The sequence below is a fragment of the Anarhichas minor genome, unplaced genomic scaffold (assembly GCF_050575085.1).
Source record: "Anarhichas minor isolate MPS153535 unplaced genomic scaffold, ASM5057508v1 ptg000049l, whole genome shotgun sequence".
NCBI classification, from domain to species: Eukaryota; Metazoa; Chordata; class Actinopteri; order Perciformes; family Anarhichadidae; genus Anarhichas; species Anarhichas minor.
The window spans coordinates 1219771-1339672 of record NW_027466495.1 but is presented as its reverse complement, the minus strand read 5'-3'; the positions used below and the strand labels follow the sequence as shown (position 1 = coordinate 1339672).

At 42.8% G+C, this 119902-nt stretch overlaps 2 protein-coding genes across 2 annotated transcripts; both read right to left on the bottom strand.

The window, feature by feature from the left end:
• Nucleotides 1-13469: 13469 nt before the first annotated feature.
• Nucleotides 13470-98394, bottom strand: LOC142971744 (glucosidase 2 subunit beta-like). The gene is made up of 15 exons (XM_076112393.1): nt 98211-98394; nt 97695-97811; nt 96153-96248; nt 94686-94743; nt 93654-93771; nt 91039-91168; nt 85628-85697; nt 82331-82409; nt 71307-71393; nt 62038-62092; nt 40873-40942; nt 39189-39278; nt 28568-28639; nt 17163-17262; nt 13470-14622 (listed from the first exon to the last, which is right to left on the bottom strand). Exons 1-15 carry the CDS (start codon nt 98290-98292, stop codon nt 14485-14487), a joined length of 1362 nt encoding a protein of 453 aa, XP_075968508.1. The 5' UTR covers nt 98293-98394; the 3' UTR covers nt 13470-14484.
• A 3111-nt stretch (nt 98395-101505) lies between these two features.
• Nucleotides 101506-103056, bottom strand: LOC142971773 (doublesex- and mab-3-related transcription factor A1-like). The gene is made up of 2 exons (XM_076112432.1): nt 102549-103056; nt 101506-102299 (listed from the first exon to the last, which is right to left on the bottom strand). Exons 1-2 carry the CDS (start codon nt 103024-103026, stop codon nt 101506-101508), a joined length of 1272 nt encoding a protein of 423 aa, XP_075968547.1. The 5' UTR covers nt 103027-103056.
• Between the last annotated feature and the right edge of the window lie 16846 nt (nt 103057-119902).

Genomic DNA, 119902 nt, shown 5'->3' with positions numbered 1-119902 from the left:
GATAAGAAGGCAATAATAACGGGTAGTTGTGGCCTCGTGCCCATTCTGTCAAAGATGTGTTTTTATTTTGAATAACAATGCATTTGAAAGTGATATGCTTCATGGAATAATATTATACAGATTTAGTGTTCTTGGTTTTGCACAACACGCAACGCTCCAGAGAGTCATTTTCAAACAATTAAACATGTTGTGATGCATAATTTCCCCAGTCACAGATATTGCACAACACAGTCGCTGCAGTTTATTCATTTCTGGGCCAAAAATGAAAATTTTTCACCACAACAAATCTTTGGTATTTGAACTCCGCTGAAGTTTGCCTGTGGAGAAGTTAATTTTCGACACACATTGTTGCTACATTTTGTTTCCATGTTAAATGGCGCTTCCAATAGTTGCCAGTAAAGCGGTTGCCAGCATCTAGTCTAGCTTCATGTTGCCGAGCTGGTTTCTCTGGTCCTTGACAGAACGAGCACTGAAACCTCTCCGCTTGACCCTCCAGGTTGAAATGCATTCGTGTCATCCGGCTCATTCTCCTCCTCTGTAGTGTGCCCTGTGCACAGATGATCACTCTGTAGAACAATGGCTTTCATCCACAGATGAAACGCTCTTCAACGTTTTAAATGAGAAGTCCTTTCAGCTGATTGGGGTGGAGTGGTTGAATAGTGTTTTCATGTGGCTTGTACATGATCCCTTTAATGGCCCAGTGTCTCAGATAATGTACAGGTGTCTTTGTGTAAGGCTGTACCATTAAGCAGTCCCTGAAATCGTATCTTTAACAAGCCGTTATGGAGAGTTAGACATCTTGCACATATCTTGTGAGTTAAAATAGTATTTTTGACTGACTTGAAATGAATTAAATGGTGAGAGTGAAAGGAAATAAGACCCTTTTTTTAAAAATTCCCCACAATTTCGAAATGCCATGCGGCTAACATCGTGCACTATACGATGTTGAATGCTTCTCTTTTGCATCATGTGTCCATTTTTCAGACATCAAAGACATTCTGCTCAGCATTCGACCTTGTTCTGCTGTCTTCCTCTTACTTGCAGTCCACGGTCAAACCTGCTCAGTGATTGGATTTAAGTTATCACATCACAACCGGTTGGAGCTTGGCTTCCTCCGGCCCCTGTTAGATCAGCGCTGACTTCCACCAACGAGGCATATCTTCCTGTTAACGACTCTTAACAGGGCTCAATGTTATTCTCCCTATGAGGCATTGGCACCTCCGTTCCATAATGAGCCGATGAAGAAAAGGGGTGCAGATTAGGATAACAGCCTTAACTAATCCATAGCAGGCCAAATGAGGCGCCACGTTTGGGGGAAACCATGTCATTTCTCATTTTGCAGTGCCGCGGAAAATTCTCTTTCTCAACCTCTCACTCAAAACAAGCCCCAAGAATAGCAGGCTGCTGGCACAAGGACAGCAATCAACAAAACATAGCTCCTTCCCCTATCTCTCCTCTTTTTCTCAGCTCCTGCCGATAGTCTGAGGAAAGACGGAATCTATGCCTCTGACTCTGACTTAGAGGAAACTACAGAGGGCTCCAGCCCACACCTCAGATGGAGGCTCTTTTTTTCTCTCCCACTGATGGCTATCGACAAGTCTTGTTCTGTAGCGACGGGCAAACGACGCTCTCTTGAAGCAGCGAGGCTTTCCAGACAATAGTTTTTTTGGAAATGGGTTCATTTGTCTGGGCTGGAGTGTTCCCTAAGGGCCCCTGCTGGTCAAAGGAATATACAGCCGACAGGTGTATTATTGCTTTAGACAGTGATGCTATAAACAAGCGGCAACAGTTCGTTCAATTACACTTTATATGAGTTTTGTGGCGAATGAGGAAAAGTTCTGTGTTTGTAGCTCAGGTCAATGAGCCACAACGACGAGCGTTCATAGATGATGGAGTCAGATGGCTTGGACCTAATTAGGTCTGTAGGATCTGGGGAAACGAGCCTATTTTTGGGGGGTTTATTTGTCAGTTAATGCTTTGACAAAAGAGGAGTTTGTCATTGATCAGTATGCACAAGTATATTCATTCAGTACATGTTTAAGAAAGTGCCAGTTTGAAGATTACGATTAATAATTCTTCCTTTCTGCATTTAATACAAGATGTATCTTTAAATATGCTCTTTTGATATTAGTTAAAAGAAAGCTGCAGTTCTTCAGTACCCAGGTTACATTGAGCGTTACAATATATGCTGATGACACACTGGTATTGTACCTGAATGCAGTACTATTTAATTCATGGACAGTGGAATGGAAAGGACTTAAAATAGATCCTTGAGGAACTCTTTAGTGCTCGCACTATACACGACGATCCATTCAACTAATAACCATGAAATATTAAAACCACTCAATCGATACAAATGTATGAAAGCCTTTGTAAAAGGATACAATCAAATATAATCAAATAAGATATGAGTTGACCATCCAGCAACTGCATTGTTGTGATTTTCTTGTCCATTACAATGTTTATGAAACCTCTCACTCCTGTTGTGCAGCAGCTGTAGCTGGATCCAACATGTGTATCGAGGTTCTCTAATCGCAGCAAGTCGGTCTGACGAGCTGCTGCAGTTCTGGTCGTTTCCTGTCACTTGCACAGCAGCTGCAAGCAATGACATGATTGACAACGTTGGGCAATGCAGAGTACCTTCTGTTGCATACCAGCTCCAGGTTACCTGTAATTTCCACTTACCTTCTGACCCCGGCTCATCGTATAGTGTGTCTCCCTAAAAATGTCATTTTGAGCGTGAAACCAAGAGAGCAGGTATGAGGACTTTTACTTTTTTCGACAGTCTTGACAGATTGCAACACCCCACTGTGTTTGTTGGTACATGCACGAGGCTGTGATGAAAACTCAGCAGGAGTGTGTCCGTTTGTCCTCGAAAGTCTCAGCGTGTTGCACATCTGAACGCATTTGGCATGTTTACGATGTGTCCGTACATTTATGCAGTGTGAGCCTTGCATCACTCGTTTGATGTGTGCCTGGGTAGAGGACGCTGCCTCGCCAGAGTCTGTTCTGCTGTAATAAGGTCCTGATTTAAGGTTGACCAGAGCACACCGGTAATAGGGCCTCTGCAGCCAGTGGAGATGAGATCTCTCCACAATATTTACCCAGGGAATAATGATGTTTGATTTGACTCTGCTCCGGGTGTGTCTCTGTGAGGGCTGTTGTCGCCCACTGCTGCCACTGAGAGAGGAAACTGACGGAAGCTGTGTCCAGAGGAAAACAAGCCTCAGATCCTTGTGTGTGGATGATGCTAGGCTGGTGTGTGTCTGTGGCCTTCAGAATGAAGAGCTGCTGTGTTAGCTGATTACTATTCACTCACATGCTATACTCCACTTCAGGTTCAGTGTAAGTGAGCTGCATTTAAGATTCTCAACACTGAAAGGTGTTACTGTGCTATATGGACACAGACATGTGTCCATATAGCCTCAGCCTTTGTGGTTGTTTTGTGTTTCTGTTTGTAGTCATTTTAAACTTCTTGTTGTGGTTGTTTTGCTCCTCTTTGTGGTAGAACCATGATTCATACTCATGAACCTTAGTGTACACAATCATGTATACTGAGGTAAATATGGCTTGTAGGGGAAATAAACAAACCAAAGAAAGAGAATACTTTAAATGAGTTAGCTTTTCAAACAAAACATGTTTAAATGTCCGTTCTGACAGGAATGTATTGTGTGTAGATGCTATTGAAAGCCACAGTAGGACTTGGGGGATCTCTCTGAGATTGTGGGTTGTATTTACTCACCCTGAGTTTCCTCAGCAGCTCGGTTCCATTGCTCCAGAAACCGTAGAATTCACCTCATTATAGTCTGCACAGCCTCTGAGGAGCGGAGTCATTTGCATGGCTGCTTGTCGAACCCATGGTAATGTTGACAAAGATTTGCAGCCATTTTAATCACGCCACGTAAAAAGGTATACAAAGTAGTTTATGACTGCTCCGCTACTGAGCAATAGGCACATCCCTTACTGCAGTGCACATTGAAAAGATTGCACTTTGTTCCGAGCAGCGATTGCAAATCACAGACGTCAGAAAGGTAGAGAGAAATAGATGACTGCGACGGCAGTTTGAGTCTTACGAAAAAACGCATTTACATATTAAACCACACAGCAGCGTGCAGAGCAAAAAGGCTCTGTTTGAATTGCACGCTCCAGCCTGCCTTCCCCTCAGTGTAAGGGGTAGCGGGGGCCTCACCGCTGTGACTGCAGTGCCGTAAATTTGGAAGTTGTTTACGGATGCTGCCATCTTGGTGCGCTCCGGGAGGGAAACTTGGAGCAGGGCCATTTACCGGCAGCTTGATGAGAGTGCAGTGAGGCGAGTTAATTAATACAACATCCCTGGGCCCACAGGCTAGGCTGCAAAGCTAACCCAGGAGGGAGGGAGGTAGAGATAGAGAGAGCAGACCGAGAAAGGGGACGGAAGAAGGGCAATCTATGATGCGTGGGAATCCTATATATATATATATATATATATATATATATATATATATATATATATATATATATATATATATATATATATATATATATATATACAACTGTGAAGAGTAGGGCTACAGTAACAGCTTGGCGGCAAAACACAATTAAATTGCATAGCTAAGATGAACCGATTTGGCTAAATCATCCATCTTGATCATAGCCTAACTATCAGACTGCATGATATTTGGTTCTTTCAAGATGCAATGATACATTGCAGGTGTTGGACCCCGACCAGTCATGGCCGTCTTTCATGGCTTGTACACACGTAGGTAATCAGGAAGGTGCCAGGGATTGACTGCTGTGTCGGTTGTCTTCCAAGACACTACACAGTCCAGTCCGGCCATTATTGATATTGTATAGTCTGATTTCGGCATAAGTGTGTAAAGTAGATGTGAGATGCACATTTTGGAAAGGCCAAGCAATAGATAGATTTGGGCGTGGTTTCAGTGTTTCGGTTCCATTGGTTGAGACGCGCCTCACTGTGTTTTCTGCGTGGAAGTGGAAGTCATATTTTCGAGGCCTCAACACTGAATTGATTCAGAAGGTGGTACCAGACAGCCCCGGCAGTTACTCACCCAACTACAAGCTACATTGTCTAGAATATGTTAGACTCTATTAAAAATGCATCTGGTACAATGTTGCTTTCTCCGACTGGAATAAGTGGATACTTCCACTGGAGGTAGAGTGAGAGGGAGACTGACAGCAGATGTGGGCTCCAGTGAGAGAGGGCTTTTTAAAAATCGTAAGCATTTCTAGGTCCAACCAACACCAACATGAACTTCAAACAAATGGATCCATTGGCCTCCATGACCTCTAAAGCAAAGCGGGAAAGTAGTAACTTTGGTTTCTTCCCCTGCCACCGATTTTTGGTTGTGAGCGAAGATGTTTTTCCAGCCATGGCACAGCATTTGCGGCTTTAGCTTAACTTTGCCTCAGTGAGAAAACTCTTGTCTGTTGAGCTACATGAAAACAGAGAAACTTGCCTGGAGATGGAGGAGTCCGGAGGGAGGTCCTTGCCTTGTTCTCTCTCCTTCTCTATCCATATATTTTAACTGGCAAAACACAACTTTGGGACCACGGTTGTCAAACAAGGTTTTTGTTTTTTTCCCTGTTGAGGTGCAATCTATAGGAGAGAAAAGCACATAATCTGCAAACTCAGCTTTCCAGCTGTGTACTACATAATGTATGTGTTCTATAGAATGAACACATGTCATAAAGAGTAGCTCAGGCTGGCCGGTGCTCTTCTAAGCTAAACAATGAGCTCCGTCATTCATTGACTTTTATCACAGTTGCAAATCAGCAATATGAAGGTAGCAAAATATTGTAAATAGCACGCCTGCCAGTAGACACAGAAGAGATAAGGGCTATAAATACCCTGAATAAATCCTCCTAATCTGGAAGCGGGAGTTCTGTTGATGTAGAGAACTGGTGGCTGAATCCCATTTTTAATGCTTTCGCCAGCTTTTTCTTTATTTTCGGTTGGTGTTTAGAATTCACTCTATAATTACCATATTAAAATGCATGTAGAAGTCTGTGCAGTTGTGGTGGGGAAAGATAAGGCTGCAAGAGTAGGGAGGGAGAAAGAAAAAAGTCCACCGGAGGCCTATCAGTCAGTTCTGAATTGCTTTATAATTACTGAGATGCAAAGACACAATTTTCTTCTTAAAATAATGAAAAGTTTCATTTCCCTTCCGTCCCTGTATTAGTCGACATTGTGCCATGTTAAGCACAGTGTAGCCTAGTTTCTGCGCAGCGTGAATGTTACTGGCTCCCTCTTTTGGGATTGGAGAAAATTAGAATTCTGACACATTGGGGTTGTGTTCATGAATACGACATACTGTCTAACCAAAGTTATTTTAGCTTCTTGGAGTTTTATTTGCATAGATTTCTCATAAGTTTTAATCTTTTTTGTGTATGTCTACAATAAATAAAATAATGCATCACTGCCTGAGCTGCTAGCATGGCCATAGACTCTTTCTTCTTAATCTGTCCCTTTTAGTCTCCCAACTATGGGTGCTGACTTTGATTCTGCAATAGATACTTTTGATCCATATCTGTCGCGGCAGAGGAGCCCACCCTCCCCCCTATTCTTCCTCAGGTGTATCACTGGTCCTCAGTGGTGTACAGTAACGATGTAGAAATACTTCGTTACTGTACTTAAGTCGTTTTTTTGGATATCTGTACTTCACTATTTATATTTCTGTTGACTTTTACTTTTACTTCACTACATCTTCCAAAGAAAACTGATACATTTCCCCTGAAACCTTCGTTACTCGCTACAAAATCAAATCTATCTTTAGAAACAAAATGAATCATGAGACCAGCGTCGGGGACTGTGGTGGAACACAGACTGCAAGCAAGCAGGTTTGGTGAATCAGTGGTCCTAGCTTGCAGGTTAAATCATTGGTTAATCACGTTAATGCGCAAAACAAGTGCTCTCAAAGCCGCGGTGTTTACATTCCCAGTGATGCCCAGGATGCTACATGCTATAGCTAGCGAGCGACTACACGAGTAGAATTCCACACAGGACGGGTGGGATGAGGAGAGGTGGATGGGTCCAACAAACACTGGTGTTTCCTCCAGGAGGCCGCAGTTTGTGCCGTGTGTGAAACGAGAAGCCAATGTTGATTTATTTGTGACGTGACTTCCGTACTTAAGCAACGCCACTTCCGTAGATTCCACAGCACTTAAAAGAATAAACTTCATAATTCTCAAAATTCTGACCCTTTGCTTTTTTATTAACAGCATTTACTTGTACTTTTACTTTCAATACTTAAGTACATTTAATATCAGAAAATTACTTTTGATACTTAAGTACAATAAATATCAGATACTTTAAGACTTTTACTCAAGTAGTATTCTAATAGGTGACTTTTACTGGAGTCATTTTCCAGTAAGGTATCTTTACTTTTACTCAAGTATGGCTTTTGGGTACTTTATACACCACTGCTGGTCCTATTTCTTACGAAAAATGCCACCCCCCTCTCCACCACCTTTGATGAAATGTGTGGACTTTGAAGAAGAACTTATAGAGATCAATACTGTGTGTATACGGAAGGTCTATAACCCAGTATGCTACAGTGGGTGCTGGGTGAGTGCCAACGATGGGGCTTTGCAGTCAGTCAGTTGTTGACTTTTATTTATCACAACTGCTGCTGTCGTACTTGATGACTGAATCAAACACAGTGTGGAAGAGTAACTGCTGACTTCTTTGCTTTTTCAGCTGAACAGTGATTGTGTCTCTTTTCCCTCTCAGCACTCATCTCAAATTCAAATCCAATACTTGGCAAGCAAACTCTATTATTTAAAGAGACAGATTTCACTCAGAAAAAAAGTGTTTAGGCTATAAGTCCTTCGGCTACACTGTGAGTGTGTCTCTTGTTCAGCTCTTTGCAGATTTGTAGATGAACCTAATGCATCCTAATGCATGCATGCATGCATCCTAATGCATGCATGCTTAAAAAAGTCAAGTGCTCTTCTTTTGTCTGCATGCAATCGTGTGTGTGTGTGTGTGTGTGTGTGTGTGTGTGTGTGTGTGTGTGTGTGTGTGTGTGTGTGTGTGTGTGTGTGTGTGTGTGTGTGTGTGTGTGTGTGTGTGTGTGTGTGTGTGTGTGTGTGTGTGTGTGTGTGTGTGTGTGTGTGTGTGTGTGTGTGTGAGAGAGATGTGTCCCTGGGTAATGGAGCAGAGTGCTGTCTGTCTGGCCGGCCATCTGTCCGCATCCTCAGATTCGTCTCAGCCGCTAATGAAAAGCTAGCAGGTACTCTGCTGCAGCCTTTAAAATGTGCACAGTGGAGGCTGCCATGCCCACTCGGCTCCTCCATTACTGCTCTTCTTCGCCTCGCTCAATTCGGCCCATTTTTCCACTTGTTTGATCTGAATTTTGGGCGTCGCAAAATGACCAAATGTGAAAATATTAGCAGCTGGTTATAGCCCACAGTCAGTTTTTTTCTTTCTTAAATACAATTCTGGTATTTGTTTTGAAAGCTAAATTGCCTCCTCATTGTTTACCCCATTGCTTGGAAGAATGCACTAATTACTTTTCCGCGCCCCTCCCCGGGAACCGGTATTATGTAACACAAAAATAATGGCCGAGCCTGGCCACACCATATGCAAAACAGCAACGCAGAGCCGGCGCTTCGTTAATAATTGCCATAATTGTGTAAGTATGAGGAGACTGCTCCACAAAATGGAGCAATGACTATTATCAGGTTGATAACCAATAATTACTTACAAACTCTGTCTTCATTAAGCAGCTCCTTTGGAGAAACTGAGCTCAATACAGCCCTCCAGAATCCCCTCCCCTCGCCCACCAGGATCCCGCTGCTCTCCCTCTTCCTCTTGTTATATCCCAGTTTCTCTCTTCTCTCTCTCCATCCCGCTCTGCTTTTCATTCCAATTGTTCATTTTACATCTCTCCAGTCTGACCTGGTCTTTCTTGTCCCCTTCTTTGAAATACAAGGAATTGAAGGCAGAGGAAGAAACAGAGTGGTGTGATCCCTGTAATCCTTTTCCTGCCACACATTTTCTATCAGGTCTTTCTCTCCCTGAAAGATTAACCATCCTCTCTGCATCTCTTCTCATCGATCATCCTAACGGGGGGGCTACAAGTAGAAGAAAAAAAAAATTGCAAAGGGAGAAACGGCCACAGAAGGGCAAGGAAAATGTTGATCAAGTTCCAGATCAAGATGTGCTGCTGGTGGCACAGGACCAGACCTCATCTTTAACAGCTGGAATGGTGCATACACAAACACTCCAACATGCAAACACCTGTACGACATTTTTGCTCATGTTAAGCAAATAAATAGTTTGAAAATGAATGGATTAAGTGATGATTTAAATGTCAAATGGCAAAATATATAAATAAATATAGTGATTTGGACATGAAGTTATGAAAAGGAAAGCCCCTGGTGAAATAATGGCTTATTATCTGGTCTTTGGTGTCAGTTAATGTTAACATTTGTTGCACTTTTTTTTTTACATACTATAGGGATCCTCCTACATTTCTTGACCTGTCGATTCTACTGTAAATGGTGGTGAACTGGAGCAGGGAAGGCAACAATTTTGGTGAGGACCTATTGAAATTGAAGGAATTATTATTATGTCAGTGAAGTCTTTCCTTCTTTGATGCTGTCAGATCTCTCCCCTTGACATTTAAAACCACTTAACAGTTACTTTTTTAAGCAATGCACCTGTACTTGAAAAAGCTCAAATATCAAAGTGCTGATTACTAGCTACAAACTGACATTAAATATATTATTGCTCACCTTTTTGGCCGTGTGTTTATTGAATATACCCTGTATATTATGATTATTCTATTTTATTTAGGGGAAACAAAAAATTGAATCCATGGCTTTCCAGACCCTGAACCTCCTCTCCAACAGCCTCTTCTACTGTAAGTGGGAGAAGCCAACTGCAGGAGGCCCCCGGTAACCACATGCTATCACAGCTCGGCCTTCCAGCCTCCAACCGTGACACGCTTACACTCATCCACTCCACAGGGGAAGTGTTGAGCCTCGCTTGCCGACGTGAGAGCACAAACATTGAAACATTTACCCTACACTAGATAGGCATTGCTGCTTATACCTCCCCTCCAGTTTCACATTTCTCTCCTCCCCCATTACTGCTGTTTTCTACGCAGTTGGTCTTTCTCCTCCTCTCAAAGCATGCCTTTCCCTCAAGCTTCATCCCAGGCTCAGTCATTTGTATTGCTGTGTTTTGTCTATCTGTGTATCTTTCCATTCCTCAGTCAATGTCTTTTTTTCATCTGTAGCTTTATTTCTCTTACTGAGCAAAGCAATGTGTGATGCTGATCTACAGTATATCTACCAGTGTTTTGACTTAGCGTAGATTTTAAATTTATACCTCGGCTTGTTTTCAGACTCTCAGCAATTATTACAAAGGACAATGTAGAAAATTAATGAAGCTAAATTATTATTATGTCTTGTTTAATTGTCTTTTGACGACATGCTATACTACGACTGTTTTCGACACGCTATACTATGACTGCTTTATGACTTGTCAGTGTGGTGCTGAGACAGAAATTGGACACCAGACAAGTTTAAAAGTAATTCACAACTATATTTATTCATAACACAACAATCAAACATGGAAGTCAGTAATCAGTCGTGTATGGATATGTAAAAAAATGTTTGAAGCTACAAAAAAAGATTTGGCCTGTGAGGACAAAGACAGGGATTCTCTCACCCAGATTTGGCTCATAAAGCTGACGACCCAAATCCTGGAAGACAAAGAATATGACTGTTTTGTGACTGTTTTCGACATGCTATACTATGATGTTTATAACTCTGCATCAACTCCCTTCATCAACACCACGACCAGTGGCTGGACTCCAGCGGGATTATGCCTTATCACCTCAGCATCACCAGCCCTCGATTGGACTCCATCTTGAAGGAAGACAATCGCCAAAGACATTGCGCTATTCAAATTTGTACAATGTGTAATAAATTATTGTGAAATTCTACATTACATTAGTCATTTAGCAGACGCTTTTATCCAAAGCGACTTACAGTTCAGATTCTATCACAATTCTACACCGTAGGCACAGCTACAGGAGACATTTTTGGGGTTAAGTGTCTTGCTGATTGAAAGACGGCCCTGCTATCCACTTCACCAGGACTGTTTTATGACTTGTCTCAGTGCGGTGATGAGACAGAAATGGGAGACCAGACAAGTTTAAAAGTAATTAATAAATATATTTATTCACAACACAACAATCAAACATGGAAGTCAGTAATCAGTCGCGTATGGATATGTAAAAAGATTTTCCCTGTGAGGACAAAGAAAGGGACTCCAGATTTGGCACATAAAGCTGATGACCCAAATCCTGGAAGACAAAGAAGAACTCGTACATAGTATAGCGTGTCGACAAAAGTCAGTATAGCGTGTCGAAAAAAGTCATAGTATAGCATGTCGAAAAACAGTTATAGTATAGCGTGTCGAAAAAATTGAAAAAAGTCATATTCTTTGTCTTCCAGGATTTGGATCGTCAGCTTTATGAGCCAAATCTGGGTGAGGGAATCCCTTTCTTTGTCCTCACAGGCCAAATCTTTTTTTTACATATCCGTACACGACTGACTTCCATGTTTGACTGTTATGAATAAATAGATTTATGAATTACTTTTAAACTTGTCTGGTCTCCCATTTCTGTCTCAGCACCGCACTGACACAAGTCATAGTATAGTATGTCATTAAAGGGCTGATTATCTTTAAAAAAAAAAAGAATAAAATAAAAAATTTATATTAGCAATACAAACCAATAAAGTACTTTGTTTGATACCTTCCTACTTCCCTCGATACACATGTTTATTTTCGTATAACAAGTTTAGGCCTGAAGATCTATACACTGTATGTACTGTATCTTCACAACCCTAACACTGATAAATAAAAGGGAGTAAAGGGAGATGGATGAGACTGTCGCATGCCGACTCAACGCAAACACACTTTTTCCCCCTCTCAGCCCTGGAGGTATAACTGGCCTCCCTTCAAAAGACGGAGCTTAAAACAATCTCCAAAAAGAGTGAAAGAAGTGCTGGGTTGTGGTGGGCGTCAGTCAGGCAAAGGCCTCGTTGTCTCCCACTCTAGATAACAGGTACCCTGAACTAGTTTCTACAAAGCTGAGTTGGAGATTTAATGCAATATAAAGCTTCTGGGCCCTTTTAGCAATTTGGAGTCAACACACAAATACGCCCACGCTCAACTGGGAAGACTTTCCATCCCTTCCCCTTCATGTGCAAATGTACTGAAATGTATTTGATAGTGTGTGCTCACTTTTCCTACTGAATTCTTCCCACAACTCCCTCTTTTCTTTTTTTTTGATCTGTCGCAACACATCAATGGCCAGTCCCAGTGAAGAAACTCCCAGTACTAGCTTTTCTTTTTTTCTTCCCACATAACTGCCCATTCAAATTGCAATCTCCCAACGTGGTTCCTACCTATGCTGTGTGCTGCAGATTGGCACATTTGGTCCTTTGTGACAGCAGGTTTTAAACCAAGGAAAAGTTCTTTACGAGACACCATTACATCACACCATATGGCAATGATGCAAAATAAAGTTTTCTCCAGATGCCAGCAAATGCCTTCTGCAATATTAGAGTGCTGCTCTTGACACGGTGTGTGATTAGCAGTATTTTCAGCTGTGGTAGAGTTAGGAGCCTGCTTAGGCTCAGTGTTTGTTATACCGACATCAGCTTTGGCATGCGTCGCATATCTGAAACATTAAGAGGGAGAGATTAAAATACACAATGATATCCCTGTTTCATTGAGATGGAGGGGAATGAAAATATATTATATCCTTAAAACTGTTTTTGTCGAGCCAGTTTAGGTGAAGTGTTTCTAACTTATAAACATGGGGATTGCAGGGTGAGATTTTGCTGTATTAACACATCCTGTTCCATTCAAATTAAAAGTCAAATCACTTCAGCAAAAAAGAACGACTTATATATTTTGTTCGACTTGGTTGACACCTTATACAAACCTGACCATTGTTCTAAAAACCGAAGGTGAAAGCGAATAGTTAGATTTGCCATTAAAATAGAGCGTGTAGATGGGAGCTGAAGCCAGATAAATAAAGAAACAGCAGCCCCTAAGCTACAAGGCCTGAGGCTATTGCATTGCTAACATGGCAAACGGCCACCCAGCTGCCCCAGCAGGGTAGAATATATCAGGTAGCCTATTCCTGACAGCTGATTTAGCTCCCTCTTAATGAGCCCTGCTGCAAAACACACACAGTCTGTTACATAACACCATAAATAGCATGCACAGTAAGAAGCAGACTGTTAACGCCGGCAGAATCTTGTGAAATCAAGAGACGTTGCATTCAGCACACAATGCATTGAAAGTGTTGTGAAACTATCCATTAATGCCAAGACATCTTTAGGCCCTATACTTAATATTTAAACCACTTTAAAAAGTTTTACTGTCCGATTGTTTAGGAAATGTTATAACACTGTAATATTAAAGCATACTTAAGACAAGGTTATGATAAAGTATGAAGTAGTTTTATTTGTGCTTTTTGATACAGTTACAGTAGATGCAATGTCACTTTATTCATTTAACTTTACACATTCTAATGTTGATAGTGTTAATATACTGAAATGTAATGCAGTGACAACAGTGTTTAAATTAAAACGCTCACTTTCTGTATTGTTCCCTTTGTCAACAAGACAAGAAAATACCTTGAAAATCTTGAAAAGACCAAAGCAAACTGTTATTTTGACTCTCAATACTTCTCAACTTCCTTACCCTGTTTGTTCTTTCTGGTGATTAAAAAAAAAAATAACGGGTCACAATTATATAGTAACATTTTTTTAAAAGGCTGAATAATTCCGTAAAACAGCTGGCCACTGTGTTTCTACTAAAAGTTACTCAAACAATAGTGAATAGTGCATTTTGTTGGGGACTACTTTCAGCTGTGGGTTAATACACATTTGGCGCTACAGTGAATATCTACAGCAGAAGGGCGGTGTATGATTGACTCAAAATAAACTTCAGTGTTTTTAATAGTTTTTGGATAATAATGGGGCTCCATGTGAAGCTGACTCACGCTCTGGCTTAACAGGCAATACTATAAAATAATCAAATAGAAGGACACAGTCCTTTTATTTGTGCTCACGAATAAGCAGTTATGTGATGCAGCAGTTAAATTAGTGGCAATGTCATTAGGGCTTGTAATTGATCTAATTTCACGTTATTTAATTATTTACATAGTAATCTTGTATGGGTAAACCCATATAAGGAATATAGTGCAGTTTGAAGAATACTTGTGTAAACTAAGTGACAATATACAGCAACACTGTAACAATTCATGAAAACTAAAGTGGTCTAGGTGCAGTGTTACTGAATATCAGATTCTGACCTTAGCAAGACTTGCTTGGAAGTATATATGTTCTGACAACACAGATGTCAGAGGGAACCCTCAGGACCCCAGCCTGTCACCGCGGGCTAGCCAAGGGGGGCTAAATTAATCTCGACTAGGCCAGTAAGGGAAGGGGTCACAGTTCACTGTGTATGCCCCGCTGCTTCAGCACCAGCTGACAGGCCACAGGAGTCTGAAAGTCCATGATGTACTGGCATTTGCTGGGCTCCTTCACCGATCGCAAAGCTGTCTCTGTTCCGCATGTCAATATGACCTAGAAAAGCACAAAGAAAGAGAAGTTGAGGCGGTGCAGGGAGAGGAGCCGTTGTTAGCCCGAGTCCAGAGCAAAGCCAGCTTCATCTCCCGAAGGAGGCCGATTGCAGACGCTGTCCCACCTCTTGTTTTAGTCATTTTCTAAGCAATTTCAAACTTTTCTGAGGAAATGGGATTCACTGCAAATGGTAGATTTATGCAAAAAAAATAAAATAAAAAAAACACTAGTTGGTAATCATCAGGTCCGTTTCAAATAAAAATGATCACACTGTACATGAGGAGTTTCAGTGATTAGCGCTGTCATGACTGTAATAGGTGACTTTGACACCTTCGACAAGAGAGTAGAAAGGAAAACGTATTTTACTTCTAGGGGGTTTCCATAGCAACCCCTCACATCATACTGCACCCCGAGCAGACGATCCCTCTGGTGAACACAAGCACCCGGAGAGGGACGGAGAGATGGGAACCTGACAGGTATTATTGTACTAAAGTCTCAGGCTGGTACGACTGGTGACTTGGTTTTCTCCCACACTTGGATAACATACTTGTTACGTCACTTAATAACTTGTACAGAGATATGAAGTGGGTGTTTGCGCTCAGTAAGACAAAGTGTTTTCTTATGTGTGTGTGCGTGGTTATTGGTGATTCAATTTTGACGTGCAGGTGCCAGAGCAATAAGCTCAATGTTGAGGCAGCTTGTGTTGTATCGACTCTTACAGATGATGTCATCGGGGTTGTTTTAGCTTTTGACTTTGAGACTACTCATTGAAAAACAGAAAGCCTGAACCACAAACTGAAAGTGTGGAGCCCGTAAGAGGTAGGCAGGCTGGGATGGGTCTAATGAAAGATGCTATTACCGTGCAACATGGGAAATGTAGTATCTAGTTTTAGAAAATCAGACCTATATGGTGATAAACTGGCATTCTCCTTACAAAAATGGGAGAGCCCAGTTTAGATCTGGAGCCACGGTTGTGCCGGCTGTACAGAAACTAAACCTACTGCTCACATAACAGTCTGATTGTTACCGTAAACCGTAGAGTTCGCCCTTCCCCGCAGACTCTTAAGATACACTGCACGCTGCTTGAAATTTGGTTTACCTCAATATCCACCAGTGAAACAATACATCACCGGTCCCACGACTCAAGTATACCGAGAGAGAGAGGTGTGTTTCACCGCAGAAAGCGGGAGCACTACCCAAAGATCAGATTCAGCATTTCAAATATAATGAGCGTCGACTTCTGACGAGACTTCATTTATGCCAACTGCACTCGGTTAGGGAGTCGTATCAAAGGAATTCAATTTAGTCTTTTCAAAGGGGGCCCCTGGATATTATGAGATCATACATTTATTGGACTGATTTAAAGAGGGGGCTCGGCCCAGAAAATAAGATAATCAAATGTGACGCATTTTCAATCGAGCAAATTCTCGCACAAAAACGTAAATGGCTCTCATAAAAGTGTCTGACAGATGAGTCAATACTGGTAAAATAGAGAGAAGGGGAAGAGAAGGCTGCAGGAGAATGAATGCAACATTAACCATAAAACCAATGTCGACTGACGGAGGGGGAAAGGCAAGTCAACTTCTATCACTCGGCTTTGAGCAAAACATCTTTCTGCCAGGCTGCCGAGTAGGCCGTGATGACTGAACATCTTTTACTGATTGACTACACTACTGTACACATGTGCAGAATGAGATATGCAGAGAACAGACTGGGCGACAAGACTTCAAATTGTCCCGGATGAATGTGGTGTGAGGTACTTTGTTAGGCTGGTTTTCTTTAGCGTTCCCTCTGGAAATAAGCAGTGGATGGCCTCTCTGTACTGTTTGTAAGGTGGACTGTTATTATCTACAGCATATTTGGGTTTCTGTGGTTTCTAAACTGTGTAGCTACAGTCTTCTTGGGCTTATATAAAAAGAGGGTTTGATGTCATTTACGACAAGACAGTTGTGTGTCAGAAGTTGTCAACAGCTCGACTAATTGATGCCGTGGAGACTTACTGGAAAAGTAGCTCCATGTGTTGGACAATGCATGCAACATTGAGGCTGCCAACTCTGCGTAATGGGGAAACTGGGTACTTATTTGCTTGTTTTGCACACACACACTGTAGCTGGTCCTAAATGCTGGATTCAACTTGTTTATGCATCTGTGCATGCAAGGAACTTACCATGTCGGGTAACTGTTAGAGGTGCATAAAACGAGATCGGGAGCATTCCCATTGCCTCTCAACACAACACCTGAGCCAGCAGCTCGTAGCTAACGATGCTGACGGAGCTAACAGTGTTTACCTGAGGGGGAAGTGGAGAGTGGGTGCTACAGTAGGGAACGCTCACATGCACAAACGTGCACTAAAACCACACACGGCCGGGCAACATCAACAAAGCAAGGAGAAACTGAGATAACAACACACAGAGAGAGAGAGCGACTTCCCTCTCTGCTCGGGTAGACATTACGCCACTATATCTTTACATAGCAGGTACCATTTATCTATTCACTAGTTTATTCATGTGTATTGTTTTTTGTGAAATACAAGTAGTACTTACTGTAGTACTGCGGGAACCTCCTTGCCAGCAGGGTTCTCCGTTCTCATACACCATCTGACTGTACTGGTTCTTTGGTGCATCTGCCCACATCCCCCACCTCCTGAAATAAAAAGGCTCAGTTTTAGTATTTTTTATAAAGTGCATGTGGAAAGTTTCGGTTTATTAGTCAAGCCGGACAAATTGAGCACAGAAACAATTATCTTTTTTTTTAAACACCACCAGGTTTGGCTTATTGAAAACTCCGTTAACAGCACACATAGACAGCTGCCAAGATGGCCAGTCTGGCAGTGCCCTCCTGGATCCTGGCACCAGCGCTCATGCGTCCCCTCTCCTCTTAAACAATGGAGGGGAAATATTAATTAGCATTTTGTCAGAGTAAATTCTGTGCACAATACCACACGAGGGAAGGAGAAGAGAAATACAGACGCCCAGTGTAGCCCCGTCTCAAACGAGGCTGTGCTTGCCCAGTGCTAGCTAATTACATTCTCACCAAACATTTCAAGGGGAGTTGAAACCAAAGCAAACCAGGGTGCAAGTGGACACGGTCCAACACAGCTCACAGCACCGACAGATGCCATTTGATTATGCTTCCAGCAGCTAACTTCCTCTGATCTTTTGTAGAACTTTAGAAGCTTCCTTGAGGTGGCACCGACTGAAGTCATGCTGCTGGTAAGAATTGATTTGAGTCAAATATTGTAATCCTGTTAGTGCATTAGTGCATGGTCGACTGATGATTTTATTAATCTCTTGTCCCATCGCTTTTTCTGTCTGCAATGCTAAATTGAACAGAACAGAGAGCAAACAATAAAATAATTTTTTTGATGCATACAAAATGCATTGTATTAAATTGTGTCGTATTTTTTGAAATGCCATTTTACTGTCATTTAACCTTGATGAGGGCAAACATGGAGTCCTTTGATTTCCTAAAGCACTCTCCAGCTTTTACGTACCATCATCAGGTCCTCAAATGTGGCTTTTCTGCCATCCACGATGCGCATGGATTATTAAAGACGCCGGAACGGGTTCAGTCAGAGGTGAGGCGCTCACACAAGTGGAAGCTGACTGGGGCCCCGAGCGTCTCGCCTTTTCCTTCCAGGCTGTTTGATTGGGTTTTAGCACTCTGTTAGTACCAGGAGGCCTTCAAATGGATTGCTGTCAGGGGCCAAGCAGACATGGCAGACGGAGGAAGCGACATGCTCTTGGCTCTCGCCGCTAGTTGACCAGCGATCCCTCGCACATCACCTTCAAGCGACTTGGTCTGCCCAAGGGGCAACCTCCGGTGCTGAGAAAGGAAGGAAACGCAGAGGTGCCAAAAACTGCAGTTGTTCAAATTGCCACCTGAGGCTGGCTCCAAAAGAAGGTTTTGAGCCCTATAGCGAAGTAAGGCATGATTGATGGCGCGGCCGCTTTGAGAAAAAGGTGTTCTCAGGTCGCTCTCCGTTAGCTCGTTCCCATTTAAAGATTTAGGCTGTGTTGTCACTGCCAAGACGGTGACGGACTCACCCACGTTGAGCTTTGCAAGGGCTCTTCAGAAACCCATGGGTGACCTCAGAGACAGCTACGCCCCTTTTTTTTTTTCATACAGTCAATGCGTCTGCCGTACCCCCCACCCCCCTTACACACTTCATGCGTCATGTTTGTTCACTTCCTTCCTTAATCTCCATTCTTACTCCGTCAGCCCTGCTGCGCCTCAGGAGTGCTCCGTCAATTACACAGGATGTATCACCGAGATGTGGCCAGATCGTTCCCTGTAATAAACTACCTGCACCTGATATTGGCGGATCATTCTACATTTCACCAGCTCATCATTTGCACCTCTGAAAAACATCCAATTGAGTCCACATTTTCAGGATTAGAGCGTTTTAAATCCAATAAGGTAACATGGATGAAAACAGTTAAGTATGTAAATAGATTAACATTGGCAGCAGAGAGTATAAACTGTATAAACTGTAGCCGACCACATGGAGACAGGGGAGTGGCCACAAATGCAGACTTCCTTTTAATTATTAATGATGGATGATATTGAACACACTTCTTTTAAGGCGTAAAACCTGGAGAAGCTTATTTATAGATATCTGGGTTCTAATTCGATCTGTCTGGCCTCCTCTAATGCCCTAGAGGGCTCCTTCCATCACAGATAAACTTGAATCACTAAGGTGTGCTTTCTATCGACACAAAGAATAGCAGATGGAGTTGTGATTCAATCACATCCGGTGTCCACAGAAATACAATTAAAATAGCGCACTCGCACAATCACAACCGTGGTGATTGCCACCGACTGCCTGGTTAAAAAAACGTTGCTCATTTTCGATTGGAACTTTGGACATTTTCGATTGCATTTTAAGTACGTTCTCTCCCTTGGAGGCGATTGCTCTATAACCAGCCATTTTTGGATCCGAAGCTTAAATGCTGTAAACACATTCTGAATTAACTGGATACGCTTACATGGCAGCTAGGAACACATCACAGGCCGGTTCATCTTCATTTTATGCCATTTAATGCTTTATGAAACCTTACATTAAAAGAAAAAATGGAGAAATAAGTTCAAAGACATGTCAATATCCCTCAATGTCAGGTAACATTTCTAATAATACCCAGTTCTAGAGTGATCTCCCATGAGTTTGTGTTATACGAGAACGATCCGATGTGCCACCTGAGCATCAGATTACTTGTAAATACTTCACCAACACCCACCTCCTGCTGCTGAATCCTAACCTGTGTTAAGATGGTAAGTCTGTGCTTATTACCGTCGCCTTCCCCACTGTAGCATCCGCTCATTAGCTGCCACCGCAGTAAATGATACCTCACAGCTATGCTTTTAACTGCTCGGTGTGAAGCAGCAAGTTAGTCCCCTCACTATACTGTTAATGCGCTAATCATTTACAGCATGACACGCCGCGCCACACAGGCAGATAGGGGGGGGAGAGAGAGAGAGAGCGAGAGAGAGAGAGAGAGCAATTTGGGAGCCGGCTGGTTAATTCGGACTCTGAAGCAGCGCCGGGCGTCGCTAACCTCTGCCACTCGTGGAAGGTCACTCGGCAGAGAGCGGCGCTTTGAGATCAACACAGACGGCGTCGTCGCGGTGCCAGTCAATGATGCTCCTCTCACCCCTCCTACCACCAGTTGTGCCCAGCGCCCTCGATAAATAATTCATACGCATAGAAACTAGTGAAGGGCACATGCATGCTCAGTCAGAGCTTTGCCTTCACTTCACATGACCGATCTACAAAGAGAGCTTTTATAATCACTTTCTCTGAATCGTGGGGCACAGACCAGGATTTAAATATATCATGATATATTATAGTTTATGTGGGGGTATAAATAAATCTGCAACAGGGCAATTATTGAAATTGCAGACAGCATAGTGGATGGATTTTGCCAGCTTCCTTACGTACAGTACAGTGACCAACATAATTACTCTAAACCATTGAGCAACATCCACACTGAGCACATTTTGCTTTGGATTCGCCCGCATGAGCAGAACACCGAGGCTATATTTATGTGCGCTTATAAACAAACTCGGGGTGCATATTTCATCAACACCTACCGACAGTTATGAATCAGGGCTGATGTCAAACCCAAATCAGTATTCTGTTAACGGCTCACTTGTGCCTCATTAACGACTGGGGCTAGATGTTGCCATGGCTACCCAGCAGAAAGGCCATCAGGGGTTCACAGTGTCACCCCCCCCCCCATCCTCCACTCCTTCAACTCTCTCCTCAGACACACAAGCGTCACTACCCCGTCGCCTTGATTGCCAAATAAAGTGTGGACCGTTAGATCCAGGGGCCATGAAGCACAAATATGAACACAAGTATAGGCGTCACTCTTACTTTATTAGTGAGTGTGTTGTATAGATGTATCTGCCCGGCTACTCTGGTATACCGTGGCACGCTCCTCTTGAGCATTGGGCATTAGGCAGCTGCCGTGTTACCAGGTAAAGAGGGGCCCCTCTCGACACTAATGGCCCTCCAGCAAATGACCTCGACGGCTTGAAAATGAGTGCATTAAGTAGAACACTTAAATGTATACTTGTGCACTTGTCCCAGTCAAACAGTCACTGCTCTATAGGTTGAATAATTATGGAGAAGATGAAAATAAATAATAATGGTAGAATAAAAACAAAACAGCAAATGCCCATCAAAACAATTAAGGGATGGGACCGCCTTTAATATGAACACATGGAAGAGAGCATCACTCCACTAAGCGGGCACATTAAAAAAAAAGGGGAACCACCAAGCGACAAAGCAATTAATCAATTTACTAAAAAAAGAATATGAATGGAAATGTGCTGTGCTTGCTTTCACATTTAGTTTGATTCCAAATTAAATTAGAATAGTGAGATAACGCGTCTATAATGCAAGTACACTAGCACAGCCATCACATTCTTACATAAGAAAATGTCAAATATGTACTAATAATAAAGACCCTTTCTTCACTCAAACATTTTCAAAAAGAATAGCCGAGGGACGATGCAGGGTAGAGTATACAACGGAAAAATATGTTTCCCAACATGCAAAGCTGCCTTGCAGTTAAACAACACAGTATAGTAAGTCCTTGAAAAATGTATGTCCAAATCCATCGCACAAATCTGTGCTTGAACAAAGCGTATGAACATTTTACGCACAAATTTGGGATTTATCCAGATTTTCTTACCTGAATTAGTTAAGTTTGTACAAATGTAGATCTGCCTCAGACCACGCACAAATTGCCCACTGCATTGGCAACCGAAACAAGTGAGGAAGGCAAGTAAACGACTCAAGAAGTCAAGAGGGCGCACACACACAGAAGCCTCTTCTCGTCTTAACATTCCAATACACAGATATTTTCACAATGTCACGGCCAAAAAGGAGAAGGGAAAAGATCTATTCTCCACCAGAACTTCACTCCGTCAAAACAAAAAAATACAATGGGCTTTTCAGCTGCTCTCATAAGAAATGTAACCTTATTGATCAAATGAACATATTTCCATATTGCCATGGCCATAGAGTAGAATCTCCTCTCTTGGGCATTTGCTGGTAAATTTGCTCAGCTGAGCCGTTCAAAAGGACATTGGCAGCCTGGAGGCATTCACATCGCTGCACCTCTGTCTCCCAGCATTTCTTCTCTATTACACCCAGGAGTGTGGGGGGGGGGGGGGGGGGGGGGGGGGATTAGGTTAAAAGAACAGTACGGTGCATTTGTCGTTGTCTCTTTTTTTTCTGTGTTTTAATTGTGTCTGCATTTTGTTCATTGTGTTACTGAACCACAAATTGCCCCTTTGGAGACGTTTCTAAAAAAAAAAGTCTAAAGAGGCTAAACAACACACGGTCACTAGCGGTGGTTTTAAAGTGAGCCTGGCATGAGATGAGAGAGAACGTTGCTATGCTATGTCTGTACGTGTAGCTCAGACAGACCAGCATGTGTAGGTCTACAGTTAGAAGCAGCGAAACCCATTTGTATTTCCCCTGGTGGCCAGCGTATCCCACTCTCTCTGGGGTTGCTCTGTGCTATCAATTCAACTGCCTGGCTCCTTTGCAGCGGGCATACACAGTCATTCACTGTGGTTTCAATGTTGCTAGGCTACCTTACTTCTCCACGGCTTTTTCTGTTTGAAAATCTACTGTTCAATAAAGCGGTTCAAGGGAGACCTGTGGGTTTGAATACTGAGCGATGTGAACCTGTAGGAGCAACAGACAACACTAATAGCCTTTTTTGTTGTTCTTTCACAATACCCCCTTTCTGTTCTCCCTTGACTTGGTCACACAGTAGCACTGCGCCTACCTCTACAGCCCCTGCATCTGCTTAATACTCACAGTTTCTAACTTTCCTAGGATGTCTGTTTCCTGTTTTAAAAACTTCACAATCTGAGTCATAAATCTTCAGTTTGAAGTCCTCCGCTATTCGTTTGTGGTTTGTATATTCATACCCGCCATGCAGTGTCTAGGAGTTAGTATTCCTCTCCTATCAGCTTTGGATGTTGGACGTATTCAAAGCTTGTACCGTCAAACACAGCGTGCTCCTCCGCCAAGGCCCCGCGCAATTTAAGTATTCCTGTGTTCTCTTGATGGTGACGAGCGCAGAGCAGTTTGACCCCGGCACAATGGAGGGCCGAGCTCCTTGAACTTTTGCGGGGCGACACGCGCCGACCCCGTGACCCCCAACATCGCAGCCTCCTGATTTCCCTGGAGTCCCAAAACAAAAACTCCTGGGATGACCTTTCAACTGATCCTTTCCTCGTCCGCAGCTACATTTAAATCAGCCCACCCTCCTCCGTCTCCTCTGAGGAGAAAATGCTTCATCTCGGCATTGAGACGCTATTATACATAGTGATTCATCTAAAAACATTAAGTTACATCCAGTATCCTATCTACTATTTACATATTTGGCTTAATACACAGAATGAAACTTCTTGTTATTGTCCGAGTCCAGACTCTTCCATGTCATTGCAGCTGATGTGTTTGTACTAAGCTAACCTTGAAAAAGGGGCAACATAAATATTTCAAATGCACTTATGCTCACGGTGAAAGGTTATACTTTAAAGGAGTTGTTTTCTATAGTTGTTGTGGTCGTTAGCAGGAAATGACTTCAACGCCGAGTCAATTACTGGATGTTGACAATGTACTTCCTGAGGACTTGTGTATTAAAAACTTAAATGGATCCGACTGATGGCGAGCGTTGGTGCTGCATGTATTTAAGCCATTAAGAGTAATTTGAGAGAAATTCAAATGAGGTTATATATATTGGGTGCTCACTGTTAACTGGAAAAGACTGCTGGTGTCTTGCGTTATACATTTGATTGCACGGCTGCGGCATAAACCCGTTTCTTGTTTGTAGTTGACTGCACACTCCCGTGTTTTTGCCAATGATAATTTGAAACTACGTTGCACTTTATTCTATCCTTTGTCGTCAACAATGGAATAATGTTACTGCATCCAATTATGTTCCTGAGGTTTATATTATGGTGTTATTGTTTCACTTTCCTTTTTGAAAACATGAAACGGCTGTCACTTGGTTTTCCTCCATTTGCTTTTTCTTTTTTTGGCCCCATGTTTGTTGCTGCTCTTGTTCCCCGTTATGTTGAAGCCTTTACTTCTGACGCATTAACCAAAACAACCAATCAGCAGTAGATTGCATGACAAAGCACATTGTTGGACTATTGAGGACAGGTTGCAGGCGTCAAAATAAATACCATGCGTTTCTTTATTCTATCATGTTATCACATGTAGATTTTATTTCTTCTGTCTCTGTCATCACGCACATGGAGTGGACTGTCCTTTCTTTTAAGCTGTGCGACGTTTCAATTGGCAAGCGTAAAGCATCGTTTTTGCCCAAACATTTAGGCAGCAAGGACAAAAAAATTGAGTTGAAAGAGCAAGTACTTAAAGTGAATTATCAGGCTGAAAAAAAAAAATGAGCAGTGTATCAGCTGTAAGAGATGCGACGCTGAGTGCTTTAACAGAATATCTAAAGATCTTGGGATGTTCACTAATTCATTTTCTTGCAGTTAGATGGGAAGATTAAGTTTAGAGCGAGGAACCGGAGGGTGTTATCCGAGATTAGATTAGAAAAAAAAAAAAAAAGACTGGAAATTACTGCTCCTTGGCCAAAAAAACAATAGTGTGGCACGTAACTCCTTGTAATACCACAAATTGTTGTTTTACCTATTTACAAATGAGATAAAACTTTTTTTTTTTTAATTTTGAAAAGAGTGGCTGTTTCCTCCTGCTTTCAGTCTCGGTGGTGAACTAAGCTAACCTCTTGGGTCTACACACATGAGTGGCATTTATATTCTACTCTAAGCAAGAACGTGTATTTACCTAAATCTTCTATCACGATATAGGTATATTATATATTATAAACTTATAGCATTGTTTTCAGGTAAATTAATAAATAGTCTGTATGAAATAACTACGTGGTAAATCCTATTTTTGTATAGACTTGACAACTGAAAAGTATTTCCTCATTTAATTAACATTAGTGCAAAATGAACAAAACTGTTTCAAGAGAAATTCTAAAAGAAAAAATGCATAAATATTTCCGGTTATACACGGACTATGTTTACACGCTGGGACACAAATAGTTAAATCCAACTATTGTCACAATTTGATTACTTTTTTTTGACTGGATTTTCTGTGATATTTGAGTTAGCATGTGCTCGTTATCAATTTAGACGACGTAATAGTGTTTTAGTCCTCTTCAAAGCAACATGCATATGTGCAAAGCTGCTAGACAACAGATCTTCAACAAGAAGACCCTCACCAACCACATCCAGAACACACATCAACCTGAGGCCTCAGAAATGACGACCAAGTTGAATCGAAACCTGTGACAGACAACAAACATTATGAGCTTCAACACATTATTTACCATCACTATTAGCACACACACTCTAATGGTGATGTTGCAGAGAAACACATCAATACCACGGAGGCTTGTGGGAAATGAAAGCGACAGGCCAGTGAAGGGGGATCAATGTTTTCTTTCCATGTACAGCATATGCGTGTTGTTTCTTCCCCCCAACAAAGAGTTAAGTCAATGCTATGTTAAACAAGCTCAAACAAACGCAAGACGGTAAACAGAGCACACCATGCGTCGTGTATATATATTTGTCTTTTCAGGTGGCGTGCATTTAGTAAACCTTTTGTTTGCCGTCTCGTCATTGTACCCGCCGTGTCTGCCTGGGGAAGGGAGGGGGTTAGCGGGGACATTATGAAGATGGACGACGCTGTCACAGTGGGATGGTGTTTGTCGCAATGCAAGCATTTTCTTCTACTCTATTATCATTATCGTGGCTGATGTTATTGTTACGATAGCCATTTCGGGAAGCGGTTGAGCTGCTGAGAGCAAAAGGCAGAAAAACCAAATGGAAAACTGAGACATTGCAATTCAGGAAGTGAATACGAGTTGTATAATATCTACATTCACAGATAATTGGGAGCATGCAGTATGACTGCTGTGCCTTATGAAATCTTTATGGCTGTGTGTGTGGCCGTACTATAAGAGCAAGCAGTTACAAAAGGGAAGTGTTCCCAGGCTGATTTATTGTTTCTTAAGAACATTTGTAAAGTTAATGGTCTAACGCCGGCTATGCTGCAAAACCAAGCATGAAGGAAGGTTAGGGATAAAGGGAACAACTTCAACTTTTATGAGCGTTGACACTTCACAAACTGAGCGCTCGCTATGAGTCTTAATCAATATTCAGCAGCAACCACCACCCAATAACACTGCAGAAACGTCGCATAACGAAACCAAACTAGCCCGATTGGTACAAGCGAGCGTTAGCAATGTCATCGCCGCAGCTCCACACGTGTTAATGCCGTTTCTCCTTCCCCTCTCCCATGACCGTCCTTTAGAATGCTGGAGCAGGTGTGATAAATGCTGCCGTTTAAATCAAAGTGCCCCCCCTCACCCCCTCTGGGGAGAAGGAGGATGCCTCCATGCAGATTGATATCAGGAGGCCCAGCCATATCCTGCGAGGTCTTGACTGATGGTCTGTCTGGATAAAAAATGAACTTTATTCCCAGCGTGCAAGCTATGATTCATGTACCTCCCCCTCCCCCCTAAAACCATTCCACATATACCTTCACGACACACTCTCTGGAAACAGTGTAGTACATCATATAGTGCTGCACCACTGGCCTACACCCAGGAAATACCAAGGAGGTGTTTTTGTCTGCATGTGATCAAACGCAAACCAGCATTACTCTTCCATTATCGTGTTGAGGTAAAGGAAAAAATCTAACACCATTCAAGGCTCTCTAAGGAAAGGAACATAGCCATTTAATTCTGTCCTGTCTAATCAGTCCTATCTAAAACATTTCATTTGGAAAACATATACAGTTTACATACTTGAAATCATTCCCTGAGGCTCTGTTTGGCAGCGATATCGTTCCAAACAGAGTGACCAATTCACATGAGTCGGAGATGTGTTTGACCACTGGTTCCGTTTGGTCCTTCTGCCCTTCCATACCATCATGAGTGACAGGCAGGCAGAAGAGCTGGGGTCACATTACTCATAGTTAGCATTCTGTTCTTCCTCTTTCCTGCGCTAAAAACATGGTGAAGCATTGCACTTTCCGCTCCACAAGTGAGTGGGTAGTGTGGGAGGTGGCGGTGCAAAAAAAATAAAAATACACAGCTCTGCTTTAGATTCCACTTAATTTGCCATTTGAAAGCAAAACTACATGTGCAGAAAGGGATAATTGCTAATTAATTATCTTTAAGGTCTCACTTCAACTGCTAAAAGAAGACAAGTACAACGTAGTGGCATCGCATCTCAAAGAACAAATGTTTTGACACGTTGTCCCACATTTCTGTGGTCATTTAAGCCTCAACATTGTCTGTTTGCACAAGACCCGCTAGAACCAAAACAGCATTGCGATCGAGTCCTAATCTTTGGGGAGGAGTTGCAGCGATTCATAAAAGCTTTTGTTCCACAGAGGTTTCAATGTTGATGGAATGGTTTCTGTAATTGCACCCCATAAAAGTGTCGGATCATTGACGGTTAAGGCTAATGAGAGAGTGGAAAAGGACAGCGAGGTGACATCCCATAATTATCGCCTCAAATCTAACATTTAAAGAAGAGAAAAACTTTGATCTAAAAAGTCAGTTTGATGCTAAATGATCAAGATCCCAAGAAAGCTATACTATATACTAGGTCGTGTTTCTGCTGATTGTTTAGAGCAACTTCACTTACAATCTTGGGTATGGAAGAATAAAAAATAAAAAAGCACATTTTGTGACATATCCAAGAGTCGCATCTTTCATAGCACGTAGGCATTTTGATACACACCAATGTCGAGCATTCAACACCGCCAATCCCAAGGGGAAGGTAAAGGGCCAGAGTATAATCCTTTAGATGAAATTGAAACCCTTCGAGGCTGAGGAGATAAAACCCCTGCAGTGTATGAAACCTGCCCGCTGTTTGTCATTGATCAAAAGGTATTAAAACTATAATAGAGATCTGTTAGCGATTGATTAAAGGTCACATGAAGCCTAACAGAGATTGAATAACAATTTTTAAAAAATCAATAGCGCAAATATTGGTCTTACGGTAACTTCGCATGAGCACTGCGACAATGATTAAAGGAGTGCAGTGGGATTTATTTCAGGTCCATTTATTAAATGAAAAAACGCTGTCATGTGAAGTTATCTAATTAGTATATTGTGTGTTTAAAGACCAAGGACAACAAATGTCGGATTCCTAAAGGTGGTTTTGAAAAAAAGCCTGAACTGCGTGAATGTGTTCTGCTATAGACTCTAAATGTCACACACACAATGCACTCACAATGTTGTTAACCTCTTTGGACAAAGTGTCCCTCGTATTAGGTATTGCATTTGTAATATATAAGGACCAGATACGGGCGCTGGTCATTGTTTGGGATTTTATCTATGGAGACTAAAGAGTTGACTGAGGTACTTACCCTAATGAGACCTCTGTTCCTGCGGTGCTCTTTTGTGTGACTTGGTTGAATGGGCACAGGGTATAGGTATACCTGCAGAGGGGAAAAGAAAACGTAACATCCACATTTAATAAACTGGCACGCAAGGTTTATCACAGAATTGTTGTTATAAATTAGTACTAAAGTACCAAGAAATTGCACAACAGAAATACCAACGACGTTTGAGGTCATTCAGAAACAATGTCGCCATTACAAAGTGCACAGGTTCATTTTGTATTTTCAAAATGTCAAACTCGGAACATTTGATAATTCTTTAACCAGATACAATCAATTAATGTTGAAAATGCTATAGAATTATACTAAAGGTGCTCCATGCTATATTTTTATATTAACAGTGGACCAAAACACTAAATGTAACGTGAAATGTATCACTAGTAGCGTAGTGACAAACCCACAAATAATTAGTGCCTCTCAACTGAAAAGAGCTGTGAAAAAATGTTCAGCTTTTTGGTTTTACTGCCTGCAACTTTAAGGTTCTTGTTGTTTATCAAAACCTCTGTTCTTTGGGGGGCGAAAAAGCTTTGGTAAACCTACTTCATGCTAATTGATCAGTATTTAGCAGCAGAGAGACAAAGTCAGCATCTAGCTAGTGAACATAGTGGAGCATTTAGTGGTTAAAGAACCAGATGTTTTCCGTAGGAGTTGTGGGAGATCAAAACCGAGATGAAGTGAATATTGGATTTACAGTTGCCAGGTAAATAGAAACAACAAATCCAAAAGAATGAGTGTTTAAATAGGCAAACCACTTCATAAGCTGATAGTTTGTCAATGTTGTGTTTCCATTGACCCAGTTGGCCAAAGGCATCAATAAAACAGTTAACTGTACTTTTGAGGCCATTTTTCAAAAGCTATATTGTCATTCAGGCTCTACGAAAAACAAAACTTACTCAGCAGGCAGGCAGACTATAGTGAAGATACCGTACATACTGGAACACAAGGAGCTACCAGTTACCCTGCAACCCACAGCTCTTCTAAAGGTAAAACCGAGTCTAAAGGAGTTAGCAATTAGTAGAGAGTAGACCATCACTAATGTACTTGCTGGAGATAGGGCCGGAGAGTAGAGGCACACTCACTGGCTCCAGTAACAAACTGATTAAAGGCCTTGATGGTGAAACGGCTTTTTGTCCTGGACATTTGAACCATCACACTGACTGTTATCAAAGAGCAGAGGATGTCCAGACAACCACAAGAGAATGAGAAAGTGCCGAGTGGAAAAATGGCTGCAGCGTAAGTGGATGTGGGCTGGGAAGTGCGGGGGGGGGGGGGGGGGATCAAAAGCTGTACGAGAGAAAAGCAAGATGAAAGAAAAGACAATGATGGACATGAGAGAAAGGGGGATAGTGGGAGAGGTAAGAGAATGGCTGGCAACTTATTCTGCTCTTGCAATAGTTTGGCGATTGTAATAAATGCTAATTTTGGAGACTTTCATATACTGAAGGTAGTTATTCTTTCATGTCTACTGTATGTTTCAACAGGGATGGCCCTTCCCCCATCCGCCACGTATACGGGCAAGGGAAAAAATAACAGAAGCATCTTTTTTGACTGCAGAGTAAGCGGTTCGGCTCGGAGTAGAATTAAAAAGGTCTCACCATGACTAAGCCTATTGAGAATCCATTCCCCTCCAAGAGATTTGACACAGTGCAGCAAGGTTCCTCCTGGGATGTATTTTTTTTTAGTTACTATTCTATTAGTTTATTCTCAAACTATGTATCCAACAACCATGTTGGCGGCAATGTTGGTGGTTCGGTTCGTCTCCAGATTGTAATATTGCCAAACTAGGATAAATGCCATTGACTCTCCCTGATGTTTTCTGTAGCACCACCAGAAGGTGTTACTTATCCAGTCAAATATCGGGGCATCTCCTTGATAGATAGGTGTTGCATATAAAAACATTAGTACATTAGCAATGTCATGAGCATGATGGCATTAGCATTTAGATAAAAGCAACACTGTGCCTAAGTACAGCCTCACAGAAATGCTAGCATGGCTATAGACCCTTGGTCTTGTTCCTCTCTTGGTTGAAAGCTTCTTCACAGCTATCCTTGACCTCCTCAGGGATACGCAACACCTTTAGTTCACTCCAACATCACATGACCTTACATAACTGCTGCAAACTCAGCAGTGCTTTGGTCCAAAACTCTAAGGTGTGAAACAATTTCTCAACCAGGACCTTTAGATATGCAATCAAATTCCATATAAAGTGAGGCAATGTTTGCCAAATAGTCTCCCATACTAAATTAGTAGATATTAAAACACACAGGCTAAACTACTCGAGCAAGTTTGTAAAGCAGGTAATGAGTCCCATAAGGGAGTACCCCTGTACCTCTTTTCCTCCTCTCTATCACCCTCTCTCTTACCCTCAAGGCAGAGCCATCCATCCCTGCCCACTTTTGCTGACACGCCAGCACTGCACACTTTCACACACGCAAAAAAAAAAAAAAAAAAAGAAATAGGCTATTTCTGAGTGAGGGCACTGCGATCTGACCTTGGATGCTCGCCTCCACGTGGCAGCTTGTGAGAAAACAAAAGCAGGCATGGCAACACAGAGAATGTGTCGCTGGGTATAACAAAAATAAACGTTAGGAGACATTAGAAATGCCGAGAAGCAACGCACAAACGGAGGTGCAGGTTGATTAGCAGCCTGTCTTCCGAGACACTTCACATTCTGCCGCCTGCGATACATAAATGGGACACCGCAGAAAGGTCAAAACGGGCACATTTATACAAACTGTGCATGTCTATCCTTAGCAAATGAGTATAGTGTGAGGAGGAGGAAATATCCAAAAGGCTTTGCAGAGACGACAGCGATAGAAAATATAAGGTTAGAAAATAGCCGGGAGAACAAAGACGGAAGAAAGACGAAGGCAGAATGATGAAAAGAAATCAAAGTGTGCAAAAGAGAGTGGGAAGGGAATCGGAGTGAATCACCAACTCAACAAGTCGCGAATATGACAGATGATGACGTGCAGAAAGGGGGACACTGGGCGGAGGATGCAAAGGATAACACAGACGAAAAGATACAACTTGGTGGGTCACCGATCAAATCTTTGACAATAATTGGAAGGCTATGATCATAAAATAACAGCGATCCTCCCATTCGGGTCCTGAACCAATGGCGAGTCTTTCTGTACCCCACATTTGAGACCGGAAGGTACATTGTTACGGAATAAATATGTTGGATGCAACCACTTAGCCCCTCAGGCAGTACTCCATGCTTCACTGGATCGGACTGCAGGTTCAGTTCGCTACCTTCTAATTAAAGCTACTTAAGTTAGACAAATGATAGCAATAAGGCAGCATATAAGTCTTTGCGTTTTCTAATGTACACTATAATATATCATTGAGAAAGGGGAGGAAAACTCAGCTGTAATTTTGTTTAAACTCTTTATGATAGTCTGACTCCTCTTGGTTTTTTTGTCCCAAACTTTTCTCTATCTCACTGATCTCAGCTATTGTTTTTGCTGTGTCCAACGTTATTATAACAGATTGCAAGAAAGGCCAAACTCTATATACTGTTGGGTTTCACAGCCCACTGTTAATTAGAGATCTGACACAGGCATCCAACTGCTACTCACTAGGTTATATAGGGGATAAAAAGACAAGTATATTTATTACTCAGTCCACTGAGATCCACTCAAGAGAGGGAGAGAAACAGCAATTAAGCCCTTCTCCCACTAGACTGCTCTGTGACACCGTGGGTGGAGTTCACTGATGGTGACACTGCAAACTGCAGCAACGCCAACACCAGCTAATTGGTTTACAGGTAACACTGTGTACGCTCGGCTGGCATGGCAGCGGTCAAAGGTGGCTTGGCAATATAAAGTGACGTGGCTAATTGTTTAACAGCAAACTTTGAGGAAAGCCAACACTGTTCATCTATTCAAAAGTAGCACATGTTTCAGTAAGAGTGCCAACATTGCATAAAAGGTCATAATCTAGCTAGCTTTATTCAGTCATCTTCATGTTGTTGATATTTCAAGACTCATTATCTCTGCCAGTGGGATCATGCGATCGATCTTGTGTGCGTGCGTCTGTGAGTGAGTCCGTGAGTGAGTGTGCACCTCTGTGTCTGTCCACAGCTAATCTCGCATTCTGCTGCAGCAAGCTGCATTATATTTCATGTTGGCCAGTTATGGCTGCATGCTCAAGGACGTCTCGTGGTTGCGGTGACTCACACTTTCTCAAAACACCTTTTATTGCCCGTTTTATACTGCCATCGACTTCACTCACTACTCTTAACTGAGCCTCATCTCTTAACTCGTCTTATACGATGACTTCGAGCCTTATCAAAATACTCAATCCACGGAGAAATGTGCACACGGCTAATTCAGAAACTGTCTTTTAAACGAACCGTCGGGACTGCATTGCACCAGTGTGCAATGCAGGTTTTTACAGTAAGAATGCATACCTTAACATACTGAGTGAGATTTAAATCAACACCTGGAATTGGGAATTCCCTGACTGAACTCCTAAGCAGCCTACCGATGGCGTTTCTTTCTGTTTCAGTCCACATATGTTATTGTGCTTGTTTGTTCACTAGTTTAATGTTGGCTTGTATTGATTTGATTTTACTGTGAATATTAATGACATCAGCATGAGCATTTAAGTGTGTGCTTTCAATATACTGTATGTTTTTTATGAAAAATGGATGAGTCAGTAGTGATGTATCTCAAATGCCTTTAATCAAAATGTGTTAAAAGGTGTAACGTTGCAGTAATCAATCCAACACACAAACACACAAACACAACTTGCTTAAAAGAAAGATTTCTTTGGAAAGAAAAAATAAATCACGTTACTCCTTTGCAGCAAGTGTTAATAACACTTTCACGAAGGCATGTAGTTTCCCTCCAGATGGTCTTTACATGCAGTATCGGCCTATTTAAATCCAACTGGCTATGAACTTACAGTATGATTAATAACCATACCCTGCTGTATTTTTTATATTACAGCCAGAGAATATTCCATTGCAATTCTAATGACTTAAAACCACTGAATTGTAAATGTAGTTACCGTACTTTTATTACTTTTAAGAGTTCTGCATAGTTTGGATCTCTCTCCGACTGTGAGAGCTTTACCTTTAGCACCCAAATGGTCAGCTCATCAGGCCTCAGGCGCAATTATGCAATCCAATTTCAATAGGGTAACTGATATTAGGAAGATTAAAAAATTACATTTCCACGACTTTTAAAAAATCATCATGACCATTGTGAGATTAGGTCAATGCAATTCCTTTCGCTTGGTAATGGAGAGGAGAGGTTTGCTGGCAGCCCAGAGACCCAATGCCAGTTCATCGAAGACGTACTCAAAGGAGGCCATTTTCCAGTTTACCTATATTTTCCACATGGAAGACCACAAAATGCGAGTCTATATAAATTGCTGTGGAGGATCACTTTTCTTGACAGCTTATCATATTTTGGCATTGGCATTCTTTATGCAGAGCTGAGAGTCGGTGCATAAGAGATCTTCTGTGAAACAACATGGAAAGGTAAGGTGAATGCATAGCAGAGACCCCCCCTTTACCACATAAACTACTCAGGGGGAAAATAATGGTGATGCAGAGCGAAAGAGCCTTTCAAAGAGATGGCTCAATTTATATGCAAAAAAAAAAAAAAAGGAAACAAAACAAGCCAAACTTGAAGCTTATTTATTTTTTAGAGCCATCACTAAGGGCAATGAGGCAAATAGGCTCTGGCAGATCATTTAAAGCTGCATTCTCCCGGCCATCTCTCAAGATGTTACATTATCATTGCTGCTATTTTGTTCTCTAAATAGGTTACGACTGGGGCTTATGGGAGATATGATAAGGGGTAAGTAATGGGTCTTTCAAATGTCTACAGAATGCACTCATGGGGCTTTAAAACAAATTGCCTTTTCTAGTTGCTAACCAGAGTTCCAAAAACATCGATTGGCTATCATTTTCTTTTTGTTAACAGGGCTGGTGCCCTTAGGTGATTTAATGTAATTATTCAATATCACTAATTATTATTATTATTAATTACTCAGTATTGTTGAGCTACTGTACTTACTAAATGTTGGTGCCCTTTTATTATTAATATTAATCGTATTATTAATGTAATAACAGAGAGGGGAATAGAGCTGAAACAAGTGGTTTCAACAACCACAGATAAAATCCCTGCAAACTATTTTCTCTCTTTAGAAGATGAGAATATGTCGCTTTTTTGTGTGACAAAGAACATTTATTTATTATTAGAGTATTTATTATTTACAATTCATCCAGTTCAATTTGACATCAGACAATAAATTATGTTTAGAAATTATTCAATTGAACTTTCTATATTTGAAACGACAGTTTCAGTACGACAGTCTACATACAGACGTTAATACAACTGTTATATTATATATGTGTTACTGTATCTATCATAGACAGCATATCAAGTTGTAACTATTAAAAAAACTGTGTATAAGTGGGTTAAAATTCATGTTCAACATGGCAGAAGTACATAATGTTTAATGGATCAGTGAGTGTATTCAGCAGTTTATTGAAGCAAGCTGCACTAAGTAGTAGCAGCAGAAACTACTCAATAGAAATACAAACATTTGTACGTCTAGGATAGTAATAACACTTTCTCTGAAGTCATTCCAGTTGTAGAATTAGATCATATTAGATATGATATAATATTAATTCACTGTCTCTTTTGAGTTATATTGCGTTCTAACTTTATGGTTGACATTGTCAAGAGTCACATAATATTCCCCATGCTATAAGCCATACTTCATCTTGCACAAACATTTGTTCTGTCTTACATGCTACCGGTACAACACGAGTAGGCGACAGTTCTCCGAATGAAAAGGAACGACGGGGAATCTTTTTCCAGTATAAGTGTCCATAATTTGCACATTGACAGCTGAATACGCACATGAATGACACAATGGTTTTGGTGTTTTGAAGGGTTATGTACTCTGTGAGTAAGGTTGTATGCCTGTGCAACAACAATCAATGGAAAATCTTACTTGAGCTGGTACAATACCAGCAAAATAGAGGAAAATAACCCTCTTTAAAACAATGAAGATGATTAACTTGGCTCTAAATCATCTCAAACGGAATGAGAAACAGGAAGTCCTGGTGTGCAGTGACAAACAAAAACAAATCTCTGAAAGGTTGACCCAGACTGTTTCAACACAACCAACCCACAGATACTCTGCTCATGCCCATTTCTCGAGCTAGAAAGTTGGCAGCACAACAAAGACTGATGAGATGTGATGGTTTTATGACCCCACCAGACGCACACGCGCTCACTGCCAACCCACAGGTCTACTGAACCAACAGAAAAACTCCTGCTACTTCAGATGGCAGCCCCTGCAGAATCTCCACGTGACTTCGGATACGAACAGGAAAGGACCAGTATCTGGACTGCCAAGGTCTTTGTTGAATCACAACTGCGTGAGGGCGGTGATTCAACAGGAAGGTAAACTGACTGCGCTCCTCATCATGGCATCCGGGAAAAAGGACCAAGTCTTCTCCAAACTTAGTTGCGCCTCATACACGCACACACAAACACACACCTCTGCACGAATATATCGGCAACCGTCAATTGTTGGGTTTATTTTTGTTTTTAGGAACCACTGGGCTTGAGGCCGACGGACACAAAAGTTGCAACATATTGATATAGAAACTAACACACTGGCCTCCGTTGACAATAGGCGTTTTCGGACCAAACTGCTCTGGGACTCCCTGGGAGGAGCTGCCAACTGGGGAGCTACCCTGAGACTTACATTCCTTTAAGGTTTTTTTTCTGTTCGCCTTCACACTGCCAATATGAAGTGAAGTGATGTAGGCTGGCCTGAGCTGCTCGCACACATCACCAGCTGGGAGATCGGCAAGTGGCGAGTTCGCTACAAGCTCTCTTATTTATTTTTCATTAACACAAGCAAAATAGCCGCCGCCATCCAACAGCGATTTCTGACTGCTTCGGCTCAATAGGAGTGTAAAAAAACAACAACTCAAAACGCTGTTCTATGAACTACAAACGTTCCTAGTTCTTAAAAACCGGGGTACTTAGAACTCTAAAAACAGATCTTAAAGCAGGTAAATGCAATCTTTCCGTTACTGACATATGACCAAACGTGACCCTTTGAAGTGAATTAATTGCATGAGCAGCTCATTAAGAGTAATGCTAAATGACATGCTTTAATGTAACAACAGTGTCTGTGCCACATCGATCATAATTTGAGAGCTACCGAGTGTGACAAAGTGCCGATCCTCTGAGGCACGGACCTGCGTAAACATCTCGTTCACAGCCACTCGTTTCAACAACATTCCAATTATGATTAACAAGGCCCTCTGCCTTTCTGTACCCTTAATAAACAAGGTTTTCATTGCATTTGCATGCCTGCATGCATTTCTCTGTAGTTAGCTGTAGTCTGGTTAGCTTTCTGGCATAACATCAATTCTCTAGTCGCAAAACGCCTTGAATGTCTGTTAAATTACATTAAATTAAAAGCCGTTCTGAAATCTACCAAACATTACTCTTCATTTCGCACTCCTGACAGTCAGCAGACACATCTTGGACTCCACACCCCCCCGCCTTGCAGTGGTTTCTATTGAATCGGAAACAGCTCCCTCTAGGTTACCCGGATGGCGTCTCTCTCTCTTCCCTAGAAGAACCCAGTGCACCGCTCAGGCCATGTGATGTTCCGCAGACAGTTGGAAGTGTCACTTGTGCTGCGTTATCCCTCTTCTCTTCTCTGTCAAAGCCGAACCACAGTGGCGGGCATGACTCACTGAAGCGCTGTACTTTCTAATGACACGAGAGCGGAGGCTGAGTCAATCTGACCTGACAGTCTTGCATAAATCACAGGCCCCGCGATTTAAGTTGCTTTGAGGAGTGTCAACAAATCCGCAAGAGGAATATTAGACTCTGCTGTAGGTAGGGACTCCGCCTCTGAGAACTCATTATGGGGCGTCTTCCTTCATGCTGTGTTGCCTGAATTGCCGAGGTTATTTCCGATTCACTTGCAGAAGCCTGCGTTTTAAATTCCCCCCACTAGTGATAACGGTCCACCAGCACCCGAAAGACCATTTCAGGGGGAATATATATGGATTTTTAAATGGGTGAATTTTTGGAAGTGCGCTTCAACAGCAGGTTTGGCCTGCATGTACACATGTATACAAATGATCCTCAAATGGCAGCATTTTGAACCTTTTGTTTGCCACACCCAGCAGCAGTACAGCTATTATTTACAAAAGATAGACAAGCATTTCAACTCGGCAAACTTTTATGGCTGCAGGCTCTTTTCTACCATATTGGCTGCTAGTCAAAAAAAAAAAAAAGAGGGAGCAACTTAATCAAACGTGAGGGATCTAAAACATCAGGGAGGGCGATTGTAAGATGGTTTCAAGCGATGATCAAGAGGCTGGAGAAAGAAGTGCGTGATTCTTCTTCCATTATGGGAGAGGAACTGTAGCCCTGCTAGTTCGCTACTCGAGGGCATGGGAGGGAGTGTTATAGAAAGCTGTTGGTTTATGTGTCTGTCAATGTCAGATCTTTTCAGGATCACAGTTCAAGGCGAACAGCAAGGATAAAAGGGGGGGGGGGGAGGAACTGGTACATTGCTGAGAGGGTGCTGGTAGGTCAAAGGACCTTCAACCGAGTAGATGCTAGTGGATATTGTGCTCTTCAGTCATTTGATCGGATGATACCAATAGGCGGCGGAACAAAAAGGATATACATAAGTACAGCATGGGTTTCTGTGCAGAAGGCTGAGGGTGTGACAAACGGATACAACTTGCACGAGTACGTTATTTACATCTTAATATTTTGGTTTGGTAAGGTTAATGCTTTGCAAGCCTACATACTGCAGTTAATATTATTCCCCCCCAGTCAAGCCTTCCATTCTCACACATTGTTATCCAATACCGTCTAAATAAACAACAGTTTGATTCTTTTTCTTATACAAGAACTGCAACTTTCCTTTTCAGATGTTTGCCTCCTAAATGGCAAACTAAGCAAACTGGTGTATAAGGGCACGGGAAACCACAGATTTCCCAAGAATGTCTGAAAAGTGTATTTGCAGTGCAGATCTCAGATCATTTTCTTTCAAAACTGCAACCACCCACGGGCTTGTAAAGCTCCAGCTGGCAAGTATTCCTGAGGAGAACAGATTCTACCCCAGCAGGGGCCACAGGGATGCAGCAGGAGAGAGTAAAAGAAGCTCATTCTGTTGATTCAATTACATTGATTTAGCTGCTCGGCTTTCTCCTGCTCACAAATGATCAACTTTAAACGGTAGATCTTTGCTGAGATGGTTCATGTTTGGATCCAGATTACATTTATTTTTAGTACAGCTCAAATCAAAATAAGATCCAGCCTCTGGTTAAAATATTGATCCAGTGTTTTTATGTTTGTCTTCTGTGAGAGTAAACATGACGTTGACGGTTCATGAGAAGTTTGTCAAAACCATGAAGATGTATTTCTCCGTCAGTGTGTTTTTGTAATACGATATTATGACGACAGCGGGTTTTGTACACCACCACATGTTTTAGGACGAGTTTCCATACCAATGCCAGATTAAAAGAAGCATAGGAATCAAAAAAAGCAATGAAAATCCTGTCAATACTTACTCGTATACTTTCAGCTTGTAACACTGGCTGTTCAAAAACAGAAACTCCCAATCGGGTCCATAGTCGATGGCCAGCTTTTTCTGGAGATCACTAGGAAAACCAAAAAACAACACATTAGACCACCAGCACGCATTAGGCTGGATTTTTTTTGAATTATGGAATTCAGTTATTACTGATGCGAAAATTGTAAGCAATTAAACATGGCATCTGAAAACATGGCACTCAAAAACCTGAAATTACACTCGTGGTATAGTTTTAAGCAAATAACTCCAGGTACTATAAAAGGACAGGTTTAAAAATATGCCTAAAAATAAGTTATGCAATACGAGAGAAACAATTGTTATTGGATGTAGGTCATTTGTTCCAAGTCTCTGACAAGCTGCTCTAATAACATCTAGATGACTCCCAACTGTGCTGACAATGTAGCTTTATTTTCCTTGCTGCTTTTAGTGAGTTCTTGAATAGTGTGTTGATGAGGTGGCCCTTTAAAGCCCATTTCTATGCAGCGTCTCCAATTATCTGAGCTGGTGAGGGCTGCTTTTCTCCACTAATCGCTAACAAGGGAACTAAGCCCTATCTCTAACGGCGCACAGGCCCTTATTTCCATATTCATAGCCCAGAACTGCTAATGGGGTTAACAAATGTTTGGAGCGAGTGATTGTTTCGCTTTAGGTTGATAAGGTAGGGTGGCATAAGGGGATGATTCGGGGTCAGAAAAGCAACGCAGGTTACGTAACTGTGTGTGCATGCCATTCTCCGTAGGGCAGGGGGTCATAACATTCATGCATAGAGTCAATGTTTGTGGAAATTACCCTTTACGTGCAGCACGCTCAAGGAATAAAAGGTGTGGACTAAGAAAGGAAGAGACTTTATTTTCATGCTAGTTTCAAAAAGGTATGAATGCACAAGCACTGCACACTGATAAAGGACATGGCCTGAAGAGAACATGGGGGATCCTCTCCAACACACATAAATGTGAGTAAACGACCAGGAGCAATGTGGACAAAGAAAGAGCGAAACTGAGGTCATGCCAGCTTATTTCTCCCCCCCCCCCCCCATGCATTGTTTAAGGGGGGAAAATCTTGACCTTTTGGTCTGTGGATGGCTCTCCTCTCCGCCTACTGTAATGAACAGTTCGCAGGCCTAAGGTCCACAGTAGCTACTTATCATCTATTGCTGGCTGGCTCAGAGCTCTGAGAAAACATCCGAGAGGGACGAAAAGCACGTCACAGGCAATCTCACCCAATTTTCCTCGATGGAAATATACGGGCGTAGCTAATTTGTTGTGACAGCAATTCCTTTTCTTAACAATAATGCAAAAATAATTGCAGCGTTCGACGGCACTAATTTGTGTCTGTCTGTCTTTAGAATGCCACAAAGACATTTCGGACAATTTGTACCCGGGAAGACACTCCCCTCAAAATAAGTTTGAATAGGTCCACCCAGCAGAGCACAGTAGGCAATAGAGTTTGTTTTTCTTCATTCAAATTAGCCTTAGGTATTACAGTACAAATAATGCAGCTTTCTTCACTGCTAAAGCACAAACGGATGGAGGCTATTTTAAAGCCCATACAAACACAGCAGTGTGAGAAGCATTGTCCACACGAAGTGCAGAATGTTGACGATTGAGCCACAAGTACGTGACGATGGGCGCTAACCTCTACTTCTACCTCATTGCCCTTACCTTATTTCCATGTTGACTGTCTCGTAAGCTTCTTCGACTTTCTTCAGATTGGTAGCCTCCCACTCTGCAGCTAGACAAAACAAAAGGTCGCACAAATTAACACTGTGGAGTCGTTGCATCTCAGCAGCTGCCAAAACAGTGGGTGCTAAAAATAGGCTGTGATATCCAAGCCCGGGCGAGTAGCAAGGTTGCACATAAACAGAAAAAAAAAATGCTATTTCCAGGTGTGGTAAACTGCTGAAAGGCCCGCAGGCTTATTAGCCTCTTTACACCGACAACTGTGTTTACCAAGACAGAAATGAAAAGAGTGAGTGTGAAAACGGCAAAGGTGGCCACAGCGATGATATGTTTGTCTCTCTTTGTCACACTAGGTAAAATAAACATAAATTAAACATAAGATGTGTAAACTACCCTGTTTGCATATTTTTATGGCCACTTTACAAACCCCAGAGGGAAATATTTGGCTCTTTTGCAGCTAAATGCTCCGCCGTCTTCAGTAGCTAGTTGCTAACCTCGTCTCAGACATTTAGTGTTGGGCAGGTAATCTAACGTGCAGTGTCAGTTTTTCAGGGCTGAAAACAGTCTCCCGACGCCGTTGGAAAGTGTTTGTTTTTTTTAGGCCGTAAAAACCAAACAATGAGATGAAAGACACTTAACACTCTGCAAAGCTGAGAGGAACTGCAGAGCCGAGCGATAATTCTCTGTGGATTTGTAACTACAAGCAAGTCCTTACATATTATTGTCGGCATTTAATCAAATGGGATTAATAAAAACGGTACAGTTCAGCTAAAGTCCTTTATCAGCGAAGAGGCAAAACATTTCCTGGTTCCATCCTCTTCCATTTGAGAGTCAGCCCCCCTTACTATATATCTGATTCCTTAAACTCCCTCAGAAAACCACAGTCATACAAAAAGGAATGTTCTCTCTCGCATTCTCAGATTCCCTATCTTGCCCTATTTCTCTCTCCGTCTTTCTCGCAGACACACACACACACACATCATGAGGCTCAGCATTGACAAAAGGAGACGCAGAATCCCACGGAGGGTGACATTTGACCCCTTGCAGCAACCTAGTCGAGTATGGAGAGAGTGGTGACGGTAAAGGGGGGGGGGGAGCTGAGGGAGAAGGCTGGGAAAGCAGCCAGGAGTACAGAAGCACCCAAAGCAGGGAACACAGGGCGAGGAAAGCCTCTGGAACGGTCTCTGCACCAGTCAGGCCGACATAACCCGAGGCCCATGTACAGTATACCAAAAAAAAGACCTCGCGCTTACGGTTTAATGACTGCGGAGATTAGATTAACGGTCATACGGTCAACGGACGTGATGCCATTACAATCACAGCAAGCATAAATGAACTGCTCAAGCCCGTTTTTTTATGTGCTCACGTCTTTTAAACCTAATCAACTTAATGGCTCACTTCAACAATCAGATCCTAAAAAATATTTATCGTCGTGCATTAAAATAAATGCCTTTCTCTCAACTAAAAAAGTCTCTCTCTACAATCAGAGGGTATTCATATAGCAAAATGTAGGACAAATGATTTAAGGTTCAGCAAACTTGACCAGCAGATGACATTTTCCACTTGCACAAGTGTACTGTGGAAGCACTAGACGCTATTCAAGAGGGTTTTCGAATCACAGAGGCCGTGCACAGAAATAGAAGACGAGGAATACGCCATCTTCTGTCGGAACTCTCCTGTGCATACATACCCTGAGCCGGAGACCAGAGAGACGCTCCGTTTACATGCAAAACAAATCAATAAGCAAGGCGATTTCTCTGCAACTCTAAGAAAAGAAGCCTGCGAGTCTGTGCAGTGTGCGCCGCGGTGATGTCTAACGGAACAAGGGCAATGCAGTGAGGCCACTCTTGAACCCCACGCTGGCAACAGACACCTTTAGCGAGATTACGTCGACTATCTTAGCACATGTAGGAGTTTGCTTTGTTTTCTGTAAAAACCTGCTCTTTAAAATAAAGCCTGGCAGTATGCTCAAGCTTCCATGTTAGATCCTTTTCCCTTTCCTTCAACCCCCCCCATACATCAACTCCTTTTTTTCCTTTTCGTTTAGACGTGTACGTTCCCTCTTCAATATTTTCAGCATGAGCTCCTCAGAGTCTCTCCGTCAGCCCCACCATTTGGCGAACTAGTTCCGACTGCAGAGCGGAGAGGGATAAAATATAGGTTAAGGACTCCTGTAATGAAATGTTTATGGCAGGTGGCAACAACGAACGAGAGAGGCCTTCCAGATCCTGTCAAACATGGCTGGCTCCTGCATTAATAGCCACCTGCAAGCACCAAACACGACGGCCCCACAGGTGCAAATTACCCTATTTATTTAGCCAGTCAACTAATGCAATAAGTGAACATTACATGCCAGAAAAAAAAAAGATAAATGTTTGCATTTTAATCTTAAATAGAACGTGTTCAAAAACAAAGAATAGTAATTAAACAAATATTCAATTAAAATACTGGAGTTAAACTTTATCCAACCAAATCTCACAAATGATTCTGAAACTGCAGCACAGGCTGCTGGGAGTTGGGAAGAGGTCAATCTCACCCCCCTGCATAATATTTGTGTTGGAGTGTCTGATTGTATTAGGGTTGAGTGAATAACAGTGGCTGGCAGAAATGGCATCATGTTTTGAACCATCAGTGCAATTCATAGACTTGTGACTGACTCAGTTTGTATTCAGTCTCCCACACTCTCCCGCAACACTCTTCTTTATCCACAGTAGCTGAAGGACGAGTGCAGGACGCACTGAAATTAAGAATGGGTCCATTCACTACGCAGCCGCCGTTGTATCCAATCACCAATAAACATTCAAGTGATTTGTCAGGAAGGAATGAGAAACATTTCAGCTTCACAAATGTTTAGATTTGCTAACTATTCTCCATTTTATTCTGTTAATATTCTTATTTGTGCTTTCTTGCCAAGAGTTGGAGAGGAGATTGATACCACCTGTTAAATACGAAGCTACAAACAGCAGCTGGTTAGCTTACCTTAGCCTAAGGATTGTCAACTGGGAAACAGCTGGTCTGCTTCTGCCTGAACGTAATGAACCGGCAAGCACATCTGGTATTTTACATTTGTTGAATTTGTATAATATCAAGGTGTAAAAAAAAATGACACATACGCGGTGTCACCGAACCATTCCTCGGCTGCGGCGAAAGGGACTTTCTGGAGTCTTGTCATCATCATTAAGTTGCCAGCAGAGTCACTGCTCTCGGCCAAGATATAGTCTGGCACATAACTCCCTGTAACACCCCCCGTAGCTTACTATATAGGATAGCTTTAAGATATTCTCGTTTAACTGTCATATTTCTCAAAATGTCACACTATTCCTTTAAATAATGTATTGTTTTCTTGAGGTTTTAGACCCAATTTCATGCACGACTTACTGAGAAGCGCTGTATCCACGAAACAGCGGTAAATGCATGTAAATGCAGCAGTCGGAGTCAATTGCCCGTATTCTCATTGTGATGCGTAATCACTGTTTAACATTTTAACAGAGAACGGGGGGGCCCAATGAACAGAGCAAACAGTCTGTGCGGAGTGAGTTCACTCTGCAACAACTGGGTGCTGTTTATGAATATGTATGATGTAACAAACGCCTAGGAGCTGACCTACTTCTGTGTCTCCTCTGCTCATGACTTGGTCCCCTTCCGGGGTAACTCTGTCATCTCGCAACATACTGTAATAGCAGGAAGGATGCGACTCTCATGTACGAATCAACATGCTCCCTTTTGATGGTTTTGCGAGTGATGATGACCGTCTGCTGAGGGAGCACGCTCGGTAGGAACAGAAGATGTGCTATTCATTCAGTGCACGAGAGTTTTGACAAGTTTTTATCAGTTCATACTTGCCTAAATGTAGACGTTGAGATGAAAAACATCGATTTGCACTGGTTCTGAGGGAGTCTTGTTTAAAAATAAACAAATGACTGAATATGTACTCAAGTAGTTGTGTGACGTGAATGCAAGGAGATGCAGGAAATGGAGAAAATGTGTGATGGACAAGTACGCGCATACAAAAGAGAACTCTCGACATAACTGGGGCTGCACACTGGAGAGTACTCGTCTGCACCATCTCATAAAATATCTTTATCTGGGATCATCTTGGTGTAGTGCCAAACGCTGTTAGCTTCAGGAGCTGGGAAAGGGAAAAAAAATTAAATAAAATCTATTTCAGACAACATGAGACACAGAAATCTGGCAGCCGCTCAAATCAGACTTCCAACATTTGATGAGTGGAAACGGGCTAATTTGGTGTATCCCTCAAATGGTTGCAATCCAATACATTCCTCCTGTGGCTATCGGAACACACTGCAAGGGTGAGCGAAGGTGAGAGGCAAATCGTTTCAACCTCTTGCCAACGAAAAAAAAATAAAAAAAATGTAGCTCGTTCTATAAAGGAAACTTGGTAGATATTTTCTCAAGCTGCTCCTCCCTCGACTCTTCCTTTGCTCCTTCTGTCGAACCAGCGCTCAAGGTGAGGACAATTATGTTTTAAGGACGCGTCGCCCTCGGCCCGGGGTCAGAGGTCTCCGCGAGCCCCGTATTAACGTCAAGTCCCTCCCTGCCTAACATTTCACATCTAATTTGGAAAGTGCTGAACGGAGCCTTTAAACACCATCAGCCCTTGCCAAGGTTTGTAACCCGCCGGAGCGCCGATCCCAGGGCTCTCGTACGCGCTGAAGCGCCGCGGCCTCACATCACATGCCAATTCATTTGTTGAGTGCCGGGATGCGTCGTCTTAGAAAAGCTCCCCGGTCACCCCGATGTGAACTGAGGGACATGTTAAAGCTGTCTGTATGTGGGAGACAGAAGTCTAGCAATGCAGTTTATGTTAAGAGCCGTCATGCCAGCAGCAGAGGCGTGTGGATAGAAAGCATAATACCAGAATAATGGTAACGTAACTATGATCTGCTTCACACCAAAATAGATTAGATGGATACTTTATCAATCCCGCAAGCAGAATGTTTTTTGCTACAGCAGCATTTGTAGGTACAGGTAAAGCAAAGCAAATAATGCGTGTGACCCCCCCCTTCTGCAGCGTGCAGTGAGTCACCAAACTACAGAACAGGGACTGCACAAACAAACTAGAGCAATGACACATTTGCATCCTGATACACATTTCACTGGCAGGATATGAGATGGGGATATATAACAAAAAAACAAAAAAAGTTGCTCCTGAAGATTCAGAAACTGGATCCAGATTGGCAGTTGGCCGCGTATAATCTGCGGCAGACATTGGATCTGCTTGCACTTAGTGGTTACTGGGCGGCTCAGACTGCAGCGTTAGCACTGCATGCGCTCTGCTCCAAACAGATGAGGTAGCACAAAGGACAGAGCCGAGGAAAGCTAACACAGTCAGCTGTAGCTCAGCAAGGAAACAACAGAAATAGGACCAGTGATGATAGCACGGAGCCCCGTCTAAGTCAGCACCACGGAGAGGGCTTGCTGAGCAGGCATCTAGGAAAATTGACCACACAGAAGAAAAAAAAAAAGGCGGGGCTAGGAACTCACTGAGCCACAACTACCCTCACACAACAATGCCAGAACAGAGATCCAGATTAAAGGCAACTCTCTAAATGCTGTTGTTCTTTTGTCAGTCTGACACTACATGTTGCCTGAACATTTGAAAACAAAGTCTAACAGAAGAACTCCGTCCTGTCCGTTTCTGTACAGGAAAATGATTTCTTTCGACACCACATCACTCTAAGCAATGCTATGCTAATGCCTCGCCCTATGGGGGCTTTTCAGGACATGTGAAACAAATTAGATACACACACACACGCACACAGACATGCTGACACATACAACTGTGCAGTCAGATAACCACAAAGGCTACGAGCTTGAAAGAGGTAGCATGCAGAACAACAGAGAGTAAGGGGGAAGGGCAATCTGGTAAAGGGGGAAGGGTATGTGTGTGTAGGTGTGTGTGTATATATGTGTTAGTGTCAGCTGTTGTTGGACTAAACTGAACGTCATTGACTGGCTAATTTAGGCAGCGCAGCCATCAGCACATCGAGGGCACTGCTGAGCAGCGGCAACCAGCTTCAGAGGAGGTTGGTGGAGACAAGCCTGGTGACCTATGGTGTTCCCGAGAGCAACAGCTCTTTGTGTATATATATGTGTGTGCGTGTGTGTGTGTGTGTGTGTGTGTGTGTGTGTGTGCGTAGTCCTGACATACATCTCCACACTGCATCAGTCTAATCGGGGGAAAAGAGGAAGGGAGAACGACAAGTGTGAGTCAAGTCGTCACGCTACAGCTGGCGATACACTCCGGGACAGCTCTCACCCTTCGGCCCTGGAGCACAGCTCTTTATAACAGCAAGCTCGGACACACACACTCTCTCACACACACACACACACAATGAGAGAATGATGGCACTACACCTGTCAAGCAGAATTGGGTATTTTGGGGGATGCACATTACTGATTTATGGTCCTTCGTGTGAAAATATCAAATTGAAGGTTGGTAAAACCATGTCGATGTGTATCATTACTGTACTTCTATTCAATATTATTCCCACTGTAGCTGTGCCAGCACAGTCCTTCAACTTAACAAGCGCTTCAACTATCTTTATTCCTCAAAGGAGCCTTTTAATTTTTTTCTTTTCCACACCACATTTCAAAAACAGACCCATCTGCCTCATTTACTTTTACAACCATGTCCAATCCCTGCTGGGACAAGAGCGTTACCTCCCTCTCTGCTGGCAGTGTCACAATTATGATCAAAAGCTGCCTGTATGTGCTCGCATCTGTGTGTTAGTGTGTGTCGGGGACAAGTGCGGACAAAGCAAATGGTGAAGCCGACACCGAACCCTCTTGTGTCAGTTCATTTGCTTTAGCGCTCCAGATGCTGTCGCTGGCTGAAGACACAGCTTAAGACTTTGCTAAGGGCGCTGCTTTGTGACGGCGCGCCGGCCCTTTTAATAACACTAGAGCTTAAAAGACGAAGGGACGGGGCTCTGGCTACCAACACTGATACATCAGCTGCAGCCTGATGGCAATTATGTAGACGTCCACTTGCTAATTATAACAGAGGGTGACAGGTGCCCAAAACAATTTGAGCGCAAACTGCCTGTGAGCTTCTGCGTGTGGTTCTCTCGGCTTATAGTCGGAGATAAAGATAGACGAGCCAATGTCTCGTCAAACAAACATTTCTTTTACTTCTCAGCGGGGCTCGGCTGCACTTTATTGTTTCTGATGAGCATGTTGTTACCGAGATCGTGTTGGTTGTTTCACCAGCTACCCTTAAAGCTGTTTGTAATAGACCTTTTTTTGTCAATCAGTTGTTTCAGCTGTTGAGCCATGTTCCATTTTGTTTAGGGTATCAAAACAATAATAGGAAACCTTATTTAAACTAAATCAGATAATCAAACTCCTCTACTAACAAATCACCAGGTGCTATAAAAGAGAGATCCATTGTGTGGAAAGTGGCGTAAGAGTTCTGCAAGTAGACGTTTAGCAACAGTAGTAGTCCTTCTGAAGCTTGAGGAAAAAATCCAAAACACAATAATTCATATTGTGTAAAAAAAAGCCTTTTTCCCGCCTCTTTTCCTTTTCTTTTAAGGATAAGTGCCGATCAAATCCATCTGCTCTTTGCTCACACCCCAAAAGCCTGATGATTGCCACACACCAAGCCCCATTTAACATGCATAAAAGAAACACACACACACACACACACACACACACACACACACACACACACACACACAGAACTATCAACTCTAGAAGCTGAGAGGAGACATTGAGCCCTCCCGTGGGACTGAGGAAAGCGAGGGAGGAGCCAGTAGGTGGTAGAGGGTATATCCAATCACTGGAATCAAGGCAGTTGACTGCTGAATAATGAATATAAATTGAACGCTCTTTCCCGGCGTCGCTGTGCGCGGCTGCAGTGAGTGGGAGAGCGAGCTGATGCACATCTGTGCTGGGGGGGGGGGGGGGGGGGATTGTGGGGTGTGTTTAAACACACTTAAGACAGGACCGCTTTACTGCCTGTCTGTCTGTCATTTTGTCTGCTTCTCTCCTTTATTGCTTTACTGTGTGTGTGTGTGTGTGTGTGTGTGTTTCTCTGTGTCTGTGAATGAGGCCTATTGACATCCTCTACTGTGACCCTCTGACTCCTGACAACTCCAATCAGGAGGATGAGTAGGAGGCGAAGGGGGGGAGGTGAGTCCACAGCGAACAGTTATGATGAGTGCTTGTGTCTATGAGAGGGTGAGGTGTGTGTGTGTGTGTGTGTGTGTGTGTGTGTGTGTGTGTGTGTGTGTGTGTGAGAGAGTGAGAGAGTGAGTGAGTGAGTGAGTGAGAGAGAGAGAGAGAGCTCTGCACCACATTGCTGCAATCCACAAACAAAAGTTCACGAGATGTATCCACGCAGTGCAACGTAAACGAAGGCATATTATTGAATTTTATTAAAAGTGTCGTACATTCTCTGCATTATCATAAGTAATTTGAAAATGAAAACATAAGCAATATAAGGAGTATTTTATCCTAAAATTTAAATATATAAAGAAAAAGTTAAATTCAAATCAGTTGAAACATTGCTGAAAGCCTCAACTTGAAATAGAAACAAACATGGAGGTTGTGTTTTCAATAAATACAAAAACTATTTTGAGGCGGAGTCAATGGATCCGAGCGCAATATCGCACGACATCTCGTCTCCTATTAAGATAGCGATTATCTATTAGCACCATTGCCTGCACAAGGGTTTGTGAGAATCACATAAACAGTGTGACCTGCCATTTTCTATCAACAAGGTCCAGATTTAGATTCCACATTAGTCCCCACATCATGCCAGGCGCCACTGTGTGTATGAGGGAGTGGGAAAGCGTTGCACTTTGCTTAACACAAACACAATCCCAGATGGTTTTCTTCTCCGCTCAAGAGAAGAGCAAACCCGACACCAATCACGTTACACGTATGTGTGACTTTTAATATGCACCCCAAGAGGGAAAATTTTTTAAAAAATGCCGTCATCCTCCTTCAACCACTTGTAGAAATCAGGCTCCCATTCCTGCTGTGTAAACAACAGAAATGGCTACATGCTAACATTTCTTCAAACCTGTGTAACCACTCACAGAATAGAATATAACGGTATATTACGATGTGCTTTAATGGTCAGGAATCTCAGACGTAACACTAAGACCGGATATATACTTGCTTTTAAACCACGCATTCATTTCTGATTACAGCCAACGCTCCAAACCGGATGTTGAGATATTTTACTAGATAAGTGATAACTTTGACCTGCATCTGGTGCTGAATGAAAAGTGAGGGGACTACTTTTGGCCAATTTTTTGATAGTATGAAGACTTTTGCCTGACATGACAATGATAACCCGCAACTACACCTACACCTTCTTTTTTACCCCGGCTGATTTGCAATAACATAGGTCTGTGTGTGTGTTAATCAGAGCCATGTGCATGCATGAACTCCACTGAATCGAGCACATAATGCGCTGAATGGTATTCACACAAACAGACGTGTTTTCAATTTACACAATTTAAGAAATGGGAAAATTCACAGTGTTGTCACATTTCTTTCACAGGTTAGCATGCTCGCTGAGAACACAAAAGCCTGGCACCCGTACTGAGCAAAGACCGAGAGGGCTAAACAAGACCGAGTTGATTTATGCCTAATCTAGGCACTCCGTTTCATAAGGCTGGAACTGCACTTTCATTTCAGTGAGTAGTTTGTTACCTACAGAGAGAGCCCTGTAAAAAAACCTCTGCGTCACACGATGATATAGTAGAGGTACGCGGGACTCGTGGCGCATTTCTGTCTGGGCAAAATGAGAGATTTAATATATGTTTCAGTCACATGACATGTCGGCCAATAATAGGCTTTCCATTGTTTACAACCAAACATGAATTCTTCCGGGTTTTTTTCCTGCCATCAGTCTCAGGCTTTCGGGCACTCTTTCATGTGCCTGAAAGCACGCTTTTTTTACGCGCCACATTATAAACTCCCCGGTCTATTATTACCTCTGCTGTAATGACACATTCCACACAGCCGGTGCCAAAGAGCTGCACTTGGGAACGGCTCCGAGGCGCTATGTTACACCTTGCTAACTGCATCGTAGTGATTGAAATCTGAAAACAGAGCACTGTACGGCGTTTTCTTTCACTCTGTACATCACTTGCGTGCTCTCCGTCTTCTGCTGCTTTACGCTCAGGCATTCTAGGGCCACTCTGGGGGTAGTCGTGGGTTTCAAGAAAACTTCACAATGCGACTCAAGTACACAATTATCTTGATGAATGCCACTTGTTGGGAGTAGTAGTTGTTGTAGTTTCATGGGTCTTGAACAATTTGGTACCAGCAGACCCACTCCAACTATGTCGTAAATCTTGGCGATTAGGAAGAAAAGCAAAGGTAGCACAAGCCGAACCAAAATAGTAGAATTATATGGAAGTAAACCATTGGTTCTGCAGCATCACTGTGTTACAATACCATCTAGGGCATCCTACACTCATTTCTCATTCAAATGTATACGAGACCACGTTTTGAAATAGGACATGGGTGTGCTACAGTATCCCCACATGGTGCAAGTGGAAGCAGCCACTGTAGAAATGTGAAGTCATCAAGCCTCAGCTGGGAGAATATTTAGCATCTTAACATACACTAGTCTGAACGACAACAGCATGCAACAGCAACAATGATTGACTCGTCTAATCCAATTACATTAATAAACCGTTGTTCATTTAAGATGTACATTAAGCTCCAATTTGAAGACTATTTTCTGATTAGCAGACGGCAACAAACAGACTAATTGTTGTGTCTGGTGATTTGTGCTGCGTCACGTGATTTCTGCGCCGTCAATCAAGCCCGACTCCCGGGATGGAGGGATGCACCGTCGCCCGTCAGTCGCTGTAACCCCCCCCCCCCCCCTTCCCCAACCTGCAAATGGAGCGCAGGCACATCTTCATATAGTGTGCAAAGAGCGTGCATATTGGTGCATTGAGCTCGCTTACATTTGTTTATCCACCGTTGTATTTAACAGCCCTGACATTAACCAAAATTGATTTCCTTCACAGCCTTCGCATTTGTTTGAACATACAAACGGCGATGACTCTGTAATCCCATTTTAATTAGAAAGATGTAGCGAGCACGCTAAGCTCATGCGCTCTATTCCCCGCAGCGATGCCACACTGGCATGGAATCAATCACCAAGGCACCGGTTGCCAGGGCAACTGATGGGGGGGGGGGGGGGGGGGGGGGCTTCTGCACTACTGTCTAAGTGGTAAATGATTGCTGGTGTAACTCATTGGCGAATGCGAGTTTTTTTTAATTTTATCTCTCTGTCTCTCTCATTCTCTCCTCCCCCCCTCTTGTCACATATCCATTGTTAATTAAAAGCAGCCAACATGAAATAAATCTAAATCTAAATTGAATTTCGACGTCGAGGGGTTTGAGGTTGGGTGGATAGGCGGGGGGGGGTACCAGAAAGGCAGTAGTAGTAATAAATGAATACGCGGTGTGAAAGAGGTGTGAAATGGTGAAAAACACACACATGCCTGTGAGAGGCTGGTGAATGGAGAAAGGGAGGGAGGGGCCTAAGGGAGGGAGGGCCTAAGGAACCCGAGGGATGGTCTCAGTTCACACATTTCAGATTTAAGCTTGGACCCTCCCTCTTGAGGCAGCTGCTGCTTAAGCCACAGTCGACTGTTAATCGCGCATGCATCATATCTCGTCTCACCTACACAGCTCTTGGATTTTCCTTCAACACTGGAGCCATCATGGCTGGACGGCAATCGGATGAATCTATAAACGGTACAGTTTGATGAAATGTGAAACTGTATTTCTTAAAAGAAATTCTAAATCCCAAGCTGAGGAACCCAGAAAAGGGCATTTAAAAGATTTGCACATCTCTACTGTCGGATGGTAATATATTTAAACTGCATCTCATCATGAATTAAACCCGCTTCAGAAATGGAATAAATAACATTGCTGGCTTCATCTATCGCATAAAGTGACAGCTTTTTGTCATTCAGACAAAAAGCCATAGTTGACTTTTACATTAGTGTTCCTCATGGCTTCGTTCAGACACTACAGCACATTTACAAAATCAGCTGTGTGAGAGTGAGTGAGTGAGTGAGTGAGAGAGAGAGAGAGGAAAGCAGTAAAAGAACAGTTGATGGCTGCAAAACACACACAAACAAGTCAGCCTTGGGATTCACAAATATGAGTTTTCCTGAATGAAGTATGAAAGGTGAGACGAGCTAAACAGACAGCAAACCATACTGAAGCCAAACCGACCCTGAAGGCCTCCTTTATAGCCTCTTATCAGATGGCTCGCACAGAAGCCACACACACCGTCTGTGAAGATTCAATTCTGCCCGGTGCTGCAGACATTGTTCTTGAAACACTGGGGGGGGGGGGGGGGGGGGGGGGGGGGGGTGACACTGCTGGGGAAACTTGATACCATACAACTCTGCACAACACGGCGACAGGATTTGTCAGTTCAACATTTCAACTTTTTGTAGAAGCCCGTAGAACAGATTTCATGAAATTCAAACCCTCCAAAAGAGTATCTAGCTTCATTCTGTCCTGTGAAAATAGCAGCATCTGAGACGTCTTAGACCAAACTATGACTCCAACATCTCTTTGTAGAATACAACACACACACACACACACACCACGTTGGCCCAAAAAATGAAGCGGTGTGCACAAGCTCCGGTTGTCCATCTGGCAGCAGACGCTGCCCGTCTATCCACTGGGATCATTCCTTCCCACCTCTCCTGCCTCCCACCACTGTCTCTCCAATTAAAAGTTACACATCAGCCTGAAGTCGGAGCCAGACTTCCAGATGGCTGGAATGATGGAGCCAGCTTTTCTTCCTTTACATTGTCAGTGGAGAAATCAGTTACCCGTGTGTCTATTTTCCAAAAGCGCTGTGCAGTTGGCGGATGCTTTGGGAATTGAGTTCTGGTGCTTAGTTAAAACCCCCCCCCCCCCCCCCCCCCCCAAACTCGGCTCTGTACTTTGAGACACGGCAGTCTGAGACTGAGATGGGAGCTGCAGATTTCAAAAGTTATTACGGAGATACATTTTGTTCCTTGGTTAGATGAGATTGTACAGTTTTCACTTTTCTCTTGAACTATGGAGCGATATTAATAGGACAAGCTCAGTAGCTGAGGTTTTCAGTACAGGTTAAGTATACCGTTACGTCTTAAAGCTTCATCACTTGGTAAGGTGTCAACTGTCCAGAATCAAACTAGGAGGCAGAGGAAAGAGCCAAGTAAAGAACTGAGCATTTAACGACATCCTGGCTTACATATCAAATATTTGTCTGATAAGCTGACATGAACAAAAGCGATTTTGGAGACACAGAGGCCTTCAAAACACAGAAATCCAGCCGAAGTTTATTTTCAACTTAGCTCTGAGGCGCTGACGTTCATGAAGTCGTCGGTGACCAAGGATCACAGGAAAGCCACGTCAGCCTTTATTTCACCGCCACAGCGTCTAGCGTATGTTAGCGCACGCGCTTAAGTGCAGTTGACAGGTAAATCCCATGGCTGAGCATTTCTGCTGCTCTCACGCTTCCTTGTGAAAGTCTTTTTCTGCGTATCAACGACCGCCGCGTCTCTCGAGACCGGGAGACTGCAGCTCTTGCAAAATATAGAAACCAACTCAAAAACAACGGAGAACATAATCTTAGCAAACACAGGTCGAGCAAAGACGGCACACAGGAGAGTGCATCGTCTTCGTATGGTCAGCATCTCCTCAACTTATCCATAGCCAAGCCCCAAAAAAAAGCAACAGCTCCAAATGTACCCTGCAATTAACACCAAGCCAATGTGGGAGACAACTTATGTTATTTATGTAACATTAGAAGGCTGGCTCCTATGATGTGCTATGCTTGAATGCTTTAATTCTTCAGTTAAGCATAAGAGTTTTTGTTCCAATAAATTCTGACAGGCACATCTAATGATAAGCGTATCTGCCAATAGCCCAGTTTTTCAAAGCAACATGGGACTTTAGCAGAATTTCTTGAACTGCCTTTCAGTCGACTACTGCCAGGATGGATTGTAACAGAACTTGAAAGCCAATCTCACACACAATGTGAAACTTAAATGGGATCGCTTCTCTGCTGTGCTTTTGCTAACTGAGCTCAAGGACATCTAAGAGACAGAAAACAGACACCTATCAAACAGCACTGTCAAATCTTCAAGAGTCCAAAAGGAAATCAGGTCAATTAGGAATTGAATAATGTCGACGTTTTGACCATCGCTACCATCTTAGAGTCACAAATCAATACAAACCGGCATTCACCACGGTCAGCCCTCAATGATCTGTGGCAGCAAATGTGTCTATTGGTGTCTCTTGCCTCAAGCTCATTACCTGAATCAGGGCTGAAGGTGAACTGTGAGGGTGAGCTTCAAGTATGTCCCTAATAAGTGCTAAAGTAGCGTGGTGGGCAGTGGGGGGAGAATACTCGGCGCTAATTGAGAGCATAATGGTCACTTAACGGCATGTTTATCCTCTGTGCTAAATATAGCCAGGAACATCCCGAAGTCCAAGGTGAGCAGCATTATCAAAGAGCTTTCAACAAGGTACTCCATGAGGGTTGAGTCTGAAAGAGGTAAATCCACTGACGGCATGAAAATGGGAAATTCTTGCAGGATTACTATCTTACATTTACTAGCTTAGATGTTATTTCTGGCTTACGAACTGCTTATGCTGCTTCTAAAGCGCAGAGGTTCCAGAACAATCACTGCAATTCAACTCCAGCTGAGCGAAGTTATAAAATGGCCAAAAGTAGAGCCATATAATTTAGTTTACGGCTTAAAAAAAACATCCAAGTGCGCAGTGCCTCTTTAAATAGTAATTTGGTACGGACTAAAATATGCAACACTCCCTATCAAAACATGTGAAGTACCCAAAGCTGGAATCAAATGTCAGATCAGATCTTGTTGACTTATTCTTCAATCAGTTCAAATTTTGTGCTCATTAGACTGAATTATACCGAGGGGAAGTCCTAGTACAGCTGCTTGAGTTTATCATTCTAAAAGTCTGGTGTCTTCTGTTAATAGAAAACAGGGTTTGTAGAGAAACTGGTTTATACCCCGCGAAGAAAGAGCTTAAAAAATATATGATTCGAGATATGATACGGGGTGATTCACCATTTAAGGAACCCGTAGTACAAATGATGCCAAGGAACACCTTCACAAGTGTTACACGTCGTTGTAGCTGTACGGCCTTTTGTCCACAAGAAATGGGAGTACATGTGCTTTCCATCTAGACTTTTGACGGAGTTCTTAATTATTATGTTACCTTTAGTGTTCCCTTTTTCCTACTAGGGAGCATGTGTGAAAGACTTCTTTACAATGGCTGTCTGACACAGGACTTACCAAAGCTAGACAAGACTGTGTTCAAAAATGGAGGTACTGAGTTTATCTGTAATAAGACTTGAAGGAAATGGAATTCAGTCTGTGATCTTCACCCTAGATCGCAACTAAATATTGTAAGAAAGACACATAACATGATATATATAATAGTAATATCAATTATTATATTGCCTATAATGTTCAATACAAAACAACAAGCGTATGAAGCAGGAACAGGTTTGTACTCGCACACACGGAGTACAAATTATAGTAAAATTGGAGATATCTTTGTAATCTGAAAAAATGTGTATTCCTCCTAAACAAAACCACAGAATATTGTAAATAACTGTGCGTCACTTAAAGAATTGTATAAACAGTAACACTCTTATGTGGCATCTAAAAATGTTTGAATAGATTCAGCACACTGAGCAAAAATGCTGACAGCTGGTACGAGAAAAAAAACAACAACTTGTGAAAACCAAATGAAGTGAAAATGTCTATAAACCTCAGATACAAAAGGAGACGCACAACTGATTAATCAATTCATCAATGTAACAGGCTTATTAAGAAGTGACGTGTTGCACGCCAGGAGCTCAGACCGCTTTTCCGAGGGAAAGATCGAAGAGAAGGAAGCAAAGTGAGCACCGACTATGGCTGCACCACAATACTCTAATTACAGTAACTCTATCAAAGCTAAACCACTCCCCTGAACACATATTGGAGCTAAGTTGGCTGAATTAGTTAGCTAGCTAACTTAAGTAGCAACAGCGGGTGGGGCTTCAGTCAATACATGGTTGATTTCAATAACACTTGCTATTAATTCCACTAATACCACTTACACAGATCCATTGGGGTGAAACGTCCCGTTATTGAATCATATTTCAATATTTTGAGCATCACTTTGATTTTAAGAATCACAAAATCGAGTGAGATTCTGTTATAATTGTAGACAATTTCACACCGCAAGTAAAAAGCTGCTTTTAAATTAGATATGTACGGCGCCCGTCTCCTGGGAAAGCACAAAGTCTTTGTTGTGCCAGCAAGCACGGGAGGTCAAAGCAAAGTCATTTTTCTCCGTTGAGTTGGAAATTAACTTCTGCCTCCGAGCAATTCAACCCGGTAGGAACCCTGCTATGCTGCTGACCTCTCAGGCAACATGTGTGTGTGTGTGTGGCAAAAATAGCACGGTGGAGGGTGCATGACTGCAGCAGATTAGCATCACATTGTTGATATGACATACATTCACAGGGAAAAAGAGAATATCTTCCAGCCATGGTAGTTGCGGTGGGGAGAGAGGAGAGGAACCCGGGTTTATTCACAGGACAAATGGGTGCAAGAAGTCAAAAACATTGCATATGTAGAGAATCTGAGGGAATGCATGAGTAAATGTGGTTCTCAAGTTTCATAAGCAATGAGGATCGCTGTCTGTTTACAACTCAAAGTGCCTCTTCTAAAGATTGAGAACGATCTCAGAAAAAAAAGAGCTACACAGCATTTCCTGGTAATAAATAAATAAATACAAAAAAAGTTGTTTTCCAAGCATTTAAAAAATGAAACTAAATCTCGGCTCAAAAGATGGTTTCACAAATCAAAAAATCATAGAAATACCTAGAGGGACTGCCCACTCGGCATTTTCCAAACTCCCTACAGAAGAGAAAGAAAACATTCTGCTCATCGTGGAATAAAGCTTCTGAGGAGCCGGACGAGAGTCTCTGTTCACATGTTTGTTGTACAGGTGAGACAATTACAATAATCCTGACAATGTCATTGTGATAAAGAGGAATTTGAAGCTATGCCTCACATAATGTATGCTGCGCATGATTTGGAGAGGGACGGAGAACAGGGCTATAGATACAAAATGTTTTTAATATCTCAATTTTAACGCCTTAATCTTCAAACATTTGGAAAGCAAATATAATTCTAGCTCTATATTAGTTGGCTCAAATAATCAAGATCGTGTCCAAAAACCTGCCACTCATCTGGCTGTGGTGTACTTTACTTTAAAAAACTGCTTTATTTCTGCTATTATTGTTGTTGCCATGGATTCCTGTGCTTTAGAAGTACAACCTAGCTCATGACAATGGCCACTGTGAATGCAATCACACCAAATTGCCCATTTCAGGCAATTTTATATAATATGCACATGGTCACACAAGCCAGCACTCATTGCTAGATGTTAAATAGGGAGAAAAAAAAAAGTTTGAAGAGAATAATTAAAGGGTTCCGACATCAAAAGTTGCATACTGTAGCTTTAAGACATCACCGGGTTGTGGGTGCCTTTGTCTCCTCGTGCGCACGGCGGCTCGCAAAGCCTGAAGAGATCAATTTTGTGAGCTCTGCTCTCTTTTGTGTGGCCTCGGAGAATCTGTTCGAAAGGATAATTGTTGTCTTCCACACACTTGCGCTCGCTGTAGGGACTCACCTGGAAAAGCACATGCATTGCCGTGCAGAGAAATCAATACGCCGGAGTTAATTGGGCTCTCAGCAGAAGAGTCGGGGGAAAAAGAGCTGCGACTCGAAGAGGAAAGAAATGCATGTGACGGGCAAGACTGCACCTCTTAGGTAATAAATGAAAAAAGGAGGATTCGGATCAAATTCAAGTCTGTCCAACTGACATAACATAACATTCACAGTACATAGCTGTCTTTTTTAATATTTTAACAACCCATTCTACTTTGCGTCAGTATGTTGAACATCAGATCTCCAGTTGTCAGAGTTGCTCTTACTTTAATGTTCAAAATGGCTCAACACCTCCATCTACTATTATAAAATCAGCCCCAAGCCTTACCGAGCCCTTTTTATGCAAACTGTCTGAGTGCTTTTGTGTAATCATTGCGGGCAACAGCATGTAGTACAATGGTATTTAATTAATCTAAATGCTCCATAGAATAGCTTTGTAAGGCGTTGCAGTGTATTTACATATGATGAGACGTGTATTTATACACGTGTATTTATTCACTCTTCACATCAGCGATCCGGCTTCACCAAAAATAAATTCAAAAGGTTTTTGAAGCCGTGAAACGACCAAGAAATTGTCCGACACCCTTCATTTTCTGATTCTAAAGGAAAAGCAGAGATTTAGCTGCTGCCTTACTGCGTGCACTGTATGCTGGCGTCTATGATTGGGATTGTCTCTCTCTCGCTCTCTCTCTCTCTCTCTCTCTCTCTCTCTCTCTCTCTCTCAGACTCTGAATCAGCAGGTCCCTTCGGTAAACAAGGCAGAGTGATTGTTGGATTTGCATATTGCTGAATAAATCATATTGCGTTTATGCGATAAGCAGCGCTTGACTGTTTGGTAGCTTTTCCTCCTTTTCATCCGCCTCTCTTCTTTCTACAACATTCGTGCACGCTGCCACAAATTAACCCCGATCATGAGGGACCACACCAGCGAGAAAGCGCTGCTCAAAATTCATGTTTTTCCGGTGGTGGGGAAAACCGTGCCATCGGCCCCTGGCGGGGCCCCTCCGACTGCCAACTACGTGGACGGTTAAATCGGGCCCTGGTAATGATGCGTGCCTGCCGAAGGACAAGGATGGCAGCCGCACTCAATGGTGGGAAAGGGGAGTAGAAAGACGAAGAGGAGGAGATTAAAGAGACTGAAGCTACAGCGAATCAAGAGAGTTCAAGAGATGAAGGTGGAGAGGAGAAATGGGAAGAGAAGTGGTGGAGGAGGAGAGGAAGAGGACTCCCAAAGATGAGTCTATGAAGGAAAGCAAAAGGAGTCAGCTCCAGTGGATGAAGGGATCTAACATGGGTGCAAATTACTATTTTGCTTGTGCAGCCAGGCAGGCATATGGACACGTGTGCATATTCACATCACTGTGTCTAATGGGGCTGGGGGTTCTTAATATGAACACATCTACAGTGAGTAGCCCCTGTTTAATTACAGCCCTGCTACGCTAAGGAAGCGACCAGGAGGAAGAAATCCCTCCATTAAAGCCGCATGTAGGCCTGAGCCTTCTCCCCCATCAGTTCAGCTGAGGACTGCTTTTTTTTTTTTTTTTTTTTCTCCTTCTCCCCCCTTATTCCCCTAACTTCCTTAGGAGAATTGGAGACGGTGGTATTTTGGCTGCGAAAAGGAAACCATCGGACGGCAGGGGCATGAATATTCCAAATGACTAATGTTGCACATGCTTATTTCTGACATATCTGGCTTCCGTGGGGAAATAAAACACTTCTAATGCAGGGGGACCATCTGTTATCTGTTGCTGGTGTTTCAGAGCAGGCGCGCTCTGTGTGCACACACACACACACACACACACACACACACAGGCAGACAGATCGACACATTCTCACACAGCGGGAGGCGTACATAGACGGCGACACACATGCGCACACACACACACACACACACACACACACACACAGATATACTGAAAGCCGGATCCGTTGGGAGCATGCACAACAGACAGGCTCTAAACTCCTATACAAATTGAACACTCCTTTTTTTTTTTTTCTTTTTTTCTATTCGGTGTGTTTGTCAAATGTGCTGTAAATCTCGAGCTGGAGGGTGACGGGGAATGCACACGCTTTTTATGCTGGCCATAAATACCTGGGCCTGTCTCCTCGCAGCAGCTGGAGCGGGATAATATGCTCGTGGTGTGAAAGGGGGGGGGGAGAGAGATAAACTAGCTGCATCACCTTGAAAACAAAACGTGAGACACACAAACGGCCTTCTACATCAGCCACACACATCTAGACCAAGTGCATTCTCACTTACATTGGTTTGGAACTATGGCCAAAAGGAATAAAGATGGGTAATCTGTTTGTTATTCTCAGGCAGTAGCCGAGCTTCGAGGTGCGCCACAATACTTTCATTCAACAGCAGAATGTTTTTGGAAAATGTTTGATGGCTTTATTTGTATTCCTGTGCCTCGACATTTCAACACCACAAGTTACGTTATGTTAAAAAAAAAAAAAAAAAAAAAAGATTCCACGCGATATCAAATGTCCCAAAATTGATGAATAACTATCATGAATCAACTGCAGCGAAGGTTTGTGCCTCAAATTAATAATTGTTTCTATACTTTTTTTTAATCAAGTGATTAATAATTAGTTAAAGCCACTATTTAGGACTTGTCTATTTCTGGCTTTGGCACCTCCCAGTGGTGGTATTAAAAAATAAAAAAGACTGCAGTCACAACCCATCTCATCTGCTTCTTTGAAAGATGACATAATCCCATAAAACTTTACACTTCTAGGCTTTCAAAATAGTGCACATCGTGAGATATCTTCCAAATGATTTTAAATTGTTTTTTTTTGACGTGGTAGTTGTACAAAGTATTCACTTAATCCCGCTATGAAACAAAGGTTTCTCAGATTTGTTTGGTACGTCTACGTCACAAACGATTCACACAACCACTGAAGAATCAAATTATCAGTGTTTATCTAGAAAACAATCACTCGTGGAAACATAATGCAAGATATTTTCCTATTTTTACTGTATTTGTAGTAATTCTATTTCCCCGCAAAGACTCCTTAAGCAGCATGTTTGTGGTGCTCCGTATTTGCACGTAGCCGTTCCGTACGTCCCAAAACTATTAATATGTGCGACGGGACTGTACTCTTCCTTAGGCGAGACATTTTTAAATGGACAGGCATGCGTTACCTTTGAGGGAAAGCGCTGCAAATTATTTAAAACACGTGAGATCTAGTCGTTCCGTTGTGGCTACCTTGATACAATCTTATGCAACTAGCATCCGGCAAAAATAACCCACACAAAGCTTTCGTGTTTAGGGGCGGAAGCAAACTTTTGCCGATAACTAATTGTGGAAAGGAACATACAACATACAGTGGGGACTCACAGGAGCAGCGGGGGGAGCTAACTTACCTCTGTCAGCTGCCTTTAAGTGAGGATCTTCACCCACACCTGGTGCGTCTCTGATCTACAAGCAAGTAATGGAAGCAGAGAGAGAAAACAAGTTCAAAGCTCTATACACGTGGAAGACTTTGGGTATCACCTGCATTAATATATAAAGCGACAACAACCGTGTGTGTGTGTGTGTGTGTGAGAGAGACAGAGAGTGATTTTAAAAGCTCATCAGCTCAAGTCCATGACTCTAATATGCAACCCCCAGCAGATGTTGGAGACACTTGTGTGCTTGATGTTGCAAAATACAAGGTTCCTTTTTGTGCTCTAGGAGGCTCCCAGGAGCCTCTGACAGACAGCTTGATGATGAAAGACAACATGCCTGGATGCTAGCGTTCCGTTTTAGGTCACAGGGGGAAGAAAAAAAAAAAAACAGGCAGAGCCAACACAATTTTAGGTCTTTAATTTTCCTCTTTGAGACGCCGCGTTCATTTAGGGAGATCCAAGTCGTGTTGCAGATCCTCACCTCGTGCAAGGTTTTAGGGAGATAATCGCTAAATCCTTGCCAGAGTAAATATTGTCGATCGCTAAGCTGTGGCTGTCAGATATTGATATACCGTACGTGAAAATATTGACTTGTATCGCGAGCTGGGAATCTACCTGAGGTAAGAAGAAAATGTGTGCTGTTACAGATGTGCTATGTTCAGTTGTTGACGCTTGTAGGCATTAAGAAATTTAAGAAGAAAAATATATTCCAGAGCGTTCATGATAAACTGACTAAGATTCCCACGTATGGGTGCAGAGGAAATACGGCTCTGATTTGATGACTTGATGCTATATGCTTTCATTTTTCTTCCTTCTCTGGAAGCCAGACTGTAAACTCGACTGTGCAAGTGAGAGGCGTTGCCAAACGCAACGTGACTCACCACCTCTGGAGGAGAACAAAAAGCCCGCTTAAGATCACGGTGACATCGCAGGCAGTATTTGAGGTTCAGAATATTTTGACAGATTGAATACAAATGTGAAAATTGCCGTGCCAAGAAAAGAAAAAGAAAAAAAAAACCTTAAGAAAACATGTCACCGAGTTAGAAAAATCTTTTGAAATAAAAACCCACCATTGTTATTCCCATGCTTTGTCAGCTCAGGTTCCACATCTGGAGGGGAATTTCTATTGATCCTAAAAATCGGTTATGTGTTGTTTTAAGGTTATTTTTACACAAATGCAAAACAGAAAAGTACAAAAAGATAAAAGTTATATTACATATTTGAAGAATTCCCGCTATCCATTCGCCCACCATCGTCCCATTTCCTTATCCAGTAAACATTGCGCAGTATTAAGAGCATTTAATAAATATGATGAGGCTCTATCCAAAAGGTAACACCTACCAGCTACTCACTTCACTAATGAAGGTGTTATATCTAATTTGTTCAATTGTTAAAACAACACATTGGGGGATTTAACGGCAGTTATGCACCATTTATATGCAGAGCAGTGTAACCACTTGTCTCATCATGCAGGTGTGTTACAAATAGTCATAAGGAGTTTACACCAGAAACAAACGTATACCCTCCTTAAGCAGATCCCCTCATTGTGGTTTCACTAAGCGATTTCCTGGAAAGGTCCCAGTGGAACCAGGCCTTTCTGCATGCACGCTTACATATGAAATACTTATGCAGTAGGTATGTGGAATCACTCAACCATCCACTGCTCCCTGGACACGGATAGAGAACCAACAACATGTGTGGAAAAAGAAAATGGAGGAATATGCCCAGGTATGTTTGGTGTTCACTGTCTCCTGCACATATTGTTAGACTGCGAGGCAGAAATAATGGAGGCCTCACTTCAAGCTCAGTCCTCTCATTCCACCCATCTCCTCATGTCCACATCATTCTCCGGCTCTTGTTTGTGTCTGAGAAGGAGACCCCGGCGGAGTAAAGCCTTCAAGCAGCTACATATGTCGCTCCAAGAAAAAAAAAGAAAAAATACTGTGGCTCTTGAAAAACCGCCCCCCGCCTTTGAAGGATCTCTATTCTCCGTTCCCACCGGCTGCGGGAGATGCAGGTAACGACTTAAGACGTACAATGGGAGCACCGCGGGTATTTGTCCACCGAGAGCCGGGGCCCGGTAAATGAAAAAGGGCCCCGCATACCCAGGAAGCGCCTAATTAATTGACAAGCAGATATTTCTGAGTTTATCATCATCAAACAGACTTCATTTTGTTCCCCCACCGCCGTCCTCGCCAAACCCATCTTCCCAGGCGACTTACTTAAGAGACTCGTCTTATAAATACAGCCCTAATCAAAATAAATGACTAAAAGCTCCAAGGGAGTTGAAGGCTATACACATTTACATCAGAGGAACTGATGCAATTTAAATAGCCGCCTGTGCGCCGACTTAAGGTTAAAATCACAGAGAACCCTAATTTACGTAACACTTTCAGCGTTTTCTTTTTTTGTTGTTGCTGCTGCTCAGTTTGGCAGACCTATATTCACGACAGCCAAGTAGGAGCGACGCGGCCTCCTATGCGTGGTGCTGTGTTCTATTCCCTCAGCAGAACGCTCGGTGGGTGAGCGTGTCATATTTTACAGAATATTTTCAATATTTAATGCGTTGCATGCTTTTTGTCTCTTTGAAAGCACTTGACATGCGTGTGTTGTCTGCTTGTGTGTATCCGTGTGCTATACATGGAGAGAGTTATGAACGGGGGAACATGTTTGTGTTTATTTTCCTTTGCATAATTTCAAAGGGCTGTACTTGTAAGTGTTATCAGTGGCCTGCAATGTTGACAAAAGGTTATAAATAGGGTCTTTTATTATTGTTACCATTTCATATATACATTTATCCATCATTGGAATATTAAAGTTGAATTAAGGGACTAATGGGACTCGGTTTGGGGTATCATGTGTGAATGTTAAGTTTGTTTATTGTGTTGGAGTATAAGTGGGAGCCTCACGGCTTTTGTTCGCTGTATGCCGGCCAGATGAATTAATTTGCATTAATATAAGGTGTTACATGCAACAAACTGTGTCTTTAGTTTATATATGCTATTTACTGAATAAAGCCTTTCATCATATTGTGGTAGCTTTCAAACATATTAGGTTAATACCTTTCCCCTTAGGTTGTTTTTTTTTTAGTAAGGGGAATTGTTACAACTTTCCACATCCTTCCTGCTCCACATTCTTTCCACAGTTTTGCTCTTTTCTTTAAAAATAGTAGCAGTGGCTGATTTTAAGCCATTATCTGAGAGGCTCTGTTATAACCGGGCACTGATGTCTAGCTGGGGTTTATGTGGAGACTGCAGAGTTCGAGGCCCGGGGGTTTAATGGCAAACGTGAAAGCAGCACAATGTTTGCAGAGGCTCCTCTGCCTCGTGACACCGCTGCTAATGCAAACTGAACTAGACTGTGACATTTGTGGAGGCCTCTGCAGAGTTCAGCGTTTGGACAGGAGCGCAGCGTGGAGGGTCGATGTGGACCCACCGCGCAGACCTTCTGCAGAGCTCCACGCCGACAGCGAGTTGCTATATCTCGTCGGTGAGACGGGTGGTTGATCTGTGCCGTTCAAGGCAATCCCTTGGGACCACTCCAAGGAGGACTCGTGGGCGTTTTCTATCCTGCCAACTGAACTAGGCAACTAAGTCACTTGGTTGAGGTTAGAGAAAGACCACCTTCAAAGGCATGCAACTCTGGTTATCTGTCAAAACTTCATCAAAGTTCAACTCTTCATGAAATCACAGCACAAATCCACATCGGGTCAACAAGCGATACACGGATCAAAGCGATCCGATTCAAAACAAAACAAATACTGCTGTTAACAAAAACTGGTGCGACAACTCCCAAATGGCAAAGACCTACTTGAAGCGACCAAACAATGCGGCGCTTCTCGCTGTGGATGTGTTGACGCTCCCCAGATGGTGAGTAGGAAAAAAGGTACTCCAAAATATGAGAACAAGTGATAACGAGGATGGAAATATTCGACCTACAGTTGCCAAAACACATCGGCTATTTGAACCATTTAGCCACTACATCAAGGCTTTTTAATATTCCCTTCCTCGGTGTTACTTGTTCTCATATTCTGGAGCGCCAGGATTGCCTTCCTGTTTAAACCGACGTCTGTGTTCCATTCCGCTTAAGTTGGCCACGTTTGAGGATCTGATGCTGGCAGCATTTAAGAGTAGATCAAGACGGCACAGACAGTGTGCGGTGGTGTAAGTGTGCATATGTGTGTCTGAGAGACGGCGTGTGTGTGTGTGTGTGCGTGCGTGCTCTGTGAGAGGTATAATAATGACAGGCGAGGACGGATGGCTGGTGACGCGCCGACGAGAAGAGCGCCACATATTTTGGGCCTCAGGCTGGGCAGCTGTGAGAAACCTCTTCTCTCTTATCCCTTCTTCTCCTAGCCCCCCCCCTCTGCGGCACTGTTTAAACAGAGGACAAAGACGCCCTGAGTGGTTTTCTTTTTCCGATCCCATCCACGGCTGCTGGCACTTTCCTCTTCTGTATCTCCAGATCCCAGCGAGAGGAGCGGTGGAGTGAGTCATGGAGTGAATCTTTTGATTAATTTTAATGGCACTTCCTAACAAAATCCTCTTCCTCTAGCAGAATGTCTTCCTGTCTGCTACTGCACCTTGTGTTTTTCTTTCTACATACAAGTTGCAATTATGTTTGATACTGAAAAACATTAGTGTAATTGCACCTATTACCATACGAGTCATATCTTCTGGAAAACCATGTTTAGACTTTAAACGGGGCTGATACAGTCAAAAAGGCTACCTGTGATGAAAGCTGTTCTGTAGTCTGTGTTTTTGTTTGCGTGTCTAAGTGAGACAATAGTATGATGCTGGTTGTTTGAGTTTGAAAACTACAGTCAGCGGTAAACTCATGGACATATGGCAGATTTATGTGCGACTAAGTTTGATGAAAACACACAATTATATGTAAATGAGGGACACATGCACATAGTATCTTTTATACATCACTGGCACCCTCTGCTGCATCCTGGGAAACCAGTTCAGACACGAGCGAGGGCCAATTAAAGCCCTTTAATCTCGGAAAATAACCGCATTTCTCTGTATGTATGTATGCATGCGCATTGGGTGGCCATCAACGGAGAGAAAAAAAAATGGCAGCTTGCGCGTCGCCCGTCACACTTTCAGGTCACGCCAGTTGGCTTCTCCCGAGGCCGTGACAGCGGTGAGATCCAGACAGAGCGGGAACAAGAAAGTAAAAGAGCAGAAGGGGAGAACATGGCAGCCGAGAGGACTACCACTCCTGCATCAAACGGATATTGTCACAACAGAGCAAACGCCCCCTGTTAACGGTGACACCGCTCAGCTGCTCGTCACACCCGAGCGAGGCGGAAACCGACTTCCAAGTCAAGCAAGCACGGTGTTTATTAAATGAGAGCGCAGGGGGGGGGGGGGGGGAGAGAGCGGCAAAGTGAGTATACTGTAGTGTTGTCAAACCTTTCGGAAGTAGCACAGGAAAAGGCAGCGTTTTATCATCCCTCCATGAAATTGAATGTTGGTGAGGGAAATGAAGTGTGCGTTCAAACGGCAGTAAAGGCAATCGTCGAAGCTCGCACTTGAGAAATACGATATCGAGAAGCTGGAGTATGTGTAGCGCTGAAACAAACGGCAAAACGTGATTATTTTACGGTTGATGCAGCATATTTCTAGAACGTGCAGCTGAGTGAAGGAGAAGGCTTAGGTCAGCTTTAAAAAGGTCAAGGTGGATAGAACCATTCTCTGTCATGAATAAGGAAAAAAAAAAACTCATAAGTCAGTAATTCACTCGATGATTTAAACATCGAAGTTGGCAAGAGAAGCACAAAAAAAGTTCCTGTAAGATCTTGAAAGCATGTAATCAGATCATTAAGTGCGATAATAGTTGCAGTCTGTGCAAAAACAGATTTGCGTCCATATGTTGGCGTTTTGCAACGGTATCAGATGGATCGGCAGAAGTTCTGTAGTCATACTCAAAATTTTAAGTAACAGCTAAATAGTCAGCCGACAGACTCTTGCCCGAAAGAGCTGTTGTCTGCGACAGAAGGAAAACAGGAGAGAGAGAGAGAGAGAAAAAATAAGAGGAGTAGGCGGAAAGAAATGCCGTCTCCTCGGGGACCGCCGGCATGTGGGCCTGTCGGTCGTCATCGCGTGCCACTCTCCCTGCTCGACACGGTGAAACTGAGGCAATGTACCCCATGAAATATTTACCACAGTTGTGTTTGCTTAAAAAAAAGACAAGGAGAGCGTGGGGGGAGGATAGATGGAGAGTCCCCCCAAATGCTCTTGATGTCGGATTTGTTTAGACCTCTTTATGAGGTTTTGGGGGGGGGCAGGCAACAAGGAGACCAGCAGGGGTCCATTAAATGCTCACACATTTTACCCCTAACAGCACATCACTCTCTACAGCAAAAGCCCCCAATCTCCAAAAAAATGCTCTGCTAAATCTCCTGTACTCTAGATATCCGAAGCATGCTTTTGCCAGTACCGCAAAAAAGGAAAACAGATTTGTTCTTTCACAATTCAAACCCGCAACTGCAGAGAATGGAACAACACACCACGGCAGATGAATTTCGATGTACACCGTTTGGGTCGGCTGCAACAAATCACTCACGTTATTTACTGTAACTAAGGCCAGCTGTAATTTGGCGAGACAAGGGAGGGCGAGTAAATGTCACATAAAAATGTTTTTTAAAAGACTCAATTAGCTCCTAATTCAGCTGCATGAGAGAGGAACTCACTCACAATGTTTGCTTTTGAAAGAGAAACCACGGTGACGACCGTTGCATTCGTGACGGCCTCGGTTGCTGGGACGAAATGTGATATGAAAGTGTGGAATGAAAACGCCATTAGCCGCCGCAGCTACTGCGCAAAAGGTGTCAGTAATTAGACCCGGTCCCTTGTATCTGTGTGAAAAGTTCAAAATCTGTTACCAGTCTTGCTGCATCCACACGACTCGGTTTCCATTTTAATAACGCATATCTTTTGCTACGTTGACACCGAGCGTCCAACACTAGACCGGAGTCCGGAAGAGCGGACATCTGAAGTCCCGGTTTGCGGCTTTGAGGAGGCCGATGGACACAAAACGGAGGACTTTTGTGTTCATTTAAAGTGGTGTGTGTGAGTGTGTGTGTGAGAGAGTGAGAGAGACCTGCAGCATTGTAACCAAGTCTGAAAAATAAAACTTCTAAAACGTTTCACTCCTTGAGAATATAAGCGTCATAAGCTGCCATACAGCAGCCGACACGTCTCATGCAGCACGAGAGGCCGAGCTTAAGATTGCTTGATAAAATATGTTTATCATTCATCAACCTTTTTCACAAGCTGCCGTGTGGTTGTTTCGCATATAATGATGAATAAATCACCAGCAGAGCGAAAGACGGACAAAACAAAACAGTTAAAGTAATAACAGTAGCACAGTAAAATAAATCTGATGCGTTATCATAGCCTGTACTGCATCAAACCTTCATACTGTAACAACCGGCCTGTCCTCACCTAAAACACACGATGAGCTTCCATGTGCCACAAATGTTCACATTTACAAATACAAGCTGTTCAGTAGCCACAAATACATGAAATAATAACCCGTACAGCAAAAATACTGACTGAACAAAAAGGGCTGTAAAGGTACAAAGACAAGTCCAACACCTTAAAGGTTCACAGGAAATGAACATCTACCTGAAGGGGTCACGTTTGCTTGAAATGTGACTGAATAGGGAAAGCTAAAGATCGGCGTGAATGAACAGTGACCTCGAGCTGTTTTGGAGAAAATAAACATTTTCAGGTAGAACTATTTCACGGTTATTTTCTGATTGGTTTTAAATTGTTTTGTATTTCTTATTACTTAACAGAGATGTCTTCTTCTTCTTCGAGGTCAGAAAAGAGAGCAATGCAGACCTTGCGAGCAATAAAAGCATCTCCCTGGAACAGGAAATGCATTGCACCTGGACTCATTCTAAACACATTTCTTAAAAAGCGGCAGTTAATGTGGGCATCGAATCAAATTGAAACCTGCGCCGCTACTGCCAACAACAACAACAACAACACCAACACCACCGCTCCATTTCAAGTGGCTATATTTCAGGGGTGTTTCTCGTTAAAAAGACGGGGGGGACAGGAGTTGGCCTTATAATTCTCAGTCTATGATGGAGCAACACTGAGATAAGCCGGGCGGAGGGTGCAATCTAATCTGAACCCCGATGTTTTTTTGTCTATGGAAATGACTGGCTTCTTATCGGCAGAGTGGGTTATTTGGGCAGATCCTCGCTGTGGCTTAGGGAAGGGACTCAATCACTGCTGCCCAGCGATAGGCCTCACTTTCGTACTCTCCCCCCGTCTCATCTTTTTATCTGGGAGAGCGGAAATGAAAAGGATGGTATCTCATACTCTCCGTGTCCTCAGTTCAGGAGATGGAGAGAGAGAGAGAGAGAGAGAGAGAGAGAGGGAGGCACGGACATTTTCTTTTTTCGGCCCGAGATGAAAACATGTGGTTTGTAAAAACCTGTGCTCAGAATGAAATATGCCGGCAGCTTAGGGACTCTGAATTAGCACGGACTGGAGGAAACACGGTGTTATGAGGTTATTTGTGTTGAGGCTGTCAAAGCAGCATAGCACCATGACGTAAATCTAATCACACCGAGGTAACTAGAAGAGCGTCACCGCTTCAAAGTCACCAGCGGCTACATTTTTACAACTCTGGAGTAATCAAGCTTTTGCACATTTCGGTTTTAAAGGAACACAATTTGTACTCGTTTTTGTGCTTATCGTCTAGGTTTTCTCTCGTCTCTACATTGTTGCTGGAGGTCATTGCACAGTCAGTGAAGATACCAGTGCTTTATTTCCTTTCGTACGTCTACCCGGCCATTGTCAGGAAGTTGTTTTCAAACAGCCAGAGGAGAGGGGTTTTTCCTTTGGGACTGATGAAAGCAAACCAACAGGCGGGGAAATGTTTGAGAGGATTTGAATCTGATAAAGGTGGATGGAGGAAGGGATCAATGACTTACACAGTCAATTAAAGCGAAGTAATGCATTTTAGAACACCAACTACAAGCCGTCTTGAAACTATTTTGGAATTATGCCTCATGAACCTGCACAGTGTTGAAGAATTATGTTCCCACATTCACGAGACCCACAAGAAGCCACCACCGAACGTCACCAGGGTTCCACACCAACACCCGTTTCACGAGGATGAGTGCAACCGGGAACTAACGTATGGAATAACGAAATGACGGAGTGAATGAAGAATGCAAGTCGGCCTGAAGGAGAATGAGGAATGATGGCGCTCACCTTGACACTGTCTCCTTTTGTCAGGACGTCCCAGAGGGTGTGCTGAAACTTGGTGACATCCATCTGATAGCCTCCTCCCAACAAAGCCTGGAGGGCGAGAGGGAAAGAGTCATTTTTTTTAAAATATGCTTTTAATAAATACTGTAACTGAGCAGATGTTAAAATAGCACACAAACAGAATCAATGTGCGCACACAGTATACAAATCAAACAGAGCCTGTGTAGCTTTACAGGCACTCAACATGTCAGGTTCTCTTTCTCTTGTAAATTCTTTATACAACCCAATACGCAACCTGCACCTTAAGCGCACACGTCTCCTCAAAAGCATGTATACTTTCTGACACGTATCTTAAAATGCACACCAGCTCGCATTCTCGCATCTATTGCCGAGTGGCTGCTAGCCCCACAGGTACGGTCTTATAAAAAGTGTATTGTATAACTGATAAACCGCATATCATCCATCTCCCCCATTCAGGTCACCTCCCAATAATCCCCGCTGCCATATCTGCTTATCTAGTCGAGTCACTCTCTCATTAAATCAGTTTTTACAGCCAAACGGAGGAGGTTTACTGCTTATAGAAGTCAAATACTATTAATCACCGGGTAGGTTGTACTTATACAGCTATATGCTTTAATTCACTGGAGGACAAACGCATCGTTCGTCCGATCTGAATAAACTCCGGCAGAGAAGAGAAAAAAAAAGAGAAATTTGACAAGCAAATTAATCTGCTCCCTTTTGCCAGCTGAAATGGAAGTCGGTGAGGCGACGCCCATCAGTCACAGGACCTTGTGCACGGCCTGTAACAGCCGAATGTGCTGCACGTTGGGAGGTAGAGGACGGGGACGGAGGGGTGGAAGCTGGTGCAGCTTTCAGTGTGTATTCATCTGAAACGGTGTCCCCGGGAAGCCGTTTTTGGCAGCGATGTATCACAGCAGGCAGTGACCTTTAAATACTATGCACAATTAAGCTAAGCTAATAAACGCGACTGTGGATGCGGACATTTGTACCGGAAGACAGGTGCTGTGAATCACATTGGACGTGTGCGCTGAGAAAAAGTTATTTTGTGCTTTTCCGAAAGCCAAATTGAAATGTTTGTTTGAAAACGCACACAAGATGTGCTGTGTGCGCTGAGAGGAAACGAGCTGAACACTGCCAACGCTCACTGTTTGGAATGCAGTATTCTGTCCTTATCTTGAGCGCCACCTTTGTAATTTCATTCAACAACAGAAATGTCAAATATTTGGAAGGATTTGTCGTTTTTCTTGTTTCAAATTGAAAAATCTTAAACTGGAAATTTGAAGACGTCGCCACGGGGGTTTCAGTAATTGTGATGACAATTAATTGAAAAAAAAACAATAGACGGATTAATTGATCGTAGAAATATCTGCCCCGTACTATAGTTTGTTACTCTGCTCAGTAAATTCAAGCATTACACAATCAAAATAAATAAACAAAGGACGATTGGGGAACTAATGTGATCCTTTTCCACTCCCACGGTGTACGACGGTGATGAGCTGCAACTTTATATATATTTATATTGTTTCCCAACCAAAATGCTACAACTGCAGGTGAAGACAAGAAGATAAAGTGAAAAACCCTTCAACCTGTAACAGAACTTTAAGAGACGTTATATAAATGTTGCCTCGTGGGTACATTGCACATGAAGCATCTATCACTTTTATGTAGCAGGCAGCCCCGTTAGTCTTCAAACTGCATCTTAACTGCAATTTCTGAGAGGTTTGACTCGTGTAATGAGAAAATTCACCAAAAATTCCAGCAAATAAGCTCTAGTTGATTTAGTGGAACTAACACAAGGGCTGATATAACAGGATGCGGAGATATTGCCCTTTCAGCGAGAGGGAGGAAAGATCAAATAACATTGCTACATACCGCGTTATGTTATTTGATAGATCGAGCTAGTCCCAGAAGCACGCTTTTACAAATACCACTTATATATCTACCTGGCAAGAGATTATTGGGTTTCTAGTTATGAAATGCACCTTGCAAATATGTGGAAACGGCACAAATAAAAAGATGAGATATCTATTACCATGAACCCACACAATTGAAAATATTACCACGTCCACGCGGTATTAAAGCACATACAGTACGTGTGTATACTGAATGTGCATGGGCAGAAAGTCATCTGTAATAAAGCTGCCAGCTACTTTTGTCAGTTTGCCTCATTTAAGCATCTCAGTCACTCGTTTTGGGCTTTTATCGTCAGTCGAGAGCATGTTGTTCAGATGGGAAAGTTCACGCTAGTGATCCCCGTTCAAGCCCTTTGACGGACAAGGACAGGAACAGCAACCAAAAACTATCCAGGTCGGCGGCAGATTTCCCAAGGCAGCAACACCACTGGTCATCCGAGCCGATGCCTGACAAGGTACAAAGGCCCAATTTGAAGCCCAAGTGGTTTTCACTGAAGCCGTGGTCATTTCAGTTTGGGCCTTTCTGGAACAAGTGAGACTCAAAACCTCAAAGTCTAATTTGGTGATTAGAGATTATCGATTGCTCCACGCTGCTGTTTGTGATGAAGGCATTCTTCAACCCCAGCAGTGGAAAACTAGATTTCAGGCTAAGAAGTACAACCTGTGAAAAAAAATGTCCCACATTTGCAGCAAATTCTAACAAGTTGTCAATGAAACCAAAGCAAAATGATACCACGGTAACTGAAGGATGAGATTTATCAAAAATGTAACTGGTACAAGTGAGCTTTTTACAAACTAAATGCACGATTACAGTAATTGTGACTTAGGCATCCGTTGATACATCCCTGAAGCTGATAAACCACAGAATAATCTTATAATGCAGCAGCCTGATTAGGCCACGTGAGGCAAAGTAATTAGGAAAAGCAAAATCAAACTTAATACGCTTTTTGGCTCAGATCTGCATAATCTTAAAGGGAAACACTGAGCAGCTTATCCATCATTTCTTTGCTTATTCAAACTGCTGCTTGTACATTTCTTAGTGGTAGGTCAGTTGAAGGGAGAATAAAACCCTTTGTTTTTACACTCTAATGAAACTTCAAATGGAGTCCTAAAGTCTGTCTTTAAACTTAAAGGCTACAAACATCTTTCATAGATTAAAATGATCCCTGTGATAACTTATCGGCACACCTGCTGCATCCTTCCAGCAAAGCTCAATCCCAGCCTCTAATGATGGAAGAAAATCATGCATTATTGCGATTATTTGAACCATGCTAATGAACACTGCCTCTTTTCTCAAGATGAAAGCGACAAGACAGGCAATTGGATCAATATATAGCATCACATCAGTCTATATTTTGCTCAGTATCCGGGCCCAGGGAACATTTCATAAAGGCCATAGGGTCGGCTTATCACGGAGCTAAATGCCAATGTAATTATTAGTGTCTGGAGATAGTGGAAAGGGAGGCACATCCTGCGGCAGTACACATATTTAATTAATAAATGTCACTCGGTAGAGGGAGTGAGGGCAGTGCGTGAGAGAGAAGGGAAGAAAGCAGGAAGGGATGGAGTCAGAGTGACAACAATACTGATCCTGACTTAAGTGCACAGCCACACACACGTAGAAACGCACTCTATAGCAAACACAGGAGACTATACTAGCATGAGAACGTGAATATAATCAGGTTGTTAGTGTAACCGTAGATATAAAACAACTGTAGAGATACAGTAATGAAATGCATTTGTATTTTAATCAACATCATTTCGTGGAGACGGGGTTTAAATGGTTTCATTAAGGAATAATTCTTGGGAGAAAAATGTCCAATTACGGACTTCCGCTCTTCCTTGGGTGTCGCCTTTGATGCGTGATTGACAGCTTTAATAATAAGCTGGTTAGACTTGAAAGAAGGTTTGTCATTTGGCTGGATTCTGCATGTATGCATAGCACATTTCAGCCAGGCATCAATTGGGTTTAGTAAGCAAGAACTGATGCGGGACAATTTTAAGTTATTTGACCACACCGAGGATTTTATAATCTTTGTATTATTTCAGATGGAACTTAGTTTCTGCTTCACCGTTCTGCTTGTAGGTAACACACAATCAAAGGGGCTTCATTATTACATCGGAATTCTGCTGACAAAACACTTTCTAGAGGCCGATGCAGATCAACAGATATTGAAAAGTCGGCCTACAAAAAATATCTACTCGTAGCATTTTGGACTTTCCGGTCTGCAAACATTTCTGGCATTTGAACACCAGCGACGTCAAACTAAATGCAGAGACAGGAGAGGAGCACAGTCATGCCACTGCTGTTCAGTGAGAGAAATCTGAGTCCCGTCGTACTTTGGTGAAGGTCTAAAGGGGGTCAGGTGTGCTGTCTCTTTGCTTCTCCTGCTGTCAAGGAGCATGCACACAACACGCAGCCTGTCACACAAGTTCCCATGATGCACCCTGCTACTTTCTCGCTCCTTGCCCCCTCAAACACAACCCCCCCCCCCCCCTCCCTCCCTATCTTGGAGTGCTACTTGAGTCACGACTACACCTGGGACCCTCTCGCATCGGCGCCATTTCTGTCATTGGATCAGCTGCCGACTCCGGCCCCGTATCTGCAGTCTTTTGTTCTCTGCCCACGCAGTAGCTCTGAACTACCTGGAGAACAGAAAAGAAGTTGAGGCGGCTAACAAAAAAGAAAATGGATCAAGCTCTTGGAAAGCTGCGGGGAGAACAAAAAAAATGAAGAAATTGTCTCTAAATGTTCCTTATGTAACAATTTCTATCCCTCTTACACATGTCTTCTGAAGGAGACGCTCCTCGGCACACAGAAGTGGGTATCCTTATTTGGAAACAATAGCAGGCGTGCTTCTGAGGCAACCGTTAAGCTATTGCAAAGCAGATGCTTTTTTCTCGCGCCAATCAATTTAACACCTACACCTCCCCTCTCCTCCTTCACGCTGGCTTTGGCTCATCACTTTTAAAATGGCACAAAAGGGCTTTTCTTGCATTGTTCTTTCGACTTACTCAGGGAGGACAAGAAATGTCTCTGCTGAAGCAACGCCTTAATCACCAATAGGTTGGTCAGCACAGACGCAGAGAATAAAGCCCAGGTAAGACAAAAAAAAAACGGGACAAAAAGACACATTGTTGCAGTAAAGACTCGCTGGATTCTTACATGTTTGTAGAGGCAATTATATTTTCAGAGAGTCTGTAAAAACAGGATGAAGGTTGGGAAACAACCCCCCCCCCCCCCCTCTCTGAATCTTGCGCTAGACAGAATTGCAAGGGAAAAAGCCATCTGTGTCTGACTCTTATCCCTGGCTTCTCCAGAGCCTGGATGAGTCTGAGCCAGCGAATGTCAGTCGGATAAAGACCAAGCCTGACAGACAGACACAGGAGTTTTGTCATTCCGTGTGTCATCCCTTTTGCTAGCAAGCCCAATCTTTGCCGGTGTCGAAAGCCTCCCGAGTTGATGGAGAGAGGGAACATTCTCAGGGCGAAAACGTCGGGTTGTGTAACTCCTCCGAGCGCCCGCGATAGCTGAAACGCTGACGACGAGCGCTATTCTGGTGCCCCCGCGGCCTTTTGAGAGCTTTCATTAATGTCTTTATGGAGCTGCGGGGTGGGGTCACCATGGAAACACGTCAACACGCTCCGACACAAAGGATGAGTGGTTCCTCAACAACATGTTCTTCCAGGAACCAGTGGTCAGAGGATAATAAAGATCAATAGACACAGAGCTAATCCAGGGAACTACTTTCTGTGTTTATTTTAGTTTAGATTGAAATTATGCAGCATGTAATACAGCAGATACACATTTTGGAAATGTTACATCAGCCTTACTGTTTACTGTAACAGCCGTATCGGAGCTGTATGAAGTTACCGGTAATGCACGGCCAAACCTTTGTACTGCTGCAGCTTCGCATTAAAAGCACTTCGTTAAGTTGACCTGCACAGTCGCTCCGCTGTTCTACTCCCGACAAAGTAGCTGCTCGAGTATTTTGCTGCAGTATTAAACCGCACTTGTTGTTGCCACAGGTGTCGCCAAATTAACCAGACCTGGAATTTTCAGGATTACGACTTTAACACTGCGACACTGACTTTTAACTATATCACCCAATTATACCGTAAAAAGAAATGCTTGTGCATAAAATAAGCCGATTATCCACTTTCTGTCATGAGCATGAATTTAAGAATAATCCCTCTAAAATGTTTCAGAAATGTAAGGGGTAAATATTTAAAGACTGCTAAAACTTCCTTTCCGTTGTTGTGACACAGGACAACATCACTGATCAATGCAGTCGCCCGGCATGGATCGTCACAGAGGAAACCGATGCCTACTCGTCCTGGACGTTGCTCATTGCCGAGCCGTGCAGTGCGGTTACACAGGAGCAACATCAATAGTATTTGTCAAGTGGTTGGAGCTGATAAGAATACAAACTATTGCCTTGAGCTTGCTTTAAGGCTGGTTTGTCAGTGCAGCTTGTAAAACAGAATTTGCAGCGATGGAGTCAAAGCGGTACAAACACAGCTGGGTGATTTAACTTCCTTAAGTCTGACAAGTTGTTTTTTTTTTGTTTGTTTTTTTTACACGTCACTATTTACGATCATGTTTTTCTCGTAAAAAACGTTTTGCTGAGAAACAAACTGTAAATAGAAAGTAAGTAGAGAACAAAGACAGAGTAGGTTAACAGACAGATAAATAAAACACCTCTTGATATAAGACCTTGTTCGGGGCATGGAGGAGGAGCATTAGACGATGCCTCTTCACTTTGCTCCGAGCCTCTCTTGCCTATGACCCCCCCCCCCACTGGTTCCATTACTGGTGCCACCCGTGCAACCTCGAGCGTATCCAATCACTGCAGTTACATAAGAAGAGACGAGTGCGGAGGAGATTAGAAGTGCAGAGGAAGAGGGCAAGGCAAGAGATTGAGGAGTGTCAGGTGTGCCGCCTGAAACAAATAATAAAAAAATAAAAAAGTCTTTCACAGTTACCGCCCAAATCATTCTTTGATCCCTCCCCCCCTCCTCCTCCCCGCGCTGTCCTCCCATCTCAACAGAACATGACACAAAACAGGGAATTTTAGCAGGTCAGCTTTCTCTACCTCGGTTCTACAAACCGCATATCACTCCACCTCTGGTTTCAGTCTGTCATTTCGCATTATATAGCTTGAAAGCACTCCAGCTGGGGAGCAAAGAACATGGCACGTGTGATGGGAGGTGATGAATGGTACTGGGGGGGAGGGGGGGGTACACCAGCCTCACATACCCAGCAGGCTTTTAACACAAGACTATAATCTCGTCGGAATACACAAACAGATCTGCAAAACCGGTGTTTACTACTCCGATTCTGCTCGCCTGCACATGCCTAATTCTACCATCTAAATTACTGAGATCATTAAGTAAGCGAGGTATGGCAAAGCCTGTGCATACACTGTGAAGTGACATGGCCGATATCCCGAGTCAGTTCCGTACGACTGGAATCTTAAGTGCAGCTTAGGTCTGCGCATATCGAACCTCAAGGTTACTCGTTGGCGTAAAATAAAAAGGCATTTTGAGAGAGTTGAACACGCTTTTGTAGTCCCATCCAGACCCAAAGCTCTCATCAGAACACACATTCAATCCTAGAGTCACTGCAAGCGTCACAAACCCACCCAACGAAATGCACGAGAAAGGAAATTCTTGGAGGCAGATGAGAATTGTTCATTTCTGAACGGGAGGGATGTCTCTCGGTTTTCTGCGAGAGAGCGAGGCAGAAAAACAGCACCAGAGGCCCAGCCCATGACAAAACAAAGAGATTAAATGACCTGTGAATGTGACTTTCCATTCCCCCCCCCGCCCCCCCCATTAGCTCACACTCAGCTCAGATGCCTGCTGCCCCCTTCTGGAGATGTGCTGCAACACCGGCCTTCCTGTTCATGTGGCTGTGAATTCAATTACAACCTTGCAGTGTTTTTGGGTTGATGAAATGTGCAACAGTTAGTCATGGTTACAATCTGGACTCCAGATGAAATGGACAGTTATTGTGCGAGAAGTCAAACCCCATTATACTGGATAAAGCACAACACTTCAAAAGCCTACACACTGATTCAATATCACTAAAATCTAACTCATTCAGTAAAGATCTTATTCTTACCTTTGAGATTAAAGAAATTTTAAAAATCTGCCCCTCTTGATATACATGCTGGTGACCCTCTGAAGTGAGATTTCAGTGGTGGCTAAGGCCAAATGTCAAGCAGCCCAAACAGATGGTGTGAGGAGCCGGGCCGAGCGACTAGGTGGGGGGGTGGGGGGGCGAGGTGCCGGGTGTTTGTTTTCTGTGTATCGGTGGATGTTGTGAACATCACGAGAGCTCAGTGTGAACGAAAGGTGAACGTCTGGCCGGCCTGCCTGCTTCGCGGGTGCTTTCTGGCTCCGTGTGACGCCGTCAATCCGTCACTCACTACGACAGACACTTGTCAGAGATGGATGAGTGGTATAGGGAAGGTTGTTGTTTACTGTAATCATGTTCGGGGAAGTATTTAGACAACTTCCTTCTAGATTATTATATTGTTTTTTACGTCATTGTCTGGGAAGTGAAAGCCCAAAATATATCTGCAGTTACCGCTTGAAGCCACCAAAGAGAACCAAGCGGAGGTCTTCGATATCGTAACTTTAAAATGCCTACTTCATTGTCAAAATTGTTTAAAGTAGTCTTAACATTGAGTTTCAAAGCTCATTCTCAATTTCAATCTCCTTAATGTGGAAATTTGAACATGTACAACTCCATCTGCTGGTAAAGATCATGCGATATGGTCAAAAGCTCCAGAACAGCTACTAAAATCCATATGAAAAGTAACGGTTTCGTCAACTACTCTGTACAAAACTCTGAAACACACACCGCTCTTACGTCACACTAGTTTACAGATGACGGTACGTAGACATCTAACCAGCCTGAACGAGAATAAAACACTACTTCAAAGCCGTTTATTTTTCCATCAAGCACTGAATTTGAATATGGAGCGCTATTACCATACAGGATTTCTTGACGCTAGTTATTCCCTTTGTCCGTGCACCACTACACCCCGGCTCTGCTGTCTTCCTCTCGGCCTCGTTACCAACTAATGACAGCTCTTCTTCTGGAACCCCTGGGGTGCAGCAAATATTATCAAACAGTGAAAAAAAAAAGCCAGATTTGCATAGACACACTCAAGCTGTTATGGGGAGTTCCCAACCTCCCATGCACCTACGGCAATCTACCACCAAAAGATGCTTGAACACCAGAAAGCTTGACTTCTGATTTTATTCTCCTGCTCAAAAAGGAAGAACTATATTCAGTGTACTCTGGGTTTCTGGTCCACTGATTAAGGGGCTTTGAAGGGAGGCGAGTGGGTAGTAGATGGATAAGTGAATTTCACCACGGCACAAATGCCCATTTCTTGAGAAGAAGGCAATTTCCTCGAGCTCTGTTCACCAGCACATAGTTATAGTCCGAGCTCGGTCACCCATCAGCGCTCCCGAGAGTGGATTGTACTGTAGTTACTGACAAAGGAGAGGACAGTCCTCCCTTTGCGAGAGCTGCTTCAGTTTGAGTACTGAAATAATATCCGTTCGGGTCTTCTGTGCCGTGTTTAAAACGGAGACAACTCAACAAGAATGGTGCAATTTGCCGGACAAGACATTCTTCTCGAATAACCGTGATTACCTTCTGAAAGTGAATAAACTTGAATCTACATTAACGGTGGTTTCTACAGGAATGGAGGCGCTATAACGTAATGATGGAACACTGAGGGAGAGACACATCAGAGACACATCAGACTGCAACGTTAAAGTCGTCAGAAAACAGAAATGCACGGGAGGTGATGGCAAAGAGTTAATAGACGGTAATCGAGCAAAAGTGTTTCTCTAAACCCCTCCCAGTGCACAGAATTAACTTCTCATATGGCACGACTGCTGCTGCTGCTGCCCTTGGACCTTGATTAAGGTGCCAGCACGGGGCCGCTCTTCGGTTCTAATGCAAATTACATGTTAACTACTGTCAACGGCGCCGCGTTTCATTTGCCCGGCTTGATCGCCGTTTGTTGTGGTTGCAGTTAAGTGCACGTTTTCACACCCATGCATATTCATACCGACTCATCTGCTTCGGATGCAGTTGAATTCATTAGGTGTGTCTTCGCGTTAGCCAGCAGAAATAACAAATGAACACAGATTTTGTTTTTGTTTTTATCATCCGGCAGTCTGTCGTGTTGCTTACAGCTTTGGTGCGGCTTCACATTTTTCTGTTGCATACACACATAACATACATGTTGCATACAACACTCACAAACTGAACTTTTCCTGCCCTGCAGTAGGAGAACCCAACTGCGCATATCAATTGCCATTTATATTAGAAATAGGAACAGCGAGAAGAAGCGGAAAAATTGAGCTCTAGCCATTTTGTTTACAGCCAGAGATTTTGATATGTGCTGCCTGGTAAGAGGGACGCTCGACAAGTTTAAAGTGAAACAGACAGCCGCATTCTCACACGCTGCAGCTTGAGGGGAAACCACTGTTGGGGAAACTGTGCTCGTCTTGTTCAGAATCCAAATGAATTTGGAAGGGACCCTGTTGTACGAGTGGAGGAAAACAGTCAACCCGGCAGACAGACAGCCAACGCAAGCAAGACACAAAAAACCACAGAGAAGGCGAGGCAGATGGAAATGTGCAGCAGCTTGTTTTGGGGCAAATCTGAAAAAAAAATGCTGAATTAAGAGACTTCAGGATATGGTAAATATTGGATATCTTAAAGTATTTACATTAGATTCAGTTCATACACGTCTGGTATGTATTGATGGTGAATACTCATTTGTACACTGACTTTATTAATGCGTAGAAAAGTGCACTATTAGAATAAAAGCCTTCCTTATCCTTTAAAGGATATCTACTCCAATAGACATGCTGTATACCAACGTACTTAGATGATACACTGTATACCACAAAAACCTTGCAACACACTTGTTTTTCTCAGAGAAACCAAGTACTTCAATGTCGGGCCTGATTACACAACCTCAGTGAAGGCCATAGCCCCCTTGCACCCCCTCAGCAGCATTGTAGTATAAACCGTATTAACAAAAGACAACTTACCACTGCTTCATCCTCAGAGAGAACCCGCTCTTCATCGTGGACAAGTGCCACTTTAGCCTGGACTTCATCCACCGTTATACTGTTGTGTACAAAAAAACGACAGATAACAGCAGCGTCTTAGTCTCATGATTGGTTGCTGTGAACATGTCAATGCCTTCCCCGCTGCAGCGAACACAAACAACTTGTTAACAATGCATCTATTCCAGCAAAACACGTCAACTAGACGTGTCGTAGGTGGACGTGAGCTTTGCAACGAAGGAAAAACAATAATAAAATATTGTACTTTTGGATCTTTTAGCTTCACAGAACATGGACTATGGAGCACGAGCTGTTTGGAGCCATCGATGGACCAGTCAGGACTTCTATTCTCCTCTGCATGTGTCAGAATAAAGCAGCACCAGCTGAACTCACTAGATATTGTGAAATGCAAACAATCGTTACTGGTGTTTCAGCTGATACGAGGGTAAGTTGAACACTGTACTTTTTGAGTGAGCTCATTCTTTAGGGAAGTTTGGGCTTTTGGCAGTTTCCCCGTCCGTTCAGCCTATTTCCCTCCACATGGCGGACAACTCAACGCTACACAAAGCACAATCAAAAATCATACACGCCACCTTTTATCCTGGAACACTTTAGATCTTTTCTAAAGCCACACTTTCCTGCTGGGGTCGTTCTTCCCGAGGTTCCACCTAAACCAACATTATTGAGCCGAGACAACGACCGCATGGGCAGGATCAATCCCGGGAGTCCATCAAAAGCGGAAGTGCGGGGTAACATACAAAGCGAATAGCTTGTTCCACTACAGAGGATCGATGCTCGGGGTAAGTGCTGGAGAAAAACAATGGCTCTCTCTATTGTGAGGCGGCGCAGAGGGCTGCAGAGCAGAGGCCTCTAAAAGGGAAACAATCACAGGGGGCATTTATACACATATAGATCATGGCATCTTAAAAGAAGGAGGTGCTTGGCATCGCACACCTATAGGGGGTTCGACTGGAAAGAGACAGTAATAAACAGGAGGGGAAAGTCACTCTTCCACACGTATACACTTATAATCCTGACAGGGACGAGGGGATAAAAAGCACAACCTGTTTGCGGGGCCTTTGGGAGGCTCCATCACGGTTCATTTCCTGAAGCAGTTGGTAGACTCTATTTATAGGCCGGCATACTGGTACCAGTTAATCCTGCACTGGGCTGCCAACTGCCTGCCAGCTGGCACAGTGGCTTGCACTTGTGTGTGTGTGTGTGTGTGTGTGTGTGGCGCTTGGGAAGGTTTGGGATGAAAAAATGGCAAGGAAGTCCACAAGCTGCCTTAATGACCAATGTGTGAGGGAGGGAGGGAGGTCTCCCCCCCCCCCCATAGTACAAACTGATAGAAAGTTACAGACGAACCTTTGCCAACTAGATGTTCTAGATTAGGAAAAAAAGTGTGACATATTCCTTCATGTATTTCAGAGTGGATTCACAACTTCATGGAAAAAAAGCAATCATTGGTGGCTAAATAGACACAAAAATGAGATTAGCTCACAGTATGAATGGGAGAACCATTATCTGTGAATCTGCATTAAAGATAATTAGCAATTCCAATCGAGTGGATTAAGAACGGGGTAGTGTTTTGCCAAGTGTCATTAGGGACAAAGCCAAGAGCTTTTTTTATTTTTTGTACAAGATAAAGAGTCTGCAATGTGCATGCTAATCCGGTTCAATGTCAGCAAATTGCCTGGAAATGTGCACGCATCAGGTATACCGGTGACTTTGGACTTGGCATTTATCATAACGGCAACTAAATGAAGCTCGACACTTGGGGCGTGTGAGCTGCGGAGCCTTACAAAAAAAAAAAAAATAAAATGGCGATGTAGCAAACGTATACAAAGCCTCCGCCTCCTGCGTTAGTCAAAATGGGCATCAATACACGTCGTGCCTCAAGATGGCACAGCTCGCGGAATCCCATCGACTGACGGACTGAAATAATGGCCGTGTGGAAATAAGCGACACTTGCAGATATTTCCACACTAGTAATGTGTTTGTTTAAAGCGCATCCCCCCCCCGCGGAGAGACGCAGCTTGGGATGGAGCCGATGGAGGGAAACGGGCTGAATGATGGTACACATCCAGGCGCAGGAATGCATAAGTAGGCACATGGCGCTCCCTGAAAAAAAAAAAAATCGCTGCACAAGCACTTCGACCTCAATGCAGCCATGTGTTTTATAGCGCTTTCAGTTTACAATGCCCAGCCCTGCCTCCTTTCTAGGAGAATATGCCTGGTTAGCTTAAGCAGCATTGACGCGCTCTGCTTTTCTGCAAGCCACCAGCAAATGGAAGTATCTCAAAATGACAGTATCTCAAAATGGATGCCATTGTCTTTAATGCCGGCAGAGGTTAAACACTGCTCACGACAGCGAGTGAGTCAGCTGGGAGATCGGGGTAGGGGGCGGCGACAACAAGTGGGTCTGTTGGGACTCAAGCAATGCAATGAGGCAATGCATTGCTTTTTGAGGTTTGCTGGGGAACAAACGGGTGTAGAGGTTTCAGGGAATGCGACGCGTGCACTCGGCTCAGACTGATGAGCATTCACTGCGTCACAAGTTAAGGTGGAACTATTGAGTGTTGTGCGTATACACACATTGGTGTGAAACTCAAGAAACAGCCTCAAAAGAAGGTTCGCTCTTACAATATGATTTAAGTCAGATATATTCATCAACAAACCTTGCTCATTTTAGTATCCAACGGCTAAACTACACCGTTTGTGGGAGAAGCACACTGTTCGAGGACAGTAGATCATTTGATAGAAAAACGGCACCACTGAAATATAAAGCAAAAATTGGAAACCTTCAACCCTTGTTCTCTCTTTTATTTTTTCACACTCCCCAGCCTTCAAGCACTCTGGTACATATTTTAAACTGCACAGTAGGAGGAGAAAAGTCTAAACTGAGAGCAAATATGCTTTTGGAATTTCTTTAGTATTGGATTTCATAGCAATCTCAATACTGTGACAGAAACCTTTTCACCCTGGCAAGAGTAGAATCCCAGGGGAAACGTTTCAGTAGAAAAATATCAGGGGTTGGTTTAAAAAAATCCAAAAAATCAGTGGCTCCTTATATCTGAAAATGTGTGCCAACACTGTTTTAAATACGAAATGTTTCTGTTCTTATTAAGATTTGAAGGCTGACACATGACACATGAATAGACTTTGGAGGGTTGTCGTAGTGTCATGAGTCATTTAAATGGGTTAGCAAAGGGCCGAACATGAGCATGACAACTGGAGCCACCAAGGTTTTCATTTTTAACGAAGTGTGTTAGTTACCTGCCATCTTTATTGCTGTCCAGTAACTTGAAAGTGCCGCTTACTGTGCTGTTGTGACGTCTAAAAAGACCTAAAAAAGGAAAAATGATATCTGGGTTAATGCAAAATGACCGGATAGTTTTAAAGACAATATTCTAGCTGATCATCTTCGAAGCACAATGAGTCACGATGACAAAGAAGTATTATTCTCCATTACAAAGCTATGTTGGATTGGCTTTCTTAGAATCACTGCAATAAATATGACCCGTCTGAACGCAAAAGGACCGAGTTGGTTTTAAAAATATGGGAAGCTTGTTGGGCAATCAGGCAAGGAGTCAGTCACGCTGTGCAACACCGTTTGGTTTCCCTGTAGGAAAAAAAAAAAAAAAGGATGTCAAGAGTCCAGAATGCAATCAGGAGGCTTTGTGCTGTAACGGCTGCTATGACAGTGATTTCCCTCTTCTCCATTTCATATTCACAGGGAGATGAAAAGGTGACGCAAACCCCCCCCCCCCCCCCCACCCCCCCTTTCCAGCGAGCATGTAACCCCAACCCGATTCATTTTGTGAATCGCATTCATCGGAGTGGGAGGGAGAGGAAGTTCTCTTATGTTGGGCACTAACCATCTCCCACATCATCAGCAGAACGTAAAGGGGCAACCTGATTGGCCCCTGAGTCTGGGGAAAAGCACTTTACATAATACTAATTGCACATCCGCCGCAATTACCTTCCCGTACTAATTACAGAAAAGCTAATTGTGAAATTAGCATTTTTTTTTTTTTCCAGTGTACAGTAGAGCGCCTGGGTTGAGTGTGTGCTGTAGGGGTGTACAGAAAAAAAACTAAACCCCAGTTCATAGATGCAGCCTTACCAAAAATGAACCATGAATTCATATATTCATAAAGCCATGTTGTTTTTGGGGGGATTTTAAGTTTAAAAAGATGCAAGATTGTACACCACTTCTCGTCAACAACATGAACGGAGGCAGCAAGTATCTTCCTTGTGACTCTGCTCAGCCAAGGGGGAAAACAAGATTTGCTAATATTGTTCTGCGATACACACAGCATGTGTCATATTAGTGGCCTCTTCTTTTGTTTGAGCAGCGCTCTATTCCCAACCTAATGCTTGACATTCGGAACCGGTTCTTGTAGTCTCCGTCTCGCAAAATAAAAGATAAAAAAAGAGGAGGAAGAGAAATGGTCTCATCCCTCCCTCTACTGCAGAGCTGCAGCTATGAAAAACAACCATAAGGAGGATAGATGGAGAAGGGAGGAGAGGAAGGCAGAGGAAGAAAAAGATGGAGTGGGGGCGGGTGGTAAAAAGGTAAGCGGAAGAGTGGGGTAGAATGTGGGAAATAAGTGAGAGAGGAGGGGGCGGAGGGAAAAAATAGAGAGGAAGGAGGTTCGAGACATTGGCTCTTTAGGCCGATGGCACATATAGGAGGGCTATGTTTACTAATGGACACCATCACTCATCCGCCCATGTTGCCCTGGCGATAGCGCAGCATACTCGTAAAAAATAAGAGGAACAAAGAGAACGGAGAGAACGGAAGACATCAGCAGGAGGCGGCAGATCTATGCCTCGGCTACAGACTGTGTTATCCACACAGAGCTTTCTTTGTTAGTGTGAGCCGTGCACTCCAAGGCTAACATCAGACGCGTTTGCTTGTTTTTATACAGTATAAGCAATATTTTGAGGCAGGAAATTACCCCTTTCTGAGGGGGGGGAGATTGCTTTGAGATGGAAATGTACCAAAAGCCTGCAGGTGCTGCACTGAACCTTTATTATTTTATTTTTTTACAAAGAACAGCAGATACTGTAAATATAAAGATAGAATGTGCAAATAAGTGTTTTAAGCTAAACGGTGCGTCAGATGGTGCCGGTTTACAGAATGACTCATGCTGCGTCGCATCCAGGAAACACTGCTGCAGCACCATAAAGAACATTGCAGTGTGCAAAATAAATTGCTCACTCCTTTAAATTTGATCATAAATTTAGGGGTTTGTGATGAAAGTTGTTGAGCCAATTGCCTTAGTCTGTCTTTAGGTTCCCGCACGTTAACGGTACTCACGGTATCACAGCCCGTTCTTGTGAAATACTTCTATACCTCTGCTAATAATTAGTCAAACTAATTTATAAATATGTCAAAATCAGTTATCATCCCTCACAACACTAATGATCTCCCTCAGGCTCAGGTATGGTAGGGGAATAGATACGCTTTTGTTATTCGCTTTTGTTATTCTCTGAGAATTTACTTGTCCCAAACCTCCTTGAACCAAATGAATGCCCATGTGGTTTCAAAATGTTATGGTCAGTCTAACAACAAGAACAAGTTGCTATTTGTCGCGCTGGAGTCTGGTTTTATGATTTGTAATAACATTTACACTCTGCTTTGGGAAACCACTGCTGGGGAAATGAATAAATATGACTGAATATGACATCAATTTGACAATGTCTAATCATAATGCTCGACTGTGTGGTTGGGAAAAAAACAAGTATTGATGTAATCGTAAATGGTTTGATTCTCCAATTCCAAAGGACGGACTATGAATTATGCCCATATTCTCTTCTATTTTGTTCATACATAATGTTCAGTTTATCTAAGAAACTATTTCAAATAAACACATTTTTCAGTGATACAGTTCTGGGACTCCGCTGAGGCATCCTGCCATCTCAGAACACCTGACGTATGCTATCAGATGAGGTAGACGAGCACTCTAACTGCACTCATGTAGCTTCAGAAACATGAGTCGCAGGGAGGTGGAACGCAAGACGGTCCGCTGGAGAAATCAGGTCAGCCGCTGGATTACCGATTAATTTGTGGAAATCTCCTCAAACTGTGGGTGAACTCTGAGACGGCGTAGCTTTGCATACTGGGACGTGCCATTAAAGAGAGTAACGGACATGAATCCAACGCGTCTCTTTATGATCGTATCAAATAAACATCAGAGACGGACGAGACCTCCATGTGAACCCAAAGCGTATCGAGGACGGCCATTAAAAGAAACAAACGTGAGCACTGTCCTTTCTGAGAATCCGGTACATCAAAGTCTTTGCAAAGCATGCTGGGAAATTGAATAACAAAGTGCCACAGAATCATAGATACTGAGCTAGCTAATGTAATCACAGGACACGGCTCAATAATGTGGTCCTATCAACATGTAAGCACACATTTCTGACAACGTAATACTACAGTATGTGCACTATTAGCACTGCGGTTTCCCAAACACTTCTTCCTAACATAGCACCTGCTCGTAGTCCTGTGAAAGCGCGTACACAAAATTAAACTCATGGAATATCATTTTCACACAACACACAAAATAGGGCAACTCGTACTGTAACAGCATCCAATATCTCGGAGCCGTTAAAGTATTGTTTCATTGTACCAAAAAGCACTGCACCTTGAGAAACTGCAATTTCTTTTGAGGGTACAAATAACCCAGCCCTTTAAAACTTCTCAATAACCGCGCATGAAGCCCTGGAGACACGTTTGAGCGACAGCAGCAGTAAAAGGGAAAGACTGTTAGCTTCTACTTTGCAGGCTCAGCTGCTTGTTCTTCTGGCTTTTCATTCCCCATCGTGACTCAGGCTATTGACAGGTCATGAAGGGGAAAACATTTACTTATTCTTACATGTGATATTTAATAACTCAATATTGGTCCTCGTGGGTCTTCTGTCATTTAAGGATCTTTTTTGTTTTTTTAAAAAAGGTTCAATTAATAGTGTGGAAGCACTCAAAATGTGCAATAAAATAAGTCTAAAGGACGTTGTTAACTGTTGGTCCTCTAGCCTGATATTCATTTGACTTGTCATGATGGCAAAAATACAAGATGTTAAAGAGTTATAATAATATGGAGAAAACGGTGGCCGTTTACGTAGTGCTATTTTGTGACTTTTGAAGACCTTTGTTATCCAAAACCAAAACTACGACATTTCAAACTGTAACGTAAGTGATCCCTAATGCCGTGATCGCAACGCAGCGACAGTCTACAAGTCAATTTCAATGGAGCTACAACCTCCACTCCAGAGCTGCTGTCAACTTTCTTCAGTGGCTCCAATGACGCGGTGAAGCGTCAACCAATCGTGTGTTTTTGTTTCAACCCCGTTCCGTACCATCTAAAACAAATGCTGTTAGAGAGTCCCCAGTGGTATTTAACAACATAACCACATCGACAAAGAGTTTCAAGGCGACCCGGAGACAACGGATACTTCCTGGACAATTTCTTCCCTTGCATGATCTCTGCTTTGCTGCGTCACTTTTCTTAAGTCCACAAATAGACTCAAAATGTGCGTTAAAAGCAGTATCAACCTGCTACCCCAAAATAATAACAGTTAGGCGAGTCGGGGAGCCATAAAGCTTTTGCTGAGTTTTCCTGTTGGCAGATTAATGGTGCTTATTCACTAGAATTCAAGTATTAATCAACATGAAACTTCATAGGTTGCAGGCGGGACAAAAATGCTAAATAAGTAGCCTTTAAGTCACTGGAACTTTCCTTCAACTTCAGCACCGAAAAGCCACCACATACACACACTAGAACGGCATAATAAAATTGATAACACAACTGATTGATGGTTGTTACACCCTGAAGATGAGCATTAATGGAAGCAAAGAATGACTCAGGAACATGGGGGGGGGGGGGGGAGCCCGTGACGTCCAGCAAAGGTCAGCTGGCACAGCGGGAAGCTGATGGATGTATGCTCAGAGGTACCAGCAAAGTCAAATGACCTTAATTGCAATCAAAAGTTTGACTTGAGGGCCAGTTCGACACTAGACAGGCAATCGATTGCCAGCATTTCATGGCATCGGAGAAGAACATGAGACCGGAATATTAACATTCAACGTGCAGAATGTGTGTTAAAGAGATAATAAATTACCCTCATAAAGAGATTTTATGCTTTATGCTTTCCAACACACATATAGGTGATGACTCTAAATCCTTATGGACTTCAGTGCAAAAGAAAAAAATGATTGAGCCCATTTCCTATCCAACTTTCAGACGCAGGTCTGAGCATCACTAAAATGCCGAGCCAGCTAGTGCTTGGAGCGATAAGTGAATTTTCCTGTGAGTCATAAGCAACTACTCTCTGAAGGTTTGAGGAATGTAAAAGGAGCGTTGTGGGACTGCAATATGCTGTTGCTCAGCACTCCTCTCCTAGTCCATTTATTTCAATGGCACAGGCATCTGTATTTAACCCTTCCAGCTGTTTCTGATGTTCTACCATTTGTCATCCTGACTATCTGGCCGGAAGGAGCTGAGGGCAATTTACTTTTGCTCAACGCAACGCTGCGCTGAAATAAAACGGAAGCTGCCCTGTGGTAGCCGCAACAATGACCTGTGATCTACAAACTGAGGCAATTCTGTGGATTGAGCAAATTGCTTTGAATGGACTCAAACCAAATCATGGCAGGTTAAAGGTGGCGAGACACTTACCGCTGTCCCCTGCTTCCAGCGCCTTTAACGTTTGCTCTTTGAGTCGGTCGGCCTCGTGCTTCTTCCTCCTGTGTTCCTCTAATTTGATCTGTAGGTCCTCGGCCACCTGCTGAAGCTCTCTGAGCTGGGCCTGAAGAGAGACAACAGAGAGACAAACAACATCAACGTCAACGACTATATAATCACTCAGGGGAAATATAAGATTAACAATCAACAGAGGAACAACACAAGATGATAATTCAAGTGTTGACAACAGGATAGTTGACTTATAGTCCCAAAAGTTTTTATAGTTGTGCCCGAGTTGACACCAACAGGTTATTGGGATCCGTCTCTGTTCTTACCTCCTCCCCTTTCCTCAGGTATCAGTATGTCTACCTCCAGACCACAACCAGCCCGTGTGTTTACTAAAACCTGTACGACAGCGGTCAGGCCCGACAATGGACTATTTAAATCACTTGCGTCAGGGGGCGTTGCTGTCACACCAAATATGACAGCTTTTGACAACCAGGCATAACCTATCATTACTCTCAGTAATGGACCAATTAATATGAAAGAGCAGCAGCTCCGTGTGTGTTTGTGTGTGTGTGTGTGTGTATACAGCCTGCCGATCCCCCCTCAGAGACTCTCATAATGCAGTGATGGATTCTGCTTGGTTCCGACAGGGTTGACTACCTTTCTAGGCCACGCTGCTCGCATTGCCACCTTCAGTGTGCTGCAGTGATTCATGGGCTCCATTTTGAGCTAACGAAAACATACTTAAAATGAAACCCATCACATGTAAATTGTTCCTCTACGGTGTTAAAATACTTTACAAAACACAAACTCAGGTTTTTTTCCATGAACTGCATTGGAGAATGGAAACTCTAGTAAGACGAATATTTGTTTAGTCACACATTAATCTGAATATTTCACTTGGGATGAGTGAAAATGATTTTTTTGTTTGAAAAGATCAATGAGTGTCAGCCGCTGTGTTAACTCTGCTGCTAGCTGTATTACAGTTCTTCCTCTAAAATCCGAACAAAAGTCAGAAAAGGCTACATTAGGGAGAGAAATTTTTTTTTTCTTTTGTGCAATGTACAATTAACGAGTGGGCAGAAAGATAACGCCGAACCTCCTAAAAAGGAGATGTTATTGAATACCTATTAGTATTCGATTAACAGCAGCAGTTGGTTCTAGGGCCTGCACTGCTGACGTGCTACATTCAGCTCTCGTTGTTAAAAAAAGTCTTAGAAATTGCATTAAAAAGTCTTCTAGCTTCCCGTTTCGTATTTAACCCTTGAACCGCAGGAAGAGTTCACTTTTGAGTCGTTGTGTAAGGCTTCCGAGACGAGGACCCCCGAGGTGACCCTGCCATCTCAACAAAGACGCACTGAGAGAAGAGGGTCACATTGTGCTGCTGGGTGACACCGCAGCCTCGATCTGCCAATCAGCTGCCACAGAACAGAGCATGGGACAAAAAAAGGAGAGGATGAGCGCAGGATACACACTCGGAGACCTTCAGCTGGAAAATCTGACATGCGTGTGTGTGAGAGAGAGATGACAAGTGTCCTTCATTCAAAATCTTTTGAGTCGGGCAAGTGCCATCTTTTTAACTGTATCACAAGCAATATATGTTTAAACAAGAGTGACGTTCTTGAAATGTATTTTTTCCACACAAACGGTGCTGTGAAGTGCTTCGGAATGCCTTGAGATGAAGCAAGTTCTCACATAAACAGACAATATATAGCAGGAATGAGGACAGCCATGAGAGAGTCAAAGAACTGTGAATTAGTTCCTTCAGACTATTACTTGAGCACTTAAAAAAAAAAAGGAAAGATATCATATTATAAGTGCAACATACAGGAGGTGAGCTAGACTGACAATTTCTATATCTAAAAACATCTAAAAGAGATCAGCTGCCAGATTTACCCGTTTCATTTGCACTGAACTAATTTCTAATTTAGCCGAGTGCTTGTTCAACGAGCTAATGGAGAGCAGCGGAAACTGTGAAGTAGTTTCTTCAAGCTCTATTAAAAAAAAAAAAAAAAAGCAGCATGTTGATTCAAAAAGTGGCTTGATCACTCAGATACTTGTTTACTTGTGCTGATTTAACCCCAAACCATTTACTCCTTACCGTTTCAGAGGGATGCAAATGAATAGTTACAGCAGGTAAAAGTTTTTGGCAGGTGGAGAATATGATTTTTATGGGTTATAAAGGACTAGAAACTAGAATTGTTTGGATAGGAGACGCGATACAGTTTGAATATAACAGCAGACGCCTTTAGCAGCAGATGTGATGAACATGTATGGCCGCCTCAACCTAATTATGCAGGCTGCAGACGACACACTTTGCATCCTAGTGTGCAGGGAAATAGGCTACAGTATTTTTCGTATTTTGTGTATTAAAACTTTGTTTGCAACTGATCTAGGGATTAAGTTATATAGGGCGCCATAGACTATATATAGACCACTAGATGAACCGTGTGTATATTCTGTGCAGGTCAAGTGAAAAGCAGCGAGAAGTGAAAGTCACTTGAACAGGATAAAGCTTTTTTAGGAAAAACCCTGGTGACCATCCTTCTCTTACTACTACAAGCCATGCCGTAGCAGTTACTTCAGCAGATTTGGTTGTGTACCTGTTTCTCTCTCCAGAGCAGCACTCCCTCCTCAATCAGTTGCTGCTTGAGTTGCAAACCCTCGTCCAAAGTCCTCATCTGGCCCTCCACGTACGCTCTCTCTCTCTGTCCCAGATTCCTGGAGGAGGAGAGCGAGAGAGAGGATGCACGGTCTCATCATTACGGAGAAAACATCCTGCTATGGTCATTGAGATGGCGCAATCCATTTTTTTTTTTTTTTTTTTTTTTTTTTTTTTTAAAAAGGGCCCAAGATGCAACAGGAATCCAAATGGAAAAATAGAAAAGTAAATAAGATGGGGGGGGGGGGGGGGGGGGGCTGAAGCTCAGTGGCTGAACCAAATTGTTTTTGAAGAACAAACAAAATACGAGTGTGGACCTTGTGAAAACATAATGAGGTATACTCTGCTCGTGTGTGGTTTTGAATGAAATAACAAAAGAAGTGGGTTACCGTATTAGAAGTTACATTTACACAGCGGGCAAGATCTCAGCATCATAGTACAGTCGTGCTCTCAGAGAAGATGATAAATATGAGCCGGCAGTGGGCCCGCATTCTTATAGCTTTATTCATTCGCAGACCGACCATCTGTGCAGTGAGCAATTTATGTGTTATAGAAGCTGAATTATCTGCACGCAAAAACACCTCAGGACGGAGTTGTTGAGAGTACAATTTACAGTGTGAAAAGAGGCAGGGAGTCAGATCCGTCTCTATCAAGGATCAAATCAATATTGTGATGCATATACATTATGAGGGCAGGGCTGAACTGCATCAAGACTTTAAACCATAGTGACACCATGCCCCCTGGTGGCACAGTGCATCACTGTCTATCACACTAATACTACGATAAGTACCTTTATCTTAAAGACAGCTAGGATTCAACATCATCTGCGTTCTTTGATACATTTGCCCAAATAGAATGGGCCGATTGGATTTTTTTTTGTTGTTGTTTAGCAATGCGTGGGCCTCCATATTTTGAGTCAAACTCTGCATGTGTTATTATATAAATATTGAATCTCAGTTTCGATTCAACTGACCAGCAAGTGTTCTGGCAGCGAGCGTGGCTGTTGTATTCATCTGAAGCATCGCAGCAATCTGGCACGAGACACAGGAGAGACCGATCCAACGCACATACAAGAGAATAGAAGAGCATTCAATATGTCAGCAAGCAGAGGAAAAAATAAAAAAAAGAACACAGTCAGCAACTATGAAAAGAACATTTTCAGCTACTTTTTGAGCTTAATATCACTCCTCGGCCCCCTAAAAAGTGAACAATTGCTTTCCAACATACAGCACATAATATAATAATGAACTTTGAGTGATTTAAGAAAAAATATTCAAAAAAAATGTATGGTGTAGTCAGAGAGCTGTGAGTCAGCTAGCTAGCCCGGCTTTGTCCAATCTGCCTATTAGCCTCAAAAGCTCACTCTTTAACATGTTAAACATTATGTTTAATCTGTAAAAAAAAAACTGATTAAAAACAAGAGCCAGGTTAGCTGTTTCCAGTATTTGTGCTAAGCTAACCGACTGATTGCTGTAGCCTTCTGTGTAGACATGAGTGGCAAAGAAACGTCTCTTTAAAGCTTTAATCACTTCTTAGCCGCAATGAAAATGAGATCTTTGTGCCTGCATGATACATCACTCTGGTTCAGAGAGTCTCTCTTGAGATCAACCACTTAGAAAGATCAGCTGCATGGTGTTTTCATAAGTGCTCAGATCTGTCTTTTGCTCAGATGTTTCACCCCAGAGAGTGGGCAGAGTGGGATATTTCTCAATTATCCTGAACGCCATTGGTGACCGGCGGAACGAGGGCTTTACAGCACAGAAAGGGAAGCCGATGAAAATCTCTCGACAGCCAGCAGAAGCGGAAAAAAGCGATGTTGCGTTAGCTATTAAGCGACTCCACTCAAGGGAAGGTATGAGACGACAGGTGGGAGACGAATAAAGAAGGGAGGAGCGATGGTTACATGCTGTTTAATGCAGCTGGTCACAGATAGGAGATGTCAACAGTGAAATGTATTGATTGTGTCCAAAGTGGAGAGCTACGGGAGAACAAAGGTGGATGAGAAGAGGGGCTGAAAAACAAATCGGAAAGAATGGAGCAAACTAAGCATTGAGGAAAAGGATATGGTGTTTTACAGAGTGAGCACATTGGTGTGTGTGTGTGTGTGTGTGTGTGTGTGTGCGCGTTAGAGAGCCGTGTTTTGTTTAGTGTGTCTTTAATCTGGTTGAACTACAGAAGGAGTGACAGTTTGTACGCCAACATGTCAACTTCTTGACATCATGTAAAATATGAATTCCTGTCTATGTTTGCAAAACACACAAAAGGTGTCAAAGCAAACAGATCAACTTATTATCCAATAAAAAGGGACATGAACTTAGTTTGAATAATACAAATAATAATAATCAAGGCTGTTAATCCATTGCTTCACTTCAGGTTCTGTAACGCGTATTCATGTAACCTCTCAGCAGAGTATTACTTCATCCAATATCAAAAGACATACCACAGATGCCATCATTGACTCGTGATGACGGGATGTAGTGTGGGCGGAACCCCAGATTGGAGCAGTAGAATCGGCCTCGGGGACAGGCGGAGGTGCCTACATGGGGTCAGGAGCAGAGGTCAGCACTATGAAACAAACTAATCTAATCAAAGCTATTTATAGTACATGCATGTGGGCTGATAAGAGAAACACATAGTCCCTTTTCAACAGGCGTCTGTACAGATGATTCTGCCGTATTGTTTTTGATGTTTTAGGATTATTATTTCCACCGGTTTAAGCGTAGAAAATGAACTTGTGTTCAGTAATGGCAGCAGTGTGCAGTTTAAAGCGGTAAGTGAATACATATTAATACCAAACATGGAAATTGGATAAAAAACTCGAGGTCTGGGAAATGATTACCTCTATAATTTTTCTGTTTACAGGGCACTGGACTGCATCAGCTGCCAATATAATAATTCATTCAATTCTTGCTTTTTCTGGCCCCGTCTGCAATGAGTAAAGAAGCTCATTAGGAGGCTTATATCTATGTTGCATACAATATTATGGTTTGGATTTACCCCAGCAGTATGGGACAGCAGAACAGCAGAATGTGTACACTACAGACAGTGGACTTAAAAATGATTTAAAGGAGCTGTATTTAACATTCAGCGCAAACAACCATTTTCTATGTACATATATGGTGGAGTAACATCTACCTGAGCAGAGAGTTAAGTCGCCCCCCCTCTGTGTGTGTTCTTCTCCTTGCTTTACTTTGCTTTTAGTGCACGTTAGTGCATGGGAGCGTGCCCCACTGGTTAGCTCACAGCCGCCGCATTGCATTGCACTCATACGAGGGTTAAAGTTGATATTGCCCTCCAACAGACAGCGTTGTAATGGAAGTACAGCACCCACCCTCCGGTTCGACCTCAGGTAAACACTCTTAGCTCCATCAGCACCTTTAGCTCTGATCCGCCGCCTCGCCGTCTACATGTTGAGAGCCACTGTGAGGCAATCGAAATGCCCCCAATCTGACCGACCGACCGAATACACAAAGTACAGAGAAGCTCTGATTACAACACACAGAGGGAGTTAGACTTCATTCTCTGCTCCATTATATCCTTTTACCAGTTGACATGTTACCTAAATAAAATTGACTCATGCCCTAGTCTCATGAGGGCGGAAAACAAATGTCTGTTTATAATATAGTCTGAATAGCATATGGTCCGTTTGAAAATGTAAAAGTGTGAGTTTATTTGATAGAAAGTGCAGCCCATCCCGAGATCAGTGAAACCAAAAGACAGACGGGGAACAGACGGTATCGCAAAGACACGGCACACAAAAGCAGACTGGATGTCTGTTGTTATGTATATTTAACTGAAACGCTTGCATTCTCAAAACTATTGATGAGTTGAATTCCACACAACACATCTAAAAAGTCAAGTCAAATATTATTCATCCACAAAACAGAAATGAATTGTTAACAGTGCATAGGTCGCCGTGGTGAAACACTGTTTGCTAACCTTGGTAAAGAGACACACACTCGCCCATACGTTCACTTTTTACCTGGTTCATCAGAGCCGTCTTCACAGTCACAGTAGTCGTCGTTCACTTGCTCAAAGGGAATGATCTTGGACCCGTCGATGCACAGAAAGGACTTCCTCTCCCTGTAGAACCGCTTGTCTGTTAGAGGATGAAAACATTACTGAAGGATGCATGTAGATGGCCTTCAGCTGCAGCTAGAAACGTAATCAAACAAAGGACAAGACTTTGAATAACATTTTGCATCGACAGCATTTATTCCAGGATAAAAGCTGGATGCTTGAGTCTGTAAAGAAATGCTAGTGGAACTACTAAATAAAAAGATAGGTCTGGTTTTATGGATGCCACCCAGAACAAACTTTAAACGCTGTGTACAGGTGTTACAAGCTGTCTGCAGCGATGACGTCGTGGCAACTTGTTGTACGTGTTGAAGCTAAAGAGTTGTTAAAGTCACAGCACGTTACACTATACAGTGCAATTGACAAACAATGTGATAGCTAATTAGCCTTGAGCTAGCTTGAAGGGGGACAGTGAACTTACAGGACGAAGATATTCCTCTTATTTTCCGCGAGTCTACGAAACCACACCAAAAGACAGCGGCGATAATAACGTGGAAACGCATGTCAGGTGACACACTTATAAACCTTCTCCCTCCTGCATTACAACAACCCGCTTAACTGTGCTTCAAACTCATACATACAACATTTAAACTGATCGTGTCCTGACTTCCTGAAACATGCGGTCACGTGACGATCCTGAGCCTTCCTATTGGTTTGTATCCTAGCCATGTGCGATTATATTGACCAATCATGGGTGAGAATGGTTTTCTCCCTCAAAAATACATTTGTTCATGTTAATAATTAGACTATCGACGTTTTTTTAAATGAAAATACGGGCACTGTTCAAGCCTGGTTGGTTAATTAACTTTAATTGTAACGAACACAATGGTCAGGATCTCCATTTAATACTTCTAGGCAGCTTTTACTCATAGTAAACATTCCGACTGGTACTAGGACAAGCAGGTGTTATAATTAACACTAACGATAGCTCTATGCTATTTAAGTGTCCCGGTGATATACGGCGATGACAACCTCATAGGAACTTACAACATGTTGTATTTGTTGAAGCTGAAGAGCTGTTAACAAATCACGCTACACCGTGCAGTTTAATTTACAAATAATGTGATAGCTACTTAGCCTTAAGCTAGCTTGAAGGGGACAGTGAACTTACAGGAAGAAGATATTCCTCTTACTTTCCGCGAGTCTACAAAACCACACCACAAGACAGCAGCGATAATGACGTGGGAATGCATGTCAGACGGCACAGTTACAAACTGTGTCACTCCTGCCTGACAAAATCCCGCTCAAAGGTGTTTCAAACTCATGATATAAAGCAGGGGTGTCCAAACTTTTTTCAAAGAGGGCCAGATTTGATGATGTGAAAATGCCCAAGGGTCAACAGTCCCTGCTGACATTATTTTAAACAATACAAGTAGCCTTGTAGATAAAACGGGGATGAATTTATATCATTGTATAAAGAGAGTGACATGAGAAGATCAATCTCATGTCTGTAAGTTAAATCAGCTATAATCACTATTTTAAAGTGATTAGTGACTCATCTAAAACATTTTAAAAAAGGAATAACTTCAATAGAATCATTCTATACATTCTGATACAATGTAACTTCTTTACATTCTAATAGAATGTAAAGAAGTTACATTGTTGCCTTTTCTTTTCTTCCCACAAGAACGTAATTTTGTCAGGTTGATAAAAAAATGTCACTTTACTTCCTGACATTGTTATTTTACCACAGGGGTGTCCAAACTTCTTTCAAAGAGGGCCAGATTTGATAATGTGAAAATGCCCAAGGGTCAACAGTCCCTGCTGACATTATTATAAACAATACAAGTAGCCTATACATACATTGTTATTTAATCATTTTATTTTCAATGACAGCAAATAGCAATGTAACCAAATGTAAGCATTCATGTGTGAACAAATCTCAACTATTCTGCCTTTCTTTCACATCTTGAAAGTCAGATAACACAAAGAACAAGCCATCTAAAAGCTAATTACATAGAAACCGATCAATGTTCTCACCTCAAGACAATCTTAAATATGACTTAGTGAGGGTAATGAAAAGTTGTCTCACATTTAAGTTAAACACACATGAAACAGGTTAACGAAAAAAAATCAAGTTGTCTCTTAGTATCTGATGATAGCTCTTCAGTGTTACGAGCCAGGCAAACATTAGCAAACTCTGTCTTCTTCTCGGGGCAATTATGTTTTCTGCTATTTTCATAACACAGTCTTTGATAAACTCACCTTCCGTAAAAGGTTTGTCATGTTTAGCAATTACCATGGCCACTTGGTAGCTTACTTTGATGATGTTTTCATGTGAAAAGGACCGCTGCTGTGTGGCCAAGTTATCTTGGAGTTGCTTCACTTTTCTAGCACGGTCGCTCTGATAGCTTGTTGTAGCATTAGCATGTTTGGTCTCGTAGTGTCTCTTTACATTATATTCCTTAAACAAGGCAACAGTCTCATGACTAATTAGGCAGACACAGTTGTTTCGGTTTTCGGTGAAAAAAATATTGCGATCTCCAGCTCTCCTGGAAGCGGCGGCCCTCATTATCGACTTTCCTTTTTTTACCTGCCGTAGCCAGGACAGTTCAAGGGTCAGAGCCAATTTCAAACAGCCAGACAGTTACAGAGTGGTGCTGCCACCATGAGGTAAAAAGAGGAATTGCATGTTGAATTTGTATGATTTATTCATTCCGTTTTGACTGTGCTGGCGGGCCATAAATAATGCATTTTAAGACAGAAGGTGCGGGCCATATAAAATCTGCCCGCGGGCCGGACTTTGGACATGCCTGATATAACGCTACGTCCAACATTTAGACTGGCCATGTCCGTACTTCCTGAAAAATGCGGTCTCGTGACTGTTCCGAGCCTTTCTATTGGTTTTCTGTCCAAGCCACGTGTGATTCTGTTGACCAATCATGAGTAAGAATGGCTTTCTGCCTCAAAAAATGCATTTGTTCCCATCCTTATTCTTATCTTCATGTTGTACTTTACGAAAGTTTTTTATATATATAAAGACGAGCACTTTACGAGCTTTGTAGGCTAGTTTAATTTATTTGTAATGAACAGCGTTCACGTTTTCTAGTTTGTAAGAAGTGCATTTTGGGTAGCGTGATAAATATTGTGACCAAATGCACTTCTACCCAGAGCAAGCACAGCAGGTAGTCCGGATATTCCATCTAATACATCCAGGAGACTTTTTCTCACAGCAAACATTTTGACTGGTCATAGAAGTGTTATTAATAACACTAACGATGGCTCCCAAACTCACATCTGGTATAGGCTTAAGCAGATCATATACTGCGACTGATGCAATTTTGTATTGCAAAGCTTAAACATTCTGAAGTTTAACTCATTCATTAAATGCAATACTCAACTAATTTACTAAAATGTAAGATTGTAAGTCTGAATTTTGATTCTAATTTGTAGCATGCGTGACTTTAACATAATGAAAATAGGAAGATGGGTGATTTTCTTTATCTCACATGATAAATAGATAGATGCCATATTGATGTTACTAGCACAGAATCACGAACACACATAAAACAAGACCACCTTTTGGTATTTTTATTTATAATAAACAATATTTACAACATTTACACTATAACAAACAAGTCTGGCAAGTAATGCAGTGATTTCAATCAGCACTTTAAGGTTTGAGGCACTTGAAAGGGGATTTAGAGGTAAATCTGAAAGCCAAATCGAAATAAGATTACCGAAAGAACGACTTCTTTTCTTTAAATTCTCATTTGTCATTTTTCACTGTTAAGTCTTGTGTAAAGACCTGCACTACTGCACAGTGACTCCTTGCTCTGAAGGTAAGAGAGGTCTCTGATCATGCCGGGGAAGGAATAGGAGTCGAAGGGTGGACGTAGTGGAAACACCGGCATCAGTCCAGATGTCACGTATGGTGACATAAAACCTGCCACACCACCGTTCGCAGAGGAATAGGCCAGCCTCAAGGGGCTGACCCCGAGGCGGGGGCTAAGCCCGTACAGACTGTCTCCCCCGGCGGCCGGCGGTGGCATGTGGAGCGGAGAGAAGGCAGACTTGCTCCCCAGGCCACCGAGCGCTCCGGGCAGGCCGACAGAATGCCTGAGTGCATTCGGGTGATTAGACAGAGACACGCTGTCGGAGTCAATTTTGTTCTCTCTGGAGCTCAGCACCAGCTCAATGGATCTGACAATGTCGCCTTTGCACGTTCTCACCATAGACTCCAGGGTGTCCCGTTTCTGATGGGGGAAGATCTTGGCCATTATGTCAGTGGGGTCCCGGTTCGGGCTCCGGTAGTCCTTGGGTTTCTCCGACTCGCTGCCTGACTCCGGATCCGAGGAGGAAAGCGACCTCTCCGGGCTCTCTATGTGGTCCGAGCCCTGATCGAACACCGGGGACGGACTTGCCCTGTCTTCACTGAATGAGGTGGCGTTGTCCCGGTTTGGAGACAGATCTTTCTTGTCTATTGGAGAGGGCAGGTGCGCGGGGTGGTGTGCAAAGAGGGGTCGGCCCAGGAATCCGTTATAAAAGCTGTACTTGCTCAGTTTGTCATCTGAAATGCAGACCAAAAAAAAACACACGTTTGAAACAGTATGTGCAAGGTTTAGTGTAAGTAAAATGCTTGAAACAATGCCGTATTTTAAAAGTAAATTTGCCCTCATCAACTGTCGTACTTTGGGATTACTTGAAGGAAACTAACTAACTAACATCCAACTGTGAATTTAATTTTGGGACGGTTTTCTATTTATACAGAAAATAGTTAAAACAATCTCCAAAGTAATCATTTTTATTCATAATTTACCATCTTTTTGGTTCTCTGCTCCAAAAACATCAAAACTGGGAGCTGTCGGGGTGTTTCCGGTAGCTGCTGGCACCCTGGGGCCTACGGGTGACGCCTGAAGGATGCCTGTTTCCCCGACCATCCCCGATCCGTGGTACACGAGCCGAAGCTCGCGGGCCTCGCTCTCCTCCTGAGCCTGCTGCCTCCTCAGCGCCACCTGCGCGGCCATCACCCGCTGCCTCTCCGCAATCAGGGTGCACTTTGCGCACACGCAGTCTCTCCAGCGGCAGAAGCGCTTGTGGCCCTTCAGCGCGGACACCACGCCGTGGTTCCTGCACCGGGCGCACTTCGGGGTGCGCGGGTATCCCCTCTCCAGAGCGGGGTTGCACGCTCGGAGGAAGAGAGGTGGCGGACGCAGGAGGGAAGCAGGCACGTGCAAGCCCCCGAGAGGACTGGCGGAGTGGCCGGTCATGCCGAGCGGCGTGATCCTGCTGTCCATCGACCGAGAGGTTGCAAACACAAAAGTCTTAAAAGTCCAATACAAGCGTACTCAACCACTAGCGATGCGGCCTTCTCTGAGTGACTGGTGCGTCTCTCTACTGCCACTAGCACCCTGAAACAACACGCCTTAATAAGTGTCCTCTCTCCAGGTGGTTTGACATGTAACACAACACCCTCGTCACACCCCTTTCCGCTCCAGCCTCTTAACAGTCCACCCCATCATATGTATTTGCATCCCGGATGAAAAGTGGACTAATCTGATGCAACTGAGCCCACATGCAGGCCAACCACGACCAGACTTTGTGCGATCTGTAATTTGCACTTTTAAAAATTGTGATCTGCAGGACATTATATTGATATTTGTATTGAAGTGTCTGTTAGTTTAAGAGTTAATTATGTTTAATGAGCACAGCCAGTAAAAAATAAAAGGTGTTACTTTGTGATTTGGGTGGGTAAACAGAAAGATAAATATGTTGCCTCAGGTCAGCTGGATACAATTAGCCACTTTGGTCACCCTGCTGAGCAATGAATATTCACTGTTAGGGTGATTTTAACACAACAATGGTCCTAATGGACACAAAGGCAACAGGCAATTATCTACCTGGTTATTCTGTTCAACGAATTACCCTGACAAAAGACCCATCTGTCAACAAACACCCGGCAAGATCGGTGAATCACTAATCACACCTTGTCACATGTTGCATTCATATCTCTCCATTCAAATAGGATCCAGTTGCACGCAGCAGATTGCCTTACCGTTAGTGCACGGAACTCTGGCAAGTAATGCAGTGATTTCAATCAGCACTTTAAGGTTTGAGGCACTTGAAAGGGGATTTAGAGGTAAATCTGAAAGCCAAATCGAAATAAGATTACCGAAAGAACGACTTCTTTTCTTTAAATTCTCATTTGTCATTTTTCACTGTTAAGTCTTGTGTAAAGACGTTGTGTAAACGCAACTTGAGCGTAATGACACAAAACACAGTGGCAGTCACCAAGGGAAACACTGCCAGTCGCGCATTTGCTCGCATGCACTCTGTCTTCCTCAACTCTTTTATTCTTTTCTTTCCCATTCCCTGCAAATGTGTGCAGCTCGACTGAGACGTCACACCAAAATGGGAACTAACATGTTAATAATGGTAGTATCTCTTAGCTATTAGACGTCTCCTTATCGTCCAGATGTAAGAGTGAGACATCAGTGGCTCCTCTTGGTCTCCCCTGTAGTTCTGACTCCACTAGACTCTCTCTGAATAATGGATGCGGGTTAAAGAGGCGCTGGATGGAAGCACTCAACCCCCTTGTGGCGTTTTACCGAGATAATGATCCCCTGAAGGGCATCTCTAAGGAAGGTCTGCTAGAGTAGAGGCCAGGAAAATTGCTTACAGTATAATACACAATGATTTGATGCAGGAGCTATTATTAGCCATTAATAATACTGCTTGTCACACACACACACAGGCTGGTAAGTGTTTCAACTTGATAAAAAGACGTTTGCTGCTTTTGAGAGCAAAATGTCAGTGACAGATAGTCATTTTTTTTTCTTCCTCCTCACATCCATCTGTCCTCAGGTGACGGGTCTTATCAGCAGCATACCTTTCCAGCTGCCCCATTACAACCATGCATGTGTGCATATGCAAAGAGCAAACACATATTGTGCAAAAAAAAACGGGAATTTGTCGTAACAAAAGCATCCAGATAATAAAGAGGGTTTGAGAAGCGAGTCTGCTATTTGCAGAAAGATGTCCCGCAAGTTAAAGGGTCCGGATGGGTAGGGGTGGGTACAGACTCACTACAGCTGTGCACGAAGATGATTTGAAATGCATCCATCAACACAGAATGCCTGAAAACATAAATAAAGGCCAGTGATGCAGATGCTGTGTGGACGCACATGCAGCTTCTTCTTTTTTTATCATTTCATCCACTGTGAAGTTGAACTTGAGGTTTGAATTTGTGGCTGGCAAGTTTATCCAGGCCCGTTAAGCTGCTCTCACCTGGCTTTTCATGCACACCACTTAGGCTGTTTACGTGGACCAGGTCCAGCTTTTTACTGCAGGAAGGGTGGCTGGAAGCAGCGTGCCGTTAACAAGCCCATGTGAGTGTGTATTGAGCTTTTGAAAAAAGGCTCTGTTTCAGTCTTATTTATAATTACCCCGAGGAGGAAAATGGGACAAAAACAGCGGTTTCGGAAAAGCCTCTATAAATTGGATTACGGATAAAAGCTGTAGTGTTATATTTACTCATTTACCGCCTCTTCTGTTTGTCTCTGGATCATAGGATTACTACAAGGCCGAGCCAGGATCGTTGTTTAAAGTGCCTTCAAACCAGATCAGTTTCACCTCGAGACAAGGTCATTTCTACAATTAATCTGTGTCATTCTACCCTTTCATCATAATCTAATAAACAGAACAACTATACACTGCAGTTATCTCTGCTGTATAGAAAACCTTACGTCCAGTTCCACGGTTTGTACGACGTTCTAGTCCCAATTTTTCCAACCTGACTCCCTACACAGAACGAAGGGATTAGAAGGGATAGGTGCAGTTAGAGTAGAAATGGCCAGACAGTGTCCTAATTGTGTTCTTAACAGATCTGCTCATGTCAGATACGGTGTTTCATCACAGCAACGTGCCTCCAAGGACAGGGCTTTATCAGTGCAGCTTCTTATCTGAAGCAAGGTGGCTGCTAACTCACACATCTCACAAAACCTGATTATGTCTCCCACTGTCAGAGAGATGGTGAGGAAGAGGGAGGGAGGTGGAGAGGTAGAGAGGTAGAGAGGTAGAGAGGTAAGGAGGTAAGGAGGTATGGCAGAGGAGCAGAAGTCCATCATTAAACAGTAAATCATTGCATCTGGACGTATATCTTTTATAGTGTCCTTTAAAGACATGCATCAGATTTCATGTCACATATTGTCACGTTCTTAATCCAAATAGGTTTATATGCGAGGTCATTGCCCTGCATCTGCAAGTCCTCTGATGCACAAAGGGTGAACGTCAGATCGCGTTATTGTTGCCAACTCTGAATGACAGAAAGAAGAAATCCTCATGTGAACCGACTTTGACATGGAAACAGTTCAGCGCCTTGAGTTTCAAGACGGCGGCATTGCTGCTGAAAATACAGCACTCAAGTTACAACAAATTCCCCCTCTCTTTCACCATGTGCAGGGTCTTGACCCTTGTGTGTTTACTTTCTCACCCGTCACTTCACACCCTTGTCATTTAAGTGCCACACAGTAGCCTCCACTCCACGGCTGATGGGCGAATGGCCGCCAATGATGGCCATCGGTTTTGGTCAGTGATCAGCAGATTCAATCACTTGAATTTCCCTTTAGAGCACGTCTTTGTTATTGACACTTTGTTGTATTAAAACTCTGTGGAGAAAACGAAACAACACAGAAGCTGCAACTTGTCTTTTGTTTTAAAAGATGCAGAAATGCCTCGAAGAACTGAGTGGAAGTATGGTTGCGTCGGGGGAAATTTGCCTAAACAGTGTGAGAGATTTTTTTAGTATGTCCGAAACCTTAGTATCAAACACTGGGAAATACTCCATAAATATCTCACAATGACACACAGCGACGACACTCACAAATCATCGTTTGGTCACATGATGTTAATACAAAAATAGCGATTAGAGCAGCTTTAATTAAACTTTTTAATACACGGCTTATACTTGGAATGGAGTATCTTCTAACTGAGGTTTTGACTTTTCATCTCTCTGTTATTCTTTTAGATTAAAAAAAATATTCTCTAAAGATAACGGACATATTATTATTATTACAACCCACGCAGAGAAGAAGGGAAGCAGCCATACTGCACTCATACACACACCTGTGCATTTGAATGCATGGTACAATAGAGTTTCCTCCTATTCCTTGCCTATCTCTCTCCTGCCATCTCCTTCTCTCCTATTCAATATTCCTGCATTTGCTCTCTTTCTCCTCCCCTCCCACCTTTATTGGTGGTCTGAGTCTGGTAGGTATACATCAGGGCCCCTCACTTAGCCCGGCAATGCCTCAGTGGCGGGGAACAATGGTGAGCCCAAAGACTGCCAAGTTTGCTCATGAGCATGGATGTGTATGTGTGGGTGTGGGTGGGATCTGAGTGCACCCATGTGTACCGGTTCTAATCATGCATATTACATCTGCATCAACATGGTGCATCTATAAGGAGATGCAGGTTCACTTTTACGTGCTTTAAGTGGTAATTACGTGTGTGTGTGTGTGTGTGTGTGTGTCTGTGTGTGTGTGTGTGTAAGGGAGGTTGGCGGTGCGTCGGAAGGGAACATTAGTTCCTTGAAAGGTTCTGGTCAGGTGCCAATGAATACAACCTTCACTGTCTAAACAGGTTGAGATTTAACCCCGAGAGTTCCTCGTTCTGCGCTTACTCTGGCAACACTCTCTATTTGTTTCCTGTCAGAGACGCGTCGTTATTTAACGATACACTTGCAAGGAGATCTTCGCAGCTTAACAATGCATAACTGAGTGGCAGATGAGCACAACCCTGTGTGAAGGATTGAAAGAATCAAGTTTCTAAGGGTGTGGGGTTTTTTTTTTTCATGAAAATGTGCCACTTGACAGACGTTGACAAGGAAATGGATGTGTTAACGAGGGACACAACGTGGGAAAGAACTCTCTGTTGGTGCTTTGCAAATATGAATACATGCACTTTACACCGGGAGTGTTTGTGTGATTATTTTGTACATTGACGTAGGTTTAAACAATAGGTATTAATTATTTTAGATGAAATGCAATACTTTGGCTTGTCACTGGACTGAAAAAAAACAAGAAGCCCCCCAATGAATACTGGAGAAACTGGCTCCCCTCATTCTCATATACAAATAAGCAAACAATTGGACCTCCAAAGCGTTGTTTACAGGGTCTCGAGTGAAGGGGCCTGTCGACATCTTATTGGCGAAGGATTCTGGTTAAGTTTGCTGAAAAGATTTCCTCCAGCTCTGAGGTTCTTCAGGTGTCTTAAAGAGCAGACGAAGAGAATGTTAGCTCCTTAAAAAATGTGAGATTGGCAGCAAAAGATAAATTCAACAATATTTATGTTATCTACACCTTGTTATGGCAAACATATTAGTGTATCACACATCCAGCTGATGCAGAGTAACATTACAATGCTTTACCTGCAACCTTAAAATGTACAAACGTGTTATTATAGTGTTTCACTTTTGCAATACCAGGTCACAGTGAAACAATCTTTAACATGTCCAGATTGCAACAAGCGTGTAAAAAGGGCAGGAAACCGTTGAGAAGAAAAACGGCAAACAAGGAAAGGCGCAGGTGAAGCAATAAGAAGGAGGTGAGTAGCGTGCTATCAGATGAACGAAGAGCACAGGAAGAGACATCAGTGCTGCACATCTCTGCCAGGGTGTTATGGGAAAATATTCTAGGCTTTCAGTTACAGACAATAACAGCTTGGAAATTGTTAAACATTGTCTCTGATAGCAACTGGCATCTGCAAACAGATCAGATGTGACTTGCTACAGAGATTAGAGGAAACATGAAACCGTCGGAGAAGTGGAAGCTGAAAGACGTTTGTGTGCGTGATAAATATGGTTAAAATATGTGTAACTCTTCCTGTGTATGTGTTTTATTAAAAAATGCACTGGTTTGAATCCAATGGCAAACATTTAACATTCATGTACACAACATTAATCATTTGTGGAGTAACTTTCCATGAGGCAGCAGAACTGGATTTGCTTTATTTGTTTTAGCGCAGACCTTGAAATACCGACTCAGCCTGCCCTGCTGTGCTTGCCCCCAGCATACCTGGGAAAAGAAACCACTGAGACGAGATAAATCTGTTACAGTTGAACTGAGGAATCACCATAACTTCAATATTTAAGTTATTTATTTGTTGTGCTGTTGTATTTTTTACTTATGACTGTACCATTGTTCCCACAGCACAGATTACCTGGCAGTCAGTCAAATGGAGGCGTGGAAAAGGATACATGCTGGCATCAAAAATGTAACACTTTTTTATTTGATTAAACAAACAAGATATTGAATTTTAAAAGAGCCAAGAAATTCTGCTAAATGACTGTAATGTAACAGTAGGGAAGGCTCCGAAGCAGTATTTAGACCTTCTAAATAGTTTTGGTTCTTTTGTAATCACATTTCTTGACTGATTTGTCAAAAGAAAGTGGCAGACATTTTTGTTTTTGCACTCTGATAAGTTGATTGTTGGGGATCAATCAGACGATCAGTGGCGAAATGAACACTAACAAACTTGCAACTGATACATACACATACCTTTAAAACTCTTCAAACTGTTCATTATTATTTGTGCTTTTCAAACTGAATTCAATTTGGCATTACTGTTCATGGCATGGCATCGTGTCAAGGTGGAAATCTGGATTTCAAGTAAGATTACTTTCCTTCATATCTAGCAATGTTGGAAACAAACCACAGCAACATGCATCTACATGGACCGACACCTGGTTAAGGTTCAAAGCTACTGCGGAACCACAGTCAGTCAGGTACAGAGACAGAGGAGCAGATAACAATACACACTACAGTCTATTCAGAACTATAGACTGCAGAATGCTGGCTGCATGCAGATTATACTCAGATAGAGGAAAAATACAAAATAAAGTGGATACCACAGGTGTGAACAAAGCACCATTTTCAAAAACATTTACAAATGGGGGACGCTGTGGATCTTTGGGGGACTTTTTGAAGATCGTACTCACATCTACAAAACACAAGATAAATGGTATCTTTTATCAGTTTGGATGTTGTACAATTGTACAACTGGAGTCCCAACATCAATGCGGGCTTTAGATTCTAAGAACTGCAACCTTAAGTTCACAGACTTCAGGAGATTTATCTGATCACGCCTTCAATCGCAAACACGACTTATCGTCTTCATGAAGCTTTAGAGAGTGTGAGAAAGTAGTCCCCCTCATTTGAAGTTATAAAACTGTTTACAAACTTCAGAAAGCTTTGATAGTTTGCACTTTTATCAGAACTTAACGTCTGTGAAGTCGATCCAGGATTGCTTCGTCAAACTAAGTACATTTAATATGATACCTGTGTTAGTCGGTGTAAATCTTTCAAAGTATTAGTGTTTTTAAAATTCAATCACGAATGCCAGTGACACACTGTTGGCACGAGGTTGGTAAGAATCTTCAATGTCTAACAGAAAGATTAAGCCCCGAGGCAAATAACAGTCACCAGTGTTTCCTTTCAAACAAGTCTGTGCTACTTATCAGGGTTTTGTTTTACAAAAGAAATACTAAGTTATAGCTATATTTATGCTGGCACATGATTCCCCTTTTTGCCAGTGTGCTGCTGAGTGACGATTCAGCCTCTGGGGACAATGTCCAATATTTGACAAGTTTCGGTGTTGGGCAGCGGGTATCTGGACCGACTTCCTCCTCCTTGTGCCATTCATTGTTTACAGTCTGATTGTTTCACAAGTAGCAAGGTAACAATCAGCAGTTGTCATCGCACAAAAGCTGATGTGTTCCCAGATTGCATTTTCGGCCAATGGCGTTCCGCCTCTTTTGCTCACAAATATTAGCAAACAACTGTGGTATCTTGCATGCGACAGTTCTGTTGAAGTGATGAGGAAGGATGCTCCGTGGACACTGTTCTTGCTGGTATAATAAAGTTTATTACAAACAAGCAACACATGCCATTACGGACGTCTAGATCGTCCGGAGGTCTCAAGTCGAATCCGAAAAGTCCCTCCTTCTAGGGCGCTCGCTTCATCTTTATATAGGGTACATGTTATGTTTACATCTGGGCGGAACGTAAGAGAATGTATGTGGCCTCCTCATTCTACACATCCACCCTTCTGCCCCTGGTCTCCTGCACATCTGGTTTTCATCTAAGACAACTACACTTGGGGTCTTCGCTGTACTGTGCAAGACCTGAAAATATACCACACAACAAAGCGTCATCTGCAAATACTGCAATGTTTTGATAATAAACCATGTATTTCTCGTCATTATTATTATTTAGTGTATTTATTTTACTTAGTTAGTTCAACCCCATAAATAATAATGTGTTTTGAGAGAAATGTAACTCTGTAAAGACATTTATTTGTGTCAGCATGGTGAGGAAATGTGGGCGCATCTGCAAAACAATGACTGACAATATATTCAAAGTGTTTTCACTAAAATGTCTGCTCTTGGCATGACTAATGCTTTAATGATAATGGTTGCAATTTAAAGCACTTAGTATAATTTAGGCAAAGAGCATAGTCTGTTTTGAATATATAAAAATGTAGTTTACTTTTTCAATATTTAACCTACACCTCGCCTCTACCTAAGTGATTAATTAACCTAAATCGAACCACAGGCCGGGCACAGAACCAAAATCCTGCCCTATGTCATACGTCCACAATCGACCCCAACCTCCTACCTATGACTTCTATGCCGTTCAGGAACATAACAGACATAACCAATGTAGCAATTACGTTTCCTCAAAGTATCCTTTTACTAGCAGGCCATATAAACCATTTCCTAGGACACGAGGTTGCATATACCTGTCACCAAAACATGCCCCATGTCTTTTCCTCAACACAGGGTCACTGCACGGTCAGATGTGGTGTTTGGAGGGCTTCTAATTTTGGGATCAGGGCTTAATGAGAGGACGAGAAAACAACCTGCTGGTGAGAACAAGGGGGACGGCCCCAGAGACGAGGCGTACGAGGACGGTATACAAAGGACAGCTTAGAGGACCTCTGATGTCACCCCAGCACCAGCAGAGTGGCTCATTGAAACTAAAGTGCCTCTGCTGCGTTGCTTTTGTCTGATTCTTGTCAGGCCTGTTCCTCTCCTATAATAATAATGATTTGTTTCTTTACAAGTGTTTTCTTTTAATGGCAGGCCTCGTTTCATCACCTTTTAGGTAGCTTTTTTTATGAATAGCTAAAGGCTGAGCGTAGGTGGGAATGTATTAAATTAAAGAAAGTTGTGATTAAAATGACCACATGATTCTCGCTGGATGTCAACATACATCATTTGAGGTAATGGTGTAACAAAGAACAAAGTAGCTCTTAAACCAGAGCTTCATCGTCTTCATCAGTGGATGGAGTTTACTCTGATTTGATTTAAGAAAGGTGAAAGATAAAAGAAAACCAAAAATTCTGGCTCAGGATCTGCCGAGGAAGATTGTTAGAAATAGTTGAATGCTTTGAAGAAAACCTGTAAGGGGACTTTAATTAGGTTTCTTTTTGGTCTTTCTTTGGCATATTCTAGCACTTTTGTCATCTGTTGTGTAGTTTGAATTATAAAATATCAACTTATCTAATGCCACTGGGTAGAATTATTGCAATTAGCCTTTAGCCCGTTAGGCTAATAAGCTGATGCAGGTTTCCTCTTTTCCCTCTGAATAGGACGTTTTAGTTTTCATCCTGAAATTTGACAAATGTGTGTCCCTTTCCTTTAAGACATGGCTTTGATCCTCTCAGGGGAGGCATGGGGCTACAAGGGTCCCCAAAGGGATGACCGCCCCCCCCAGTGGGAGAATTGTTTTTACCCCAGCTGTGATTTGCTTGTGCTGCAACATCTAATTCCAAATACTATTCTGTCAAATCAATGCCTGGACTTTGTCTTATTAAGGCCGGTTTTGGTTTCCTATACCAAGCAGGGTGCTTAGACCCCCCGATGAGAGAGGCAAGCTGAGGCTGCCCCTTACAACAAAACAACACGCCACTCCACAACAGCATGATACTTCCTCGACCAGCAAATGAGATGAAAGCTTTAAACCACGAACATAGTGGTTCGAAAGGCTTCTGAAGACCTGCTGCCCTGCTAGCACGGAATAAAGATGGGCTGTGTCCACCCGCCACAAAAGCCGAACACAACAGGGAAAGACATCAAAGCGTGATTTTGTCAGGGGGGGAAAAAACACTATTTGTAGAGAGTTCCTACTGAGAAAAACGCAGGTGAATTTTCAGGTAATAGCACATTGCTGTTAAGCGCTACAGTTTATTGTTTTGTTTCTTTTCCATACAGTGATAAACAAACTTTCACCTCATACAATGTGAGCGACTTTATATGCAGCCTTCAGTTTGCTAGGAATTAAAATGAGTGTGTGTACATATATTTATGTATATATGTGTATATATATATATTCTGCTTGCTTTTGACACCTGCAAAACAGGCTAATGTGATCCTGCCTCAAATGTGTTGCTAAGAATAAGGGGACAACAGTCGAGCTTTTGTTCTCTGTCCACGGGTGGATTTACCTGACTGTGTGCAATATGATCGCTCTTTGATCCAAGTGAAACTACAAGGAACAAGCTCAGGTTAATAAGGTGTGAAACGCTTTCAACAGGAACCTTTTTTGTGGTACTTTGAGTGAACGGCGCTCCCAGGAGAATTCAAAAAGTCATTCAACTAGTCAATGAACTAACAATATGTTCACGAAGATTAATATATTACATCCTATTAAACATGCCTTTATGGTGTAGTGTCCTGTGTTTAAAGACAGGCACACAGAACAATAAAGTAAATCATCTTAGGGTGATGTCTGAATATTAAAATGGTTGGGAAATGATTGCAATTGCATTTCAGTATAACAAAATGTAGACAGCATACAATACAGTAAGTAATCCAGGACCATTTGTAATGCCAAGACGACAAGTTTATCAATCTCTGTTTAGACAGAGAGCCAGAATGTTGAGAACTTTAAATGAAAGCTGTTTTTTTTGGTGCATCTTGTTAATTTGGTATATGGATTATTGGCACAGAAACACTGATATCTGATGGATATGAAAGTGAGGATGTCATGTCCACGATCTTGTTGTGAAATTCCAAAGGTTTAGGGATAAACTGCCTGGCGTAATCAGATTTTGCCACGCATATGGATGTTTATTAAATGGGCTGCAGTGAAGTGTGAGTCAGAATGCAGCACATTCCCCAGTTTAAGTAGTGTATAGGAGTGTCAGTGGAGAGACAACAAGAATAAAACAATGCTTATCTTTGATCTAATAGAACGAGAATATAATCCACATGTACTTAAGCATTACTTAACATTCAATGATTAGAGGTTACTGTGACTGTTCTGCAGCCTCGTATTAGATATTCTGCACAGTTCAATTTAATTTAGAAGCATTGCGCTTTAAGCTTTTCACGTCCGCGGTGCCCTCAATCATCTCCTGAATAAATTCTGCTGAACCCCGATGAACAGTAATTGCCATCCATCTCAATATGTGCAATGTCAGTAAGCTTGGCAGTAAGGGTACAAATGTGAAAATGCAATTTTGAATTTGCAGGCGACACATGCTCAAGAGATCCCAACCTCATGAATAATTCACAGGCGCGAGAATAATGATGGCAGAGAGAACTTTGTGTGAATAATTGCGCGAGTAGACTCATCAGCATTAGGAGTGTGTGTGGATCTGTGTAAATCTCGTCCTTTTCTGCAGCAAATTATTATGCCCCCTGGACGATGAGAATAATAACAGGCAAATCACTCACTACTACTTTTTTTTTTCTTTTTTCTTTTTGCTCCTGCATATCCAGCAACAATTGACTCATGCCAGTTTGACAGCAATTGTGAGCAGATCCGGAAACGGGAGAACGTTTGTTCCACATTTTTTTTATTGTCTGTGGGCGAGTTTTAATTCACACTCTCAACTCCCAGCATGCCTGTATTCCTTCCACCTGACTGTGCTCTTTCGGCAGCCCTCTGTGCCTATGTGACCGTATATTGGCCTGGGCATCCATTCAGGGGCTCTATTTTCTAGGTGATTGAATCTGAAAAACTTAACGTTGTAATCCCCAAATGTTTCCTCTGTGTCTGAGGGAGGGTCTACATTGTTAAAAAACCCCGGGAGACCTGCCCAGTTGTGTGTCTGTCATGCTGGGCATTAAGAGCGGTGGGAGGAGAAGGAATTTAACAGGTGGAGGGATACCTCAGGAGCAGGGTGGACCAGATCTGACCAGAGACGATAAATGTGACACTTTTCCCAACAAATCAAGCCAATGTGTCCCAGTCAATCCTTATCTTTGTTAATCTTTGAGATGAGTGACTGGTCAATTTGTCAAGTCAGGCCTTTACAGTTTGCAGTGGACTATCTCTTTTTCTTGTTGGCATTCAATGCAAAAAATATATCTAAATTATAAATTCTCATTCATAAAGGTATTATTTGTCATGAAATTTAAGTTACTGACAAAATCAACGCAAAACGAAAGTTCCTTGTAGTAGCTTTATAGGATACGCCTTTTACAAGACCAGTGTTTTATTTAAACTAACAGTGAAGGACACTCTCTCTCAGGTCCACAAAAGCAAAGTAAAGTGGACAAAAGTCCCCAAAAAAAGGAATAACAAGGAGGGAAGCAACAAGGTAGAGAGCTGCTGTGACAGGCCGGCCGACCGTTCAGCGCTCAGAAGTTTAATCTACTTAGCATATAAAGAATATCTAAAGCAGCTTCTGATGGTTTTAGCAAACCATCCAAATGAATGCGTCTCCTTAATGAGCTCCCTTCCCCTCTTCATCTTGGAGGAAATGAGCAATGCCACGAGCAATGGCAGCGATTCCGTCATGCTTCATTGCCATTGGCCGCAGATAAGGACCACCACCCACATTAGCGCAAAGGTAATTATTTTGATTTCTACGAGCAGGTGGTGATGGAAGCGGGAGAGTCCGTGATCAGACTCCAGAATATCTCCAGATAAACATCAGGGGCTCCGAGACACGCCGACACCAGGCCCTGCGACGCTCACCGGGAGCCCCCATATCTCCCCCCAACCATGTCATTACCCTCTGCATGTTGTGGGTAGCTATAAAGGCTAAGGGGCTGGTGAAATTATTGTACTCTGCTCTGGGTTATAGCTTCTACCAGCATTAAATTAAGTTGTTTCTGGCAAACGGGACCAACAGCATTGATGGAAGGAAAGAGGGGAAATTTAAACTGCAATAGGCAGACTAGTTTCTATAGACAGCCATAATGGAGCATGTTCAACATTGGGTTCAGAACTGAGAGCAATGTATTTAAGCAAGAGAGTTTTTATTGTTTGGAAGATAATGATGATTGTGTGCATTTGTAAAAACGGATTCATTTAATGAGATGAAACACAAGTTAGTGAGCTTTAGAGACGCTAGGTGGATTGTTACCTTCGGATGGAGCAATGCTAGCTGTTTCCCCACCTGCCACCAGTCTTTACGCTAAGCTAAGCTAACCGTTGGCTGTAGCTTTATATTTAACGAACAGAAAAAATGACAGTGGTATCTTTACCAATCATCAAACTTTTGACGTAGAGTATTTCCCAAAATGAATCCGTCAACTTTCAATAAAAAAAATAGTTGCTGTGACATGTTGGCAGATGTTGGCAGATGTACAGTACATTCGTGACGAATCTCTCGCACCATAATCATCTCATCTCATCTCTCTCTCTCTCTCTCTCTCTCTCTCTCTCGCCCTGTGGCTGTTGCAGCCTTTATATGGAGGTTTCAAATCATCGCAGATAAGCTACGTTTTCACGCTGTTAATCAGATTGTCCTGACGATCTGCTCCCCTGCAACAAGCATAGTTCGGCATGGTGCTTTCCTGCGAGACATTCACCTCAGATCTAATCCCACTAAGCCCTCCACTCGGTGGGACTAATGGGAGTTGGCGGGCATGCTTTGGATGAGTTATTACGGAAAGATTATGATTGTATGATGCAATGTTGAAAAAAGGTCAAGGGAGCTTACTGGCAAAACTTCCAAAGAAACGTCACGTTGTTTTACAAAGTCATATCACAACATTACAACCATGTAGTTTACATTTCCATTTAAACTTGCTTGTGTTTGCTTTGTTTTCTCGTACAGCCTGCTTGACATTCATGCATTTAAGTGAAGTTAGGGAAAACTTTGCTCGAAGGCACAACTCCATATAACATAACGTCACAAAAAACCTATAGACCTCTACTGACATCATAAAATGGTCGAAAATGCCAATAACTGTAGATTGACAGAATATAATGAGAACAAAAACCACAGATATTGGAGAATAGTTTTGTATTTGTGGCAACAAAAAAGGAGAGCTTCAATTACCCAGGGATGCATGAAAATGGCTCCTTCAGGGCACCAGTCCTCCGTCTTGCCTGCAGTCATTAATTAGATCTAATCAACACCGCAGGGAAAAGTTACTGTCAAGACTAATTAGCCAAAATGGAGCTTCTGTAATGGGAAACAAATGAACAACAACAGTTAACTGTAGCAGCCCGCTCCACGCTTTATGACTCATTCGGTCTCAGCGGGGGAGATTTTTTGCAGCAGCACCGTTCAGAAATGATGTTAGCACTTGATTACTGTTTTGAGGGAATGTCTGAATATTAGACACATTAATAGGTCTTGAAAAAGACACTGAATGGGAAGTATTTTTAGATATGTATTGTTGAATTTTCCACCACTTTGGGCTTGTGATCATACACACACACACACACACCCCTGCCAGGTTGCCCATTGTAAGGACCATGCAAGCTTCCCTCCAACCGCAGGCCTCAGAGGTCATGAGAAGTGTTTGACTTAATCCTTCCTTCGTCCCCAACACTGCTTCTGAGAGTCAAGGCAGGGAGTAAGAAACAAAAAAAAGGAACCTTTGTTTCTCCCACAGCGCTGTGAACAAAAGGGGGGTTGGGATTGGGAAAAGCGTACATGCACACCACCTGCAATTAAGAGCTTAGAGTTCGTCCTCTCGGCACAAAACCCTCCGCGACCGAGCGGAGGAGAGGAAACGTCAAGATTAGGTGGGAAGTGCTACGTGGGTATTAGAAGAACTTGTGAGAAAGGAGACGTTTGTCACAGAATATTACTTACAGGATGCTGGAGGACAGTCACCTTACACCCCGTGGAAGAGTAATTGTGGAGGATTTGATAACTAGTGGCTATTGATGACGATTAAGCACTTTAACAACCTGGGTTGAAGGGTTGCTCCACGGTCACACAGATTAAGAACAAGCCTCTGTTTGTTTGCCCATATGTTGGATCGAGTCATTAAGATTAGACATCTGGTGAGGAAAAGAAGGTGTTAAGTTGTCATGAGCGGCACAAAAACGTTGCTCGAGCTGCACCGAAATGACCCGTTTGCAGTCAAATGTCTGCAAGAGTCAGCCTGGTGATGTCAAGTGGAAAGTTCTCTCTGCTGAAACATTTCCCTCACCTGAACTTTACTGGAAATGTCAACTTCATCAAAACAAAATTGGGTCAAATGCACTGAGCGCGAATTAAAATCAGCCGAGGGAGGTGAAATTATTGTAATTAACAGCTCTTCAATCAAGCCGGAGTGTTGGAATTATAGATTCATGTTTTACATTTATTGCTGAACTCCAAGGCCCTTCTTAGGTAGTACAATATGACGTTCATCCACAGAAATACAGACACACTTGTGGACCTTTCGGACAAAGTTTGACAACTTTGTGCAAACTTTTTAATCAGAACACGCTTGGCGGGGCCGACACGATTATTTTTAATTCATGTTAATTCTTACCAAAAGTCCTTTCTGTGAAGACCGAAAAACACAATGCAATAAGAAAATAGATGTGAAGATATGAGCGGATTCTACATAGAGTATTTACAGATATCTTAAATGATTACATTGCATCTTATAAGGCCAGTTGGTCTCCTCCAACTAAAAGACGTAATAACCTGCTGTTTGCTGTATTTATTGACAAAGCTCATGTTGGAAAATAGCCATCTTATCCCTCATTTTGTTGCTCTGAAACTCTGGCACACAGGGACCTCACTGTATGTTCAGACAGGGACTAGCAGTGGTGTAGCGCTATCATTTAATTCTGTGAGTTCATGTGCATGGGCCTACCGGGGTTGTTTGAGGGATGGCCCTGCATGGCGCCTGGTCCCGGATCATTTATAAAACCCACATACGAGCCATGCTGGTAGGCCCCGGAGCAGCGGAGGTCCTGTGGTGGGTGGCAGCACCAGTCCCAGCAGAGGCTCTAGGATGTCGACCAAGGGAGACGTGTAATCCCTCGCTCGAAGCTGGAACGCATCGTCGATGCAGGAAAATAAATATGGAAGGGCGAATGAGGGGGATAGGGGAGAAGATATTACCAAGAAGAGAGCCAACAATTAAGACGCAGATTTGTCTTTATTTTATTCCACGAGTTTCCGCAGTAATCTTCATATATGGGATGCTGTAAAAACATTCAAGCCATCAAACTATGCAGAAAAGACCAACTGTTGGGCCTTTCAATAAAGCCTATTCCTGCAGAAATGAATTCATTCCACTTCTAAAAAAAGCCGAAGCTCTCAACCAAATGGACCTGCACACATTCCTTCACTTCACAGCATAAACCATTGCATTTATACATGCAGGATTGAGAGTCCCTATACTTGATTTGAGAAGGCGTATTAACCACCACTCACATTCTGCCTTATACGCTGGCACTCGCAAAGTGCTTTAGGTCACTCTTTCCTAATTTGGATCAATTATCCCATTTCCCCTCTCTGACACAGTGTTCCTCATTCAGCATAATGCACCGGCTATTCGTCAGCGCCGTGTAATGTGTAATGTGCTCGCCTCTTCGCTACTCGTGTACCCTCGTGTCAGGGTGACTGAATGCAAGCTTTCTCTACTGTCTGAGGCTCATTTGAAATTTAAATATTGCCTCATTGCCGAGTCTCAATAATATTGACTTTCACGTCCTCTCCAGAGGCAGCAGGGATATATTGGGTAGAGGATTGTGTTTTGTCTTACAGCATGTATGCATCTGGGGCTTTTCTGGACTGCAGTCATCAGATTCAATTCAATTTATTTTTGTATAGCCCAAAATCCCCCCAAAAAAAGCCTAAATATATCAGTGTCACAGTTTGCTCAACATGACTTAAATCCCTAAACTGCAACTCCTGAAAGAATGTTTTCTCGTGGTTTTAACCGTATGCACATTAAAGTGTCCCCAACCAGAAAGG

Excerpts from the sequence above, each read along its gene's own strand:
- LOC142971744 (XM_076112393.1), bottom strand. The coding sequence starts at position 98,292 with ATGCGTTTCCACGTTATTATCGCCGCTGTCTTTTGGTGTGGTTTCGTA. Across the intron at positions 94,744-96,152 it reads AGTCAATGATGGCATCTGTG|ATTGCTGCGATGCTTCAGAT; the intron begins GTATGTCTTTTG and ends GTCTCGTGCCAG. Across the intron at positions 71,394-82,330 it reads TCTCTGAGGATGAAGCAGTG|GCTTTGTTGGGAGGAGGCTA; the intron begins GTAAGTTGTCTT and ends CTCGCCCTCCAG.
- LOC142971773 (XM_076112432.1), bottom strand. The coding sequence starts at position 103,026 with ATGGACAGCAGGATCACGCCGCTCGGCATGACCGGCCACTCCGCCAGT. Across the intron at positions 102,300-102,548 it reads AGCAGAGAACCAAAAAGATG|ATGACAAACTGAGCAAGTAC; the intron begins GTAAATTATGAA and ends TCTGCATTTCAG.